This window comes from Vitis vinifera, chromosome 9 (genome assembly GCF_030704535.1).
Source record: "Vitis vinifera cultivar Pinot Noir 40024 chromosome 9, ASM3070453v1".
In the NCBI taxonomy this organism is placed as follows: domain Eukaryota; kingdom Viridiplantae; phylum Streptophyta; class Magnoliopsida; order Vitales; family Vitaceae; genus Vitis; species Vitis vinifera.
Window position 1 is genome coordinate 1227010 of NC_081813.1, and position 142277 is coordinate 1369286.

General features: G+C 34.3%; 13 protein-coding genes and 1 long non-coding RNA gene across 36 annotated transcripts in view; 6 read left to right on the forward strand and 8 right to left on the reverse strand.

Annotated features, from left to right (window-relative positions):
• Positions 1-7900, reverse strand: part of LOC100248501 (transcription initiation factor TFIID subunit 12b) — a 9592-nt gene extending 1692 nt beyond the window's left edge. Inside the window, exons 1-6 of one of the 2 annotated variants that reach the window (XM_019222326.2) lie at positions 7160-7900; positions 5876-6094; positions 3603-4181; positions 2276-2350; positions 1742-1820; positions 193-257 (exon numbers count right to left, since the gene is read on the reverse strand). In XM_019222326.2, coding sequence (XP_019077871.1) covers positions 193-257; positions 1742-1820; positions 2276-2350; positions 3603-4181; positions 5876-6094; positions 7160-7681 — 1539 coding nt within the window. In that variant the 5' untranslated portion in view covers positions 7682-7900. The remainder of the gene's footprint in view (positions 1-192; positions 258-1741; positions 1821-2275; positions 2351-3602; positions 4182-5875; positions 6095-7159) is intronic. The other variant, XM_002264815.5, reaches the window with a different exon arrangement.
• A 1639-nt stretch (positions 7901-9539) lies between these two features.
• LOC100267761 (uncharacterized) lies at positions 9540-24959 on the reverse strand. The gene is made up of 17 exons (XM_010656142.3): positions 24405-24959; positions 22505-22901; positions 22348-22419; positions 22191-22253; positions 21798-22010; positions 20318-20926; positions 19069-19824; positions 17966-18244; positions 16991-17146; positions 16080-16513; positions 15200-15674; positions 14678-15001; positions 12383-13175; positions 12239-12297; positions 11162-11635; positions 10297-10335; positions 9540-9989 (listed from the first exon to the last, which is right to left on the reverse strand). The coding sequence occupies exons 1-17, from the start codon at positions 24779-24781 to the stop codon at positions 9804-9806; spliced, it is 5706 nt and encodes a 1901-aa protein (XP_010654444.1). The 5' UTR covers positions 24782-24959; the 3' UTR covers positions 9540-9803.
• Positions 24960-27668: 2709 nt separating this feature from the next.
• On the forward strand, positions 27669-29616 carry LOC100266924 (protein ELF4-LIKE 4). The gene is made up of 2 exons (XM_002275402.4): positions 27669-27951; positions 29019-29616. Exon 2 carries the CDS (start codon positions 29052-29054, stop codon positions 29394-29396), a length of 345 nt encoding a protein of 114 aa, XP_002275438.1. The 5' UTR covers positions 27669-27951; positions 29019-29051; the 3' UTR covers positions 29397-29616.
• A 5288-nt stretch (positions 29617-34904) lies between these two features.
• LOC100246327 (uncharacterized) lies at positions 34905-38229 on the reverse strand. Of its 2 annotated transcripts, XM_002274108.5 has the most exons (9): positions 37992-38228; positions 36748-36834; positions 36600-36658; positions 36324-36419; positions 36109-36186; positions 35793-35855; positions 35563-35736; positions 35233-35328; positions 34905-35136 (listed from the first exon to the last, which is right to left on the reverse strand). In XM_002274108.5, the coding sequence occupies exons 1-9, from the start codon at positions 38164-38166 to the stop codon at positions 35053-35055; spliced, it is 912 nt and encodes a 303-aa protein (XP_002274144.1). In that variant the 5' UTR covers positions 38167-38228; the 3' UTR covers positions 34905-35052. The 2 variants fall into 2 exon arrangements, with proteins under 2 accessions (XP_002274144.1, XP_010654449.1); XM_010656147.3 differs by lacking the exon at positions 34905-35136 and having other exon boundaries at positions 35255-35343; positions 37992-38229.
• A 603-nt stretch (positions 38230-38832) lies between these two features.
• LOC100261737 (small ribosomal subunit protein uS3x) lies at positions 38833-42996 on the forward strand. The gene is made up of 6 exons (XM_002275505.4): positions 38833-39138; positions 39673-39820; positions 40536-40707; positions 42033-42087; positions 42198-42329; positions 42544-42996. Exons 1-6 carry the CDS (start codon positions 39109-39111, stop codon positions 42709-42711), a joined length of 705 nt encoding a protein of 234 aa, XP_002275541.1. The 5' UTR covers positions 38833-39108; the 3' UTR covers positions 42712-42996.
• A 351-nt stretch (positions 42997-43347) lies between these two features.
• Positions 43348-52436, reverse strand: LOC100241207 (uncharacterized). Of its 6 annotated transcripts, XM_019222205.2 has the most exons (10): positions 52240-52255; positions 52043-52097; positions 48155-48339; positions 47588-47763; positions 46033-46100; positions 45792-45893; positions 45488-45643; positions 44670-44789; positions 43631-43763; positions 43348-43543 (listed from the first exon to the last, which is right to left on the reverse strand). In XM_019222205.2, exons 3-10 carry the CDS (start codon positions 48262-48264, stop codon positions 43437-43439), a joined length of 972 nt encoding a protein of 323 aa, XP_019077750.1. In that variant the 5' UTR covers positions 48265-48339; positions 52043-52097; positions 52240-52255; the 3' UTR covers positions 43348-43436. The 6 variants fall into 6 exon arrangements, with proteins under 6 accessions (XP_019077750.1, XP_010654454.1, XP_010654452.1 ...); XM_010656152.3 differs by lacking the exons at positions 52043-52097; positions 52240-52255 and adding an exon at positions 52313-52436; XM_010656150.3 differs by lacking the exon at positions 52043-52097 and having other exon boundaries at positions 52240-52322.
• A 1921-nt stretch (positions 52437-54357) lies between these two features.
• On the forward strand, positions 54358-68040 carry LOC100263481 (uncharacterized). Of its 6 annotated transcripts, none has more exons than XM_010656159.3 (11): positions 54358-54469; positions 54605-54722; positions 54933-55095; positions 59119-59293; positions 61478-61536; positions 62711-62770; positions 63049-64038; positions 64939-65076; positions 66369-66659; positions 66823-66879; positions 67468-68040. In XM_010656159.3, exons 3-11 carry the CDS (start codon positions 54967-54969, stop codon positions 67630-67632), a joined length of 2064 nt encoding a protein of 687 aa, XP_010654461.1. In that variant the 5' UTR covers positions 54358-54469; positions 54605-54722; positions 54933-54966; the 3' UTR covers positions 67633-68040. The 6 variants fall into 6 exon arrangements, with proteins under 6 accessions (XP_010654461.1, XP_059595407.1, XP_059595405.1 ...); XM_059739424.1 differs by having other exon boundaries at positions 63217-64038; XM_059739422.1 differs by having other exon boundaries at positions 62714-62770.
• Positions 68041-75334: 7294 nt separating this feature from the next.
• On the forward strand, positions 75335-85745 carry LOC100241236 (developmentally-regulated G-protein 2). 4 transcript variants are annotated; one of them, XM_002275804.5, is made up of 12 exons: positions 75335-75498; positions 75806-75951; positions 76253-76320; positions 76552-76628; positions 77037-77217; positions 77438-77494; positions 77825-77899; positions 79995-80114; positions 83975-84145; positions 84557-84670; positions 84785-84955; positions 85251-85745. In XM_002275804.5, exons 2-12 carry the CDS (start codon positions 75882-75884, stop codon positions 85344-85346), a joined length of 1200 nt encoding a protein of 399 aa, XP_002275840.1. In that variant the 5' UTR covers positions 75335-75498; positions 75806-75881; the 3' UTR covers positions 85347-85745. The 4 variants fall into 4 exon arrangements, with proteins under 4 accessions (XP_002275840.1, XP_019077930.1, XP_010654466.1 ...); XM_019222385.2 differs by having other exon boundaries at positions 75375-75476; XM_010656164.3 differs by having other exon boundaries at positions 75377-75513.
• Positions 85746-86860: 1115 nt separating this feature from the next.
• On the forward strand, positions 86861-87283 carry LOC132254349 (RING-H2 finger protein ATL52-like). The gene has a single exon (XM_059739817.1). It carries the CDS (start codon positions 86861-86863, stop codon positions 87281-87283), a length of 423 nt encoding a protein of 140 aa, XP_059595800.1.
• Positions 87284-87356: 73 nt separating this feature from the next.
• On the reverse strand, positions 87357-90191 carry LOC104880205 (uncharacterized). Of its 2 annotated transcripts, none has more exons than XR_786534.3 (2): positions 88535-90191; positions 87357-88009 (listed from the first exon to the last, which is right to left on the reverse strand). It is a non-coding gene; the product is annotated as an uncharacterized LOC104880205 (long non-coding RNA). The 2 variants fall into 2 exon arrangements; XR_786532.3 differs by having other exon boundaries at positions 87357-88360.
• Positions 90192-99976: 9785 nt separating this feature from the next.
• Positions 99977-101640, reverse strand: LOC100246362 (protein BIG GRAIN 1-like A). The gene has a single exon (XM_002276050.5). It carries the CDS (start codon positions 101302-101304, stop codon positions 100093-100095), a length of 1212 nt encoding a protein of 403 aa, XP_002276086.2. The 5' UTR covers positions 101305-101640; the 3' UTR covers positions 99977-100092.
• Positions 101641-108456: 6816 nt separating this feature from the next.
• On the reverse strand, positions 108457-119986 carry LOC100248075 (GBF-interacting protein 1-like). 6 transcript variants are annotated; one of them, XM_010656169.3, is made up of 11 exons: positions 119576-119986; positions 114974-115017; positions 114123-114246; positions 113081-113219; positions 111833-112437; positions 111155-111476; positions 110550-110808; positions 110369-110464; positions 109487-109764; positions 109309-109378; positions 108457-108976 (listed from the first exon to the last, which is right to left on the reverse strand). In XM_010656169.3, exons 1-11 carry the CDS (start codon positions 119748-119750, stop codon positions 108629-108631), a joined length of 2460 nt encoding a protein of 819 aa, XP_010654471.1. In that variant the 5' UTR covers positions 119751-119986; the 3' UTR covers positions 108457-108628. The 6 variants fall into 6 exon arrangements, with proteins under 6 accessions (XP_010654471.1, XP_010654470.1, XP_010654468.1 ...); XM_010656168.3 differs by having other exon boundaries at positions 109309-109764; positions 113081-113213; XM_010656166.3 differs by having other exon boundaries at positions 109309-109764.
• Positions 119987-121305: 1319 nt separating this feature from the next.
• On the reverse strand, positions 121306-127707 carry LOC100251503 (protein Brevis radix-like 2). Its single transcript, XM_002276132.4, has 5 exons — positions 127129-127707; positions 126419-126795; positions 123453-123588; positions 122627-123024; positions 121306-121701 (listed from the first exon to the last, which is right to left on the reverse strand). The coding sequence occupies exons 1-5, from the start codon at positions 127252-127254 to the stop codon at positions 121623-121625; spliced, it is 1116 nt and encodes a 371-aa protein (XP_002276168.1). The 5' UTR covers positions 127255-127707; the 3' UTR covers positions 121306-121622.
• Positions 127708-138717: 11010 nt separating this feature from the next.
• The window catches only part of LOC100256634 (phospholipid:diacylglycerol acyltransferase 1), a 7047-nt gene continuing 3487 nt past the window's right edge, over positions 138718-142277 (forward strand). For both annotated transcript variants that reach the window (XR_786535.3, XM_002275759.5), the window contains exons 1-4: positions 138718-139499; positions 140609-140831; positions 140966-141249; positions 141632-141959. Coding sequence is in view for 1 of the 2 variants with exons in the window: in XM_002275759.5 (XP_002275795.1) it covers positions 139036-139499; positions 140609-140831; positions 140966-141249; positions 141632-141959 (1299 nt within the window). In the remaining variant the exon portion in view is untranslated. The remainder of the gene's footprint in view (positions 139500-140608; positions 140832-140965; positions 141250-141631; positions 141960-142277) is intronic.

Below are 142277 nucleotides of genomic sequence, written 5' to 3' on the forward strand. Positions count from 1 at the left end.
GCTTAAAACATACTTTGCACTTTGAATTTCTAATTTGCATAATCATTTGTCAAATACAAATTTGAGTAAATTCCCCTTTAATTTCATTAAATGCATGCAGTTTTATCTCTGAACAGGGCTTTGATATAGAGAAACAATAAGAGAATGCCATATCCCATGGTACAAAATCATGAAAAGAGAGTAAATTCTTACAGGTTTTGTTTGGTTCTTCTGCTCTTCACTCGAGTATCCTGGAATTTTTAAATCCCAATTTTTTTCTGCGATGATTTCCTTGCATTAGATTCATTAAGGCTCCATTCATTTTACAATGAAATAAAATCAGGAAAACAAACACATCAGTAAGTAAACTATAATATGACATTAAATGAAATGCATGTAACCAGACTTCTGTTCCAAAATTTACCCTTTTTGATAGGTAGACTTCTGTTCCAGAATACAACTTTAAGCACAAAACAAAATCATTACTTTCATTTGAAAGAATTATACAATTTGCTTCAACATATATTTGATATCAGTGCTCTAAATAGGAGAGTAGTGGCAGTTTTCTGAAAACCATTTCCCAAATTTGCCTCCTTTGAGGTAACTCCCAGCTCAAATGAAAAATCTGAGGGAGATCCCCTCCACGTTCGCTAAGAGGAACAACAAAACAAAAATCAGATTCTTTGGTATTCCGGCAGCCAGCAGGTAATATGAGACACCTACCAAAACTTTTTCCATTTTTTCAGTTTTTTTGATAGGCAGACAGACACCCAACCAAATAAGGACAACCCAGTACTATTTTTGGGTCCAAAAAACTCAATACTTCAAACCCATGCTAGATTCATGCTAGCATCTAGGAAAAGATATAGGCACATATCCCTACTATAGTCTCGCCATTGATACCTGTAATGCCTAAAACTGTCTATTCAGAAAATTTCATCAGAAACATCGCTTCAGAGGATTAGAAAAGGCAATATTGAACTGTTTATCAAGAGAAGATCCTATAAATGGGTCTGTTTTACTGAGAAGGGACCATATCCTAGTCAAGGCCCAGGATTTCCCACTTATTCAGGAAATCATCACCCCAGGTTAATGGAGCAGTATATTCCTTTACACCAGGCCTTCAACACATCTAGCATACCATGAATATTAGCTTTGCTGCCCATGTGTATGCATAGTGCCAACACGCATACCCTTGATGATGGTGTCCATGGGTTAAATGAGCCCACATGGCCTATCAAAGAAAAAAAGAGCCAGCATGAAAATCCTACAATTGCTCAGGAAACCTGCCTGACTCCAAGTTGCTCTGGGGCAGTGCACCTGATGTGCACACAGCTAGCTTACGTACAAGCTTGGAAGCATAACCATAAGTAGGCTGATTGTTCAATACAGCATCTCAAACACTTAGATGGCCCTTGTGCATATTGGATTGACATGTTAGAGGTTTGACACATGGCAGGGACCTAATGGAGACAACTGCCTTTCAGTGTATGCAGTGTCTATATGAGTGCAGATTTAATCACAAAAACAGATGATTGTATGAAGAATGCTGCTACATGTCATAACACTTGAGTCCACCAAAATTTCATCCATCTTTGGCCAATCATTATTTTGACCTTCTTTTTGCAGACATATATAATCATATCTCTTCCTAAAATTCAATCAACAAGTGAAAGTCACCCAACTCAGGTGATGCATATCATTTCCCTTATGCAAAACACAAAAAATACACTGATGAAATATGTTATAATGCAGCACAAACCTAGGTGTAGCAATAAATCCTTGGACTCTAAAGTGGAAGATTTCCGATGCTTTGCCAAGCTGCATGCAAATGTAGTTACCTGCAAACAGGTACAAACAGAGAAATTTTATTAGAAAAACCCCCCAAATCTAAAGCACAAGCATGAAACCATATACCAAAATATCTTAACAAAATATAAGGTACCCACTGGAAAGAATATAAAGTTAAGCTACAATGTTTTATAGCCTCACAACAGGCAAAAATACCACAGTGACATAAAGAATGATAAGAAGACCCTTAATTCAGACCCCAATGAACTGTGGCCTATGGGCAGTTCTTAATTTCCCTAATCTAGAATATTTTGACTAATCAAAATATGCTTTAATATCACATTTCACGGAAACATACCGATGTATGAAGAATTGTAACCACAGAAATGGAAATAGTAAGTATAAATCTCTATCACGGAGCATGGAAACAATAGGTGTGCACATGTATGGGCAGTAGGGGTAGGAGTCACATCTGTATAATGTTCATATGCAAGCACATACTTACCGAATCAATGAAGTCATCAGCAATCTCCAAAAGAAGATCTTCAACTTCAGGGTCCAGCTTTCCTTGTGAATCCACCTGAGCATGAGTCAAAGATGATCAGAATTACAAACTATTATTTTTGGGTGAAAATGAATAATAAATAATCAAAAATCAAAAATAATAAACAGAACGAGCAAAACAAACCAGAAGAAATTCAGAATCTCTTCTTAGAGGAAGTTGAAAGGTATATTAGTTTGGGGGATTTTTCAAAAGTTGATGCAAATGGCTGCATAGATTTTCAGTTTGAAATATCCAAGGCTTCTGATATAATACCAAAATTATGTCAGGGTATGGAAATCCAATGATTTTGACAAATTTTCCTTGAACAACGCACCCCCCCCGGAAGGAGTTGAATTATACCCAATACATATTTGTAGCATACGTGATTTCCCATATGATTCAATAATTCTCAAATGTTAATAAGAATATGACAAATTTCTCTCTCCTTTTTTTTTTTTTGATAGGCAAAATGTGTAACAAAGTACGCATAAAGTATGCATATGTCGCCAAAAACACGCAAATTTCTTGAATGGTTGTTGAACTAATTTTTGATTGCTTTTTTCCCCTTTTTGGTGTGGGGTAAGTGGGTGGGTGGTGGTGGTGGTGATACCACAGTAGACTAGCATCAAAACAGAGCTACACAAGATCATCCAGGGTTTTTGTATTCCCACGCTTCTTTTGGGTTTTTGGTTCCTTTGTATACATTGTGTACACTTCTTTTTATTCTAATACACTTACACTTATCAAAAAAAAAAGATCATCCAGGATCTAGACAACCTCTACCAGACTTTCCTTAAGCTGGGGTCACAGATTAGGAGGAATCTCCAACACAATTAAATCTCCCAATGTAGATTGACAAGGGATCCCCAGCCAATCAACACAAAAATTAGCCTCCCTGTAAGTATTAACCACTCAACAATCCCAAATTCTTCTCAGAATTTACTTCTGCTTATTGATGATTCCCAAAAGAGAGTTTTACATCATGGTTCTCCCGAAAAAAAGGTCCACCACCACCTGAGAATCTCCTTGGTTTTCCTTACATTTATTGACAATCCAAAAGGCAGATCACTCCTAATAATTTCAGATTGAAAAAAAAAAACCCTTAATTGGTGCAGTTTCCCAAAATTAAAACTTGTTAAGATCCTCCGGTATTTCCTGATCTGTTCCTAATACAACTCCCAAGTGCAAAATTACATGGAAAAAGAAAAGTTTAATATCAAATTTTTCATTGATTTTCAGGACATGATAAAGACAAAAGAGGAATCGCGTAGTGAAAACACAAGAATACCTGTGAAACTAGATCTTGGATCTTTCTCTTCCCTAGAAGTTGATTGCTTGCTTCTGTTCCTTGGCTTGAACTCCCCCCTGGTGTAGTTGTCCCAGATGCCGTAGCATCTGGCTGGGATCCAGTCAAACTTAAAGATTTCTGGCCTGCAGGACCTGCCATCCTTGGAGAAGCCTGTTGCTGCTGTTGCTGATGCAAAGTTGGCTGCTGCTGCTGCTGCTGCTGCTGCTGCTGTTGTTGTTGCTGTTGTTGTTGTTGTTGTTGTGATTGTATTTGCTGCTGAAGCTGCTGATGTCCCATTTGTGGCTGTTGCTGCACCAGCTGGGATAGTTGCTGTGGGTTCAAGGCCATAGGGTTCTGGTGCAACTGAGGAGATGAAGCCAATTGTTGTTGATAGAGGACCTGTTGCCTCGGTTGAAGACGGTATGAAGGAGACCCAGGAGTAGACATAGCTGGCATTTGCTTCAACCACTGCTGTTGAGATAAAGAGTTCTGTAGCATACCTGGTTGTCCATTCTGGGTCAAGCTAGACAGCTGTGGGTTCATAAATGCGAGTGACGATGTCCTTGGCCGGCTTTGAGCCTGTATTTTCCAGAAATAAATTTATTAATAAAATAATGTGTGCAAAATTAAATGTAAGAAAAAATTAGCAAAAAAGGTTAACACATAACAGAAAAGGCAACTGATCCCTGGCCTCATAACCAAGTTGCTAGTTTAAACTTCAAGTCATCTAGGTAATTTGCCATGCATTACTTGAAAACAACAGAGATTGTGGTAAATTAGTATACACTAAAAGGCAACAACTTGATTACATGAAACACAGAAATTTGAAATTCAGTAAAACAATCAAATATAATAACTAGAAATAAGAAAAATGAAAACAAATTAAAAGATCAGCCTATTAGAAGGCATATAGACGGGCACACCCTGCACTAATAGAAAGTCTAACCAGATATCTAAGTTCCCACGAAAAAGTTAAATTCAAGCTAAGCCCAAATTTACTGTGCCTGAGCTTGCCCAGATTTACATATATTACATATATTACATATGCTTTAGAAGGCATATAGACAGGCACACCCTGCACTAATAGAAAGTCTAACCAGATATCTAAGTTTCCACGAAAAAGTTAAATTCAAGCTAAGCTCAAATTTACTGTGCCTGAGCTTGCCCAGATTTACATATATTACATATGCCTTAGAAGGCATATAGACAGGCACACCCTAATAGAAAGTCTAACCAGCTATCTAAGTTCCCAAGAAAAAGTTAAATTCAAGCTAAGCTCAAATTTACTGTGCCTGAGCTTGCCCAGATTTACATATATTACATATGCTTTAAAACATAAGCAAATTCACAGATGTAGTCCCTCCTTAGAAAAACTAAATGTATTTTCTTGATGGCTATTGAATTGGGCCAGCAAAAACTATTCCCAATAAAAACTAACCACAATAGGCAGCTAATGTCCATGGTTGGGGCATGACATGCTGAAGCAGATCTTTTCTGGCTAAATGCAATTTGCACCCCTAGCCAGTGAATTTTAGAATCAAGATTAGACCAACTTAGTTGTGGAGTTGGGACTGCAAGAAAGAACAACCTTAAGGACTAAAAATAAAGAACTCATGTTGGAGCATCAAAATAAGGAACTAATGCAAGTGCTAGTTACTATAGACTTGAAAATTGAACAGTGGAAAAATCATCCAGATTCCATCTAAACTAATATTTTGAAATCATTATATTTGAACTCTACAAAAGCAATGCCTACTAACGACTTTTTGGAGAATGAATGTCACAATTTAGAAATTTTTTATAGGCAACAATAAGATTTTATAAACAAGCACCAAAAAAACACTGAACCAAGGTACATAGGACACATACAATGAGCATCAAAGGTACAGAGAAAAAAAGAGAGAACACAAAAAACAACTCTCTCCCTTAGCAAGAACCCACACAATTTGGAAATGGTAAAAAGTATATAGTAAATTTAAATTCATCCGATATGGTGATGCATTAAAATGGATAGATACTGGTATTCAGAGTAATCTGAGATTTGAAAATGGGCGCAAAATCACAGTTGTTTGGTGAACTGAAGTATAGCCAAAATATCTGTGTTATCAATGATTTCAATACCATACAGAAACTATAAACTTTTCCATTGCAAGAAGAGAAACAAAGTAACAACATGACCTAACAATTAGAACATCAGAGCTTGGAATGTTTCCGCTTTATCGGATCCAGAAACAGGAAATAGAGTAAATCAACATGAACACATGAATTTATACCTGAGAAGGGGTCAACTGAGATTGTTGTGTCAATTGCTGCCTCATCTGCCCCTGGTTTATCCGCTGCTGTGCATAAGTCAGGGTCCCATTTGGTCTTAATTGTGAACTCAAATTAAGGGGCCCCATCATCCCAATTGCTTGCATTCCTGACAAAGATTGCCCCGGAGCATTACCTGGATGAAATTGGGAACCCTGGACCAGTCCTGCTTTCTGTCTTGGCTGCACCGAGAAGATAACTTGTTTCAAATATGAATATGAATATATAAGTTTTTCATCGTTTAAGGAAAAAAGAATGAAAATTAGTGCACAGCCAACACAGTCCCTAATATGTTAGTCCATTGACCAAGTAAATCAATAAAATCCAATAATCAGTTATTATATAAAAATGTTCAAAGCTATTAGGAAGTTTACAATTTGGCTAATATAGAACATGTCTTCATATTCTATCTTTTTGGTGATCAGGTAACTTCTATATTTTTCTATTATGTAATCCAGTGATCCACAATTTAGCCAAAAGGTAGTAAGCAGATACCCCTAGACAGCTAAACCAATATAACAATATAGTTTAACTGTCACATGGTAACCATTTTCCAAAGTACTTTTCCCAAAGCAGTCGTATCAGCATAAAACTAGTATTTGACCATCATACAGTTAGCATTTCCAAAGTTCTCTCTTGCTCTTGCAACAAAAAAAAAATTGCACAAACACAACAATGGGTCACTTTTCCTACACAATTTTTTGGCCTTTTACCATAGATACAACAATTGGAATCCGAAAGATATCTTCATACCATGCTAGCCCCACTTTCTACATCCAAATTTTCACTTGTTTTGGAAGGTCCTACGTGTGCCCACATTATATAATTCCATAACAGATGCATCGAATTTATGAGCTTCCTTACATCTGACAGCAGAGTACCTCAATGAACTAAGAATTCACACTTAGAAATTTCCATCCAATAAATATTAACTTAGTCGTTTTCATCCTCACATTTTAGCTAGCATCCATAAATAACTTGATGCCACACTAACCCGACTTTCTACCTCTGAGGACTTCCAAAACTTCACTGGTTTTCTCAAAGGTTCTACCCATACTCGCATTATATAATCCCCAATACCAAGACATCAAGTTTGTGGTTTTTTTTTTCTTTTTCCCCTGTGTAAATGATAGCATAGTACATCAATGAAAGTAACAATTCACACTCAATCCAATCCAATAAACAAACTCCCAACAAAAAAAAAAAAAAAAAAAGGCGAATTCCAGCATCTACAAATCAACTCGTACCGACGTCAACAAACTGAACTGAGCAACAGCCGCCGCGGCCGCAGCCTGTCCTGACAGCATAGGTGACAAGTGCCCAGTCTGCCCCATCAACGCTGACCGCGACAAATTCCCTCCCCCACCGCCACCAGCAGCACCACCCCCCAGCTGCTGCTGATTCTGAGCCTGCTGAATCGCGGACCCACCGAAGTTCATCTGGCTATACATCCCCGTCTGCTGGCGCACCATCATCGGCTGCTGCTGCTGCTGCTGCGTCTGAGACTGCATTGAATTGATCCTTGACATGGACGGCGACCGCTGTAGTGTCTGCTGGATAGGGTAATTCAACCCAGGCAGAATTTGCTGAGGCTGAGACTGGGATTGGTGCAGAGGAGGGAGAGGCGGAGAGGAAATTTGAGGGAGATCAATGGAGGGCGAAGGAGAGGGAATTGGGGGGTTTGAGGAGGAAGATTGGTTCTGGGGAATGGGGTCAATGGGGTTGGTGGGTTGCATGGGTTTTGGGGATGATGATGCACTCTCCGCCATTGTGACTCTAGGGTTTTGGGGACTCTAGGGCTAGGGTTTTGGCGGAGATGGAAGAATTGAAAGAAACAAAGAACCCTAATTCATTGTGGAATTGGGTCTCAGAGAGAGATAGAGCTGTTGGAGAAAAAAGGGCACGGATATTTTCTTTACTCTCTTCAATCTTTCGTAGTTTGCCATTCAAGGTAAACTCTCATTCTTGTACCGCGGCTTTGGTTTAAAACCTTAAAATAAATTCAAATCTTACTTATACAAAGAACATCTAATATATTTTTATAATTTTTTCCAATTATATTTTTTTTATTTTTTTCCTTTAGAAATTCACAAAATACATTTCCAAAATTTTACCTTTTTCCCATGCCATAAGGCATTTAATTTGTATTTTTTTTTTTTTGGAACAATAGTTCCATAAACTTTTTAGTAATGTTTTTTACTCTAGATAATATCTTTGACCATATTAATAAGAAATTGTTTATAATATAAAAAGGTTTAGTAGCATATTTTTTACCATTTTTTTTTTTCTTCTCCTTTATCAAGCGTAGAAATTGACCTAAAATGGGTAAGCATGAGTTAGGCATAAAAAAAGTCGTTCAGAACAAACTGCATCAAAATTTAATACCTTTTCAAATATTTCCAAAACTAAAGTTTTAACGAGCCATTTATTTTGAGATGGGCAGATCAAAGCATATTTTTTTCTTTATTAAAAATAATCATATTATCAAATCTATTATAATCTTTTATATATTAACATCGAATGTCTTTTTTGTATCTTTATTTCATTTATTAACAACACAAATTTAAATATACATATCGCCATAAGCCTAATATACCAAATCAATATTTTAAATTTTATTTTTTAATTCATGGTCATAAAATAAAACCCATGTTTTCAAGCTTATAATAATGGAAAATAGTTGGCTTATGTAATGAATAGTTTCAAGCCTTCTCTTCTGACAGATATGCCCTCACCTTCCTTTTATTTGCCACACTTAATGATAAATATTGTTAGTTTTTCCTATTATTCATCACACTTGATAACTCGTTATTATGAATTTAAATACTAAATATTGTTTCCTTTTTTATAAAATTTTGTAGAATCTATATTCATTTCAATGTTGTTATGGTAAAATTTTCGAACTCTCAACAAGGAGTGACATTGAAATAAAGTTGAATGCGATGGTATGATGCATGATGTGTCAGAGTAATTTAATGTTTATTAATATTAATCTAGTTCTATCAAAGATGCTAGTCACCATCCCTAAGCACTCTAATTCCTCCAAGCAGAATGAGATGCGCCTTGCTTGAATCTTCTTTCCTTGGGTGAGTGTGTGTCCTGGTAAGGTAAGGGAATAGGGTTTTTTTTTTTAAGTACTTGCCCTCTAATAGCATGGTTTTCAAAGATTCTTATGCCGTATGATTTTACCGATCTAAAACAAGTGAAAGAAGATTTGGCTCAGCATATTCTATTTGATAGAGATAGGAGAAGAACCCAACTGGGTATTCTTAAAAAAATAGAGGAATCATAACCAAGTCAAGATGATCCGGATCAACCCCTTCTTGCTCCAAAGATTTTAACATTTCCAAAGGAATCGGAGTTATATCTTTTTTCCCATTTTCATCCAAGAGTTCTTATATGTTTCCACGCCCTTTTGAGACCCCAAAAAATGGACAAATTCCTTCCAAGATGGAATTTTGTAACTTGTCATCCTCGTACTTAGCAAACATTATCTCCATTGAAAAGATGATTCATTCGAATCGACATGAGAGTCCAACTATATTACATAAATTACCCAAATTATATTTTATATACATACATCTACATACATATACATACATACATACATACATATATATATATACATACATACATACATATATATATATATATACTCGAATAGCTTGATTTCGAAAATTAAATCCCAGCTGCCTTTTACACAGACCCGGACGAAAAATCCCAGAAACAATAAACACTCACTTTCTACAGTAGCATACTGCTGAATTATATTTCTAACAAAAACCTGTGTTGGAAGGTTGGGAGTTGGAGACTAAGCTCTAAAATACGAAGCTGCAGCTGCTCAGACTATGGCCCTGATGATATGATATAACAAGAAAGACATAAACCTCTCTACAGTGAGGAAGCGCTCAGGGGATTGGCAAAATAATGTTCCCGGAAAATCGACTTTGGCTTTGCGAAGCTGCTCCCAAGGAGGCCGCCCAGCAAGGCGGGGGGTGAGCAGAATGTAGTTTGATGCATCTTCCGCACAGTCAGGTGGTTATCCAGAATCAACAACTCCAGCAGTTTTCTACAGCTCTGCAAGAAATTCAAATCCGGGCATTAGAATTCATTCACATAAGAAAAACCATGAAATATATGACCACCAATCTGGAATATTAGTATAACCCTAAAATGTTCCACCACAATTGACAAGGCTGTCACCTCTAATGAAGTTGATACATAATAGCTTTGTTGAAGAGAACACAAGTTTGTTTAGAAAAAAAATTATTCATCTTCTGGAAAAGATGATAGTATTTCCCAAACAGAAATTTTTGTTAATAAATAATGAAGTTTCCCACGTACTATGTTGAGGCTAACATGAGTAGGAAACTCAATGGCATACCTGAGGATTCACTATGTCCATCTGGCGAATGATATCGTCCTGCCACAATAATGAAAATGTTTATATTAAAGCCAGAAATCAAATAAAAAACCATTGTTGCAGACCCAAAAGAAGCCACCAGAAAATCATTTCTAACTATGAGAACTGTGTGATATTCACATTTGCAAACAAATGCAATTTGTGTAGGGTACTCGCCATTAGCATAGACTTCTTTGGTTCTTAACAGTAAAGTAAAATCAGCCTGAACATAAAAACAAGCCCAGACAAATAATCCTAACAATACATCAGTCAGATGCACAGCATTCACAGGATTATTGACTGAGTAGATGACCCTGGAAAGTCATGGCAAAACCAAGAGGTATACAAACTAGAATACCAGCAGCAGGTTGTACAATCTCAAGCACGATTATGAGAAATGCATTTCTACTTGGATGGTTAAGAATAAATTCAATATGAACCAACTGTAAAACATAGCTTCGGTGCCACCAGTTTCCAGTGGCCCCACCAGTGAAGAAGTTCAAAGCCTTTCGAAAATTTGAAGTAATTTGCAAGAGTACAATCACTTTAAGCACAATGTTTTGTATAATTAGAAGTCACTATAGTTGCAACTTTGACACACTAGCAAGTTTTGTCCTTGAGGCCCGGCTCAAGTGGTAAAGGGTTGGGGAGATGTGGGAGGCTCCAGGTTAGAGAATCCCAACAAAGATAAAGACAAATACTATCTATCTATCAAAAGGCAAGTTTTAGTCAAATTTGAAGGTGTATGTTTGAAATTATATTGAGAGGCTGCAAAAGTAGGGTTTTTTCATATAGATCGGAGAGAAATACCAGAGTAAAAGAAAAACACATATGGAAAAGCATGTACCTCCAACATCCCAGGATTTTGCATCACAGTACCAAGAACACGGCGTGTGAGTCCCTTGTAAACAATCCTATTGATTGACCCATCACCATTTATCCAAGGCAACATAGGACTACATGAATGGGAATCAGCAGAGGAATATTCTAATGTTTGATCCTCATTATCCCCTCCTACAGAGACATCTTTGTCCTCCATACAGCTTCCAAGCTTGTTGCTCAGTTGAATTTCACTTGAGGATTGAGAAAGCTCTTCAGGAATATTCAGAATGGTGACTTTGTGCACATCATCCATCTCAATGCTTCTCTCTGTGTGTGCATTATCATCATCAAGTACTCGATGCTCTGGCTGGAGACCACTTGACCTTAGGGGTTTTTTTGATGGAGACAGTTGATCCTCAGAAAAACCAGCTGGTGAGGTCAAGAAATACTTGGAACGATAAAATGCATCAACAACATGGATAGATTCATAAGCATTAACCTGTATCAGAAGCATCGATACATTAAACTTACAATTCAACTGTTTGGTCACATAAATTTTAATTCAAATGATATAGTTAAAGACTTAAAATCACATGTACAGGACTCTAGGGGTCTGATATGTAACTAAACCAGCTCAAATGCAAAACCGATGGAATGTCTGGCATCAATTTTGAGACAAATTCTCTAATGTCTTAAAAGCAGACTTCCCTCCTCTTCCACCTAGAGTATTAGATTACCGATTGGTGCCACAATGCCATAAATCACTCACAAGAACTTGAACAAGAATTATTCTCCACTAAGAAGTCGAAATCCTGTGAATCACATCTTCCATGGATGTGTTACTATTTTTTATATTTAAAATATTGCTTCAGAGACTGGATGATGTACTGGTTAACTCAGCTGCTTTAAAAAGAACATAAAAGGGCAGATGGTACATTCAGGAACAAAATGCTGGATGTGGGGAAGTGATACAAGTAGGTTCACCCATCCAGGCTTGTGCCATATGTACCACTTCACTTCAGATACACTTCCCTAGCACTCCTTAAATTAAGAACTAGATAAAAGTTATTCTTAGAATTCTTAAATGATGAGTCAAACTAACCTTTACAACTCGTCCAAATGCTAGAAGAACTTCAACAATGAGTTCAGGAACCTCTTGTCCTGAAAAGGAACATCTAGAATAAATCAGTGTATTGGAACTTATGTACCGAAATGACAGAGACACAAAAGGATTACAAAAGCTTACCCTGCATGTTTTTCATGACTTCAGAAATTTCTTCCATGCTCAAACCTTGGTCACCAGCCTTCTTAATGGCAGCATAAACAGTCCTAAAGAGGTTTTGAGACAAGGGACCCGCTTGTCCCTGATCAGGAGGTATCGATATCAAATGTTGGGCATAGGCCGTCATAGCCTCCCATGGTGAGTTACTGGGAACTTCTGTAATAGTTGCAACGCTACCAAAATTGAGGATTTCCTTGATATCATCAGAATGAGAGGAACTGCTGTCAATTTTTTTGTCACTTGTAACATGCCATTGATCATTCTCCTCAAAATCATGTGCACCAGTACAAATCTTTCCATCCTTAAACAAGTCTACAACATTGGTTCTTGACATTGTTGCACGACTTACAGATACCATGATACCAGGAAAACCTTTTTCTCGGCGCGAAACAATCTCACCTTCTGTTACAAGTGAAGTTTTCAGCTTTTTAATCATATTAACATTGGAAGATTCATTGCTATCAGTTTTACGTTTTGAAGTTCTTGAGTCCTCAGCTTCTCCAACACCTTCATCTGGCAAGCGCGGTGAAAGGCACAGTTCTCCTAAAGAAACTAGAGCAAACAAATGGAAAATGTCCCCACATTGTAAATCTTGAGAAAGGTTAATCCCCTCTTCCGTAAGGTCCTTTTCCCTTTCATGGAGCCAACTAGCAAACTTAGCAGCTCTTCTTCCAGTATCAGTTGGAAATGGAGATGAAGAAACACTCTGCAAGAACTGTTGCGAAAGCACAAAAGGATCGCTTCCATTACCCCCAACCTGCCCAATGAAGAAAATGATTCAAACTTAGCAACAAACACACCCAAACATCTATATGAGAAAAGAAAAAGGCATCCAACAAACGAACAGAAAAGAGTGGTAGAATATTCAAATATAACCCGTGGATTAAAAGGAGGATAATAACCTAAGAACAGACAGAAGATGAGTTAAATATCCAGAGAACCAGAAGTTGTTTCAATCACCGAAAAATAAATAAATAAAAATAAAGAACAGAAAGCTCCAAGGTTCATATTAGCTTCTTTAACCTATGCAATCTCCCACAATAGAGTCAACAGCCTTAGCAGTGCAATCTAAGCTAAGCAAATTACCCCTTGATTGAGTTGGAAAAACCTAATGCACCATCCATTAAATATAAACTCTCATGTTGTGCCCAGAGAACATGCACTTTATAGCGGCCAGACCAAGCCTCTAGAGCAACAGTAACAAACATTCGCAGAAGACTACAAACAGAAAAAAACACACCTACTTGGAAACTAAAGTTGCAGCCTCGCTACATATGGTAGCACAAAGTATGCAGCTTCATATGAACTTACACTGAAAAAATGGTTTGTCTACCAAGAATAGAAAGTCTGCATATGCAGGAAATGTTTGTGTACTGAGTTTCAATCAGTTACATCTTGGTTGCAGAACCACAATATGCATGGCCAACCTGATGTTTTTGATGAGCTCCAAACAAGTTTTTCAGAGAACTAGCAAATGGCCCACCTATCTATATATCATAACAGACTGAATAATGAAACCCCAAAAATAACATGTGTGGGTGTCAGGTGGTTGATGAAGCATGTAAAATTACAATGCCAACACAAGATACATTGGCAACTCCTCATTTTAAGGTGCAGTGGAATCAGCAGTGCAGGCACCCACCTGCATTCAAATGACAAGAGGTGATGCTGCAAATTCCACTGAACCATCATGTGTAATGTGTATTACAAAATCACAATCCATTGCAGGCGTTCAACAAGCCAACATCCAATAGTCATAACATTCTTGCAAGCTGTGCACCATGTTGTGGGACATGAATGAGCTTGACTCCAGGAGATCAGCCAAAATCATGAGCTCAGATCCCTGAAAGATGTTCTCAAACTGCACTAACAGGAGTGGTGTATATCAACCAGACACTACTATGTTGACACGGCATGGCATAAATACTAGCTTAATAAACCTTTCAGATATGTCACCCATGGTTCACATTGGTGCACCTGTATGTAGTTGAGTAGATTAGGAAGTATAATAGCAGTTTGACAAAAGAAAAAATTAAATAATTCTAGTGGAAATTACTTTCGTCCCAAACGGTCCAGGATTGAGCCCATTTTTTTGTCACTGAATTGAAAATATTTTCTATTTTTGTTTACAGCATAGCTGTTTCCTTGATACCATAAAACTTAGGAGCTCACCCAAGTATTAGCTCAGACATTATCCACACTCATATACCAGCAATATGGCCTGCACTCTACCTAAGAGTTAAGAGGAAAATGATTTACCATGATTTTCTTCTCCCTCAGGTAGTTAAAGGCTGAAATAAGATCATGCTCTGAATAACGCCGTAGAGTTTCTGCCAGCAAATTTGGCACCTCTGGTGCTGTTGAGGTGCTCAGGAAGACTAGCTTAAATAGCTCTACAGCATTGGAAACTGCCAATGATTCATGTGCTCGCCTAGTAACACTAATCCTTTCATTCAAAATCTTGATAAACTTTCGAGGAAGGCAACGCCGACTCGATCTTCGACCAGAAGTTCCACATTGTCTTCCCCTATGGGTTTGAACATCTTCACCAGGAGTTGAAACTAATTTAGTTTTGTGGGGATCCTGCAAGCAGAAAAAACTATTTCAGCTGCATGAAAATTCAAATTATGAAATGACCAAGTATCAGCATATACATGGATTGAACTGTACTACAATACGAAATTACATCTAAATAGTGACTTGCTCAAGCACCTATAATACTTGACTCAAATCAAATTTCGAAATAAAAATTTTGACTGCAAGAGCAAAATGGGAACTTACATTTCCTTCAGCATCCATATTTAAATTTGACCACTCCTCAGACAGGGTTCGAACTTGTTTCAAGGACTCCACTTTAGACATCCACTTGCATTGGATAACCTCATCAAGTGCTATCTTGATATTTTTGTCCTCAAAATCATCCCACCTTTCTCCTTCAGAATTTGAAGCTTCAGCATGTTCAACACCAACAGAGAGATTCTTGTTAAGACCTGCTAATGAACCTCGAACCTGTCTGCAATCATCAAGGTTTAGTAGCTTGTTCGGTGTTTTCTCCAGATGATTGGCATACCGCTGGCTAAGCATGTTACAGAGCCTCATCACAGCTTTTCTAAATTTTATATTAGTGTTTAATGATGCCATCCTTTTACCGCAGGGACCTGGAGGCCCTGGAAGATCAGGAAGTGAAGACCAATCTATGCGGTGAAATTTCGCCCCAAGAGCTGCACGGTGTCTCACATATTGCATCACCAATTGCCTGAGAGGGAAACATTACCTATGTGAAATTAAAACAGCTACCAGAGATAGATGCAGGAAAAGAAAGACAAAAGTCCCATCTGGTTATATCTGTAAAAGAAATCAAATGTATCATCCAGACAATCCACCAATTGCATAGCAGTCCAGATATTGGAGGATGATATTAAAAGAAAATTTTACATCGTTAACATTTTCTTAATAACTTCCCAACAAAATAAGATTTACTGCCTGTGAGGATAATCCACATTCTCAGGCCAGCTTATTTGTTAGGAGATATCCTACATGGACCCACTGAGTAAGATCCCATAATTCCAATTCCATCTTCTATGACAACCATATTGCTATGCTTCTAGCAGATAATCCTAATAATCTAATGATGGCATTTCATGATTGCCACTTCCTTTACCTGTCTGCTTTTTCTGTCCATAAGAACCTTCTTTGACGTGTTGGTTTCATCCTTGTAAATGCAAACTGACTAACAGAAGAACAATCCTCCTGTTCTTCTTCTGGTCCCAGTTCTTCTACAGTTCCCTGATCATCATCGCCCTGATATGCTGGCAAATTAATATCATGCTCTCCTGAAGAAGTTATGACAAGATCTGACTCTTCTGTGAATTGGTTGACAGTATCAGATAACTTGGCAAGCCTCTGCTTGCCCAACTCTCCAGCCGCCATTTTAAATTTCATATGCTTTGATGACCTTGCTTCTGAAGGTCTCTTTCGTTTTCGAGAAGATGAAGATTTACTTTTCAGTGGTTCAGAATCATTCCCTTCTCCATTTAGAAGTCCTTGAAATCTATTAAGACGATGTTGCCGTTTATCATAGTAGACACGAAGCACCTGCAGGTGGCATTTCTCATGTGGCTCAGGAAAAACTTTAAAAGCCCCCAACACATGTATTTCAACAAGAGATGCACACAGACATGAACACTAACACACATATGAGTGTAGAGAGAGAGAGAGAGAGAGAGAATCTGGAAACAGCTTCAAGAGAAAGATGGGTGCCACAGGGGGAAGCGCAAACAATTAGTAACCAGACTGAGAAGACAGAACAAGGCACAGATAACAGCATAAATGTAACAATATCATAATGTTAAGGACATAACTGCCAAGAATGACTCAAAAAGAATCTAGAAACAGCATTTTGCAACCTTTATAAGTTAATTTGCTGACAAACTACAATCTACAAGCAAATCATGTGAATCAATAGAATTTCAAGCTGTACTTATGATCCACCCAGTAGTCATCATAGTCTGCCATAAGAGAAATAGAAATACATTAAGCAAAAAAAAAAAAAAAAAAAAAAGACGAGCTAACCTGCTCTAAGGTCAGACTAAGATCCTTTGCTATCTTCTCACAATCTTTGAATGAAAGTTTTTTGTCAGGATTTTCCATCACTATACGCTTGAGAAGCCCGGCACGCTGATCAGCTGTCATAACCCGAAAAGAAGACCATGATCGGCTAAGGAAAACCTGTAAAACAAATATATGGTTATCTTAACCTGCAAACCAAAGAAATAAATGACAGAAACAAAGATCTTAGCACAAATAATTGCAAGAAAAAACCCTTTTGAATCCTATTCACTCTCTAGAAATGACACAGGTGCTATTTTCAAGCTATATAACTAGCACCAAGGGGAAAAACGTCTAAAATTCAACTGGAAAACATCTATGCAATGCAAAGTATACATATGAATAAATCTGTGAGAAAACCAGTCAAAATCACGCATTAAATTATAAATTTAAAAAAAAATAAAAAACTACTTTTTCTGGTAATTATTGCATTAATATACATTATACACCAACCACTGGGAGAATGCAATTTACTTGCACAATCGGTTTAGTACATTTCTTTTCAAAAAAATTAGGATAATAATTTGCAGAAGCAGCCTTCTTCAAATGTTCTCACATTTCAAGGCCCCATCATTTGGCACTAGAATTTTTCCTTAACGAAAATAAAAACATAGAAGAAAGAAATAGTAAAAGTATTCTGCTTCTTTGAAAACAAAAGATGCATTACCATTCTATAGCAAATACATGTAGCCATAAATTGATATATAAAGGTACTCTCTAAGAATGCCTATTGGAAGGATGGATTGTAACCAGCAGGCCAAGAGTTAGAGCACAAGCAGTGCCCACCCAAATCAAAAGCCAAATAGTCCATGCTAGGCATCCTCATAACACCTCACCTTGAACATAATAGCACATCCATTTTTCACATGCCCAACTAGATGTTTGAAACCATTCATTACAGGAAGACAAACTTAAACAGAATTACAATTGAGGTCATACCTCATGAACAGCAGATCCAGGGAAAGAATGCAAAGCAGCTGCCGGATCAGCAGCCGCATAACAATACTCCAAAGTTTTCCAGTATACATCAACAGCTTCTCTGCTTGAAAGGATAAAATCATGTCTGATTTTTGGTCGGAGATCAAGAAAACTCGAACATAAAGATGGTGCCACTAATGATGGTTCCTCGATATAAGGCTTAAGCTCCAATGCATGTTTAAGGGTGGCACGCTGTACTTCAGCTCCATCTTCTAAATGTCCAGATACCAACCGAATCAACTACATCATTGAATAGGCAATTAAGCATGATATTTTGAAAGATAACAGTAGAAGCACAGAACTAATTTAGCATACTCTAAAATGAAATTGATATCTTATTCTTCAATAAGGGCACAGCCATTCACAAGCAAGAGAGGAAAACAACCCTTCTGCTAGACTTTGGCACGGTTCAGATTAGCTTCCAAGAATAGAAAAGCTAGTTTTAAAGTTGAATAAGAGCTTCTAAATTTGTTGGATGATTTTACCAAAATAGCCTCTAGCTAAAAGAAAAAAAAGAGGGAGAGGAAAGACAATGCCTTAATATGGAAGTCAAGACAATGTTGCTTCTTGTAAAAGCCATTTTTTGGCATATGCAACCCTATCAATGAATAAAGAAAAAAAGTTCATGCAACAAGCTGTTTCATGTTCAGTGAAACTTCCATCACACCAAGATTGCCTCTTTGAAATTACGGTCTTCAGCTTCAACTTCTAAACAAATCCAACAACAAAAAGCTATCCCAAACAAGGCCTTTATCTTACAAGAGTAGTGAATGCTCAGCAAGACAGTACCACCGCAAAATATGCCATACAATTCAATTCTGCTAGACCAATAATATAACCAATCTAATGGAACTCACAATGGATTTATGTATGGAAACCACTTTATCCCATTTTTCAAGTCACTCACAGATACATAAAGCAAATAATGGTGTGTAAAACTTGAATAGATATTTTTTTCTTTTTATAAGTAAAAACTTGAATAGGCATGATGCAGCAGATATTCTGAAACTATGGATTTCACTATACATAGTAAACTTATTTCAGATGTGACCAAGTAATTATACCTTCAATCGCCGTAAAATGTCAATAATCCATGACAGTCGCCCAGTTGCCTGAGTATCCATCAAACACTTGTACTCCTGCACTGGAAGATCAGAGAGATGCAAACCACTTTTACATTTCTCAATCATGTCATCGAATTTTTGAGCAGATCCCACAACTTGTAAGAACAGCTCAAGAGGCATGGCCTTAATAGCATCATCTAGTGCAAGCAATTTGCAACTGCTGTGAGGATGCTTCAGATCATATCCATTCTTCCCAACTGACAAAGCATCATCCCAACCAGGTAAGCTACAGAGGTAAGCCCACAGAAAGTTATGAAGAAGCTTGGCACGGACCATTTTTGCCAATATGAATCCATTAGCACGCATAGCTTCTGATCTAATAGCTTGGACATCCGAACCTACATTGTTTTGAGTTCTCTGAACATCATTTAGTACAGGAACTGTTCCATTGGTATTCAATCGAGACATTGCTTGGCCACGAACTTGCTTGTCAAAGGACCTCATTCTATCATGAATTTGACCCAATATTTCAGGAGGTAAACTTTGAACAGATGGGTGCAGAATCACCTCCTTAGTACAAGTACGACCACAGTTTGTGACAATAGGGACACTAACTTGAATACATTTACAGTGGCCTTCTTGCTGAAGCTTGTTTAAAGTACGAGCAACAGTCTTTCTATCCATCATTCTGTCTTTCTCCTTGCCAATACTTTCAAGCCACTTCTGTATCTCAGCTCTTAAAAGAAACTTATCCTTCTGCACAAGAAAAACACAAAATTTATGGGTGTTCCAGGGAAAAAAAATCCATGTTTGCATGGTGTTGAGTTGTGTGGAGCCTAAGTACACTATGCACTCATCCCCGCAACAGCAGATCAACTTGAGGTGAATTTTAAGGGGTATTTTAGGTATTCTCCACATATATTAGCCTACCCCAATTTTCGCATGATATAAGGGATTATTAGGATGAGCATTTTAAGTGTTAAAAACAAAGGAGAGACAATCATTGCAAGATGTGAGATCACCCTATAATTCTTTTTTTAATTATAGTGGAAAATCTACAGTGGCAAAGTGGATATAGCTCTCACATTGAAAGTGAACTACAATAAATCTTGTGCCTGCTCTGTCTTCTGTTTTCTTATTTGGTGGTGCTCTTGTGTATTGGGATTCTCTCCTAACACATGGTACATAGAAGAAATAAGAGATATTTTCTTGGCATATAGCCTTTTATAAAGTAGATGAGGATGAAAACCTGTAGCCATTCAAGTATCCTCTGCTCCTTCTGGGCACTGATTGCAGTCAAAGCAAGACGTCGACGCCTTGAACCTTGCTGGGGTCCCTGAGACTTTGACAAAGCAAGGGGTGAGGTTTCTGGCAGAGCATCATTTGCTTCAATTGCTTTACTCTCTAAATCAGGTTCCGCATCAGGGACTGGATCTTTTTTCTCATGGTTAAACTCTAGTGGATTGCTTGGACAAAGAAGCATCTGGTTACACTCACCACCCCCAGGGAAAATCTGAGAAGGCTCCGGTTCAATTTCTCTATTTTTCGTCTTTCCATGGGTTGTATTATCAGTTTTCAAAGTTGAAGGATCTAGTTCTTGAATGGTTTGAGCTGACTTCTGATGCAAATCCATGTACCCAACAACATGTGGATTAGAAACTCCATTTTCATTGAAGATGTTTTCGGATTTATCTGGAAAGGCATTAGATGATGCAGGATTGAAGTTCCCAGCTGTCCAGACTCGATATGCCATGCCTCTTTTATGGCTTTCTGCCTGCAGATGCATTCCAAACCTAGAGAACATATTCAGAAACCGATTATAGTTCGCTTTACTGTTAATTCCAAGCCTCTGGCACACCTGTTAGACAGTTATGAACATGAAAGGAAATTAATAGATGACATGCAACATTAAGGCACGTGCACAAGCATCATGCAGAACCTAGCTCCAAAGAGAACGCAGAAAAATAAAAACAAAGCACACTATTGAAGGTCCACAAGAACCCACCCAGTATTAACTCCTAAACACACTTATAATGACATTCAAATTCTTTCATTATACACCACAAACATAGACTTCACCATTTATCGGACAGCAATGCAAACGTGATGCCAGCATAGGAGAAGCTAACCAACCACACAACCTTTCTTCATAGAGTATATTGTTCAACCACTTGGACAATGCTGGTTTACATTTTCAGGTTGATCAATCACTAAGTGAATATCCAGTTGAACATTCCCATTTTCACATGCAAACTTTACTCATTTCATGCATCAATTACTGCCATATTTCATCATCCTCTAACAGGACAGTTCAAATAGTATATTTATTTTACTATAACCATTTAAGCAAACAATTGGAGCAGTAACCTAGTGAAACCCCTCCTTGAATGGGTTGATATGCAGCCCAAGTCTGATCTTTAGTTGCACATGTATAAGCTAAAGGTGCACAGAGATCATATCAAAGCATGAACGGGTTGATATGCAGCCGCAGTCTGTTCTCTAGTTGTGCATGTATAAGCTAAAGGTGCTCAAAGATCAAATCAAAGCATGGAACCATTTTTATTTTTTATTTTTCCCCCTTAAGAAATCAAACACTTGGAAAGGGGAAAAATTCTAGAAGAAATATCTAGAAACTTCAATAATAACGATAATGATTAAGAAACTGGTCAAAAAGCCTTGGGAACAGCATCTATACACACACACAAAAGCCATGAAATCAATACGCATACCTCAATAACAGTCAAACCCTTTGGTCCTTCAGCATCAATCATATCATAAATTTGATGCTCCATTGGAAGCTCTACAAGTTGATCAGTAATTTGACCTCTTTTTCCAGATTTGACCAGTTGTTCTGCATCAGGATCATCTAATCCAGATCCCTGAGTTTTTGGCTCAAAACACTTAGGAGAAAACTTCTTCAGCAACCGTAAGCAGCTAACAACCTGCTAAAAGTACAAACATATAGTCAAGTAGTAGATAAACATAGAGCTTCTTTGACCACCAACAAATTCATTGCATTGAATTAGTAATTATAAAGAAGGGCAAGAAATCCTTCCAGAAGGCAAGTAATCTAACCAAAAGGAAGAAAAGTCAATATTTGTAAAGAAAGATTTTTGGCCCACCTTCTTGTTCACTTCTGCATCAAACTCCTCCACAAGACCAGCATCCTTCAACCTGCTACATATCTGGAAGCACATTATGCAGTGAACTACCATCAAAATAATCAGAACAACCAGCAAATGAAATGCAAATTCAAATGTTAAGTAAATAAATACTTACATTTCTCCAAGATTTGTGCCCATGATAACCTTGATAACCAAGATCCTGTTTAATATCTCGGACAACCAGAACCTTCAAGAAAAAAAAACATGAAACAATATCAGCACAATGCTAAAAACAAAGCCAGACAGACCAATCCAAAAATTAAGCGATTGACCTTGCCATTGGCTTCTTCAAGTTTATCACAAATGGCTTTCATTGCTGGTAGATAATCTTTTATGAGCATCTCTTCTCCACATCCTCTTGTTCCACCATCTCCAGCTGCACCCCTTTCATCCCCATTCCCAAGGCAGTCCAAAAGTTTATCTTCTTTGGTAATTTCAAGTTTTTGTTGAGAGCCCAAATGCTTGCCATACCGATATAAGTGGATCAAATTGGTACTCACAATCGAACTATTTTTGGACTCCCCTTCACTGCAAGCTTCTTTTGTCCTCACAATAGATGATTGCCTCACAATCAACCCTCGGCATTCAAGGTTCCTTAGTACATAAAACATGTTGTTCGCTTTTATGCCGAACTCCTTACATAGTTGACTTTGGGTTATTCCATTTGTTCTGCAAAAATCAAATATGTTAGCAGATCTCATCTTCCAGTATTACTAGCTTTTGCATCTGACAATTTGCAAAACTACAACTTTTTTATAATATTTTTTTCACTAGGAAAAAAAAAAATGTGTTTTGGTCTTTATGGAAGGAGAGGAATCAAAGATTGTTTGAAAGCTAAGCAAAATCAGATCATATTTCTTTGTAATCCTTTGTTGTGTGTAAGGAGGTATATCTAAATGGGGGTTCCATATCCATGATAGATTTTATAAATTAGTTGGGAGCTATGTAAGGATGGCTTTCTTTTTTGTTGCCTCTCCTTTGTTTTTTGCTTTGCTGTATGGCATCCTTCGTATACCTCCTGTATACTTTGATGCACTTTTTTTTAAGAATTGGTAATATATTTTTGCTTGAATATTAAAAAACGAAAATAAGACAGCACTTTTTTACTGGAAATTTATTTACTTGAAATCAAAACTTGGATCCCTCATTCCAACCCCAACCTCTTGCCACTTGTTCCAGGCCTCAGGGGCATAAACCTAATTATTCTGCAGACATTGTTCTCTTATTGAATAAATCATTTACAATAAAACACACGAATCAGTTTAATGGCAAATTTTAATTGTTTATGCCCAATCTAATCGAATAATGATACTTCTCATTTCAGGGGGAAAAAACAAGATCAATATAATTTTCAAAGTCTAACCTAATTAATCAACCATGTTACATTCATACAAGCAACCCAAACTAATAAAATCATGCAATTCAACCCTCGTTAACTTTTGCAGTAGCTCCTAGCCATGGGAAAACGTAACCATCGATTTCAATTTTAGGAAAATTGGATTCATTTCTGTATCAAATTAGCCAATCCACATTGTTCACTATTTCAATATTAAACCAATGGTGTCTTGTAATATCCTTCCAATTCAGAAATTACTCACTTTTGTATTAACTTTATATTTGGAAAAACAACAATTTTTATCTACCAGATTACAATATAAGATCTCGCCTAAATGCTTTTAAATTTTTTAGACAAAATATCTTGACAAGGTCCATTGCTTTTCTAATTATTACTGAAAACATAATTGATATTTTTTCTCCGTGAAATTTCCAAAAAAATCTGTCCCTTCTCTAGTTATTTCCACACCACACACAAGTATTTGAGAAAAGGAATACATGTATGCATGCTTGCAGTGGCGTGTGGTGGTCTCGTGAACCCAATTGCATGTCATCTAAGGTTTGTAACATTACCACGTACTTGAAAGATCAAACCTTCATCAACTGATTTTGCACAAACTAAGAATGCATGTTATTGAGTCAATACAGGAAGCGATTTGGATGAATGATTTTCCTGTATAAAAATAAAGAAATCCTGCAGGTTCCAAGCACCCTATACGAATACTTGTTCCGGACAAAACTACATGCCATGTCACTCGATCCATAGGAGGACCAAACCGAACAACACGTTGAGAAAATAAAAAAACCAGGCGAGTGCCAGAGCAATCAAGGGAAGACCTGGCAATGGCGAGTCGCTCAAGCACGCGGCGCTGCACCGCCGATATGCCGGTGACGGCGGATGCCTTCGCATCATAGAGGCCAACGAACGAGTCGCGAAGATGCTCAGCCGCAACAATCTTCAAATTCAGCTTCTCGCATTGCACAACCGACTGAATTGCAGGATCATCGGCATTACGAGAGACATTCCGCGACTGGAACTCAAGGCCCGGAGTTTTCAAGAGGTTAGCCCAAATCGCTGCCTTGACGCCGGACGAGAGGTCGAGTCCGGCGGAGGAGAGAGCGGCGTGGAGATTCGGCCACAGAGACTGGAGAGCGAGGCCATTCGCGCCTTGGGAGCAGATCTCTTCAAGAGCTGCGAACACTATGGAGTCCATTCATGTGAAAAGATTAAAATTTTGATTTTCCGGCGGTGGTAGTGGTGGTGGAGGGACGAGTGACGGGTGGTCTAGGGTTCGAACCTTGGAGGTAACATGAAGCGAGGATGTGGAGGAAGGGACGTGTTTGCCAACGGAGTTGAAGTCGGACTTGGCTGGCTATAGGTCTGCTTTCCTTTTATAATTTTATTGATCCAATACGAAAATATATATATATATATAATTGTAATTTGAATTTGTATTAGGTTATATTTGATTGCTATAAATTATTAAGAAAAAAATTATACAAAAATTATTTTTTTCATATATTTGTTTTATTATAGAAAATATAAAAAATAAAATATAAATATAAATATATAATTAGTATAAAACTTCTATATTTTTATATATTGAAGTTAAATAAATTTAAAATAGTATATAAATTAATTTATTAATTTTAAATCTATTCTATATTTTACTTCATTTTTTAATTCCTTTCATGTTTCCTTTCTATTTTCATTTCATTTGCATTTTTCTTTAAATTTTCTATGAACCAACAATAGTTTTAGAAGTTATAGTTTCTAATCCCAAAACTATTTAAATATACATATATAGTATGAATTGAATAAATCAAATTCATGGACTACGAGAGTACAAAAATCATTACTATAGAATAATGTCAATTATCATTCAATAACCTAAATTTTAAATGGTCCATGTTTAAATTTTGATGACTTAGTTGTGAAATAATGGTAATTAATTAAATGAAAATATAAAAAAAAAGTAGGGTGATCATTTATGAAAAAAGCCAAAAGTTCTTCTCGAGCTTGATCCCAAACTCGAGGAAAAATATATGTAAAATAAAAGAAGATGAAGATAAAATACATGGAAAATACATATATAAAAAAACAAATTTAAGTTTCAATGAATAAAAAAAAAAAAATCATATTGTATTTTCTATATTAATTTGTTTCATTTTATCTTTTATATAAAAGGTGAATCTTTTAAAAAATGTATGCAATTGTAGACGTTTAATTTACTTGTAGAGAAAAAAAAAGTTACAAAGCAATACAAATCTTTTATTTGATTTCCAACATCAAATAAGATAAAAGCTTTGAAAATCGTTACATACTTTCAACTCTCTGTCTTAATTAATATATAAGGAAAATAGAAAAACTAGATAAAAAAATTTGTTTAATATACTTTTCTCCCTTATTTTTTAGGTTTTTTAAAATCATATATATATTCACATATAAAATAAGCTTGATAAAATTTTAATAAAAAAATATATATTTTTTAAATGTATTAGAAAACAAATTTAAACTATTTTTAATTACTTTTTTGTATGATGTTTTAAACACAATTGAAGATATAAAAATATTGATCAAGAAAGCTAATTTTCATCATGGAATTATATTATAAAAACAATTAAAACCTATTCTTAAAATATATTCTCAAAATTTATCTTCTAGAAAGAAATAAAATAATCAAAATAATTTATAAAACTTTTATTTTAATTGATTATATGAAAATGTTTATAAAAAAAATATCAATAATTTTTTCTCTCGTTTTTTCCATTATCGGTGAAAAAAAAATTATAATTTGGGGGTATGTGGTAAAACTTTATAATTATTAGTTAATAATTTAAGTTGACTTTAAATCAAGTTATATTTTATTTATTGACTTAAAACTTATTATCTAATTTTTACTTTAAATATTAAGGTTGTTTTATAAAAATAATTTCAATTTATTTCAAATAATCAAATTAACATATTTATTTCCATAAAACATAATTAAGGTAAATGAAGTTGACTAATAATGGAAATGGTGGAGCAACAAAATAAATCATGAAAATAATTATGATAAATGAGAATAAAAAAATAAAATAAAGATATGAACAAAAATAACTTAATTATTTTTATTTATTATTTAAATTTATTTTTTTATTTTAAATCATATCATTAAATTATTTTATAAAGTATTCTAAGTTAAAAAGTTGATTTACCAAACATTCATTCATTCTTTTACCCCCTTTTTTTTTTTTTTTTTTTCTCTTTCAATCTTCTTTCTTTGAGCATCCAAACATACCCTTAATGTTTATCTTATTTCCTATGCTTTATTTTAAACTATTCAACATTCTAAAATAACTTAAAATCTAATATATGAAAGTGCTTTTGCTATAAAAACGAGGTGTTATTGAAAATAATTATTGGATTAGCACTTAAAAGTGTATTTTCAATATATATATATAGATTTATGTAAAATAGTACAACAAAAAATGCTTTTGTGAAATTTTTATGAGCTTGAAAACGTTTTTGATAAAAGTGTTTTTCTTATGTGAAAAGCACCTACAAAAATCATCACCCAAGATTTGTCCCAATGAGTTAGAGAATCAAAAAATTGAAAACTTAAAATGAATAATAATAATTTTAAAAAAGGAAATCAATGTCCAATTTGATGATTATTTAAAAAAATAGTTTTTGAAAATAAATTTTAAAAACCGTTGTAAGATGTTTTATGCTATCAATATTTATTTAAAAACTTGAAATTTTTTTAACTCGCTTTTTTATATATGTTTAAATATTTTTAATCATTTTTTATATTTTATAATTAAATTTTAAAATAATTATTAAAATTAAAAATTAAGTGCAAATTATTTTTTACATTTTTAGGAATAAGAAACTATTTTCTATGTTTTTATTATGGTTTTTTGATTTTTTGTTATGAAAGAAAGAAAACTATTTTTGAAAACCGGAAGCAAACAGCCCACAAAGTTCAAATTGGTGAAAATCCGACCCTACATTTATTGTGATACAGATGGAGGATCCAGATCATCCAAACGAAAAAAGTCTTCGTCAAAGAGAACCACACACAATCAAACCTCCCCTAAACATATGTGAAGTAAACGAGGTTGAGACTTGAGAGAGAGAGAAATATCTAATCTAGAGAGAGAAACAAACTTCTTCTAATGTGACTGTCAAATCTTACATATTCTCTCTCTTCTGTTCTGTTCATGATTTCAGGGCCTCTGTTCAATCCCAACCTCCGCTCCAGCCTCCACCCACACGAAGATTCTCTCCTCCTCTCTCCCACCCAACTTTTCCCTCACTTTCTCGGGAAAATCCCATTTTTCTCAACCCAATTATATTGCCTCTGTGTCTCTCTCTCCTATAATGTGTCAGATTTTCCAGGTAAGAAAAAAATATTGGAAAAAAAAGAACACCCACAAGGGAAAATCCAAAGATTCTCTCCTTTTCTCACCTTTTCCACTGTTTCTGAGCTCTCTGAATAGATGGGTCAGTCTTATTTTTCATTTTTAATTGCTGGGTTTTTGTGATTTTCGTTTGTGAAATTGGGTTTGGTTTCGCAATTTGGGATGCTTTGGTTTTGTTTGTTTGTGTTTATTGTTGTTATTTTCCTAGAAAATCTTGATGCGCTTCTAAGAAACACTTGCTTTTGTTTTTCCACTTTGAGAAACAGATCTCCTCCCTCTCTCTCTCTCTTGATTACCAAAGTACAGTTTAAACATCTGGGTATCAATTTTGTCCTTGTCTTCTGCAAGTCACAGAATCAAAACCCATTTTTCCTCTGCAGCAGAGAAAAGCGTTGTTTGTAGGTGTTTTGACCCGTTTTAATGGTCTTTTTTTTTTTTTTCCTTCTGAGGGAACTTTTCTTCTCAGTTCTGTGGCATTGACTGGTCTTTGGGGTCTCTGAGTTTTTAGATTGTCCATTGAAAATCAGAGCTTTGCGTTGGTTTCTCTGAGAATACAAAAAAGAAAAGGTTCCTTTTAAGGAAAAGGAGTCTCCTTTTCGGCCAATGCCCTTCATGCACAACTTGCTTCATTTTTTGTTTGGTTGCTGAGAAAACCGAGAAACGGAAAAGAAACCACAGTCTTCAGTCTCAAGTCTCATGTATTCTGACGCTTTGATTTATTTATTTATTTATTTTATTGAAGAACCCACCTTGACCGAGCCAAAATCATTGTGTGTAACTCAATTGGGTGGGGGTTATTCTCTCCTCTGGGCCCAAATTTATGGAAAACCATCTCCTTTCTTTCCCCACATTTTCTCACCAACCAAACAGCAGTTCTTTTTTCCTCTTTTTTTCTTGAACTTTCCTTGTTGTATTTTGGGTAAGTTTGGAATCATGGGTACTCCTTAGAAACCAAATTCTGCAATTTTTTTTCAATGTGTGTGCCACTTTATTGCTGTTGATGATAATGATGACATTCTCATTATTGTTCCTTTCTTGTTGCAGAGCTGGGTTTGATTGTATTGAAGAATAACTGAAATGGATGGAGATATATTTTCAGGCATTGGTAATGGAACCCAAGTAGATAGCAAAGTACTCCAGACATTTCACAAGAGCTTTGTTCAAGTACAGAACCTCTTAGACCAAAATAGATTGCTAATCAATGAGATTAACCAAAACCATGAGTCGAAAATCCCCGATAATTTGAACCGAAATGTAGGCCTCATCCGGGAGCTTAACAACAACATTCGACGGGTCGTTGATCTCTACTCAGACCTCTCAAGCTCCTTTGCCAAATCCGTGGAAGCTTCATTAGAAGCCGAGTCAGCCGGAACTTTGAAATCCGACGGCAAAGCCAGCCAGAAGAGAATTCGATATGGGTAACTCATCAAATTGAATCATCCCTATAAATTCTGCACTTTTTCATAGTCAGAAAAAAAAAAGGAAAAAAAAAAGAAAAAAGAAAAAAAGAAGATGGTTGGTAGTCAGATAGAAGAATTGATAATATTGTGTAACTGCTTATCTGTGATTTGTACTTCAACTTTGCCTTAATTTTCACAAAATTTCTTTGGGAATAACAGTTTGATTGGTCTGCCATTTTATACATCTTGATGTGTCTATGGATTCTACTGATTCTTTAGGATACTTCATACTTGATGATTGTTGAATGTACTTTGTATGTGATCATTTATCGTTAATTGATAAACCGATAAACCTGAATTGCTGGTTAGCTTCATCTTGTTTGATTCTTTTGGGATTGTCATAAAGGCCTAAAAGTATGATATGGGTGTTCTTTAATTTTCCTCCATCATCCCTTTTCTGGTGAATTTCCATGGTCTGCTTTTGATGGGAAATTTCAACAACCACTCTGTTCTTTTTCCCATGTTGGTCTAAAGAGATTCCTTGTGGTGTTTGGCACCATGGTTGAGAGCAATAGTGAAGGGCTGGCATTTCTGTTTTCAAACTACTTTCCTGGAAAAATCCCAAACAAAGCCAATTCTCTCTGCTGTTCATGATTCTGTGTGTGATGAGCTTGAGAATTATTGGGGTCTTGTGAGAATGGGGAGGATTTTGGTTTTGAAATTACACCCCACAAGATCAGAATCTCTTGTAGTGGATGATTAATTAACCTTTTGACTGATGATGTTCCATCCCCACCACTGGCGCTTTCGCCCACGTCATTGATTGGATAAAAAAGATGGATGGACAGAGAAATTAAGGAGAAAGCTAGCTTAGGTACTTTAATAGAAGAACTAGTGTTCCGGGAGACAGAAAGATATTCCAACAACATGACAATGGGCCCAGTGATTCTTTTGGGATGAAACTGGCTTGAACTTGCTTATCCTTTGCTTAGGTTCTTTCTCTCCCACCTTTCATTTTTCATCCTCTTTATTTTCTTTTCAGTTTTGATGTTGTATCTGCCCTTCAACAATGGCATTTGATCATTTCAGCTCTCTCTCTCTCTCTCTCTCTCTCTCTCTCTCTCCACCTACAGCCAGTCAGCCACTCCCAGACACACACACTGGATTGATTGGACAAGTGCTTTTTTCTTGGTGGCCCCAGTAGCTTTAACCTCTTTTCTTATAACCACTGATTAGTTTTCTGCATTGGGGTGGAAGGCCCATGTGGGTGATTGCTTCAAATGGCTAGTTCCTTGTTTAGGCTTTGAAGATTACCCATTTGGGTGTCACCCCACCAAATGCTATAGCTCAAACCATAGGAGGAGGGAGGTTTCCAACTTCAGTTAAGAGCATAACCCAATGCCATGGTTGGCTCATCTTGCTTTGCAGCTGGATCTGCCTGCTTTTTTCTAATGTTTATGCTATATCCTACATTATCCTTATCATTGAGCTTGGCTGTGGATCTTTGGACCATTCACACTATGTTACATTGAATGCTTGTTTGTCATAAATGTACTTAGCTGTGATTAAATATGCTTTGTTCTCGTTAATTACGAAAGTCAAGAAGATTGAGATTAAGATTAAGGCCTTGTTTGGGATAATTTCCTAATTTTGGCTTTAGTCAAAAGCTGAAACTCAAATCAAAGTCAAAATTTTTAAAAGGGAATAGTAAAAGTTTTATTAAACAGAAAATAACTTATTATATAAACCAAACTAGAGTTTTTACAAGAAACAACATTTTCTAAAAGATTTAGAAGCTTTTATTGAACTTCTCAACGGTCAATCCAAACATGACCTAAGACTAGATCGGTTCTGCCCTTAACCAAGATAAAGGGAAGAAACGAAGGATATTTTGATGAATGGATGAGTTAAGTTCGACTTTAATAAGCCTAAATATAATTTTTATAAGAAATAATATTTTTCCGGTTTCCATATCAACATATTTTTAAAACCATAGGTTTTTTGGATAAATTTAGCGGAACAAACATAAAAGTTTTTATTAAGCTTAGAAAAATAGCTTTTGACTTCTCAAAAGTTGATCCAAACAGACCTTAAAACTAGATCGGTTTTCACTCTTATATAGTGTAAATAAAAAACGGGGTTTTGTAACATGTGTGAAAACACAAAGAATATAGTAGCCATTGCTCCTTGATGTTCTTCATCAAGTGCATAGCACATAGCTAGAAAATCACTTCTAATTATGTGATGAATGGATTAGTTTAAAGAGGATCACATGTACTTAGTTAATTTCATATTTAAATAATATGGGAAGCAGGCAGGGACAGCTAGAACAAGAAGAGTGGAGCTATGTTTGCTCTGCTTTTGGCTGCTTGCCCCCCATGTTGTGATTGAGACGGGGCATTACTTAAACCATTGTATTTCTATGATCTCATAGAAGGGTATTAGATTATCACATCATCTCATGTCATTAACCACAATGTTGGAAAGACCAATTTCCATGATTCAATAAGTTTCTTTAACTTGAAATTTATGTTCCTTTTCTCTTATGTTTGGTTCTTATATACTACTTCAAATTCATGGCTTATTTTTTTTCCCTTTCTATATAAAAATTAAATAATAAAAAATATTTAAAATCTTAATTATATTTTATTTTCTTTTGTATTTTTCACGATCAAATCAAATACGATAAAATCATTTTTTTGTATACTTCCTCCGAACCAAAAATGGTTTCATGGTCTAATTACCCAAAATTCTTTACTTCTCATTGAGTTGGTGTCTAAAGCTTATTTGACAGTGATTATAGATAAGGTATTTCTATTTGGAACACTTTTGGTAAGAGGTTTTTTATTACAATTTCTTTTCTTGATGTCATGTTTGGTTTTCAAAAAGTATTAAGAAAAGGAAAGATTTTTTTTTTTTTGGTTTCACTATTAAAAGTGTGAAAGAAAATCAAACATAATTAAAAAAATTATACATTTTAATAAAAGTATTTAAGAAAATCATTTATCAAGTGTTTTTTTTATGATTATTCAACACTATAATTAATTTTTCAAAAATTTAAAAGTATTTTTAAAATTTTATCAAACACCTTATGTTTTTTTTTTTTTTTGCTATAAACGTTTTTTAAACTTGTTGTCAAATGAATTCTTAATAAGCATAAATATTAATTCAAAATAAAAGGGTAATTATGTCAATTTAATTATTTAAAATAAATTTTACACAACAACCTTAATGATTGCACAAAGAATCTAACCCCAAATTCAAAGACCCAAATGGCAGTGGTGCAGTAAATATTGGGAATATTGAGGGCATATGAAAGGGAGTGGTAGGAGGAGAATGATATTAAGTGGAAGGGGGGATGGCATGGCAACCACAAAACAGGGTATGGGGGACACCAAGGAATGTAGATTGTGTCCGTACTCCAGTGTTTCCTTCCTTCCTTCTCTGTTTATGTTCTCCATGATTTGTTGATTTTTTCTTTATTTTAGTGGATGAGAGATGGTGACAACTTTTTCAGTGTGTATCCACCTTTAGGGTAGGTCCTCTGCCCTTAATTCCAGGGCCGGACTCTGTCCCACATCGGTTCCTTTCCATGACCATCCTCCTAAGTTCCTAACCCCTCCTATGCAGGAGGCCAACCTATGTGCACCCATGTCTTTTTCATCTGCAGTTTCAACCTTGTCTTTTCGACCCAGATCAAGTTTTGCTTGACCCATCAAATTTGGGGTGCTGATGATTCTGGGTGTTTGGTGGGATAGAAAAAATTTGTTCCAATCATCTACTTTTTCTATGTGGAAAGTTGGCAACCATGGGGTTGTCCTTGGACTACTGTTCACTTAACTTCGTCTACAGGAAAGTTAGGAACCCATGTCAATCTGGTATACGTGTAAGGATAAAAAACATGGGTATGAGTACTAGGATTTAAGAAGCATACAAAAAGCGAGTATAGAACGACTATATCATTCTTACATGCTCTAAGTTTTTTTCCACTTTTCCTTAAATATTTTTTATAAAAATATTGTTTGGAAAGTTGAAAAAATATAAAGAATATGGATGAAAAAAATTTAACAATCACACTTAGAGTAAAATAAGAATATTTGACAAAGATTTTATACCTATGTCCATATCATCTCATATCGATACATTGGACAGGGTGTCATATTTTGTTGTTAGACCTTTTATATAGAAATATTTGGTTAAAATAAATAAAATAATCCTCAAATTGTGAATTTAATTATTTTTATATTTTTTCTTAACAAATGACTCATTTTGACATAAATGCCCTTTACTATTTCAAATATTTACATATAGGTTTTAAAAAAGAGTTATTTTTACAAGAATATAATGATGATATTTTTGTCCAAATAAGGCAAAAAAGGATAAGAGGTTAAATTTCAAAATTTGGGTTTTAAAGGATTTTTTAATCAAATAACCCTTTTATATTCTAAAAACTTATTTAGAAAGTATTTTTAAAATCAAAGTTCTCTTCTTTATAATAGAGAAAAAAGGATAAGAAACATATTTGATTAAAAAAAATATTTTAAATATTTGTTCTAGAAAACGAGGTATATTTTAAAAACAAATATAAAATATTTTTAATTATTAACTTTTTACAAAATCTTATGAAGAAAAAGTTATTAAATAGACATTAAGGTTATGTTTAATTCCTAAAAAGCATTAGGTGAAGAAAAAAATATTTAAAAAAATAATTTTGTCATGTTTGATTTTACTATAAAAAATATGAAAACAAGTTAAACATAATTAAAATTTCTAAGAAATTTGTATATTTTAAAATTATTTAATTTTTATATAAGCTAGTTAAATAAGTGAAAATTTTGAAATATTATATACAAATAATTTATTGATTTTAAATCTATTTTTTTTTATTTTTTCTTTTTATTTTCTTTCTCTTGCATTTTCCTTTAGGTTATGTTTGGTTCCGAAAAATTTGAGGGAATATGTGATAGAAAGAAAAAAAAAATAAAGAGGAAAAGTGGAAGAAAAATAAAAATTAGATTTAAAATTTAAAATTATTTTTATATATTTCTTCAAAATCATTTCACTTAATTTCTTCCATTATATAAAGATTAAATAATTTTAAAAAGTATAATTTTTTAAATAATTTTAATTATATTTAATTTAATATTTTTTTTTTTATAGTGAAACCAGATATAAGAAAACCATTTTCTTTTACATTTTTTTTTTTATTTCCTTGATATTTTCCGTAACCCAACATAACCTTAACCTTTCCGGAAACCAAAGATTGCCTAAAGGATTTGTCTTACATTATCAACAAACTCTTCACCCATGTAAATTACTTCAATTTCTGGATCATCTGAAGCACAGTAGTTACAATTTAACTTGATGATTGTCTAATAATTATTATACCTCATAAGTCACATTAATTTGCTGATCACAATATCATTAATATTACTATAAATATCGTGGATCTTGCTCAGGGAAGAAGAGCTACATCCAGTGCTGGACCAATTTTTTGAGCTAGACCTCCATGAACCCCATTCTCCTCTTAGATTGAACAACCCTTTTTTTTTGGGTTGATGAATACTTTAATCAGAGGTTTGCTATTCATGATCGGATATGCAATGTCTGTAAAGTAGATTATAATGAAAGAAGAAAATAAAGCTTGTTCCCATGCCTTGTTTGGGTACTGGCCATGGTCATTGAAGCTGCTTATCTGGTTTCTCCACCAACGCCTTGAAACACTCCTTCCAATCTGAAACCTTCTCACCTCCATTGGCCACCTTGCAACACAAATAGCAGACAATGAATGAAGGGGAAGGGAGGGTGAAAAAGAAGATCATTTTCTATGAAATTTTTAGGTTTGTGTTATGGTCAACCTCGAATACCAGTCCTGTTTCTGGGACTGTATCAACTGCCTCCACACAAATGAAGGCAGCATCCTCCTTGCTGAGTCTTCCAGTTGCTGCAACACCCTGTCAAAACAGCAGCTGAAATATAGACACTAATGACATGAAAAATTCTATGAATGATTCTGAGTTAGGGGATTAATACAAGTTCCATTCATGAATCTCTTGGAAAATAGTAGGTCTATCACAGTCAAGGTGAGGAATTGGTTTTTGCTATCAGCCAATCATGGATACTTGATAATGAATCTGTCTGTGAAAACTAGAAGGCCAAAGGGTCAATTTTGCAGATAAAAAAAATACCTCTTTAAAGCTGAAACCTTCCTTCCCACCAGGGCTGTTCTGCAACAAGCCAGCTCTGATAATGGTGTAAGGAATCCCAGAACCCGTCACAATCGACTCATCTTTCTCAGCCAGTTTTCTTGCATTCCCTTGCATGAGAGCTTGTATGCCACCGGTGCCTCTATAAGCAGACAACTGCAACCTTGTTAGGATAGCTTACACTTCAAAGAGAAAGAGAGGAGAAGAGATACCTGAGACAAGAGAATTATATGTTGTACACCCATCAAGCTCCCAAAGTTAGATATGGAACCTTCCTGCAGAGTTCATGGCCGATCAATAGGAAGACACTGAAGAAGAGAAACTATCTAGTAGTAATCTTATGACAGCTGAGTCTTAAGATAAAACTTTCTTTTTTCTCATATAGATCAAGAACAGTGCAGTTTTAGCATTTCATGTAGAGCTAGGAAAGCCTAAATGTGTGTCCTTAGAGACATGTTTCGGGCAATCCATCATGATTTTATAGAATATGGGAATGAAAAAGGTAGCTAGAACCCCTGAGATGCATACGTTTGGGCAGATGATTGTACGAACACCTCTTAGAGCCTTCCTCTGGAATGATTTATCATTTGCATCTCCTGCCATTGACTGCATACAACACCAAACTACACGAGAATCAACGCTGACAGTACAAAAAATAAGAGAAAAATAAGGTAGGATACAAGAACTATGCAGATAAAAGGACCATCTGAAGTGATTTTGCTGAATTTAAATCCACCACCCACCTCAACATAGGTTCCAAAAGCTTCCATAGCAGCCCGCTTATCCTTCACCAGTGCCTTAATTCGACTTCTTTTGACAATCAGTGACAGTATTACCATCTACACAAGCTAGAGATCACACTGCTCAGTTCATCTATTGTGAAGCAACATAAAGGGCAGACACTAAAAAAGTGAAAACCAGAAACTTAGAACACCCGAGAAATGGAAATAGAGCAGATTTTACTAGGCTATAGATGCTTCAAACCAGAAGGGAGATGGGGGATTCATGGCAAAACACACCTGACCAATCTCACTATCTCCATCAGTTACCAAAACAGCATCTCTGTCTTCTTCCACTTCTGTGCATCAAAAGGAGAGGGCAAAATTCTCTTAAGACCTTAAAAGAAATATAAACATAAAGAATCTATCAAATTTCTAATCAAAATACCTGCAGATTCATCGTCTTCTTCAACAGAAGAACCATCTTTTGGGAGGAGGTCAGGTGCCCCATACCATTTCCTTAACTTGGGGCCCCCTATGCACAACAAAAGCTAAATTGAGAATCCAACCATGACGAACCGGTTTTTAATGATCCATTTTATAGTAATTAAGGAGCCAAGTTTAGTGTCTTCAATCAAATTCCGAAGCTCATTTGGTAAATGAATACCACATTAGTTCAAGTGAGCAGGGGCAACTTCTACAATGAGCAAACTGAGGGAAACAGTTTAGCTTGCTTAGGAATGCATTAATTCTTTATTTAGTCCTTTTTTTCATGTATTTCCTTTCCATCCTCATTCCAATATGCTTATTTTATGGATATGTTTTTCCTTGACCACCCAAACATTCCCTATCAAAAAACCGAGTTCACTTCAAACTTGTATTTCCTGATTTCTATTTGACCCCAAAACACCCAACACATCAAATGTGATAGCTCAAGTTAATTAGGGGAAGAAGCCCCTGACACTGTATGTATGGTAAGCTCCTCTTAGCCATGTAGACACTTTTTAAAGTTGTGGAGGTCTATTGGCTTAGAATAAACAATATCTACATGGAAGGAACAATCATTATAAAATGGTATTAATGCTGATCCCACGTCTAGTACAAGACTCTTATAGACCTCCCAAAGGGTTGTTTGTCAGTGTGGCCAGCGCTCATTGTGTTTGGGAAAGAAGTTCCTATCACTATCCTCTTAATCATACAGAAGACTTTATCATCTTATCATCTTATCATCTTAATCATGTAGACAGTTTTAAAGTTGTGAAGCCTATTTGATCAGAACAAATAATATCTACACGAGAGCAAGCGGAACTTCACACCAAAAACCGAAAAGGGGCTAAACCCGCCTATTCTCACCAAAAAAGGTTTTTTTTTTGGTAAGCTTGACTCAGTTCACATTAGGGTTTATATTATACTTTGGTTGCATGACACATGTAATGTGATTTCAAGACACATTGATCTACATTCAACATACTCCAGCATGCTTCTGTTCATCCTAAAATCCCCAAGTCCTACCTTCATTCTCCTCTAAAAGACCATTTTCCTTTTCACTACATGCTTATGGTCCATGAATTCCCTCGACCCTTTACCCTAAAGATCATTATAAACAAAACCCATCTCCCTTTACTTTTAAGAAACTAAAATCAAATATACACACACACTAAAACATATCTTCCATGATCACAGATCACTTACCCTCAATGTAATCAAGAATTTGGTCCACAAATCCAGCCTTCTTCTTGGCGGAGCAGCAAACGAGAGAGCCTGGCCTATCGATCTTGAAAAGGAAAGAGGACGTTGCAGTGATTCTGTGTGAGTTTTGAGAAGAAAGGAAGAGAGAGGTGTGATAAGGAAGAAGATAACCCGCCATTGATGCACTCTCCAAAGCCCACCTCTGCTCTGTAGTTGTTTCCCATCCAACCGTTTTTCATTCCCGCGAAAAAAACAAAGAAAAAAAAAACGGATAATGCTGAATTTGACAGCGAAATTCCAAAAATAGCCCTGTTAAATAAATATAATTTATAAATACATTAAATTTTAAAAATTGTTGAAAAGAAAAAAAATAAAAAAATAATCCTGGTTTTACTTCTGCCCTCAAAATATATATTAAAATAAAATAAAATAAATATAAATTTAATATTTATTACCCACCATTTTTATTTTTCTCAAATTTTTTTGAACCTTTTATCTCTATATTATAAGATTATTTCTAATTTTATTTATTTATTTATTTATATTTTAAAACTATTTTCAGTTCATTAATAATGTCTTTCGTATGAATATCTTTTTTATTTTTTATTTTTAAAAATAAAAACTTTTATATAAAAATTTAACTCTTATATAAAAAAAATAAAATTATTTTATACTTTTAAAAATTTTATATTTTATATAATAGTTATTAATATTTTTATTTTTTAAAAACAAAAAATAGAAAATATTTCTAAATCAAAACTAATTAATAAATACAAAAATATCCTTATTTTAAAAAATAGTAAAAAGGGGAAGAAACACCTCAACTGGCCAACCTCGAACCAGCATTTTTGGAACTCGTGCAAGATAACACAATTCCCATTCGGAGTATGTTATCGCAGAACCCAAACAAACTCCTAGGGATTTAAGAAAGGGAGCAAAACAAAACACTTCATCTCAGCCGTCCAAATCCAAACTCACATCCTCTACCGTCGGATCAAATTCGGATATATATGAAAGCACTCCAGCCCTAGCCCCTTCTGTCTACTTAGGGTTTTTCAGAGCGCACCGAAGCGAGGCTCCACGTACCTCTGTTCTCAATCTTTTCTCCGATCAACAGAAAATGGCGACTCAGATGAGCAAAAAGCGAAAGGTCAGCTTCTTTCTCAAGCCTTTTCCAAAACGCAGCGTTCTGTTTGTATTTCTTCTCAGCCTTTTTTCCTGGTTTCTAAAGCTGAATCCGACTTGATTTGATTCTTAAAATCATGAGAAGTGTTTTTAGATGTCAACCGAACGCTGTTTTAGTTTTAGTAGTTTTTTGTTTTCTTTCGAATCTGATTTGTTTTGTGATTTTGCTTCAATGTTTGTTTAATTTGCTTTGTGGATTTTTTTTATAAATTTTTATTTTCTGTTGATGAAGGCGAAAACACTTGATTAGATCCTTTGAAGTCAGAAAGGTGTTTTGAAATGCTAAACTGCTGCGAACAATTCCATTTTTAATGCTTTGAAAGCAAAAATTGGCTTAAAAGCAGGAAAAATGCTTCCAAATGATGCTTTCGTGAAGCGATATTATTCTTTTTTTCGTTTGTGATTTGACAAGGAACGGGAGTGTTTCAAATGCTAATCAGAAGGCTTTTTTTTTTGTTTATTAAATCTGAATCTTGTGGATTCTTATTGAATGCCTCAGTTTGTGGCTGATGGAGTCTTCTTCGCGGAGCTCAATGAGGTTCTCACTAGAGAGCTCGCTGAGGATGGTTACTCTGGTGTTGAAGTTAGGGTCACCCCAATGAGGACTGAGATCATCATTAGGGCTACTCGAACTCAGAACGTGCTCGGTAAGATCTATCTTTCTCTGTCTGGTTGTTGGAAGAGACTGAAGATAAGTAGTAGTGTGGAACGTCGATGTCACCTTTTATGGTATATTTTCTTTATATCAATAATGAAAAAACTAATATTAATGTAGTGTAGAACATTTGTACTAAATATTCATCTATGTGAGTTTTCTCTCTAGAGGAGTTTTCTATTAAAATGCCCTCCAAAACCATTTGAATTCTGATATCATTGAGGATCTATACACATCAGTTTGGTTCCCAGAAAACCTTAGGAATAAATTTGAATGTTTTTAATTGTTTGCTGCCTTCTTTACCTTTACTTGAAATGATAAAGGGGTAGGAAAGAAAAGGAAAATGCTGAAATTTGTCATTGTCAAATAACTAAATAGGTAGCTGTCTTTGGTATCATATAGTTATGGTATTTTAAACATCTGTCTATGGTCTCACTTTATCATATTGACATTGTTTTCCTCTGTTTTGCCATTAAATTTATTTGATGAATTGTTAAGAACCATCTAGTATCACATAGTATGGTATAACTAACAATGGGAGGTGCACCAAATTGTTACCCTAAATTGTCAAATTCTGTTGTCTCTGATGAGTTTAGTAGTACTTGTTTTGGCATTTTGTAAGAGATTGGATTGTGACTGTTTGCAGGCCCTCGATACACATAAGATTATATGCTGACTGTAATTAATGGTTTGCTGCATTGGTTCAGGTGAGAAGGGAAGAAGAATTAGGGAATTGACTTCTGTTGTTCAGAAACGCTTCAAGTTCCCAGAAAACACTGTGGAGCTTTATGCTGAGAAAGTTAACAACAGAGGTCTCTGTGCCATTGCTCAGGCTGAGTCACTACGTTACAAGCTTCTTGGAGGGCTTGCTGTTCGCAGGTGGGTATCAACGTTTCCAATTTTATTGTCATATTTTCATAATACAGTGTATCTTAAATGGTTATGGAATTTACAGTTTGTAGTATGCTGATATATTTAAGTTTATTGTCGTATCATATCAATGTTTATATTTAATGTGTTTACGAAGTTTGCCTGTCTATATGCTCAGTATTGTTTCATTTGGTGTTTTGGCTGTTTAAACTTTTATCTGGACTTTGTTAGTCAAGATTGAGAAGCACCTAAGACTTTCTTTAACCTTTGTTCTTTGCTTAGCTTGTAGGGAGATAGATGTAAACTATTTTCTTATGGTTCACCTACCAGTTTATGTCTTTATTGAATTGCTACACAGCCTACACCAGTTTTCCTAAGAAATGATTAATTGAATGGTGAATTACAGAACCTTTTTTTTTTTTTAATTGGAAAAGCCTTTATTTTGTTAAGCACCATTCCATGTGAATATTTTCTGTAGTTAGCATTGACCATACCCCTCCCTTTCCCCATAATTATGGGTAAAAGAGGGTCCCTTTCACTGCTTACATCAAATACTTGGAATTTGTTAGGCTCCTTGGACTTTTATATGGTGGTTGGAGTTTTGTTAACCTTCCTACAATTTCCTTTAGGTGTTTCTAATGCAAGCCTCTTTTATCTATCAACAAAAAAAAAAACTTCAAACAATTTGCTGCATACAAAATATAGAAGTCGGCTTTTACTTGTGGGACCTGTAATCCATCTTATTGTAGTTCTCTGACTTGTTTATTTCCTTATTAGATTGCTTCACCAATTTTGATGCGGAATGTTTCACTTTGACTGGATGGGGATTTGCAAAATTGTTTCATTGAAATTCTTTGTTTTGGTAAAGCAACATTCCACATGAACATTTCTTGTAGTTGGCATTGACTATATTCCTACCTTTGCCCATAATTCTGAAGTAAAAAGGTTCCTCATCAATGCTTAGCCTAAATAGTTGTTGGAAGCCAGAGGGGGTTTATGGATGGATAGTGCTTCTCATATGCAGTCTATTATTGTTGTTTATAAATCATTTCTCTCCATCTCTCCCATGGTACAGATGTAGATCTCGTTAACAAAGTTGGAAGACAATTCAAGAGTGATAAGAAGAGCAGGAACATTTAATATTTATATGCCATTTGTCCAAAGAAACACTTGCTTTCATGTTAATACATGTAGGCTTGACTCTCATATATATATATATATATATATATATTGTGGTTCTATACTTCCTATGTTATCAACATGAACAACTTTTATGTGGCATGCACTTCAGTTTTAAACTAGTACTGATTTACTTGTTGACCTTGCTCTGTTAGGGCTTGCTATGGTGTCTTGAGATTTGTAATGGAGAGTGGAGCAAAGGGATGTGAGGTTTGTTTAAAACTGTTTCTTGCAATTGCTACTATCGCCCAGTTCTGTTCTAGAAGTGAGAATAAAGCTTTATATTGGATTTTATTTGATTTCATTTTCCACATTTGTAGGTGATTGTCAGTGGCAAGCTCAGGGCTCAGCGTGCTAAATCAATGAAGTTTAAGGATGGATACATGATATCCTCGGGTCAGCCTGTCAAAGAATACATCGACTCGGCCGTGAGGCACGTGCTTCTTCGACAGGTCAGAAACAGTTCTATCAACATCTAGATCATTAGTATTTACATATCTTTCTTTACCATCTTGACCATACTAATTGGTGTTGGGCTTACAGTATAGTCCTCTTACTGTCACCTAAATCTCCTATTGCATGGTTCCTTACCTGCTTTGATTTCAATGTTTTAGTTGTCTATTACTTCCCACCTTTTTTACTTTTTTGTGAACTTAATTGGCACAGGGTGTTTTGGGTATCAAGGTGAAGATCATGCTTGACTGGGATCCCAAGGGCAAGCAGGGCCCTAAAACACCTCTACCTGATCTTGTCACCATCCACACCCCCAAGGAAGAAGAGGAGTATCTTAGGCCACCAATCCCGGCTGCAGATATTGAGGTTGCAGCAGCTTAAGACTGCAAAGATATGGCCCCATCTGGAACATTAGGGCTATAATGTTTGGTCTAGTTTTCATTTGGAAAAGTAAGGAACAAGAGAGGAGACATTTATAGATGGTGCGTTGGATTTGAAGTTTTTGTCCCCTACTTTTATTTTTATTTTTTATTTTGTTGAGTTTTTAAGGGCTGTTTTTACAATTTTCGCAGACTGATCTAGTATTATTTTTCTGGTATTTACAAGTGTTTCAGACCTTAGTTGATGAATACATTTAATTTTGATAATAAGAGTAATTTGGTAGTAGCTTTGTTCTAAATATAGATAGTCTAATGAAAATTATGTAAATCTTAGACATAAAATGAAAATTACTTTTATAAAATTAAAGTAAAAAAAGAAGTATGTTTTGAGTTAAGTTGTGTTTGGAAAATTTGTTTTTGTTTTTAAAAATTAAAAGTATGTTTGACCATCAATTGTTTTGGAGGCTTTAAGAGTTATTATGTATTTTGTGGATATACTGTAATTCTTTTTATTTGATCTTTGGAGGATTGTTTTAGAAAATAGGGAATGTTAGAAAATAAAACATTATAAATAGAAGTAAATTTTTAAGAAAGCATTTTAAAATATTTGGAAACAAAGAGAACATAATGAGAATACCTTAAATTGTTAATTGTTTTTATTATTCCCCAAAAGCTTTTTTTTTTTTTTGGTCTGGGGTGGGATTGGAAGGAGGATGTTCAATAATATTACAATCCGCCAACTAGAACAAGGGCATCCTTTCCAGAAATACATTGATCTTCAACAAACGGAATGGTCTTCCGCACCGTCAATTTCATCGGCACACTCCCTTTTCCTGCAATCCAATGGTGTATACTGAGTTTCAGAAATTATGCAAAAAAAAATGATATTAACATATGTTTTAAAGCTAAAAGAATTCAACCTTCAACCGTGTCATCATCCTTCTCCTTGCAAATGGCAGCATAATGAGAACCAGTTAATTCCAGGAGTGCAAACTGCCAATTGCTTGTGAGGGTCTTGGGGTCATCCGATGATTCGACGATTATTTCGGATGCCTGAAAGAAATTGTGAAGGCGGGAAGCAATTAAAATGCTGAGTTTTGGTACCAAAGCCTAGATTTATCAGGATTTCGATTCTTGTATTCTACATGATACCTCCTTGATTCACTTTCATTCTCACTCCTAATCCCCGGGTAAGAGGTAAATTGAAAATAAGAATTTCTAACCCAAAAGGTCAAATAAGGGAGCATTTAGGATCCTACTACAGCATCTATGCCAAATTACAATCTAATCAACAGCCTCTACCTAAAAATTTGGCAAACTAAGGCAATAAACATTGGGCCGATAACCCTTTCTGGGATGGAGAGCATGGGACGAAAAAGACACATCCATGTACAAAAGTTCACTTCTGAAACAGTGAATGAGATAGAGAATGCGTATTGGTCAAGCATACATTTTGAACCAATTGGTTTTGTCTACCATTGGCTACTAGAAATTGTTAAGACAGAAACATTATGTGCCCCCACGATTCAGCATCTTCCAAACATTAGAGGCTAACAGGTCTAAAAGACCTTAAGTTTTGCTTGAAGGAAATTCGAGTTTGTAAGTTCACATTTATAATAAGTGAGAACTGTTTGAGGACTAGAAGCTCATTTTGGTTTAGATACTGCCCGGATCAAGGGTTTTAAATCTTATATGAAAGGAAAAACCTCCTGACCATGCAAGATGGCGTGGTGTGAGATGGTAACCCAAGAACGAGAGGAGGGCTCATCTAAAATTAGCCATCATCTACCTGACTCATATTTTGGAACTGACAATTTCTTTGTTCTTTGGGTCTCATTGGATTTCATCCCCCAAATCGTGATAACAAAGCATGCAGATGACAGATCACATTATAGTATTGTGGGTTGTTATGGCATATTCTGTAATTCAATTCTTGTCAGAAGAGGTCATGTGGCATACCTTGGAATTGGAATTCCCAGAAAGATGCAAGTGTCCTTTAGTAGCAGCTCTAAACCGGATAGTGAAATTTTTGAAAGGTGCAGCCGAGAAGCCCCTTCCCAATGCTTTGACGTATGCCTCCTGGAAGTGAAACCATCTTTGTAAAACAAGGCTTGAGAAAGACACTAAATTCCAAACAATGAAAAGGATGCTATATTTTAATTTTGCCACTCAACCATGAAAAATTATGCATTGCTCATTGTTCTCAATTTTACGAGGCATTATGAATATACTACTATCTTGCATTGCTTCAAATCTCTCCTTCACTTGACATGCATATGAAATAAAATACTTCTAATTGTGAAGACATAAAGTTAATAAACTTCACCTGTATTCATTTTTTATAAGAATTTTTGTAAGAGCAGTCAAGAATTTAGAATCTGGGAAGGAAAAGAAGAGAGAAGAAAATGCAAAACAATCAAGGTAGAAAGAAATTTAAAATGTCTTCAAGCCTAATGAAATGTTTCTCATCAGAAAAAAAAAAAATTGCATGAGCAAGTACTCAAATTCTCAGATATATTTGTTTGGATGATCTGTATTCGATTGAAAGATGATATAGAACATTTTTACTAGTGAAAATTGGCTTCATAAAGATTTTGTTTTTGATGGATTAAGGTTAGATTGGCTTAATTTCTAATCAAATAATTGTACCTCGGTTTTCAAGTAGCGTCAAATTTTCTTCCAAGTCTAAATATATATTTGGAACATTGAGCCCAAGCTTTATGAATACATGAACTACCCACAACCAAAAGTCTTATTTATTTAAAATAAAACCTCACCTTGAGTGTCCATAATTTTAAAAATTCCAGCCGCTGAATTTCAGGGTCTGAAATAATAGATAAGGATTCCACTTCATGGGGGGAGAAGTACCGACGAGCAAACGACAATATATTGTTCTTTGTAGTCCGCTGCTTTTCCTCCACATCAATACCAATCTGTAATTAGAAAAGGGAATCCAACATTTTAGTAGGTGTTTCATCAACAGCAACAACAACTTAAAACAGTTACCAATCAGGTAACCCAATATAGTCACCACGTAAGCTGAAAATGAATATGCAACACATGGAAGGATTAGAGTTGTACCGGTGAATCCAGAGTCACTCCACAGGCTATCAAAGAAGAAGTGTGTGAGATGTTGAAATGCAATGGTGGTGGGTTCCGATCATAATGATTTTGCCAATCTACCTGTTCATATATGGGGGGGAAGTTATAACAGAGAACATATTAAGACTCGAAAATATAAGAGAAGGAAAAAAGACAGAAAGTTAATGAGGAACATATTGAAAATCCACGAGGCATCCCGGTTCAAGAAAGGAAAACTAACCTCAGGCTTCCCGTAGATGTTTTTCCTAAACTTCAAGGATGTTGGACTAACTTGAGAATTAATCTGATCTAGCAAGAGACAATGTAATAAAGTAATCACTCAACCTCAGCAAACATTTCTTTTCCACATAAATAAATCAAAATGGTATCTAGTGAAAAGAAAACATACAAGAAACCTAATAATGGAATTGTTGACAGTACTTTAGAACATTCAATGATTCAAAAGAATTTTATCATGATTTACACACATGCCATTTTTATTCAAAAGCTTTTTCTACTGTATCTGTTTCTCTATCTCTTAAGCTTGATCTTAGTGAGATTTTCGAGAAGGGTGGAGTAACCAGTCTGTTCTGCAGGGACAATTGTAGGACCCATCCTCCTGCATTTGCAACAAAGGTCTCAGTTCTTCTCAAGTTATGTTAGGAGTCACAGTGTACAATCCACCAGAACTCCACACCAAGAAAGCCAATAGTGATCCACATCAGAAAGTGACGTAGCCATGTCACTGCTTGATATGGACTATGGAGTCTATGGTAAGAGTCAAGTGAATTTTTCCAACATGGAAAATTCTACATATCAAAGAAAAATCACAAATGGAGAATGCTTCTCCTTACTCCACTTTTTATAGGATAAAGTGCAATAAGACCATTATGGTCATTTTTTGTATTTGAAATGAAAGAAAATGAAGTGGCCATAAAAGAAGTAGAAGTAGATGAATTCTATCATGAAAATCTTCTTGTATAACATTTCTCATAATAAAAACACAAAACGTAATCCAATATTTGATGTGGACAATGGTCAAATTAATTATTTAAATTTCTTAAAAGGACCAATTCTATTAATCAATTAACCGATTTTAAAATTGTATACCAGTGCCAATATCATTGAGAACAGAAGCACAAATGAGACAATCTGAGTTGACAAACAGGTTTTATACACACAATGCTTTAGAATCCTTGAAAAATATCATTTTTAAAGTGCTTGAATATTATTTTTTTAACAAATGTAGGAATCCATTGAACTAGAACTACTCATCGATAAATAGCCCATGGGCCATTTTTCAAATCCACGGAATAATCTCATTGATTCCTAACTTCCTATTAGGCTATTGCTTGCTGCAATGACAAAGTCTCAGGTTTTCAAACATAAAAGCTTCCTTTTGAGTTTTCTTTTTCTTATGGCCATTTGTGCAAAAACGTTTCAAGTCCCAAAACCCCACAAAATAGGCATGTACATTTTAATAGCCTTTGATTTCATAGACGCACAATTTTTTTTTTACATTGAACAGTCTTAACAGTGGAAAACTAATGGCGTTTGAAAACATGCATTTGCATGTCAACTTCAATGTTTTATAACATAATAAGATTTGGTATACTGAATAACCCATGCACACAGATTACAATAAAATATAAATAAGATGTTAATAACATCTAATTTGCCAATAGAGAGGCAATTTTCTTCTTAAGTGCAACCCTAATGTAAGAAATAAATAAACAGAAAAATAAAATAAAACAAAACAAAATCAAGAAATTTTAGGGGAAAAAGAAAGGACATACATCTTGCAATGGTAGTGCGAACCAATGCACGGGCTAGCAGTGCACTCTTTTTAAGATTGTCTCCATGCATTCGAAGAACATTTTCTTTCTCACACGGTGATAAAATGTCCAAATATTGATTCAAGAGGGTTGCACTCTTCACTTCATCAGGTAAAATGTACCAAAAGTGGGTTTCCCTGCAAATAAAAGTAAACTGTTGATCATTGCTTTGGATACTAAAAGTCCTGGAAGAAAGAAGTAGGAAGATTGCATTAGATAATATGACAAGAACATATCCAAAATACAAAGTAATTGCATAAAAGTCCCACTTTGTGCTCATCAAACATATACAAAACAACAAGCCATAATAAAACACAAACCACAACCCAACCCACCCCACAACACCCAATCCAAATCAAATCCCACCAACCATAAACCCAAAAAATAATAATAATAATAATAATAATAATAATAATAATGATAATAATAATAAAAGATTGCATCTCATACATAGAAAATAAGATGCATCATAAAAGAGCACTTGAAATGGGGCATAACAAATAAAGAAATGTTAAAGCTAAGCCGTACATTCGAGATGGAAGCTGTACAGGGACCAGAGCAGATGAAGAAAAAGAGAAATTCCTTTGGAAGCAATGTATCTTCATTGTAAAACTTGCCATGTGCAGAAATGAGAACATATACACTGTCTTCTAGACCATTCTTTCACAACAACGTCGTCAAAGTACTGCTACAAGGCTAAATAGAGCAGAAACCTGCAATACAAGAAGATAATCATGCCATGACACAACAAAAAATATGTAATAAAGCATCCTAAGTATTATATAGACAACTAAGACAAGCATCTAACTTTCAGACCAAAGTATAACCAGTGGAGCAGCCCCCGCAGAAGTCAAGTAGAACACACAACAAAGATGTATCAAAATGTGTATGCCATATACTTGATGTTCCTATGGAATATGACAACAACGGATTTGAGACAAAGGAATAGGAAATAGTGCATATTGCGCCTGTGCATGTAGATTTTCAAGTTTTTTGTTCCATTCTTTTCTACTCAAGAGTAAGATCTCCATCTCTTACTATTAGGTTGCCAGATTCTGAACAGATATCCAAGAAAAAACAAAAATAAATATATACAAATATGATAATTGGCCAGTAACTGGATGAAGGCTCATAAAACATTCATTGTTGGCTTAATAGAGTAATGGCTGGAATTCATTAACAGGGACAAGCAATTGTGTATTTTTCACAGAACATAACAGAAAAACCACCAATCAAATGCATATACACTAAGTATAAACTAAAAAGTTTAAGGCCATATGGCATTTAGCATATTTGACCATATGCATCAAAATCTGAATAAGTCATGAACACAAGTGACTGGTACACAGGATATTATAGCCCAAAATCAAATCAAATCCAATCCTAAGAATTGCTGTTGCACACTTGACAGCAGTTCCCTAGTTTCAAGTGGGTCTTTAAATGAATCCCTAATTAAGTTGGCAGTTCCTCAGTTCACCTCTAAATCAAAACCCTGAGTTGTAAGAAACCAATTTCTAATTAAATCCCAAAATCCAATTTCAGAAACCCTAAGAAAAATACCTAGCACTAAAAGAAAACAGCAACTGATGACCTAGTCCCAATTCAGAAACCCTAATTAAAACCCGAAGCTATAAGAATTTTTTTTTGAAGAAACTCAAACTTTTCAAGGATTGACAATAATTATTTTTTCAGAAGATAGTTTTAACAATGGCATACCTGAGAGCAGAGAGAGAGTAGATTGAGAGGAAGGTTTGAGAAGAGAGAGAGTTTATTATGGAAGTAGCTGCCAGATGCATGCAAATGAGCATGCAACACAAAATATGAAAAGAAAATAATTTATGAGTTTTATTATTTATAAAATAAATTGAAAATTAAGAAAGTTAAAATACTAATATCATGGTATTTATGTTAAACAGGCAGCATTTACTAAAAAACATTAACTTTTGCATTTTCAAGAAATATTATTCAAACTTTTTTTTTTGTTTAATAAATGAATGCCTGGCAGTTGTCAAATCAAGGAAGTGAAAAAAAAATGACGTTGGACTGGTTCAAATATTACTTAAAAATGATAATACACTTTCTCTTGAAGACTATTGGGAACTCCAGGCTATTGGGAAGCTGCATAAATTTGATAATTCACTTATTTAGGGCTCAGAACAGATTAGAGATCATTTTTGCCAATAGGTGAGCCAAAAAGGAAATTTCCAGCTATATATCTAAGTGTCAGCAGATATTTTTATTGCACAAAGAGGAATCCAAAGCCAGACACTTGCATTTTTGCACATAAATTTCCAGTTATATTTCAGAAATAAAACAAAATGCAGTTGTTTTTCTGTGAATTTCTGAAAGGGGCAGGTAAATAACTAGAATTGTGGAAAAACATAAAGGTACATGCAGATACAAAATGGAGAACGACAACTCAAATATGAGGGAGACCTTGCTCACAACATATGAGCAGCAAGCTACAACTGTTGGGATTGCAGCTAAGGTTATCAAGTGAGTAAGACAAGGGACTAGAGTTCACTCAGCTTGGGCTCAGACGGGGAGGCTAACCATCATGAAGGGTGTAAGAAGTTGGCATTAGTTCTTTCAACCAAGACTTCGAGACAGTTGAGTTCTTTCAATGAAATTGGGAAAGTAAGAGTGGTTGTAGATCGTGAGTGTACTACAGCTATTTGCATAAGCCCTATGGTGCCCTTTGTATATGCCCTTGTGTACTTCAATGTGCCCATTTGCTAGACACTGTTAAAGTGTTAATATAATTTCTGCTGCCTATCAGGAATAAAAAAATCTCGAGTGCTTTAATCAAGAATCCATGTTTAATCTCCAATTCCTTCTTCTCCTGGGCTCTTCCCTCTAGAAGTAGGGGCTCGGGTCAGCATGCCCTTGATTCTTGCCACTGATGCCCTTTGCTTTCTTAGTTTAACTAATCCACTAATCATGAATCCCTTGTTGGCTTTGCTCCAGTTCAAGTTTATTCTTCATACCTTTCTCTGTTTTTTTTCTCTATGATCATGTTCCTTCCTCTTTGCATGGATGATGGAACAGGAGAAAAATAAATTAAAAATTTTTTAAAATAATTTATACTCTATATGCCTCAATTAAGGGTGTGAAATTTTCAAAACAGGTTTAAAGCACTCATCCCACAACAAAAAGTACAAACACATCAATTAAAAAAATACAAAAAACATAAAACCTGTTTTTTCCATACTTGAAAACACATTTGGGAAAACAGTTTTTTGAGAGTTTGTTTCGAAAAAATGGTTCCATACAAATAAGGAGAATGATTGAAAATAAAGCACTACAAATAAAAATTACTTTTTACAAATATTTGAAAATATAGAAAACAGGTTGAGAACATTCCCAATTCCCAAACAGACCCCATTGTTTTCAAGCTTGGAAAGTATGTCTATAAACAAATCTTGGTAGCAAAATCACCTACTTTATCACCTGGGTGGATTGTACTCCATAATCATCTCAATACCCAAATATAGTAATCTTATCAATCCTCATAAAAGCAGTCTCTTCCAAAAACATACCAAGACACCTATCTTGGAAACACAAAATTGATTAGCTTGCTTTCATATTCACGGAAAGAAGCACGCTACAGCTATTAGTACCTCATTGTCCTCGGGCAATTATTTCCTTCACCCCCCCTGGATGGTTGACATGGAACAAAATATGGAATCCCCCTTCACCCTCTTGGAAACTCATAATGAAAAATGCTAATGGAGAAGGCATTACTCTCATCTCTTTGGACCAAACCAAACAACTTCATACTCACATTACAAACCTTGATAGATTAAGAGTCATGTATCTTCGAAAGCTATGTTTGGTTCCATAAAGTACTAAAGAAATAAAAAAAATACTAAGAAAAATTATTTTTTTAAGTTTGACTCTACCATAAAAATTACAAAAAAAAAAGTCAACTATAATTAAAACTAATAAAAAAATTTATATATTTTTAAATTATTTAATCTTAAATAACTTTAAAATAGTATATAAAAATAATTAATTAACTTTAAATTTATTTTTTTATTTTTCTTCAATTTTTCTTCCCCCTTCTTTTCCTCTCTATTTTCTTACCCTAGCATTTTCCCACAAACATTCCAAGAACCAAACATACCCGAAATGAGTAGTACCGTTTCGCACGAAACAAATTCTCCCAGAGAGACGCAAGGAATGACCACAACACACCAACCCAGCCAACCCTACCCTTGTTTTCAATAAATTTCACCTATCCCCTTTTGTTTATTTGGGAAAATGCTTCTTCCCCAAATCCATTTTACGGTTCAAAAACTAGCAGTTCAGGAAAAGGAAAACCAAAAGAATCTGGGGTTGTGGGAAGAAGAAGATTAACCAATGAAAGAGATATGCATCAAACGTAACAGCAAATTTCTCAATATACCCACTTACAGCATCGATCATTAGAACAATTTCCGCATAAATTTCATGACATTAACTTCAAAGACTGAAAAAAAAATGAAAAAGAAAAACCAAACATATATTCCAGAAGACTATTGAAAAGAGAAGGATGAAACGATCAAATCAAATCTATTCCACGTGAAAATTGAAATCAAATTCACACAAAAAAAAAAAACCCATTTTTCTACCTGTGAGCCAAACAAATATAGAACGAGGCAAAACCAAAGGCGAGAGAAACAAGGGGAGAAACCCAGAAGGTACCTTAAACGACGTCGTAATGTAGTGCCCCATGTGAAGAGAAAGCGAGGAGTTTGAAAATAAACCCTCATCTCTTTTTTTTTTTTTTTTTAATTACATTTTGAAAATACCATACAAATTGAGACCCAATTTCGAAACTATGATTTTTAAATTTATACTCAAAATGCACTTTTTAATATATTATTTTTAATTAAAATAAAAAATAAATATAAAGTGAATAAAATATTTTTATATATATTTTACTTATATTTAATATTTTGTATACAAATTTAATAATTTAAAAATATATAATTTTTTTAATTAATTTTAATTATATATATTAATTAAATGTTGATAAACTATTTTCATTTATTATTTTAAATTTATTTTACTTATTTTAAAAATACGAAAAAATTAACTAAGAAAAAAATGCAGATAATTTTTTTTATATTTTAAATAATTTAGAAATATATAAAATTTTAATTAATTTTAACTATAATTTATTTTTTTGTATTTCTTATAATAAAATTAAATAAGATAAAATCAATTTTTATATATTTTTTTCTCTTATTGCTTTGGAGAATCAAACACAATAAAAAGGTTCAAAAAAAAAAAACTAAAAATGAAAATGTTTCATCAATTTTCAATTATTATTAATTGTTATATACGACTGTCCCATCTCATGGGTAACGTGGGACAGGCCCGTTAGGCTTGTCGTGATCTCATAGGCTCCTTAAAGTTGTACCATTTGGTCAACAGTTCAGCACGTGACCCCCCTACACCATTATTGGAAGGTACTACACGTCTCTCCACAAACATTATCTCATTCATATTATATAATGTAAATCTAAATTCCAAATTTTAATAATATTTTTTTCTATAATTTTTAAAAATAAAAATGAAAATTAACAAAAATATAATTTTTTTCTATATTTACTGTGAATTATTGCCTAGACTTTGGTCAAATTGGACTACTCGGGTCGGGTCATACTTGGTTTGGGTTGCCTACCCGACCATTTTATCACCCGAATGCCCACAAACACTGGATAAAAATTATAATTTCAAAGTTTATTTTCAGTGTTATTAAAGTTTTATGTTAAATAAAGAATAATTAATAATAAAATGATCCAAATAAATCATATGACTCACATCCTAATTTTTAAAATTTAATTTGAATTTTATAAAATTTTTCATTAAATGTAAAAATCAATATAAAATAAAATTATGTATATTTACCTTGTAAACCCCTTTTAGAAATTAAAGTAAAATTTATTTGAATCTATTGAAAATAAAATATATTTCCCAACTAAATTGTATTTATTTAAATAAAATGATAAAAATAAAAATCAAATTCATTAATCATTATAAGATTTTAAGTTTTAACAAAATAAAATAATAATAATAAAAATTTTAATATGTTTTAATTTAAATTGATGGAAATACCATATGTATATGTGATCGGATAATTAAAAATATTAAAATTCTACAAAGAATAACGAATTAGTCACACGTGATATTTTTATTAATTAAAATTAATATAGTCTAATAAAAAAATATAATATTAGTATTTAAAAAACTTTGAAGACGATTTGTTCAATTTTAAATTCGATGAGGCGAAATATTAAAAACGTGAAAGATTAAGGAGGTAAAGTGGATTAAACTTAGACAAAAATATATTCGCTCTCAAAGCCACGTGGCATTGTTTCATTGGTATTTTGCAAATTCCAGTGGTTGCAACCTACCACAGATGATTTAAACCTACGGTCTCAACCTAAGGTGCACGAAACACCACGACCCGCGGGGCACTGGAAAACCACCCGGACTCCAAGCCTCCTTCTCAACTCCACTTAATAAAGAGATTCGAATCCGAAACTGTAGGATGGTAAACACAGCGTACTAGAAAAGCGAGGCAGTACTTAGAAAAAGCAAAAAAATAAAAAATAAAAAAAGAAAATAAAAAACAAATAAAAATAGAAATAGATCGATTTATTCCCAAGATTTTCATTTCTTCTCTCCGAAGTTTCTTCTCAAATCTCTCTCTTCCTGTCTATCCGAAAACTCGCTCTGCAACTCAGTCTCTGCCTCTTCGGACTCAGTCTCAAATCCCTGTCGATTCGAATCCGTTGCCATCCATCGATTTTTCGGAGTCCACGCGGCGATCATTCGCGAAGTACTCCTATGGTGAGGACCCTAGAACTCTCACAAATTTCATGTGATTTTATTTTCTCTCGAAATGCGTGTTTTCTTGGTGAATTCGGAGGGTTCTAGCTCTTAATTTTGTTTGTCTTGTTCTGTTTGGTTGCCGAGAAAATGTAGGAAAATGAAAGAAAAGGAAAGAAAATGGAAATTGAGAGTTAGGTGTGATTGCTTGGAAAGTGTGAGAACAGGAGGTGCGCTTGAGTGAGGTCTAGTGCGACTGTTTGGTTTAAATTAGGTAAAATAGCGAAGGACGTAATAATTTTTTTTAATATTTATTTTTATTATTTGTACTGCTTTTACTCTATGTTTTTTTGTCGAGAATCGAACCGGGGGTTTAGGGGTTTTGGAAGGTGGGGCATGGGAGCAGTAATGCATGTTTAAAGTTTGAATTTTGAAAAGAATTAGAAAAATTAACTTTCTTTGTGAATTTTTTTTGGATTTTCAGTTTGTGTATTTGAGTTGCATGTGGTGGATTTTACATGGAAACAGTGGTTGGAGTTGAGGGGAATGATGAAGCCAAGTTTGAGGACTGTGTGGTTGAGAAAAGTGGCCCTGAACCAACTCAGTCGAAGCAGATTGCTGACCCGGTTGTGTATAAGCTCGTTCGGGTAAGCATTTAAAACATTTAATATTAATTTTTTTCAATGGCTATTGTTTGGGAAACAAAATTGGGACCTTCTGGATATGAAATTTCTGAGATAGGGAGTGTGCTGGTATGGAAACCGTGACTGGTAAGTATTCTAGTGGTGGTTTGGCAGTTTTTGGATGAGGATGAGGTTTGGCTTCATAAGTTGCTATCTAGTTCAAATTATTCAATTTAATACCACTTTAATGAAGTGTTATTTTATGCAAAATTAAGGATATTTTTTGGGTGGGAGCTGAGTCACCATGTTTGTCACAGTTTTACCATGGTCAATGAGTTAAATTGTTGTTTATTCTCTTTAGATGAGTTGAGTTTTGGGTGTCCCAAATAGCCTCTTAAATGAATTGAAATATGGAATTGAGGAAGTCACATTCTTCCTTTTTAGTTCTAACTAGTAAGCGACTCTAGTAAGTGACTCAGTTCTGGCATTTTTTGTTTTGCTATTTCACTAAATATGACTATAGATTATGAGCATGACCATTTCTTCCTTAGTATAATTTGTTGACTGGTTGGGCTCTTATTAAGGAGGCTGTTGTTTTGTTGCCCCTCTATTCTTTTGGTGGCGCCTTTAGGCATCCATTGTACACTTCCTGTGTAGTTTAGGGCTCACCGATGACGTTTCTTTTTTATAATATTCTCATGCTTTACCCATAAAAAAAAATTCATGAGCATTCTCTGCAATTTGGTTGTGGTATTGTGGATTAATTTCTATTAGTCATTTCCAGACTAAAATGAAAATAGCTCAATAAATGAATTATCAAAGCATTATCCTACCTTGAAAAGGTTTTGCCATATGAAAAATCTATGCAACAGTTGGAGCCCTTTTGACGGGAACTCATTGCACTGCATATTGACTTTATAAATGTTGAAGAAATTTATTTGCATTATAATCCACTTTAATTTTTCTGTTGGTGAGGAGGGTTCTAGATCTTTCTAAAGATATGCGTTGTTCTTTTTGCTTGATGTTGTAGAGTGTCAAATTGGGAGAGCAAATTAACAACCCTGAAAATATTAATAAAAGGGGGAGAGGAATTTTGGTTGAATAATTATTATTTTTATAAGTAATTTTGGTTGAATAATTATTGTACTAAACAGGTAGGGGAATGATTAGTTGGACTGGTTTTAAAGTATTTGAAAGAAATAGCTGCTTAACTATTAACCAAAGCCTTCGGAGAATAACCAATCATTTAGTGTTATAGCTCGCATGAGTAACTAATTGGAAACAGGGTAATCAATTATCTTGCTTTGCATAATAAATCGATATGGACATGAACTTGCTGAAAGGGAGATCTGTAGTAGGACACTTAATTGTCCTTGATTAATATCTTTAAGGTGTATTCAGTACTGAGAATCGGAATGATCAATTGCTCTGCCCAAAAACAATTAATGTGACCTTTGGTTTAGCTGAGACTGTGGGAAGAGGAAGTGTAATAAGAACACTTAATTGTCAAGGTGGGCAAAGTTGGCCAGTTTGTGCAAAATTGCCCTGTGCCGCCCTCATACATGATTTTGCTTGCCTTGTTTTATGGTTAGAATAGGCAAGGTGAAACTTCACTTGAGCAAAGTTAAGATGCATATAATGGGCCCCAAGCAGGCTGCTGTGTAAGCTGATGGTTTTGAGTGGCTGGGAATGTCCAGCCCTTGAGGATCACATGTCACAATAAAGTGGCCACTTATTTTCACATAATCAATTTAAAAAGGGGCTTAACAATGGCAAACATGGGATGCAACTGAGTAAACTAACCAGCGATATGTACAACACATCTAGCAGCTACTTGAGCTTTTGAGTATTCATCATCAATTCATGGGGGAGGATTTTGATGATGGACCAACTTAAAAGAAGGGGATGAGAATACTGAATAGATGGTATTTGTGCAAAGGAGATGAAGAAACAGTTGATCATATTCCTTCATTGTTCGAAAGCAGTCATGCTGTGGCATATTGTTTATGCTCTTTTTGGTATAGAATGGGTGATGCACTACACTGTGAGAGAGACCCTTTTAGGTTGATATGGATCCTTCATTGGGGAGACAAGGAAAAAAAAAGCTTGGAGAGTAGCTCCCTTGTTTTTATTTTGAGCCATTTGAAAAGAAAGAAATAGGAGAGCTTTTGAAAGAAACATTAAGAAAGAGAACCAAGCAATCAAGCAAACCTTCATGTACATATTTTGGGAGTGGGTTAGAATGTATATTGGTGAGATAGCTCTTTGTTCACATTGGACTTCTTTGATTGGTCAAGCTCTAAGTGAGGTAGGGAAGTTGTTTTTTTTGTAATCCCTTAGCTTTGTTTGGCCGTTTGGCATCCTTGTATATACCTTTGCATGCCCTTTTGTTAGGTGCTATTAGTATATTCTACCTTTGCCTACCAAAAAATCAATTCATGGTTGAGAATAGATCACTTGTTCGTTTAATCTAGCTATGAGAACTTTTGTTCAGGTGGCTAAGTGAGAGAGTAATAAGAACACTTAGCAGCTTCTGATAAAGGACACATGGCAATTGCCTAAGTCAAATGGAAGCTTGCTATGCTCTGAAATTATCTGTAAGAATTCTCTGTGTCACTGATTTTCATGACTGAAGACTGCTAGGTTGGTGCACAAATAAGTTGAGAATGCTAAAAACTATATGGACACCAAAAGCAAATGAGAGTAGTGTCTGTGTAGGTAGGGTAAGTTCTATTATGAAGTTTAACTATTATTTGGAGTGGACATATATGTATATTATACCTTTGGTTGCATTAATTCTTAAGTGGTCTTAATCAAGGTAAGAATGCAAAGGGGGTTTTCTCCTTCATTCTTTAATTTCCTTTTTGTGGTGATCATGACTGATATGTGTTGATGTATGACCTTTTACCCTTTATAAATATCTTTTTTTTTTAAAATATAATAATATTGTGGTTTCTGGTTAGAGAAAAGAAATTGAGGATGTCTTTCATTCATTAGGATCCTCTAATATGCAGTGTAAAATTACACTGGGAGTGATTAAAAGTGGATCATTCAAGCAACTGGTATCTTGCATAAATTTGAAATTTAATAAAGAAAATAATACATGATTAAACTCATAACTATTCTATAGATAGGGCCACATTGGTTTGGTGTTTTCTCTATAATGCATTTGCAATGGCATAAGTGCAGAAGTGTATTTATTCTTCTTTATTTCATTTAATGGTCCCCAATGCACATTGGAGTTTTCTTGTTTAACTTCCTCTGTCGAACAGCTTACTAATTTGACCACCTGTTTAAACAGTATTTTTGAATGATGAAGCTGACTCAATAGCAACCATCTTGCTTGTCCCCAATTCTCTTAGAGAGCTTGAGCTATGTCACTGCTCAATTTTGCTCTAATGCTAAAGGATGTAGGCTCTGCCCTTTTTCTTTTTCCCATTTTGTATGATTTTGGCCTCCTTTTCAGTGGCTTAAGAAATTTTAGTGCTAGAAGTATCCAATGTGAGTCATGTGAAATCAATTGGTGTAAGTTCCATTGACAATGTTATTATTAATTAACACTCATTCCTCTCCCATTTCTCATGCTTTGCCTGGTTTGTTATGTGCTTCTTGTTGTCTTGTTCATTTACTTGAATTCTCAAAGATGGAATTCAGGCAAGATTGGTGGGTAATCATAAGTATGCTGTCTGGGGTGGATGGGAGATTGCAGCAGGTCTCTGTACTTAACCACTCAGATTAATTTCACCCATTAAACTTAGACAAAGACAAAAAAAAAAATCAAGGAATTCTAGTTATCTGAAGCCAACTCTATTTTTTTTCTCTTTTTTTGGGTAACCAGCAATGAAGCAAACATGAAGAGAACTTCTTAATGCTTATATTAAAAAAAAAAGCATGAAGGGAGTTTCTTAATTTCAAGCTGCTCTTAAGTAAATTTTATGCTGAAAGTTGTCTAGTTTATTCTCAAAGTAATTATTAATTTTTTAATCTCATTTGCTATCTTAAATGCATGTGTTTACTGGGAGTTGTGATGCTTTATCTACCATCCAGGTTGATGGTGATGGGAGATTAGTGCCTGCGACAGATGATGAAGTTATGGAGGTTGAGGACTTGCTCGAAGAGTTTAAAATTGAAATGCCTTTTGTTGCCGACACTGGGCAGACTGTAGAATGCACTTCCAAAGAAGAGTTCCCCTCTGGGAATCCTCATTTAGAATGTTCAGAAGGTCTGTAATGTGCTTTAAGTTTTATCTCACCATATCATCATTGTCATCATCTTAACTGTAAATAGGGGGCATTTTGTCTGCAATATAAAATTGATAGAAATTATGTACCTTTTTCTGACTGTGGGCAAGTATTACTGTGTGATAATGGATAGAAGCTATATCATGATCTAGTTTGGGATGCTCTGGTGAAGTTGTTTTGCTCCATTTACAGCTTCATTGTTTCTCATTCAAGCTTGAATTTCCTTTATTGTCTCAACTTGCAAATACTTTCGAATCATGAAAAGACGGATTCCACTTTCCAATCTCCATGGTATTTTGTGTTCCATTATAATCTAAGGCTAGCATGCCATTATACCAGCTGTCCCTATTCCGTATGCTGAAGGTAGTAGCGAGAAGACTTGAAAAATTGCAAAGAGACTTCTTGTGGGGAGGGGGAAGTACGGAAAAAAAAGCACACCTAGTCAGTTGGGAGAAGGTGTGTGTGAGCAAAGAGAAGGGGGGGCTTGGCTTGAGGAAAATAGTCCATTTGAACAAAGCCCTTCTTGGAAAATGGGTATGGAGATTTGCTCATGCCAAGGATGAGATGTGGAAACGTGTTCTCGTGGCAAAATACAGGCAAGAGGATTTTGGGTGGAGAACTAAAAAAGCAAATGGGGCGTTTGGTGTTGGAACAATATGACTCTTAAGGTGGGAAAAGGCACCAAAATCAGGTTTTGGAAGGACACTTGGTGCGGGGATGTTGAGCTGGCCCGGAGATTCCCTCAACTCTTCAATGTGGCTGCCCAAAAAAGTGCCACTGTGGGGGAATTATGGGACCAGAATGCTGGTCAAGGAGGCTGGAACCTAAGGTTTTTTAGAAGCTTCAATGATTGGGAGCTGGCCTTGGTTGACGAATTGCTGCAAATCCTAAGGAGTCAAAGAATTACCTTGGAGGAGGACTTGGCCTTATGGAAGGGGGGAAAAAATGGGAAGTTTGACATCAAGGATGCGTATGGGCTGTTGACCAGTCATAATACATCTTTGTTCCCCAAAAAGGGCATTTGGGTGGAGAACGTGCCTTCCAAGTTAGCGTTTTTTGCGTGGGAAGCTACTTGGGGGAGGGTTCTTACTATTGATAGGCTTCAAAAGAGAGGATGGCAGATTCCTAACCGGTGTTATTTATGTGGTAGTGATGAGGAAAATGTAAATTATCTTCTTATCCATTGTACAGTGGCTAGTGTGTTGTGGGGGATGGTTCTTAGTCTGGTTGGAGCCCAGTGGGTCTTTCCAGAAACTGTAAAGGAGGTGATTATCAGCTGGAAGGGTTCTTTTGTGGGTAAAAAGAGGAAGAGAATCTGGAGATCCATATCGTTGTTTATTTTTTGGACGGTGTGGAAGGAAAGGAATAGATTAGCATTTAGGGGGGGGGGGGGGGGAGCGAGCTATACAGAAAATTAAGTATTCTTTTGTCTGTAATATGTGGGGGTGGGCAAAATTGTATAATGGTGTGGAGTCCCGTTCCCTTATAGGTTTCCTGGAGTGGATAGCCTTCAGTTGAGGGCTGGTGGGTTTTTTGTTGTTTTTTTTGGTCCTTTGTTGTGAGGCCTTCATCGCCTCGTATACTCCCTGTATGCTTTGCGGTGTTTGCCTTTGCTAATATATGTGTGATTACTTATCAAAAAAAAAAAAAAAAAAAAAAATCTAAGCTATTATATAGCATATGAGCTTAGTTTCTATAAACTCTTGACTTTATTTGCATCCTCTTTTGTAAATTTTCTTTTTTGCATAAAATTTTTATGCGTATTAATAGAAGGCTTGTTTATGTCATAATCACTGTTTAAGCTTATGCTTTCTTGGTATGGCTTTCTCTTACCTTCTGAAAGTCCATTACCCTGCCCTGCTTGTCTCATCAACATCTAAGATACTGGATTTTTATTCCTTTTATTCCTTTCTTGTAGAGCTTCTCTTTTGAGAGAATTGTATGCTTTAATTTTATGAAAAAAAATTTATCCAAGCTTTAGCTGTTTGCAAGTGAATATTTTCTTGGTATGCCTTTATTCAACTCATTGGTGTCTCATTCACTGCCTGGATCTTTCTACATCAATTTCCTAAATCATCTAATCTTTTCTCCGACACATTCAAGTTTTAACACATTTTGTTGGTTCCTATGAATGTATATATGTCTGAATGAGCTATACTTGCCAGGTATGTTGCAATCAGTGAACACAGAAATAGATGCAGAAAAATTAAGTGCACGGCTTGAGGTACTGGTTATGCTCCCTAAGAAAGATATTCCCTTTTTGTTTCAATGTGCAAGTGATTTGTGCTGTTTTACTTCTACTACTACTATCGTTAGTACAATACTTGAGATTAATATCTTGAATTGGTGTAAGTATGGCCATCTGGCCATCTGATATCTCATCTTGTGATCCTGTCTTTTTGCTTCTTTTGCATTAGCAAATGCCCATTATTTATGTAATCTATGCAATTTCTTTTTTGTTCTTTTGTTCCTTTAATTTAAAAAATGCTTAGTCGTAATTTTTTGTGACAATGAAATCTATGTCTCACACACCTTTAATGTACATGCACATTCATGTTTGTACACACCACTACACTTTCACATGTGCACACAACACCTCAACATCAACTGATAGGACTTTATGTTCATCTGAACCACTCAAACTGATCTAATCATGTTTTGAATGGACTAACCACAAACTTCATCCAGATTGATCATTGTGAACGTGAAACATCTTCACTTGTATTTGGATGTAGAATAGAATTGTCTATACTATTTTAAAATTAAGACTCACATGTGATAATCATAAGATTCAATCTTTTTCTGTGTTACCACTCATACATGATGACCTCAACCAGGCAACTAGTTCAGATATCTAGATTGTTGCATCACTTTGAATAGAAACCCCATTTGTAACTGTGGATGCATACGCTTACAAACGTGCACTTTGCTCTTGAGTTAAGCTGTGTGCTAAAGCACTCTGATTTGCAAAATGGCTGGCTTTGTTTGTTGAGGAAATTGTGTAGTTGTGGGACTAGAAATATTGGTATAAATTTGAACTTACAGGGAATCAATCATGTAACTGTTAGATAACTTATGCTAATGAGGCCTGGCTTAGGTGGCAAGGGGTGAGGCTGGGATTGGGTAGTTCCTAGGTTTTATTCCATGTACCAAAAAAATGTCAACTGTTAGAGAAGAGTTGGACAATTTATGGAAGTTGTTAGCAGGATCAATTTTTCCTTGACATGCCTGTGTTGCAGTGTTGGCACTGACACCTTTGTCATGTTTGACTTGTTCTGAGGCCGTCATGTGGGAGTTCCATTTTGTGCTGGACATGATTGCTTGCCCATCTATAGTTACATAGATTAAAAAAACTAAACATAGTTGATTTTTCGTCTTATCATATTTCATCACTGTAGCAGAGACACCGAGCATGCTTATCTGCATCACTTTCTTCCTACTCAGAAAAAAGTACACAGGTGTGTAATACCTGCCACTGTAGACCAGATATCTCGTTATCAATTGTACATAGGAACTTCAACTGTGATGCTCAATGTTTTATTTGCAATTTATTACTCTTGTATATTTTACATTAGACATCTGTCTTAATTGTTTGATTTGACTGTCTTGCCCTTGTATTGTGCTGACTTCTGCACCTAGTTTTTGGTTTCTTTCTGTTTGTATTTCCATAAATATGCATTCGGTTTACCCAGCTATTAATTGTCTTGGATCGTTTTCGGCCTAAATTATCTTGTAGTATATCGGGGAGATGTTGCAAAAGGTTAACCAGGAAGAGAGGCTCCGCTTAGCCTATGGATCTCCTGATCATTCTTCTGCTTATATGAATGTAGACAGCCAGTATTCTGATGAGCATGATAAATTGCCTGCTATTGACAAGAAGCTCCAATCTAAAATTCCCTTGCAGGAAATTGTTCCTTCTTCAGTGCTGAGTTCAAATGACACTCACATTGATCAATCTGGCAGTGTCGGGGAATGCTCAAACCCTCCAGGTGGACCAATGGACAGTGGATCATCAGCTTCGGCTGTCTGTACTAGTCTGAAGCCTGATTTTACTAAGCTGAAAGGGGAAATATGCTTGGACAATCTATCAATTAGAGAACTACATGAAACTTTTAAAGCAACATTTGGGCGAGAAACATCTGTCAAGGACAAGCAGTGGCTTAAGAGGAGAATTGCCATGGGATTGACTAATTCTTGTGATGTCTCAACCACAACATTCATATTCAAAGACAACAAATCGATGAAGAAAGTTAAAGAAGAATGCTGTAAGAGTGTGGATGGTACTTTAATCGAAGATACAGTAGTTGGGGCAAAAAATGATAACTGCAGAGATTCACCTACTAGCCGCAATAACCGAGGGGAAGCTCATCAGATTCTTTCTGGTAAGAGATTGCGAAACTCTAGTGTAGAATATGATTGTGGAAGTGATGATCTTCACACGGAACAGATTGCTGGCAAAAGAATTCGAAAGCCTACAAAGCGATATATTGAAGAACTTTCAGAAGCTGATTCCAGAGAATATGGTGGAAGGTTAACATCATCAGTTAAAAATTCTGTACATGGTCAGTCATCTCCAAAATCTCAAGCCAGACCTGTTCGAAATGTCTGTTCTGAGGGGAAAACGGTTGTCACCAGGCTTGATTCTCTTGGAGGATCTGGGGTTCAGGTTCCTTATGTTTTTAGGGTCCGAAGAAGCCGCCCGAGGAAAAACTTTATGGCTCTTATGGTATGCGAAACCATTGTTTCTTCTTGATAGATAAGATTTATTATTGACAGAAAAAAGAGGGTATAGGGCCTATAGCGAGCTCATGCACACATGAGGTATATCCTTAAAAAGCCAAAAGCGTATAGAATTGAACAATTCCCTGAAAACTCTAAAAACCAACTTCGTAGGTACAATATTTTCATTTTCATTTATCATTGAGAACAATTCTTGTTTTATGTTTGTGTTTCTGTAAAAACCTGTTAACTTTGAGAGGCTGCTTGCTGGAACACACACATTCCACTGATGTCCCTGAATGTCTAGGGCATTTCCAACCTCTCTGGGTCAAGGGATCACATTAGCATGGCCCCCTTGGCCTAAATGAGGACTGAATTAATTATTTACAAGCTATATATTTTGCATGTTGATTTCTTAGCTTGATTCATTGGCCATGCATCCCTATATGTAATATAAGTTGCATTGTTAAGCACCTATGCCATGTCTTCCTGCTATACTTGTGAAAGTAAATTTTTAGGATTCCACCTAAATTTGTAAATTTTTGTGCATCTGATTTCTTTTTGTGACTCCAACCGAAAGTTTGATTTGTTTATGCTGTCTCTTCTGAATATGTTGTTCTTCAGATGATCATATTTAAATTCAATACAAATGCAATAGCATCTAATATAAGTATTTTGCAAAACAGTGAGCGAAATATTCCCTGTAGTCAAGGCTGAATTTTTTTTTATTGATTGACCATTTGTTGGAACTTGGAAACAAAATGTCATTAGTTTCTTAATGTATGAAATGATTTTCATATTTATCAGATTAGTTTATGGTGCCCCTGTTTTGATAAGTAAAAGAGAGGCATTGCTGGAGATTATTCATGTGATGCAAATATTGATGTGTTTGAATTGCAATTGTCAGAAATTCAACACCAATAGCATGGGCATGGCAGCTAAGCTAGTCAAGAAGGCCCTTGGTGTGCGTAGTTCTCGAACGGATAATGAAGGTGGGAACAAAGTTTTGCAATCCAGACCTGCTCCTAAGCGGCTTCAGCTGCCGGTGAGGCACCATATGTCATTTAATAACATGTTCATCTTTGGTTATTTGAGTAGATACCTCTTTTCATTTATTTATTGAATATATTGGTATTTGGATAGGACATTGTCATGTTTCATCTAGTAGAATTTTCTTGGTGGTATGGTGGGTGTACTGTTTTATTAGTCTCTAGTCATGCTGGTGCTCTACTTTTTTCTTGGGCTAATTTTTTTTTGATAGGCTAAATGAAGAGGTATATTAAAAGCTCTCTTTTCTTGGGCCAATGCTCCTAGACTTCCCAATGAATAAAAGATATATGCAAAATTTCTAATATAGACCATTATTTATTTGCTCTCACATTTACTGAAAATGATCATGATATGCCTGTTGGTAGTCTTGAAATAGGTCTCTGCCTTTGGCCTATTTTAGTGTACCATGGCTACTGATGATTTATACAACTTAATCTCCTTAAGCATAATGTTGTTAATTTTAGAAACATGTCATTGATCTGGCAGGCAAGAGAAGGATTCCTTCAAGATTTGATATAACTGAAAATAATCAAGAGAAGGGAGTCAATGATACAACTGAAATTTTGCTAATGAAAATTATTGTGCTGAATTTTTAGTACTGAAGATTTAACTTGTTAAGGGTAAAAGTCATCGTCAGGCTAATAAAACTGGTGCAAATTTGTAACAGTACTTTAAAAGATCAGAACTTAAAAGTGCCTTCAGTGTTCAACAATACATTGGCAGAGACTGACCAAAAATTTCAGCCCAATATTCCATGAGTTTAAACAGTCATAACATGGAAAATTTCAGTGTTAAGCATTGAATCATGTTATTGAACAGCCTAGAAGATGACGAGACTGAGGTATAATGTAGACTGCAGCAATCTTTGTAGGGGATAGAAGTAGAAAAGTGGCTGATATGTTTTTTTCTTGTTTCTTGAAGAGTTCTGATGACTGGGGATAACTCATCAATTGTAAAAAATAATTTGAAATTTGAAACAGTGGTAAAACAAAAATGTATGCGTGAGAATAGGTCGGAGATTTTTTTTTTTTAGAAACAGGTATGAATGAGGAATAGGTTCTTATATTGAATTGATTGTGCAGAACTGGACATCACTCAGGTCTTAGTCACTAGCTCTAAGACAGCCTATCATTGATCCAGTACATTTACATTCTCACAATAGTACTTCTTTGTAGGATGTGTGGATGTCTCATTTCTCAAGAGAAATATTATTGCTAATTTCTATCTTTTTATCTCTAAACTGATGATGATGTATGCATACTGATGGGAAGGTTTTTCTGTATCAAGCTTATTGGTGAACCAGTAAAACATGAGCAATGCTCAGTAGCAGACACAATTGAACTGGAGCAAAGGGTGGAGCTGAAACATGTGGATTCATCTGGAGATACTTCAGATGATAACATTGCAACTGTGCCCACGGCAAAAGGTGGAATGAGAAGGAAGCACCATCGAGCTTGGACTCTCAGTGAGGTTATGAAGCTAGTTGATGGTGTATCTAGGTATGGAGCTGGAAGGTGGTCTGAGATCAAGCGGCTTGCCTTTGCGTCCTATTCATACCGAACCTCAGTTGACCTCAAGGTATGTACATAGAATGGATGAACGACAAAGATCAGACTCTGAAACCTACACATGTTCACATGAATTTTGATATGATGTATTGAAATTGGGAAATGATAATTACGGGGATTAGCTTTTAGCCTTTACAAAGGGGGTTATGCTGACAACTTGTTTTGAATTGTAGGACAAATGGAGGAACCTACTGAGAGCTAGCTTCGCTTTATCGCCTGCAGAAAAAGGGGTGAGCACCATCTTTTCTGTGTCGATGGTCTTGTAGATCTAATAAGAGAACTTCAGAAAAGCATAGTCGTGCATGATGTGCATGCATCACTGGCCAGAACAGAGAACCGAAATTTAAAATAAAAAAAAGAAAGGGGGAAAAATGCGTAGCCCTTTTCCTATTTAGATTTTCAGACTGAAACTCTGTTTTCTCAATGGAGTATTACAGTCAACACAATTCCGTACTTCTAATGGAACAGAACATCTCCTTTCTTGCCCAGTTGATTTCACTGTGTGTCTCATCCTTTTTTTGGCTTCATCATATTCACATATAATGTGTGCTTTCTCTAAGCTTCACACACATACATTATTGTGGACAAAACCGGTTATTTCCTCTGCGAATCAATTTGACCCAAAATTTGGTTTCTAGGCTGTGTTACATTATTCTCTTTGCTTTGTTTCATGCTCAAATTTACCCATTATTTGGTTTCTATTTCTAGGCTGTGTTACATTATTCTCTTTGCTTTGTTTCATGCTCAAATTTACCCATTATTTGGTTTCTATTGCTATTCCATACTCCTTGCTTATTTCCATGTTTAATTTTACACAGATGAGTTCCCGAAAGCATGGCTCAATGCCCATCCCGGCAGCGATCCTGTTAAAAGTGAGAGAGCTTGCTGAAATGCACGCCCAGGTTGCGCCCAATCTGGGCACAAGCAAGCCATCTGGTTGTGGTGGGAGGACTGTACATGAAACAAGAGCAGGGTTCTTGTAATACTGTAAATAAAAAAAAAAGGAAAAAAAAAAAAAAGTTAGCTGTCTAAATTAGAAATAAAGAGGCTGATCTAAAAACCCTAGAACTGGTTCCTTATTTTCATTTTTCTTTTTTGTTCCTCCTGTTAATGCTTCTTGGCATGGATGGTAGATTGTAGGACATTAGCCATCTAGTCCATCAAACATCTACTCTGCTGACATTTCTTTTGTTCGTTTTCTGTCTTTGTGTCTAAACCCGGACCGAACTCAAACTCGAACGCCTTTCAGTATGTTTTCCAGGTAGGAGCTGCAGCTGAATGATGATGGGTTTTTCCTATGGTTTATGGTGTAAAGTTGCCATAATTCAGCTTAGTTATCATGTATCTGTTTTTGGGTTCGAATGCAGGAATGAAATGGATCCATTGTAGAATTGTAGTTGCTAAAAAGAGGGTGAAATGATTCTAATGTATAAAAATTTCAAGGGCTCTAAAATGATTCTAATGTAAATTAGGAAGCACATTTTTGCCTAAAGGTGTTTCGACCAAAAATGGAAAGAAAAAAAATCATTAGAATTTAGAAAATGGGAGTTTTGAACATCTTGCATGCCCATGATTTTGATTATTTAAATTTATAGTTAGAAATGCCGATCAAAGTATAGAGATGTGGGAATCATATACAAATAAATTAAACTAAATATAAAATAATAAAAGTATGACATAAAATGAAAGTATTTTTAGTCGCATTACTATTTATAACTGGGATCAATGCACCAAAAATTACTTTTCAGTAGTAGGAAAGGAGCATAAAAACATATTTTATATAGGAATTTAACTTAGTTTTAGGTCTAAATTTACGAAATGCTTTCACAAGAAATAACATTTTTTTTTTAACTTTTATGTTATTTTACCTTTTCAGTTGCTCCTTTTGAAAAAATGATATTAAATATATATATATTTTTAAAATTAAGATTCAGACTCGTTGGAAACTGTTTTTTAGAATAATTTTTTGTTCTTTAAAACAAAAAACACATCTAACAACCAAAGATTATTTTCTATTTCTTACTCTAAGAATATAAAATAAAATATTTAAAAAAAACTTTTTTTAGTTGTTTTATATTGTTTCTACTTGTTTTTTAAGGGTTGTTTTAAAAAATAATTGTACAAGTAAAATGATTAAAAATAAAATACTAAATATAAAAATTATTTTTAAAACATATTTAAAAATATTGAAATAGATTAAAAACATTTTAAATTTCTAAACAAGCTTTTTTATAAATTAGAATTGTTTTAGAAAACAATTATCATATAAATAAGAGAACAAATTTCAAATAAAATATACAAATTATGATAATTAATTCTTGAAGAATATATGCAAGAATCCTTTTACAATAAATGAAATAATCAATTTCTAATTAATAAATAATAATACAAAAAGAATTAATTGGTTAAAATGGATGAAATAATTCTCGAATTTAACTATTATTTTTGTTTGAAGAATAATTAATTTTTTACATAAATATCCTTATTATTTCAAGTATTTACACATATATTTTAAAAGAAAAAAATTATTTTTACAAGAAAAAATGAGGGTATTTTTATCAAAATGAAGTAAAAAAAGAATTGATGTTGTAAATGAAGAGTGGTGAATGATCACATTGATGGTCATTATGAACTCCATTTACTCATCTTTAAGATGAGTAATGGGAGTTCATATTATGAAGCCTATAAAAGGCTTCATACACCCCATGTAAGAGCATCTCGAGAAAAAGAAATATATTCTTTTCTCTCATTCTCTCTCTCTCTTTCTTTCATTCTCTCAACATTTATCTTCTTTGATTTCTTTCTCTCCTATATATATATATATTATTAAAGTAATACATAGTCATCCCTACTTTTATTTGAGTCACATTTATTCTCATTTTATAACACGTTATCAGTACGAATTGCTCTTAAGGTAATTCTCGTATCTTAAACTTGAAGTTATTTATATAGAATAAAATTTTACATATTTATATTATTGTTGATTTGTTTTGTTACATATTGTTAAAAGTTATAAACAAATTATTTGATTTTGTTTATAATCAAAGTTATACCAATGCTATCAAGTTATTATAACTGATTCTAACAATATTGTTTTGTCATATATATGAAGTTATTTGACAATGTCGAATATCACAAAACTCGAATTTGTGGCACTTGACATTTCGGGAAAGAACTATCTATCTTGGATCCTTGATACTGAATTACATCTTGATGCAATGAACCTTGGAGCTACGATCAAATAAGGAAATCAAGCATCCCTGCAAGATCGCACAAAAGCATTGATTTTCCTTCTCCATCACCTCCATGAAGGTTTAAAAAATGAGTATCTTACAATAAAAGACCCTTCTACTCTGTGGAGTAATTTGAAGGAAAGACATGACCACCAAAAAACTGTGATTCTCCCAAAAGCTCGATATGATTGGATGCACCTAAGGTTGCAAGATTTTAAAACTGTTAGTGAATACAACTCCTCACTTTTCAAAATCAACTCTCAATTAAAGTTGTGTGGAGAAAAAATCACAAAAAAAGACATGTTAGAAAAAACTTTTACTACGTTTCATGCCTCGAATGTGCTCCTGCAGCAACAATATCTAGAGCGTAGATTTACAAAATATTTTGAATTAATATCGTGTCTTCTTGTTGTTGAACAAAATAATGAGCTTTTGATGAGAAATTACCGGTCTCGTCCAACTGGATCTGAACCATTCCCTGAAGTGAATGCAATATCGTCCCAAACTTGTGGACGTGGACGAGGACGAGGACATGGTCGTGGTCATGGAAGAAATCCCCGATACCATGGTTCTTATAGTAATAATTCTCAGAAAATAAAAGCCCCATTGCACCACCAGAAGTAGAACAATACTGAGACAAAACAAGAAAATGGGAAGCGTTTACAAGATAAACCTCCTAAGAACCATAGGAATAATTGTTATAGATGTGGTATGAAAGGGCATTGGTCGCGTACCTTTCGTACGCCCAAACATTTGGTCGACCTTTACCAAGCATCAATAAAAGCAAAAGGAAAAGAGATAGAGATGAACTTTACCGATGGTGATGAATTAGACCTAACCTACTATGACATTGATTTCTTTGGAGACCCCAATGAAAAAACAGATCATTTGATAAATGATGAGAAAATTAACATTGATTGATGTTACTTTATATATGAAATAATATATTATTATGTCTTATATTTACATTTGATTTTCTTTGTTATTTACATTATGCCTTGTTTTTTTGTTATATCTGAAGTCCATGTGTTATTTGGTCTCAAGATGAATGGGGATGATGTATGTCTCGCAGACTATGCGACCACGCACACAATTCTTCGAGATAAAAGATATTTCCTCGAATTGACATTAATAAAAGCTAATGTAAGTACCATATCTGGTATTACAAACTTAGTTGAAGGCTCTGGAAGAGCAAACATAACGTTGCCAAATGGAACTAGATTCCATATAAATGACGCTTTATATTCTAGCAAATCCAGAAAAAAAAAATTCTCATTTTTAAAGATATCCGTAGAAATGGATATCATATTGAAACTATGAATGAAGATAATGTAGAATATCTTTACATTACTTCCATTATATCTGGTCAAAAGCTTATAATGGAAAAACTCTCGGCTTTCTCCTCTGGGTTGTATCATACAACTATAAAGCCTATTGAATCATATGTTGTCGTGAACCAGAAATTCAACGACCCAAAAGTTTTTATCCTTTGACATGACAGGCTAAGTGACCCAGGGTCTTCAATGATGCATTGAATAATCAAACACTCACATGGGCATTCACTAAAGAACCAGAAGATTTTTCACCTAATAAATACTCATGTGCTGCCTGCTCACAAGGTAAATTGATAATCAGACCATCTTTTACTAAAGTCATATATGTGTCACTAGTTTTTTTAGAAAGAATACATGGGGACATATGTGGGCCTATCCATCTAGCATGTGGACCATTCCGTTATTTTATGATCTTAATAGATGCTTCTACTGGGTGGTCACATGTTTGTCTCATTTCTACACGTAACGTTGCCTTTGCTAGACTCCTTGCATAAATAATTAGATTACGAACACAATTTCCAGATTATCCAATTAAGACAATACGTCTTGATAAATATTGAGCATCCTGTTGCTCATACTCATACCCAAAATGGTTTAGCAGAATCCTTCATCAAACGTCTCCAATTAATAGCTCAATCATTACTAATGAAAACCAAATTATCTACTTCCGCCTAGGGACATGCTATTATGCATGCTGTAACTTTAGTCCGTATTCGACCTACAACTTACCATGAATACTCACATTCACAACTTGTGCTTGGAAAACAACCAAATATCTTTCACTTACAAATCTTTGGTTGTGCAGTATATGTATCAATTGCACCTACACAACGCATTAAAATGGGTCCCCAACGAAGACTTGGGATTTATGTAGGTTTTGATTCTTCATCTATCATAAGATATCTTAAACCTTTGACAGACAATGTTTTTACAGCCCGCTTTGCGGATTGTCATTTTAATGAGAGTGTTTTCCCGTCATTAGGGAGAGAAAAGTCGATTCCTGAAGAACGACGAGAAGTTAGTTGGAAAACATCTACCATGACCCATCTTGATCCTCGTACAAAACAACGTGAACTAAAAGTTCAAAGGATCATTCATTTGCAAAATCTTGCAAATCAATTACCAGATGCATTCATTGATACAAAGAAAATGACAAAATCACATATCCCGGCTACAAATACTCCAACACGGATTGATGTCCCTATAGGACAGTTAACAAATGAATCTAAGATACTCCTGAAGTGTGGTAGACCTATTGGCTCAAAGGATGTAACTCCCCGGAAGAGGAGAACCCAAAAAAAACTTGGCACTTTAGAAGAGGCACAAATAATGCAGAAAGCCCCTGAAGAAGCACATATTGACCAAAAAGCCCATGAAAAGCCACATATTGAACGAGAAGCCCTTGAAGAGGCACAGGTACCTAAAAATTGTGAGATCTCAGTAAGTTATGTACACACGGGAGAAAAATGGGATCGAAATAATATTGTTATTAACAATATTTTTGCTTTCCAAGTGGCCTCTAATATCATAAGAAATGATGAAGATCCCGAACCATGAATTGTGGAAGAATGTCGACATAGAAATGATTGGCCAAAATGGAAAGAAGCTATACAGGCAGAGTTAAACTCATTAACAAAACGAGAAGTTTTTGGACCTGTAGTCCAAACACCTGGAAATGTAAAGCCTGTTGGGTACAAATTGGTATTTGTACGAAATCGCAATGAGAAAAATGAGATCATAAGATATAAAGTGCGATTAGTAGCACAAGGTTTCTCGCAAAGACCTAGAATTGACTACGAGGAAACATATTCTCCCGTCATGGACACAATCACATTTCATTTCTTAATTAGTTTGACAGTCTTAGAAGGACTAGATATGCGTCTCATGGATGTTATTACAACATATTTATACGGATCTATAGATAATGATATATACATGAAAATCCCTAAAGGATTTAAATTGCCTGGAGCAAATAGTACAAAGCCTCGTAGCATGCACTCAATCAAGTTACAACGATCCTTGTATGGATTAAAGTAATCTGGACGCATGTGGTACAATCGCCTTAGCGAATACTTGCTAAAAGAATGGTATGTGAATAACCCTATATGCCCATGCATCTTCATTAAGAAATCAGAAACCGGATTTGCAATTATTGCAATGTATGTTGATGACTTAAATCTTGTTAGAACTCCTGAAGAGCTTACAAGAATAACAAATTACTTGAAAAAGGAATTTGAGATGAAAGATCTTGAAAAAACAAAATTTTGTCTCAGCCTGCAGATCGAGCATTTTCCAAATGGAGTTTTAGTACATCAATCAACATACATTAAGAAAGTTTTGAAGCGTTTTTATATGGATAAAGTGCATCATTTAAGTTCTCCAATGATTGTTTGATCCCTTGATGTGAAATAGGACTCATTTCGTCATTGCGAAAAAGATAAAGAGTTACTTGGTCCTGAAGTACCATATCTTGGTGCTATTGGTGCACTTATGTATCTTGCCAATTGTACACGTCCAAACATTGCTTTTTCTTTCAATTTATTAGCAAGATACAGTTTCGCTCCAACTCGAAGACATTGAAATGGTATCAAATATATATTGCATTATCTTCGCGATACTACTGATATGAGTTTATTTTACTCAAGGGAATCAAAGCAACAATTGCTTGGATATGCAGATGTAGGATATCTTTCAGATCCACATAAAGGTAGGTCACAAACATGGTATGTGTTTAATTGCAATGGTACTGTTATTTCATGGAGATCTGTCAAACAAACAATGGTAGCCACATCATCAAATCATTCAGAAATACTGGCGATTCATGAAGCAAGTTGTGAATATATATGGTTAAGATCTATGATCCAGCATATTCGGGAATCATGTGGACTCTCCTCTATCAAAGGTGACCCGACAATATTATTTGAAGATAATGCTGCATGCATTGCACAAATAACATGAGGTTATATTAAAGGAAATAGAACTAAACACATTTCACCAAAATTCTTTTATACACATGAACTTCAAAAGAGTGGTGAAATTGATGTGCAACAAATACGCTCAAGTGATAATCTAGCAGATTTATTCACAAAATCATCGCCGACCTCAACATTCAAGAAGTTAATATACAAGATTGGAATGCGTCAACTCAAAGATATCGACATGAGGGGGAGTAAGATTGTAAAAGGGTGTTAGTGTATTGTACTTTTTTTTTTCTTTCATCTAGGTTTTGTCATACTGGGTTTTACTGACAAGGTTTTTAACGAGACAATCCTGATATACCAAGAAAAGAATATTGTACTCTTTTTCCTTCACTAGGTTTTTCCTATAGGCTATGTTTGGTTCTCGGAAAGTACAAAGGAAAGAAAAAAAATGCTAAGGAAAATGGTTTTCTCATGTTTGGTTGTCCTATGAAAAATATCAAATAAAATCAAATATAATTAAAATTAATTAAAAACTTATGTATTTTTAAATTATTTAATCTTTATATTGATGAGTTAAAATAAATAAAATGAGTTTAAAGTAACAAAAAAAATAATTTATCAACTTTTAATCTATTTTTTTATTTTCCTTCACTTTTTCTTTCCTTCTACTTTTCCTTTGTATTTTTTTTCCCTCGCATTTTCCCTCAAATTTTCCGGGAACCAAACATAGCCAGGGTTTTTTACTAGGAAAGTTTTAATAATACATATTCTTTTAATATGGTGGTCATCTAAGGGGGAGTGTTGTAAATGAAAAGTGGTGAATGACCACATTGATGGTCAATATGAACTCCATTTACTCATCTTTAAGATGAGTAATGAGAGTTCATATTATGAAGCCTATAAAAGGCTTCTTACATCCCATGTAAGAGCATTCCGAGAAAAAGAAATATATTATTTTCTCTCTTCTCTCTCTCTTTCTTTCATTCTCTCAACATTTCTCTTCCTTGATTTCTTTCTCCCTCTCTCTATATATATATTATTAAAGCAATACATAGTCATCTCTACTTTTATTTGAGTCACATTTATTCTCATTTTACAACAATTGCTATTAAATTTTTAAAATTGAATTTTTAATGTCTCTTTTAATTAAGATAAAAATGTTAATAATTTATTAAAAAGAGTATTAGTATATATTAAATGACTGAAATATCCCCTAGAAGAAGTGAATATCCCAAATAAAAGCCAGAACCATTCCCACTTCATCGCAAAGAACCACTGGTCTGAGACTTCCAACTCCGATATCCAAAAACCCTAATTCGTCCGGACACCAGTAATTCACGTCCGTGCAAAAGTAGCTTCGAGTACTCTCTTCCTCTGTATACACTCTGCTGATTTCATAACATTTACGCTTAATTTACAGTAATATAAGGGTTTTCTTTTCTTTTGTTTTTTTTCCTGTTTCTGTTTTGATGAATTTCGTGAATTCAGTTGCTTAATTTTAATTAATTAGTGCCAGAAACGCCTTCTGGGTCATAATCAAAATAGATAAAATTTGGGCAGAAGGCGATTGTTGCTTTGGGTTTGGTTCCTTTGTGGATTATTGTAACATTGGAGATTATCTCAATTCCAGAAACTCATTTTTGACCTTTTTGTTTCCTGTGGTAGCAGATAAGGAACTTGAGGTAGTTGGGATTTGAATCTTTTTGTTAAGTGAGGTGAGTGGCAGCTGCAATTCGGGGGGAAAATGGGGATCGTAGAGAAGATTAAAGAAATCGAAGCCGAGATGGCGCGTACCCAGAAGAATAAAGCCACTGGTTCGTTACACCATTCATCATCAGTTATATTGTATAATTTGAACTTATTGACAATTGGAGTGAAAATTTGTAGTGGTTTTTGGTTAGTTGGATATGGGATCAAGCGAAAGTAGGTTATTGTTTAGTTGTTGAATTTTTGAGTAGGAGATGAGAAGCATTTCCGGGTAAATCGCAATCAAAGTGTTAGTTCAAGTTTCTTGGATTTCCATACTCACTCTTGCCACCATATTCTTGCACTTTTGCACAGTTATTTTCAACTCCTAATAGGAGAAAATTCATAAACTTTTGTACATCAATGCAGAGTATCATCTGGGTCAGCTCAAGGCAAAGATAGCAAAGCTAAGGACACAATTATTGGAGCCCCCAAAGGTATGTGAGTTTCAAGTGTTGCCCTTCATGGTTAAGATGCTCTAGCGTGTAATTTTTATTTATTTATTTATTTTGAACTGGTCAGTATTTTGGTTAAATATCACGTATTAATTTTCTTTCCAGTGTGATTGTCTCTTGTTGATATTTTTCTTTTTCTTATATCTTTCCCTATTCGTAAATATGCTTGAGGGTTTGCTTTTTATTTATTGTTTTTCTTTAACTATGAGTAAGGGTTCGAGCGGAGCTGGGGAAGGCTTTGAAGTGACAAAATATGGACATGGACGAGTCGCATTAATAGGGTTTCCAAGGTTTGCCTCCTTTGTGAACCTATGTGTTCTTATGCTTTCTGGAACTGTGTTATACTTCAGCTTCAATGAAAATGATAAAGGGCTAATCAAAGATTACACTATGTGATTTATTGCAAAAAGAGGGAAAACATTTGCAGGCACAGAGTTTGGTCTCTTGTTTATGAGTTGATTGATAGTATAGTGGAAGTATCAAGCTGCAAGTTAAAAGGACAAAACTTTTCTTGCAATTTTTGTACTTACTAATATGTGAATTCTTAAATGCATTTGTGTCATATTACTTTATCATTTGCAGGTTATTACCAATAATACCTTGGTTCTCTCTGTTTGTAGATATTTGCATGTGCGCATTATGATGCATTGGTTTTACTGCACAAAATTCCCTTCTTAGAATTTCTTTTTCTTTGACAGTGTGGGGAAGTCAACCCTTCTGACACTCTTAACCGGCACACATTCAGAGGCAGCATCATATGAATTCACAACACTTACTTGCATCCCTGGTATTATACACTACAATGATACCAAAATTCAGCTGCTTGACCTTCCTGGAATTATTGAAGGTGCTTCCGAAGGGAAGGGACGTGGTAGGCAGGTAACTTAATTGCTTGTTTTCTACTGTCATATTAAGTCTGTATATAGTAACTACTAACATTGCTTCATTATCGTATAACGTATGGTCTATTTTTTATGATTGTTTTCCAAAATGAAATGGATATGGCTTTGTTGGTTGACATATGTTCCTTTTGTTGTCTGTTATTTGGGCTGGATATGTAGAAATTTCTTACCTTTGATAAAACTGTTTTTCTGTTCAGGTTATTGCTGTTTCCAAGTCATCAGACATTGTGTTAATGGTTCTTGATGCCTCAAAAGTAAGTATCTGCTTGTTTAATATTTTCTAGTTGATGAATCAATATTGTGGTTACTGTAATTTGAAATAGACTGGAAATTTTTTCTACTGTTACCAAGCTCATTTTCACCCTCGAAGGATCAATACCAGTAAACCATGGTTGATGTTCCATTACTATTATTATTATAATTATTATTTATAACAAGATGCAAAATATCCTTTTCCAACCTTGTTGTTCCTAAGTATGGCAGTTGATGATTCTATTGTTGCTTTTATTTTCCCAATGGGTTTGCTCTTAAAGGGAGTCTGACATGTGTTCTGGTTGCTGTAAACTATTTGCAAAATGTTTCAGAGTGAGGGTCATCGACAAATATTGACCAAAGAGCTGGAAGCTGTGGGTTTGCGTTTAAACAAAAAACCACCCCAAGTAAGATTATTTCTTCAAGAATCTGTATGGATGCATGAAAGCTCCAAAGTTCTCTTATATATCTCTCATCTTGTAGTTATTTGCTTTTTTAATTTTAATAGGCAATCAAACATCTAATTATTTTAATGTGGTGCTGGTTCTTTGTTTTTCTGGTTGGTTCCATTTCTCTTTTTTTAATTTCCTGTTGATTTGTTGTAATGCTATGCTTTCAGTGGGTTGTTTGTAACTGAATCTAGTTGTGTGTTAAGAAAACTCATGTGATCCAGTATATTTGTCATTTAGTCCCTACCATGTGAATAAACTCAAATCTTATTTCTTTGGATTGGAAAAGGTGAATCTTGCCTGAAATTCTGTATTGTAGTTTTGACATGCTTAAGAAAAGGCATCCAAATTTGGCAATATTCAATAGTATTGTCCAACTCTGTCTTAGGTTATGATATTTGACTTTACAAATAATTATGGGTTATTTACAGAATCCTCTCAAATTATTGTGAGTAATTCCACGTTGAAAAAATAAACATTTGTTTTACCAAGCAAGCACTCACATTTCCCCACTCTGATTTATTTGAGTTTTAACTCTTTATTTACTATGTTTTCGGTATTAACAAAATTTGAATCATCCTTGAATAATCCCAAAAATTTATCTAGTCCATATGTGAAGGTGAATCTCAATGATGGATTACATCTAGAGGGGTGATGAATGGGTGTTTTTGAACAATTTAAAAGACCCCCCAACACATATTATCTTTCCTTAGAATTTCTCAATGTCTATAAACTTCTCTTCCAACAACTTTTCAACAAAGAATAAAATTCACAAGCAAGTATGAAGGCAACAGCACTCTCCCAACAATTTATTAAAGCAAGTCATATGCAAATGCTTCAACACTCCCCAAAATTAATCCATAAGAACAATTATCTCCTTAACTCATTTCCAATTACTACTTGATATCATTAACCAAAATGAACAGAAAATTTATTCAAGGTATCCAATGGATAATCACACCTATTTTAGCTTATTTTTCTTCCATTCAACATATATGCCCAAGTAACCAATAATATAAAAAACTGAAAATAAATCAAAGAGTAGGATGAGAGAAAGAGACAATGACACTAGATTTTAACGTGGAAAATCTTTGAAGAGATAAAAAACCATGGATTTACAACCGATAAAAAACGTCCATTATGAAGAATAAAAATTGAATACAAGGTTTTATTTAGCTCAAGTTCCCATACCACTTGATTAGCACCTTTCCACTTTTAGCTTCACACTTTCTTCTTCCGAAGCACACTTGGAGTCTGCCCCAAGCTCGATCTCAACCTCTTCTTGAATCCACGTAATAAGAAAATGGGTTTTCACCCAAACCCAAATAGATCAGAAATTGAGAGATGAATAAATGAAGGAATCAAACTATTTTTCCTCTAGTAAATCAGTTGAAAACAGCTTGAAAATCAGGAAGAAAATGGGATTTTCTTGGCAACCGAACACCTTAAATTTGGTAAGAAAAATAGAGCATAAGGGGAGAATATCTACTAGTGTCTCTTTGATGTTCTCTCCTTTCAATAGGAAGCAAGTTTTAGGTTTTTAATATCAAAGAAGCCCTTGATTCGATGACTTAGAAAACATCAATAAAAAAACTACTTGGATCGATTTGACCCAAAGTTGGGTCGATCCTAGAATAGGGCATTTAAACACTTAGTAAAAAAAAAAAAAATGTTTGCCAAGCCTCCTTAGCTCCTTAAAAGAAATATTTCAAGAAATAAAAAACAATTTGAAAAACATGGTTGATTCAATTTCATCCATGTCTAACCTCAACTACATACCTTGGCCTCTAAGCAATTTCTGCACTTGATCTTCATTAGGCAAGGAGTTTGAGAAAGGATTCGGAAAACTGAGTTAGGAGATACTTAGGAATTCTGTCTAGAATTGCCAACTTACCTAAACACTCACAATATGTTTGACTATAAGTAAGGATGAATTCTTTAGAGCTACTCTCTCTCTCTCTCTCTCTCTCTCTCTCTTTGCCTCAACCACTGTAAGGATATTGGGATCCTAGGTTTTTCTACCTATAACTTTGTGCTTTGATTTCATTTGCAGATATACTTCAAGAAGAAAAAATCTGGGGGCATTTCTTTCAACAGCACTGTACCTTTGACTCATGTGGATGAGAAGCTTTGTTATCAAATTCTACATGAATACAAAATTCACAATGCTGAGGTATTCTGTTTTGGCTTTGTATAGACTGCATCCATCCGTATACAGTATACTGAAGAACCTAATTGTCATGAAAATATGGACTTGCATTAGAACTGTGGGAATAATAACTGTACTTTATTGCTTGATCAGGTAATACAATTGCTTGATTCTGAAAAACCTTTTATTTCACTTTTATGGCTTAAATGATAAATAAATGGAGACATGCACACTTGTGAATTTCATGACATTAGTGCATCTCCAATCACATTTTGGTTTCACTATGATCCATTTACTCTCAGGTTTACTAGGAAAAAAAATGTTTGAGACCAGTTTTCTATGCTTAGCTCCCTCTGAGTTCATATTTGTTTCTTAAATGTGTTACTGTTGGCATGCTCCTGAACAGCTTTTTGTTGTTTCAACTGATCTATTTTAGTTGGAAAAATTCAGAATCATTAAAAACTTGCTTTAGAATTATGCAATAAGTTTCCTGTTTCACAACTTCATTTGTTAAGGAAGCAAACTACATGTGCAATGTTTGTTTATCCCATCATGCTATTATTTGGATCACAGATACTCAGTGTTATGTTGAAAGTGTGAAACAATTGATAGAAAATCAGACATCAATCTTTCCTTGATTTTCGTTTTCTCATATCGGTCATTCTTACCTTGATATTCCAAGGTGAGAAATAATTTGAAAAAGGTGAATTTCAGTAAGGGAAAAAAATCATATAAACAAGTTAGCAGATGAGATTTTTATATGCAAATGAATTATCATGGCCTTTCTAGTTAGTTCAAGGCCTTTTTTTTATGGTGGTCATGGCATTTTAAACTTTGAATATGAATAAAACTAATTATGTGAAGCCCATTGGAGACAGCATTCAAGGGAGACTTGGCTAAGGGAGGGGGATAGAAATACGGGGTTCTTTCACAGAATGGCGAGTGCGCATCGAAGAAACAACGCTATGGGCAGAATTAAGGTTAATGGGGAGTGGCTGGTAGAAGAGCAGGAGGTGAAAGAAGGCATTGTGAATTCGTTTCAGCAGTTGCTTTCTGAAGATATGGTTTGGCAGGCAGATATTGACAATATTCAAGTGAGTTGTATCAGCCAGCAAGATGCAGAGTGTATAGAAGTCCCATTTGCAGAAACTGAGATTCACTCGGCTTTGATGGAGATGAATGGGGACAAAGCCCCTGGTCCGGATGGGTTTTCTGTTGCATTCTGGCAAAACGCATGGGCCTTTGCCAAAGAGGAGATCATGGAGATGTTTAAAGAATTTCACGAGCATAATACCTTTGTTAGGAGCCTCAATAATACTTTTCTGGTGTTGATACCTAAGAAAAGCGGGGCGGAGGATTTGGGAGACTTTAGATCTATCAGCCTGTTGGGGGGCCTATATAAACTTTTGGCTAAAGTCTTAGCTAACAGGCTCAAAAGAGTGATTGGTAAGGTGGTCTCTAGTGCTCAAAATGCCTTTGTAATGGGGAGACAAATTCTGGACGCGTCTTTAATTGCTAATGAGGTGATAGACTCGTGGCAGAAGAGAAAAGAAAAGGGCCTTATCTGCAAATTAGATATAGAAAAAACCTATGATAGCATTAATTGGAATTTCTTAATGAAGGTCCTCCAAAAGATGGGCTTTGGGAACAAGTGGGTGGGATGGATGTGGAGCTGTGTATCTTCTGCAAAATTCTCCATTCTTGTTAATGGAGTGTCAGCTGGGTTTTTCCCTAGCACTAGAGGGCTTCGTCAAGGGGATCCCCTATCCCCTTACCTCTTTGTTATGGGAATGGAGATTCTGGACGTCCTCATCAGGAGAGCAGTGGAGGGGGGATATCTTTCAGGATGCAACATTCGGGGTGGTAGTAGAACCTCATTGCATATTTCCCACTTATTTTTTGCTGATGACACGATTGTATTTTGTGAGGCAAGCAAAGATCAAGTCTCCCATCTAAGCTGGATTCTCTTTTGGTTTGAAGCAGCTTCGGGTCTTCGTATGAATCTAGCCAAAAGCGAAATCATTCCAGTTGGAGAAGTGGAGGAGATTCTGGAGTTGGCTGCTGAGTTAGGGTGCAGGGTGGGGTCTCTGCCCTCCCATTATTTGGGTCTCCCTTTAGGGGTCCCAAATAGGGCTTCTTCTATGTGGGATGGAGTGGAAGAGAGGGTCAGGAGGAGACTTGCGCTTTGGAAAAAACAGTATATTTCCAAAGGGGGGCGGATCACTCTTATAAAAAATGCCTTGGCCAGTATGCCAATTTACCAAATGTCTATCTTCCGTATGCCTAAGTCCGTTGCTAAAAGAGTGGAGAAAATCCAAAGAGATTTCCTTTGGGGGGGTGGAAATCTGGGAGGAAAAATTCATCTAGTAAAATGGGATGTGGTCTGTACAGAAAAACGCAATGGAGGGCTAGGATTAAGGAGAATAGCCACTCTGAATAGAGCCTTATTGGGCAAGTGGACTTGGAGGTTTGCATGTGAAAGGGATAACCTTTGGAAACAAGTGATCTCTATGAAATATGGGCAAGAGGATTATGGGTGGAGGGCTAAGAAGGTTAGTGGGGCGGCCGGAGTTGGGGTCTGGAAGGAGATTATGAAAGAATCTGAATGGTGCTGGGAAAATTTGGCTTTTCTGGTTGGGAAGGGCTCCAAAATCAAATTCTAGAAAGACAGTTGGTGCACTGATACTCCGTTGTCCCAATGTTTCAACCATCTTTTTGTCCTTGCCGTGCATAGAGATGCTTCGATTGAGGAGATGTGGGATCATCATTCGGGCCAAGGAGATTGGAATCTGGTTTTTGTGAGGGACTTCAATGATTGGGAGCTGGACATGGTTGGTGATTTGCTCTGTACTTTGAGGGGTCATAGGCCTTCCTTGGAGGATGACTCAGTCAAATGGAGGCAAGGAAGAAATGGTCTCTTCAGGGTTAAAGAAGCTTACAGGATGTTGGATAAACCTAATGCCACATTGTTTCCCGCAAGGGGAATATGGGTGGATAGGGTACCAACTAAAGTTAGCTTTTTTGCTTGGGAGGCTACTTGGGGGAAGGTGCTTACTCTGGATAAGCTTCAGATAAGAGGGGTGCAACTACCAAATTGTTGCTTTTTGTGTAGTTGTGAAGAAGAGAATGTAAATCATATTCTTTTACACTGTATAGTGACTAGAGCCCTTTGGGACATTATTTTTGGGTTGTTAGATATTAAGTGGGTCCTCCCAGAAACGGTTAAGGAGGTTTTAACCTCCTGGAGGGGTTCTTTTGTTGGGAAGAAAAGGAAACAGATATGGAAATCCATTCCGTTGTGTATTTTTTGGACGGTTTGGAAGGAGAGAAATAGGTTAGCCTTTAAGGGGGGTGTGGTGAATGTTTAGAGATTAAAGAATTCTTTTGTTTGTAACTTATGGAATTGGGCCAAAGTGTACTTAGGTGAGGAGGCTTTCTCCCTTATAGGTTTCTTGGAGTGGATAGCTTCCACTTGAGGGGAGGTAGTTCTTTCTGGTCCTTTTCTTTTTTGAGGCTGTATCCATCTTGTATACTCCCTGTATGCTTTGTGGCGCTTAGCCTTTTTTAATGCAATCTTGTTTACTTATCAAAAAAAAAAAAAAAAAACTAATTATGTGAAGGGAAAAGTTCATGCAGAAAAAAGGATAAGATTAAACAAATTAGCTAGCAGATGGGGTTTCTATAGTAAAGAGCGAATTCCTGTGGTGCTCTAGGGATAATTATGGCACAATATCTTGATTAAATCTTATATGCATATACATTTTTCCTTGCCTGTGCTTTTTTATACATATCCTCTTTATGTGGTTGATAATTTTGACATTCCAAATAACTTACTAGCTGCTCTAAGGAAAAGGGTACTCATTTACTGATGGATTTTGTTGTAGTTGTTATTCCGTGAGGATGCCACAGTGGATGATCTTATTGATGTCATTGAGGGAAACCGTAAATACATGAAATGTATATATGTCTACAACAAGATAGATGTTGTTGGTATTGATGATGTTGACAAGTTAGCCCGGCAGCCAAATTCTGTTGTCATCAGCTGCAATCTGAAGGTATGACATGGACACACACAGTTGTGTTAATGTTTAGCACCTTGTTTGTCTGAAATTGTTTAATTATGAAACAACTCAAATTCATTTTGGCTACTCTTTGTTTCTTATTTGTGAAAGATACACGAACTTTTCTTGTTGATTATGATAATAGAGGACAGAACGTTTGATTTATGTTTTCCATATGCTTGGCCAGTGAATAATAATGATTGCTATTCTAAGTTGTTCTTCTTTGTTTCTGTTACATCCCATTTTCTGCTTCATGCAGAAAGCACATCAAAACGTGTTTAAGTGCATCAAAATATCAGTTGAAAGGCTAAGATGGTTTAAGCAAAATAATGCCTACCATTTTCCCTTTGAAAGTGAATGTTCTGGAAATATTAACTTCTATGGCTATTATGTTTGCTTAAACAGCTGAACCTAGACAGACTGCTTGCCAAGATGTGGGACGAGATGGGGCTTGTAAGAGTTTATACAAAACCGCAAGGACAGCAGGCTGATTTTGATGATCCTGCAGTTCTCTCTACTGTATGTTACATGCACTTCTTTTTATTATTGTGATTTGGTACTGCTACTTCGGCAGAGGAAGTTTCTGTTTCCTTTTTCCTTTTCTTTAAACCTTCTTGTTGTTTGTAATTTTAGGATAGAGGTGGATGTACCGTTGAGGACTTTTGCAACCATCTTCACCGGAATCTGGTGAAGGAAGTGAAATATGTGTTGGTGTGGGGTACAAGTGCGAGACACTATCCACAACATTGTGGCCTTTCTCATATTCTTCATGATGAAGATGTGGTTCAGGTTGTTAAGAAAAAGGTGCGGCAAACATTTATTTCCTTTAGTCATCTGAGTAGAAGTTAATCTACTGAACTTGAACATGATTGCTTTAATTCAGAACTTGTTTGATAAAGAATTTATGCTAGCCCTCCAGGATTTTTTTATCTTTTTATGTTTTATTTTATTTTTACTATAGAGGGAACAAATAAGATAATGGAATGGAAACTTATGACCATTCCAACCTCGATTGTTAGCAAGAATTTCAAATTCTTTTTCCTTTTCTCATTTTCCCAACAGAATGAAAGGTAAAACATCTGTAATTTGTATTTTCCAGGAAAAGGAAGATGGAGGAAGAGGTCGGTTCAAATCACATTCAACAGCCCCTGCTCGAATATCTGACAGAGAGAAGAAGGCTCCCTTGAAGACATAATTTCATAGATTGGACACCCCAATTCACATCCATGGTTCTTGTGTGAAATGACACAAAATAATGAAGTAGGGATTGAAAGTTTGAAAGTATAGGGCATCATAGAGGATGAAGAGACCATCATATTTATCACCAAAAGGGCAAACAATCATTTGAAGCTAAGATTTGGTGCAAGAGCTTTGCTTCACATTCTTCTTGTGGAGCTTGGCTATTATTAGATTATCTTTTCAGCTCATCTGTTGTATTCAGGTAAAGCTGCTTTCTTGGGAAGTCCTTCAAACCAGTATTTTGGATTTACTCACACCCAAAAGGGGAAATTTTTGTTTTGAGTTTTGTTTGTGGGGGCTGGGAGCCGGGTTTGTCGACTTTCTATGAGAATATATATGCCTGCCTTCTCTTTTATTATCCTGTGTCAAGTTAATCAAACACTGAATTAGCACCTGAAAACACCTTGGTTTGTAATCCTTGCACTTTTGCAGTTAAGAGTCACTTGGAACAAAATATTGGATCTGTCTTTGGTTTTATGCCCTTGACTTTCCTTTTTTTTTTAAAAAAAAAAGTTGCTTTCAATATTATGAAATGGTTGGGTTCAAGGCATGAATATGAAGCTGGGTTTGTTATTTTTTAGTAACTAATTGCAGTGGAAATGTCCTATGCATATATATTTTTTCTTTTGGGTGATGGAAGTACCTTTTAAGGCAAAAGACTTCAAAGCAGTTGGCTAGAAGCTAAAAGCTTGTTTGAAGTACGAAGGTTTTTTTTTAAAATTTAATGAAAGGAAAATTCTACTGTAATGAAGATTAATATACAACAGAGTCCATCATAATGAAAAGGAAGCACCATTTGAACAATTTTGGATAGTTAGGAAAATGCTATTCACCGATTTTGTACGGGTATAAGCATGTAATATGAAGGTATATAACACATGGTTCAAATGGTAAAATTTAGATTATTGAATTAGGGTGTAAATATATAATATGAAGGCATAACATATAGTTCAAATGGTAAAATTTAGATTATCAAAAATGGGTTTTTTTATTTATTAAAATAGATATTGAAAATATAAAATTTTAAAAAATAATCTACACCTTTTAAAACCTCTTTTAGACAAAAATATAAAATATCTTTTAAATAATTTTTTAATTAGTATTTCTCATCAAACATAAGTTCAAGATGAAAATATCAAAATAAAGTTATATGTGCAAAATACCAAACACAATCTAATGAGACTTTAATTATACCAACAGTAAGCATTTTAAACCACCTTGGAAAAGCTGAACTTTGACAACAACTGCTCTGTCCTGTTTTTCTAGTTCTTGTTGACGAAAGCTACAAGATTCATTTTTCTGTTAGGCCCAAAGCAGAAGAATCCAAAGTTGGGAGTAATTTCCATCATCGAAACCCTTGAAAATCCCATCCACTCTCCACACACAAATTCCAAATTTCTAACCCCCTTTCAGGCACCTTCCAACATGTCATCATGCCCTGAACTTACCATCACTTTGAGATAGTAACAAATGATGTTGCTCAACTACCATGACCTTCTGGTGGCCGCAATTGTCGGCTCTGGCCTTGCAGTCTACATTCTCTTCATGATCGGCTGGTGTGTTTACCAGCAGCTATCTCATCAGGAGATATCTCAACAGCGGTTAAACACTTCTCTTGGGGAGAAGAGCTTTGCTTCCAGAAGCCTAAACCGGTACCTGGTTTCCTCATTTAAGTACAAGAAAGGGATCAACACCCCCGAAGATGAAGCTTCTGATGCAGACTGTGTAATATGCTTGTTAGGGTTTGAAGATGGTGAAGATCTGCAGCAACTCCCACGTTGTAACCATTCCTTCCATGCACCGTGTATTAATATGTGGCTTTATTCTCATTCTGACTGTCCACTTTGCCGTGAATCTCTAGAAGAAGTGGCTTCAGAAGGGAATTACCCATAAGTCACAGTGATCAACAAAGCTCGATTGAAGTTTCTTCAGTCAAATGTAAAAAGCACTGAAAGTTTCAGCAAAATTGTAGATGCAAAAGAATGTTCATATAAATAGCTCTTTGTTCAAATGTACCAGGATGCATCAAGGGTTATGGACTCTTAGAATGCAATCTTTGCTTGAAACAGGAAACAAAAAACATCAACAAAAACAACTATCCACCATTCCAGACATTAGGTTGTATAGCATTGAGTGACAGACTCACGAATGTTGCATAGCTGGTCTTTTTCTTGTTTTCTGAAGTGAAGCTCCTTTTCTTGTATTCAAATTTTATGAGGGAGAAAAGACTACCACCATTCTCATCTTGTCATTCTGCCTCTCAAACTTTTGCTTATCATCTGCAGTGATTGGCAATTGGCAAGTTCATCTGGGCCATAACCCTGTTGACACCTTTCATGGCCTCCCACCATTTGCCTGTGTCTACTTCAATGCCAGAAAGGTTCAGATAATAGTCAATTTCAGAAATATCATGGCTGTAAATGTTCTATTAAGATTGATAGGCTGACTATAAGAGCAAGACAACAAACAGTAGCTCCAATGTCAAAACAGTGTATATCTGGAACCATCCAATGAGACAGACACAGATTGTGTTTCTTCCAGCATATGGTAACAATGCTAGGCCTGCTGAGGCTGTCTGGTGTTATGAAGAAGTAGATCCCTCATTCGTGAGGTGCCACTCTGCAAGAAATATATAGAAACCTCATTCATCTCAAGTTAACTGTTTTACAGGGAAACAACAGATTAAATTAAAAGGCCCTAACAGAGGGGGAGGCAACTGAATTGATTTCAGATTCTTGTGCAGATGTATCAATAACATAGCTCAGCCCCTTATCAATCAAATGATAGACAGGATCCATCAAATTGACATATCCCTTTTCATGACTTTGTTTTGTGAAAAAAAAAACTTGTATAACAAATGGAGCCACTACATGTAAAGAAGGAAACTACAGTTCCCAAATTTTTCCACCATGGTGAAAGATGTCATGCAGCAACGTGCCAGGTGCCTCTGGTATATATCTGTGCAAGTGTCTGTTGAGATAACATGGTCATAAAAAATTACTTGCCATCACCAATAGGGCAAAAAAAGTTCAAAGATAATGATTTACAGTTGGAAATCTACACAACAAAAACATGGACTTGCACGGTAACTTCTAGTTATGTGTAACATGGATAAAGAATCAAGATAGGAAAAGTGGGATATACCTGAATTTGCAGAGCCACTCCCTTGAGCTATGGTTTTAACCAATACAATTTTTCAACCTGATGCCATGTTCTAATAAAGTCATTAGCCATTACTCTCACTGATCCTTGAAACAAAAACACATCAACATCAGAACATCTTTAGGTCAGACAAATGTGGAGCTTATCCCATATATTTAGTCCCATGAAGATTCCCTTTTTCGGAACAAAGCATTGTAGCTTGCGAATGACAATACCTTTTAAATAACAAAGAGCTCTGATAAATTGGTTTGGGAAAAGAAGAAAGTGAATATAGGTAAGAATTTTACTTACTAGTCTCATTGCTATTCTTCTAACCAAACCCTCAACATTTATTTCCTCTCATTAGTTATTCCATTTCTTCTTTCAACAAATTGTCCCTCATAGTATGCAAGTCCTCACATGCTACCCTATTTAAGTTCAGATTTATCATGTTGAACAAACCTTGATTCCTAATGGGCATAACATCAGGAAACATAAATTTTACCTCTTCCATAACACTTTATGTTACAAGGTTTTCACAGGCCAAAGATTATCACGAGCAGCTGCCATCAGCCCATGCCTACTCAAATTTAGTGTCCACATGCTATATAAAAACAGTGTATCAGTATAACTAGTAGAACTTTGTTTTAACACTTATTCTCTGCCACTATGCACAAGTGGGAAGTTTCAATATTCTGAATTATACATCTCCTAATTTGACACAATTCAATGTTATTTTAGCATTTAACATTAAGGGCCTGTTTGTTTTTTGTTTGTTTGTTTGTTTGTTTTCTTTGTCTGAAATCTTAATATATTTCAGATGTTTTAGCACAGATCATTTTTCAATTTAAGTCTTATTTTCAAATATTTTCTCCAAATGTAAAAGAAAATAATGATAAATAAATAATCAATTTTTATGTTAAATCTGAAGTCTCAATTAAACTTCTGCATAGCTTCCTATTCAGATTTTGAACTCCAAATTAAAGAAAACTCCACCTAAATAACCTAAATGAAGCTTTCAACTTTGCGGAAACAATTTGCTTTTGCTTCAACTCTGTCAATTTTTGGCCTTTCCTTTTGCAACCAAGTCAAAATTCCTCCTTGAAAATAGCGGATATATAACATGGCCAAATCGGAACCTCTATTCTCAAATGCTTGAGATCACGCATAATTAGCAGATAGCTTAATATATTATTCACAATTCTTAAGAAAATTATTCAGCAAGTAAAAATGTTAATTCTTCACCAGTAATCTGCAAATGTTTTTCCTCACAAACACTTCAATTCTTTCAACAAAATTATCAGAATCGCATAGCTCTTGAAAATGTAATTCTTTGTTTAAAACCACGTTAAAAAAAAAAAAAAAAAAAGCCCTAGATCTCTATGTCAGAACTCAAATCTCTCCATGCATTCGATTGAAATTTCATTACTAAAAGGAATAAAAGAAAAACTACAGAGAAAGAACCTCCGGCAGTCTTTTTCTTGCCGGAAACGAAGCTCATGCCGGCCGGCCTGCTAAAATGCGCCGATGGCATAGAGTATCCGATTCTCTTCTCTCTTCTCTCTCCTCTCTCTTCTTCCACTTCAACCTCTGCTCGTCTAAATGCGATGTCACTTCATCATTTGCAATGTGGGGGCCATGGGCCTGACAAGGACTAGCTACAACCCAGATCTCATGATTGGGCTAGGCTTGGTATGAGCCCAACAGTAGGCCTGTCTACAAACCTGGCCCATTTATACCCTCATTGGATAATCTTGGCCCGAAATAACGGATCAGCCTACAGTACCAAAGAGTTAAGGTTACCTCCATTTTTGGCCGTTGGATCAAATCAAAATCAAATCTTAACAGTTGAATCCCGATCAAATGTGACTAATTACTTTACAAATATGACTAGATTATCTCTCAATATAACCCAAGTTATATCTCCCATGCCACTAGTTTAGAAAAAACGACACTTACCCAATATCAAAAGGTCAAGAAAGTTGGTGACCAAATCAATGACCAAAATCATTGATGAATGTTGGTCATATCTATAATGATCATAAGATAATGAAATTCTTTATTAGGTAAGTAGTTGAAAATAAATCGAATAATTGGACCGGGCAGAGGATTTGTATGGGAGTGAAATTTTGGGCTTCTCATATAAGTACGTGGATCCCGTAAACTAGTTTAATTAGCCCATCAATCTATTTCTAGAGAAAAGTAGCACAATGTTCTTGTGTACACATGAACAAGATTGTTTGGATTCTATATACATCAATAATACAACTCAATAGATTTTGAAATTTAATGCAAGAAAACTTTATTCCAAGGTCAGTCCAAAAAAAAAATTCAGCGTTCAAATATTGTGACTAAAATCACCGACTAGAAATGTGAAGAAATTCAAAAATAATAATGCAATCTTTCTGATTGAGACTAGTACCTAAATATAGAAATGACAATTAAGAAGGTACATAGTACATAGTCGTAAAATTGTTACCAATGATGGTCGGAGTAGACTTTTTTATATAAATTATTGAGGCATAATCTCAAAATTGTCGCTATCGATCAATGTAAGGTTAGGAAAAAGTATTAATAGAGTGTAATAAAGAGTGGTCTAAGTCTCAATAGAGCCATATACTAAAGAACAAAAATGTGAAAAATGACTTAGAACAAACAAGTCGGTTCTAGACTCTTGGATAAATGATAATGTAGGTGTGATTTTTTTTTTAGGGCAATGTATGGAGGTGGCCTAAAGCTATAGCCCTAGCTTTAATTTGAAAGCTACCAAAAGGCACATGGTGGGGTTGGGTCGTTGCCCTATTTTCATGAGCCACCGTGCACGTTTTTGCTTTGTTGGAATGTGGCTTTCCCACTTGGGGAGTTGGGAACTTGGGACTTATCTCGTGTCAACCATCGTCCAATTTGTGATTCGATAAGATTCGAATAGACGGCCTAGGTCGCCATAGATGGACCTCACCACGCGAGCATCTAGTCGACCTTCAATTGGAAATTGAAAGTATCATCGAAAAATAATATTAATTTAATAAAAAAAAATATATGATGTTGATCTAGTATCAAATCCAACTTTCAACCCAAATCGTTTAAGTACATAAAGCCATCTTAAATGGATTCTAACTCACGACCACTTGAGTGAGCTTTTGACCGATTAGCATTATCGGAAAAATATACGATATTAATTCAGTATAGTTTTGATTAATGATATATTTTCGATGTATCCTGATTAAACCCTACTTTGACTTATATCGTTAATTATGAGAATGCATTGTCGATATCATATGGTCAAAAACCTAGTTTGGCATATATTGTTGGTTTATTATCTAACCATTTAAATTTGTTGAATTAATGATTCTAATTGTTAGTACATTTCTAGCATAATATAGCCAAATCCTAGTTTGACATATGTGGTTGACTTTTGATCTTCGTACGTCTTTTATGCTTAATTAAAAAATAAATGAAGGATGGATAACTATTACTTAATTAACTTTTTTTGTTCAAAAACATATCTTAAAAATATTTTTATTAAAAATAAGGGTAATTATAATTTTTAAAATTTTTTAATTAAACTAAAAATATGATTCATGTTGGGAAATATGAAACCATAATTGTGGGTCGTGTTTTATTTTTTTTATTTTTTATTTTTTATTTTTTAATATATCCATAACTTTTTTGGAATGTAGGAGTATGGCAACATCCAAAAGGTTGGATGAGTGGGATTGTGATGATATAATTACTCTTTCTAAGTGATGATTTTGTTACATATCTAATCATTCTAGACCTTCTCTAATTGAATTTGCCCTGATGCACGTGTGTTGGATTTTTGTTGTTTTTCTCTTTTTTTTTTAATTAAAAAAAAGTAACCCAAAAGAATAGTTTATAGTAAATAAATAATTAATTTGTAAATTAATATAAATTATTGATTTTTTTTTTACATTAGAATTAGATACTTTTATTTAGAATTTTAAATAGCATTTGGACTACGAAAAATACTAAAAAAATATTTTTAAAGCTTTATTAATTTTATAAATAAAAAATAAAAAATAACTTTAAAAAATTTATAAACCCAACTTTAAATTTAAAAATTTTGACAATACCATCTACCCATATAATTCAATATATAAGAACCCATTTCATCATATAATTTAAAAACAGTTTTTTGTTTTTAAAAACAGAAATAATTTTTAAAAATAAGTAAGAATTATTTTTATTAGTTTTAAACTTAAAGAATAAATAATAGTTTTTAAAAATAAATTTTAAAAAACATGATCAAATGGTCCTTAATTTTTCATGACTAATTTTTATTTATAAAATAAAATAATTTAATTATTTTGAAAGGAAGAAGATGAGAAATTAATAAAAAAATTTAATGGGTCTTAAATATTTTGAGTATTTTTTGCAAATATTTCATGTGAACACAAAAAGTAAAGGGCTTTAACTCATCATAATCCAAAGAGGGTTGAGAGAACATGAGATCATCTCATAGCATCACAAATACTTTCTCACTTTCCAAACAGAAAAAAAAAAGAAGAGAAAATTAAATGAGAAAAAGAAAAAAAAGTGAAAAAAGCTGCCACTGTTGAAGTTGGATGTTAATCTTCTTGGGATCACCAAAAATTCTCACCTTTCTCTTTTTGCTCCCCCCAACTCCCCCTTTTTTTTCTCTTTTACTAAAGCTGCCTTGTCTCACCCTGTATTTTATTTTCCCTTTTCCAATTCTGCCCGTACCAAAGCGAAATTCTGATGCGACTTCCAAGGGTAGTTTAGTGATTTCGCGGCTACGGATGACGTAGGCACACGTGGATGAAATGAGTACAGGTGTCAAAAGGTGAGTGGTGGTGGGGAGTTAGGGAGGCAGGGTGGGAGGTAATGAAAGAGGGCGTGAGGGTCCACAGTGACATTCAGTTCCGGAGAACAGCGTATCTTACGGGGATCGGCGAGGAGCACACGTGTGCATGCGCGACAGGTCTGGGACATGCTGGGCCGTTCATCACGTGTGATGAAGCTGCAGTGGCTTCCAATCGGGTGTGTTCCCGCCATGCTTGCTGCCAGTGCATTTGTGGGCCCCACATTTGCATTTTCCTTTTAAACGGAAAATTTTAGAATAAAAATCTATAAAATAATTAAAATTTTATATGTGCATGTATAGAAACTATTTTCAAAACAAGTTTTTATTCCCAAAACCAAAAAACATCAAAACATAAAATAAAAAAAAATAAAAAACAAAAATTAAGATATTCTCATAAAATATTTTAAAATTATTTTTAAATTATTTTCACTGGTTTTTTTATAAAAATTTTAAAAATAATCATATAAAAATATAAAATAATTAAAAATAGAGTGCTAGAAATAAAAATTATTTTTAAAATATATTTAAAAATTTTAATATAAGTTAAAAACATTTTAAGTTTCTAAAAAAATATTTATTCTGCGAAATATTATAGAACAATTTTTAAAAACCGTTTTTAAAAATTATTTTTTTAAACATTTATCAAACAGAACTATAATCTCTAAATTCAAAATAAAACTAATTCAAATCATAGATAATATTTATATAAATAAAATAAATATAGTCAAATAAAAGAAATTAATCAAAGTTATAAGCTAGGTTTCGAATGTTAAAATTCATATGATATTATTTCAAAGTCGTAAAAATTTAGATATGTCTTGTATTGTAAATTTTATATTTTATTATAATTTTTTGTTAAACTAATAAAATATAGTTAATTTTCATCTTTTATATTTTTAATTTTCTCTTTTTTATGCTAAAAATATATTTAAAGTGGGTTATTGGTATAATATGTATGATAAATATTTGCAAAAATAAAAATATAGCTCTCTCATTTATTTATTTTAATAATTGATTTGAATGTTCAAATAATCACACACATAAAGACAAACCTGAAAAATTAAAAATCCTATAAATTGAATCATATTGTAAGGAGAGAACAAAACAAAAAGATTTAGGAGACCTTTAGAGATAGACATAAACACATTTGAGGCTATGATCACTCCTCACCATAGACAATGGCTCAACAAAATTGATAATTGTGTTGAACATGACCCAACATGTATGCCTTTCTAGTTACAAAATTAAGAAGGTGGTCTAAGCCAACCATGAACCCACTTGTGGTTTAGACTTGAACCCTAATCCAAAACTTGGTCCTACAACCCTAGCCACAATAAAACCTCTTGTGTTATTGCTACTATGCATGGTTGGTAAGCAACATCCCAAGCCCATAGAATTGCCCACAAAACACATTCAATAAAGTTTATGATGACAACAACTCATTTTTGTTAATAATATCAATTACCTCAATCAATAGGGATGAGTAGGTAGGCCATCAATAAGGCTCGATCATGCGTAAACGACAAATGAAATTAGTTAATAGTATTAAAGAATAAGTGAGGGAAAAAGGTCGTAAAATTTTTTCATAATTACATAATTTATAATAGTTTTAAGTACCGAACATGATATTTTAACCCGTGATTTTGTATTGTCTTACAGAGACAATGTGACAATCAACACATATTAGTATTATTTCAAGTACTTAAGAGATTGTCGCCAACACCTTACTAAAATAAAAGATTTTTATCATCATTAAGCCTTTTTAAAGTGATGATTTCATGGATTTTTTCCCTCATAAATCATGTCTTATTACTTTACTTTTGATATTATTTTTTTTTGGTAATACCTATAGTTGAACACTTCACAAGGGGAATTTTTAATGAAAATCTTTAATATAATTATTATTATTATTATTATTATTGAATTTAAGCTTAAGGAGAAGACTATAGTGATGATTAGAATTTAGATGTATGTTGAAGAAAGAAAGAGTTTGACTCTTGGAATGGGTTGGTGTTCTTACACCTATGGTCACACTACTCTCATCATTGTTGTCAACCTCCCACTTCACCAACTAAAATAAATTAGTATTAATTTATTTAATTTTTTTTTTAAATGGGATTTGTAAATTGTATGGTTGATTATTCTTGATTTATAATCTGAGTTTGAAATAGTTTGTGGCATTGGGTGTTGTCAATAACAATGAGAGAAAGAAAAAAGGAAATTAAGAATAAAAGCTAAAATTAAAAATAAAAATAAAATAAAATAAAATAAAAAAACATCTTAAGTCAAATGGTTTATTTCTTTTATCATTCTTCAATTTTATTTTGCTATACATGCAAATAAATAACCAAAAACAAGTTGTATTTGCTATAAATTTTATATTTTTATTATAATATATGATTATTTAATAGGAGGATTCACGGCAAATACTAACTTGACTCGTTATTATTAAAATAATAATTTATTTTATTAATTGTGCAATATTATGATATGAGATCTTAAAAAAAGGACACATGGGCCAAAAATACCCAAAAATTACAAAATAAATAAATAAATAAATTTAATTAAATTATGGGTGTCACTTAGAATATAATCCAACTAAAATTGACCAAAGGGGTCCTAATATCAATCCTCCTATGAGTCTAGGGTCCTTTTTAATCAAGCCTATCATACTTTTGACTTATAGGATAGCCTTTTCTTTTCCTCTAGTTCAAGCTTCTTGGCTTAAAACAATTTCCTCTAGAATATTTGAGTTAAGTATATATTATGATTACTTAATTACCATATCACACTGTTATGATTTAGTGGTCCTAACCCTAATTAACTATATTAATTAAGTTCATAAACTATGTTTGATTCTTAGGCACTCTTTAAGAGATTTAGATACCCCACTATTTTTGCGATAAGATCGGTTGAGTAAGACCTCAAAGATTACGGCTCTTCGTACTTTAATTTAATCGAAAAGTTCAAGTTGAGTACTTTTTATTAATATAATTTAAAGCTAAAAATATAAAATATAAGAGGATGTTTGTATCTTGAAAAATAAAAGAATTATCGAACATTTGTCATTTACAAAGTAACAAGGGATGATGATAATAAAAGATGTGGTAAACATCGGAATGAAAGTTGAGTATATTTAAATTTTCTCATTTTTTAGGGAAAATAGAAAAAACATATATTTTGATTAATTTAATTAAAAAATCTTGTATCTTTTATTGGAATTTCTATTAAAAATGGACTTTTGAAATCAAATTAAAAACAAAGGGCTCGTTTGCTCATGTTTTCTAAAACTTGTTTTTCAAAATTGTTTTTTATTCTTTAACTTAAAAACAGTTTTTAAAAACATCATCAAACATACTCATATTTTTCTTTTATTTTTTAAAAATTAGTGAAAATAACTTGTTCTTTAAAAATTGTTTTATTTTTTACTTTATTTTTAAAAATTATTTCTAGACAACAACAATTAAACAATATTAAAAAAAAAAAAAGGCAAATAAAAACTTGTTTTTAAATCACACAACGAAATAGACTATAAAATTCAATTCAATAATATCAATGGGTGTTTTTAAATCCTTTTCTCTTTTTTTTTTTTCCTTTTACCTTAGTCATCTTATTTATGTCCTAAATATATTTTGGACATATGTTTTTGTATTTTTTTATTGTATTTAAATGTATTTTTATATTAGATATTTTGAAGTGGAATTGAAAAACCTATGGTGGGTCTTCCTTCACATCATTAAATTTAAAATAAAAATGAAAAATAAAAAATAAAAGTTGATGAAAAATAAAATGTGGGGGTTGGAGAAGAGAACACTTTTGACTTTGGGCAATGGAGAATGGAAATAAAAATGAACTCTTTTGCTGACCTTAAGGCCTATGATTGCGGCTTCACCAAAAGAGTGGTTTTGAAGAGACTTGGCTCCATCCAATCAATATCCAAGCTGCCAGTACAAAACATTCATTATTAAGCCCACCCTACTCACAACCCTAAAACTAAATTATAATCATAATTTGTTGGAGGAATAAAAAAATAAAAAACCTCATTTTAGTAATTTAATTTCTTAATTTAGATAAAAATACCCTTATTTTTTTCTTATAAAAATTAGCATTTCTTTTAAAATCTATATATAAATATTTGAAATAATAAAAGATATTTATATCAAAAATGAGTTATTTTTTAGATAAGAATATATATGAAGAATTAAATTTATAAATCTGAGGATAATTTTATCCCTTTTAAAAAATTAATTAAAAGAAAAAATCTCTAAAAGCCTAGGATTCTGTTCGGTAAATAGTTACTATTGTCCAACACAAACAAAGAAATATAGTATTTTGAGAGAATATTTTTTAATTACTTTTACTTAGTTTTGTTTGTTCTTTTACTATTAAAGTTAATTATATAAATATGGTGAATGATTAAAAACAAAATACTATAAATTAAAGTTATTTTTAAAACATATTTAAAAATATATATATAAAAAATTAAGAATATTTCAGGTTTCTAAACATGTTTTTGTTTTATAAAACATCAAAAAATATTCTCAAAAGGTTTTTTAGAACAATTTTCAAAAACACTTTTCAAACATAAGTTTGATCTACTTTATAATCTTGGATTAGGGTGGATTCTAAGTTAATGGTAGTTAAGCTTTAAAATAAATATTACTCCATTTTTAATGAACTTATTGAATAAGTTATGCAATAAAAAAATATAATAAATATTTATTTTATAAAAATGGTGAAAGGAATTATATTTTTATCTCTATTTCTATCACCAATACTCACATAAATTAAATTATTTAGTATTTAGATATAATTTTTTTTTAAATGATTCCAAAACTCTTTTGATAATGCATAAATTTTTTTTTTTTTAAAGTACCTTACAAGTATTAATCAAGTAATTCTTTAGATTTTTAAAAGAAATTTTTGAAATTTTCTCATGTCAAATGTTTATAATTAAAATTCTAATCCTCTTAAAATCACCTTCCAAATAGATTTTAAACATCACATTTTAAGAAAATATTACTTAGATATTCCTTCAATAAAATACCCAAAAATCAAATTATATATTGTTATTATTAGCCATTAAAATTATACACCTTAATGGATCAAAATTCAACAATACCGAAGAATTGTAGTATCGAATTTTTACATATCATAATCATATTATTTGTATCTTAATCATTTTCTTTTATATTCCATATTTTTCATTCACAATTTATTTTTTTCTACCTTTGACTATATTCGTGATAAATACATTTATTCATATTTTTATTTTTATTTTATATGGGTCCAATGAGATTAAATGAAGACATTCATCATAGTACTTTGCAATGCTTGGGTAATATATCTTTGAATAAATTACAAAAAATCACTTTATATTTTCACTCACATTTTAATTTAATTATTAAACTTTATGTTACGATTTGGTTCTATAAATCATTAAGGAAATAAAAAAAATATTAAAAAAATAATTTTCTTATATTCAATTATAACATGAAAAATATAAAAAAAATAGTTAAAAAATTATACATTTTTAAATTATTTAGTCTTTTTATGAAACAGTTAAAATAAGTAAAACAAGTTTAAAGTAATATATAAAAATAATTTATTTAATTTAATTTTTTTACTTTAAATTTTATTTTATTTTCTTTAAATTTTCCGAGAATCAAACACAGTATTTTGAAAATCTATTTTAGGAGAATTGTTGTGATACCCTTGTCCTCTTCTCCATTCCATTGACATGAAAACCAAAAAGTATATCTACATCTTGGCAACTCCAAGAAATAAGACAAACAAATTCTCACTCATTTGAATTAGAAGGAATAGAAAAATAAGAAGAAGCCCACCCATTTTGACATCTTAACAACACTAGTAAAGTTTTTTACCATTTTTTTCACTCAACTCCCAACATCATATCTTATGAGTTAGATCCTCTTGTCTTCTTCTTTTGAGACCATTCTTTCTCCTCCTCCTCTCCCCCTCCATTTTCAACCCCATCCACCTAATTTTAAAATATTATTCAACATTTTACATCATTTACTACTTAAATTTCTCGAACAAATTCATGTGAGAAATATAAATACAATATTTTATATTCATATTCATTTGTATTTATTTTAAATTTGTCAAAGATAAAGTCTCGAACGTGCTCGCACATCTAAATATCAACTTGTATTTATCTAACTTTGTGAAAAATCGACGTCTTACAAAATTTACGATGAAAGTCATTTGAAAACACGAGTTACAAAATATTGGAGTCATGTATTTTGTTTTATATGAAGGAATTACATGAAAGAAATATATATATATTTTTTTTTCTAATGAGAGGACCCATGGGGAGGGAGATAGAAAGCAAAAGTTCTCACTTTTATGGTTTTTTTTTTTTTTTTTTTTTTTTTTTTTAAATTTTCATTTATTTTTTTCATTTGGCGTGTGGAGGCGAATCTTAGAATTCCTTGCTCTTTACTTTCTCTCGGTTTGAAGATCTGTCTCTGTGCAATCATTCTTTTCACCAAAAACTAAAACCCAAAAAAAAAAAGAAAAAAAGAAAAAAAAAATCAAACATCTGAACTGAACAAAAAAACCTGAAGAAAAAAACAAAAAAGGAAAGAGAGAAATTTTATTCTCTTGATGTAAACCCCCAAAAACCATAAAATTCAAGAAAAAGGAAAAGGACAGTTTTTTTTTTTTGTTTTGGATTTTTTGGATTTGGAAATTAGAGAATCAAGCCGCTGGCAATGGCTCGATTCGTATCCATGCGAGTAGTTTCATACACTGGAAGCTCTTCGCGGTACCTATCGATTCCGATGGCTGAGAGGTTATCGAGCTCGAAGAGATCTGAGCTGGCGCAGCTCGCTGCATCGTCGTCGGAATCTTCATGGTTGGCGGCTTCTCTCAGGTACGATTCGTTTTTCTTTTGGTAATTTTTCAGCAGATCTCTTGCGGCTTCTTCCACTCGGCGGTTGTGGTCGATGTTGAGCTTGATGTCTTCGTTGATGAAGTTTGTTACAGTTCGTATCGGTTTGCCGTCTTCGTACAAGCATTTGTGGCCGCAGGGACGGCAGTCTTCGTCGACTATGACGCTGACGGGGTAGAATCTCACTGATCGCTTCGTGCCGTTGCTGAGTTTGCTTCTGGATGACGGCGTTTTGCTCAGGCAGGAGCGGGAGAAGGAGGAGGCTGATGAGCATGTGGACGTGTGGCCGGACTTTGATTTGCGTTCTGGTGTAGAGTCTTCCGACGAGGATATCTTCGCTTTCTTGGCGGTTCCGGTTGTGAAGAGAGAGTTGAGGAAGCTCGCGAGGCGGCCGCCGGGAGAGATTGGTTGCTTCACCTTCTTGAGATCGCCGTAGATCTTCAGCGCTCGAGACTTCGTCTTCACGAAACCGCCTTCGTGCTTTGGCTTCTGCGACGCAATGTAATTTCTGTCGTGATAATTCTCAAACATAAGGTGGTGGTGATTCTCCGGTGGAACCGACGTGCTGGTTCGTATCGGCTTCGGTCTCTGAAAACCAGACGACCTTACAGATTCCGCCTCCGACGACGAGAATCCTCCTCCCGAGCTGGAGTCGGAGGAGCTCGAAGTCGAATTCAGGAAAAAAGAATCGCGATCGTTCCGCGACCTTCTCTCGAAATCCGCCATGGACTTTCGCCGAACCACCACCTTCTCGCTCACCTTCTTCTCCATCCATTTTTCGATCATGATGGCTCTCCTAAGACTCGCCATCTCTTCGTCCTCCTCCTTATTCACAGTGCAATTACTGTGCTTCTTCCTCATAGTTTCTCTGTACAGAACCAGCTCTTCCTCCCCTTCACCACCCTCGTCGATCGACCTGTAAATCGCGTCGAGCAGAGTCGACGAGAAGGACGGATTTTCTCTACCGTTCCGGTACCGATCCTCACGGAGCGATTTATCCCACCTCTGCATCTCTTTATAGAAGAACCCCAAGGCCCAAGCTAGAAAACGAGAGAAAACGCGAGAGAGTTGAAACGCAGCGTTTCGAATGATGCTACTCCCTCTTTACTGTCTGGCTTGATAGAGTCAAAAGCTGAGAGAAGAAGCAAAGAACAAGTGAGGAAATTGAGAAGACATGGACATCTCTTCGACAACAAAGATTTCCCTCAATCTCCCCTTTTGCTTTCACTGTGTGAATGCAAACGAGAAAGGAAACAAAGCAGACACAGCCATTGATGGGTGCTTGATGGCTCTGAGAAGGGAAATGAAAGCCAAAAGCCACGCCTGTGGAGAGAGAAGAGAGAAGAGAGCTCTGTGTCTCTCTCCTGCACTCGCTCTTATATCCCCTTCAAGCGCGTGCACCACAAATCCTACCTCAACCCCTGCCAGGTTGGCTCCCATGACGTGGCACACACATATCAATATCTTATTCCTTTTATTTACGATTTATTTTTATATTAATATTAATTAACTTCCCCTTCACATGAAGTGACGTAAGATCCTTTGCTTTTTTTCTTGGAAAGGAGGGTAAATTATTGAAGTGTATGGGTCACACCAATATTGAAAAATTTCCCAACACTTCCTTATTGATATTTACTTAGGGTTAATTCAAAAAAAATTTACAATAAAGTAAAAGATATAAGACTTTTAATCATGATTTTGTGTCTTTTGAATATTCCAAAGGTAGGTTGTAACTTCGAAGTTAGACAATGGGGGATGTCTAAGGGGAATTCGAGAGTGGGAGCCAATTCATTTGATTAGAAGGATGAATTCATTCTACACTATTATCATTATTATTATTTGAAAAAAAAAAAAAAAAAATCTTTATAAAAAATAATTTATTGAAATAATTCAATGATTTTTTCCTTCTTATTCTTGGATTTAGTTTATTTCGGGATTCGAAAAAAATATTTATATTTTTTTTAATCGATTTTTAACCTATTTTGGTGGCTTTCCATGATAGCTTGGTAGTGTTGGTTAGATATTTATAGGGCTTGGTATAGTTAAAGAATTTAAGAAAAGCAGGTATATACATAAGATTTGTTGTACCTAATATTTGAAAAATATTTAATATTTTTTTTTATATAAAGAATTAATATGGGGCAGTAAAAATAATGTTCACACATTAATAATATTTATGGTAATTTTTTTTCTTCATATTTTAATTATATATATATATATATATAAGGCATTGAATTTGGTATTCAAATGAGAATTGATTTCAGTGGTCTAGGTATTTACCATACTGTCCTATTTTTTAGTATGGCAAACTTCATCTTTATTTTTCTCTGTTGAGGCAGTGGTGTCAAGGAAATCCGCCCAGCCACTGAGAGATCTTCCTTGACGGGGAAAGATCTTACTGGCATTGATTTCTACTGGTAGAATTTGTGAGCATTTATTGGGTTTGATAATGGACATCGGAGTCCACTCTTATAAATTGAAATGCTTTGTCACCTGCTTTTTTTTATTTTTTTTAATAAAAATTATATATATATATATATACACATATATTAAAAAATGTTAAGGTTGTGTTTGGAAATTGTTTGAGAATTATTTAAAAAATATGTTGTTTTTTAAAAACATTTTAATTGGTTTTTGAGGATTGTGTTTGAAAATAAAATATTATATATTAAGAGTTATTAAAAAAAAATATAGGAATTGTTTTAAATGGTAATTATAAAAATATGAAAATATGATGGAAATAGAACACGACATATAATAGAAACATTAAAAATGGATTGAAAATTTTTGAAGATTTAAATTTATTCTAAAATATGTTATTACTTAAAATTTGTTTTTCAAGAACTATTTTTAAAAACATTCCTAAACAAAGCTGCATCCTCTCTATCATATTTTTTTGGATTAACATATTTTTCATATTTATACACCCATAAAAAGATTCAAAATAGTTACATGTCGTATTTCCAAAAACACATGAACTAAAAATCAATAGGAAAAATTCTATCATATTTCAGATATTATATGGGTTTATCTATATTTGGGTAATTGTATGGGTAAAATATATTTAGAGTGCGTTTGGTAATGATTTTGGAAAGTATTTTTAGTGTTTTTAATACTTGAAAATTTTTATTTTACAAATATTAAAAATGTTAAAAATATTTTTTAAAATCACCGACAAACGCACTCTTATATTTCTTTGTAATTGTTTTATTTTATTTTGATTTTGGACATGGAAAAAAATTATCGATACTATATATATATACTCATTTTAGTTAAATAGACACATTTTAAAGTGATAAAGTCTTTTATGAGGTATCTATCTATTTGATCCTATAGTGAGATATAATGAAAACATTGTATTTGTATAAGAATAATATGAATTTCTTTTAATAAAATAGATGATTTTTAAAGTCGTGAGACTCCTTTTGAGTTTGGAACTGATAATATCTATAGAATTAGAGGGGATGATTGCTTTCTTTTTGTATTTATTTCAACCGTCCAAATTACATCAAAATATAAAATTCAAAGTTGGTTAGGATAGCATAAAATATTTTAATATCATATTATATTTATATATATATATATATACCCATGCTCTTGGTTGGAAGAAAATGTATAGTCAATTGATGAATGTGTGGGGTGTGGCCTAGGCCTAGAGATAGAAGAAAAACTGTAGGTAGTGGGCAAAGCTCAAATCCACAATCATTGCACTCGTGGGTCTCTTCAACTTTTGTATACATAAAGAGAGAGAGAACGAGTATCTATCTATCCATCCATGACACCACAACAAAAAACAAAGAAGATTTGATTTGATCGATTTAGTTAAAGAAAAGAGGATTAGGAAATTAAAAATTAAAAAAATATTAAAAAAGTGGGAATTAATTAAAGAAGATAAGAATAATGATAAACTATAGAAAAAGAGTGAATAAAGCAACGTCCCCGTGTGCATTGCCCTCTCATTTTCACATGCATTCTTCACTCATTTCATTTGCCCGGCCCTCTCTTCTTCTTCGCTTCAATCTTACGACAAATCTACACACTCGGGCTTCATATTCTATGCTTTTGTGTGTAAATTATTATGGTGTAGACACCCACTTGATGCGTGCTTTCTTTAAATCATTCGTACCAAGTCATTTTACGAACTTGTACCTATCACCATCATTCACATCCTTTCTCTGAATTATTTTTCTTCTTAGATGGGTTGAGATTGAGGCATCCAAGGACGGGTTTTACTCGAAGTAGTGTTTTGTTTATGTTAATTTGATGTATATTATTCTATCATTACTTCATGGTTTTAGATTTTAAGTTACAGTACTTATCTTATGCATTTTTAGGGTTTGTTTGGAAGTTGAATCTTGTAAAAGCGGGTTTATAGGGTTTTTACTATTAGTATAAACGTTTAATTTATATAAAAAAAATACTTTCAAATATTAGAAAATACTTCTGATAATCTCAAATTATGTCGATAGAAGTTATAGAGACTAGTTTAAGGTAATTTCAACTACATAGATTAATTACTATTACGAATCGACAAACAAAGAATATTTCTTAATATATCTAAGCAAACAAACTTATTGAAAGAAAACGACACTACTTAAGAAGTTAATCAAGTCCATGAGATGATGTGAGATTCCTTTGAATTGATGGAGGCAAGAAATGAGAGAAGAGATTCCATTTACATCATGGATGGCCAATTTGGGGACCAAAACTCTACTAAAAGTCTAGAAATGAATAATTGACAAAGTCCAAAACCAAGGAAAAAAAAAAAGTGTTTGCCCATATTCATTCCTCATGATCCCAACTAAGAATGTACGCTTGGTGGGTGGATGTATACTTCATACATCTCCTTCACCACCACCACCACCACCACTAGCTACCACCACCATCACCACCACCACCCACTATACTAGACAATACTAGACAGCATATAGCATCACATGTAAGGTATAATATTAAAAGCTCATCAAGATTTAAAAGACAAATGCCTAGAAATATATTCTCTCATCATTCAATCTTTGCTTACTCCCAATATTGTCTCTCTTGTCCCCTTGTTATTTATTTCTTCAACATTTTCTTCTTCACTAAGTTCTCATTTAATTTACTTAATTCACATGATTATGTTTGATTTATTTTCTATTATATAACACTTACATTAAAAAAAAATACTATGAAAAACATTTTCTTGATCGAAAAACATTTTCTCGATCGGTTTGTATCTAAACATTAATCGATTTTCTATTAAAAGTTTGATGAAAAATATGTTATTAATAAAAGCTATGCTTTTAGCAACCATGCATTATTAGAATAAATCCACCAAAAAATTCTAAAACTACGCCTAATAATTTCAATATATGTGGTATATATATAAAGAGGTTCACTTAAATCCACCCATATATGCACAGTAGCATACAAAAGCTTCAAAGGGTTTTACCAGAATATACTCAAAAAGAGGTGGCTTTAGGGTTTCTTACAAGCTCTGATTCTTTTTGTTTGCTTTCACATGATCAAAGTTGTCCACACCCACACAAGTATGCCTCAGCCTAACCCAAATGAAAAACACCAAAACCCATCAAGAAATGGCCACTGAGGAGTCAGAACTAAGTGGGAAGTGGGAAGTGGGAACACACAGAAGGGAGTGATATATTCACAAAAGTGATGATGATGATGATGATCACTTTTTCTGTAGTAGCAGTAGGAGTAGTAGTTGTTAGTTTTGATTGAGAGAGGTCATGCATGTGCCCTTTTGCCTTTGTGTTTGAGGTACACATCATGTTGTATAGGAGAACAGCTACTAGGGTAGGTCAAGGGTGGTGGTGGTGGTGGTGGTGGTGATGGAGGAGGAGGAGGAGGGATGGGTCATGGGTGGTGGGTTTGATGGTTTCCTTACTAGAATCAAGTTTCATTGTCAACTCTAAAAAGACCTAAACCTAAAAGATGCCTTCATTGAAGGGACTATGCTCTTTTGTATTATTATCCTTGTCTATCCCCGTTTCCATGTGTGGGTCACCCAAGCTTAGCCCTAGCTAGTTGATGAAACCCTAATTTGCTGTCATGGGTCTTGTGTTCTTTTTTTTGGTCTCTGTCATGATAAAGGAAGAGTTTGCATAACTTGTTCAATTTTCATTGGCTCTTTGAAGATTAACCTATTTGTGGTTCTAGAAAAGACAAAAGTGAATAAAAAATAAATTTAAAATTAATAAATTATTTTTATATATTTTTTTTAAAACTTGAGAAAAGGAAAAAAAAAATATTAACAAAAATTATTTTTTATATTTTAAAAAACCTTATATACCATCTTTTATTTTTTTTAAATATCAAAATTAATTCTTAGAAAAGTGCTTTTAAATTTAGACCAAAATTTGTATAATGTTTAATAAAAAAAACCTTCTAATATGTTTTATCATAAAGTTTTTATTTCAACTTTAATTTATTTTTTCAAATTTTTACTATTCATTTGTGTTTGGTTTGTAACATGTAACATTAGATAATATAAGAGATTAAATAATATATCTTATTTCATATTTGATTAATGACATAATAAAATAAGTTATTTTATCATTCATTTAAAATTTATTTTTGTAACTATTTCATATAAAATATAGCATCTGTTTGATAATTAGTATTTTTGAAAGTAATTCTTAAAAATAGCTTCTATCAATTATTTAAAAAATTATTTAGGAATTTAATTATAAAATATTATTTTTTGGCTTATTTATCATGAATATTATGTATATTATATATAATATAAAAATTTTAAAGCATTCTTTATGTTTGAAAAAATAAAAATAAAAAAAACTTTAAATTTGTTATTTAAATGTTTTTTTAAGTTAGAAAATTATTTTTTATTTTAAAAAATAGAAATTTATTTTCAAAAAAAGTTTAATAAAAAATGATGGGTTTGTTTAACAAATACAAAAATTTGAAACAAACATTTTTTAATTATAATTTATTTTTAAACAAATTAATGAAATTGTTAAACATGTTTCCTTAATTAAAATAATAATAATAATTTTTATTTTTAAAAAAATAAAAATAAAAAGTATTTAGAAAAGTAAGGAAAACTGTCAGTGAGTTCTGAGTTGTACGGAGTGTGTTTCCCCAAAAATTTAAAATAAATAAAACAAAAAATGAAAGGTGGGGACCAATGAGAGGTGCACGAGTGCCAATAATGAAGTGTGGTTCAGGTGTTCCCTCCAATAGAGGACTCCAACCCCCACCATCGCCACGTGATCCTCTGCCACTTGTCAGTTCTGGCACGTGCTCCTCTTCAGTTTTGGCCCCACCTCTTTCGCAGTTACCCACCTATATTTTTCAAAACCTCAAAAGCCTCGTCTCTCATTCAGCATGGAATATGACTTGTACAGTTGTACTTGTACCACCATATTTATTATTTACTCCTATTTTTCATTTTCTTTTTATTTAAATTTTATTTTCTATATTTTCAATTACTATTCAAAACACTAAATTACAACTGAAATCATCTCAAAATTATTCAAGAAAAAATGTTTTCAAAAATAGTTTCCAAACAATAACATCCTCTTGCTTTGAGGAGTTTAAAACCCCAAAAAACAACTTTCAAAAATATTTAAATAAAACCTGTAAATTGATATGGGCTTTTGAGAGAAAGAGACACACCTGCTTTTCTCAATGCAATGGAGTGTGGGTAGGAGATTTGAGTTCAAATGAGAATTCTGAAAAGGTGAATGGAAATGAGATATGAAATGGGCAAAGCCGTTGGGTAGAGCCAATGAGAGACAGAAACTTTAGAGAGAGAGAGAGAGAGAGAGAGAGGAAGAGAAAGGAGGAGAGACTCACACATTGTGGGGCTGTATAGAATTAAAGGTGGGTGTGAAGTGAGAACAGAAGAGAGCATGAAATCATGAAAAGGGGTGTGGTGGTGATCCCTAGGGCTTAAAAAAAAAAATTAACATCTGCAGATACCTATAGACAACCCCCCCAACCCCAGAATGAGACACAGATCAAACCCTTTCTTTCTTTCTTTTGCTTTTTTCTCCTGTGGCAAAAGGGGTTAAGGCCAGCATCCATATCATCCACAACCCACCTCTTATCTTTACCATTTCTCACTGGAACAGGACTCAGAGACCCAGATACCCATGTGGGTTAATATCAAAAGTGATGAAAGAGGGAAGGGAAGCAGATAACTTAATGGGAAATTGAAACACATGATGCATTTAAATAGAAAAAGATGATTATGGGTTTTTCTCATTTCACAAAGGAAAAAAAAAAAAAAAAAACTAGCAACTTCTATAGCTAACACTTCTTCAGTCCCTTGGCAAGGGATTTGGAGACTGGGTGAGGCATTACTTTCTTGGTATCAGAAGTTTGTGGTCCAGTTGAGATGACCCAGCTGAGGCTGCTGATAGGCACCCACCTGAGGGCCGGGCGCTGCTGCTGCCACCCCAACTCCAACGTTACCACCCATGGGAGGGCCTAGATGGTGGGGGCTTGCCATTGCAGCAGGCTGTGGAGGAGGGTGGTACAGCCCGGGGAACTGCATGTGAGAAGATTGGGCTGCTGCTGCAGCTGCATTGAAGGATGCATGGCCTGTGTGGGAAGGCATATAAGCAGCATGAGGGGTTTGGGCAGGCATGTTGTAGTATGGAGCAGATTGAAGACCCGGAAGCTCCCTCGGGTTCTGGATCCAAATTTCCGATGTCTCAGCCTGTTAGGTCAAAGAACAAGAAATGGAGAACTAAGATTTATCCTATCATAGATCAAATTATGATATACAAAGAGAAATATGACAACTTCTAATTGGCTTATTAGTTCAAACTTAATTGAAAAGCCCATTATGCTCACATGCATATGCTGATAGAGGCTCAAAAATACGTTCAAAAAAGCATGCTATTTTACTGTTTTTTCTATAAGAACCCAACTCAAATGTGATATATGGAACCATTTGAGTAGGGTGAAGTTCAACACACCATCTATGACCTAAGTGATGCAAAAGAAATACTAAATCGATGGCTATAGACACACAAGATGTGATTTTACCTGTGGATTTGGAACGTAAATGTTGCCATCTTTGTACTTGAGCCGGGATGAATCTTCAAGTCCAGTTGCACTGCCAACAACACCAGGAGCATTAATAGCATACCCAGTTGGATTAGTAAAATTTCCAAACCCTGTGGGACTGCCAGCAGGAACAGGCTTTAACTGCTGGATTCCATACTTGAGTCCGTTTGCACCAAGATGGGAGCTCCCTCCAGGCATCAGCAGGTAACTGTTGGCATTTGAAGGATGACTGTAAGCAGGGTTACTAGAATAGCCAGGCATGGCCATTGGTGGGACGTAAACTGGGGAGAGGAACTGGCGATATGGCATTAGATTAGCAAAATGAGGAACATGAACTTGCTGATACATCTGGGGCACTGGTGGTTGCTGTTGCTGTTGTTGTACCATGGCTATTGATGATGCCGGGATGCTGTTAGCTGTATGTGAGGCTAAGGCCTGCAAGTGAAAATACACCATTAAAAGGATAATTATTGACAACTTAATCTGCCAACTGTGACACACAAAGTAATGCATAGGGTGTCTCCCTTTAGTAGAACATTTTCCAAGCCAAAACAGCTAATACACAATTTTGAGAAGCAAAAGACATAATCCAGAGAATTAAAAACCAAACTTCTAGTCCAATGACGGTTTAAAAGGTTGAATGACACCAGTGCAAAGCATGAGGCAACTTGCCTTCGCCTGTTCAAAGCAATAGAAATTGCAAAGGAAACACAATGCACAAGTGTCTGTACATGAAATAGGAAACAGACTATTTTTGAAATCTTCAAAATATTTCAAAATAACATTGGGTTGCTGCATGGAAGTTTTGTGGGTTAGGCACAAGGTAGGCCTGGAAGATGACTCTTTTATGTTTGCTTTCTGACCATCTAGCAAAAAAGAAAATATTTTTAAAGTTTGGTGCAAAGGTTTGGTAATGGACGATCATTCCTTAAATCTTCATTTTTGCTATATCTCATTGATAGTTTAGATTAGTATAGAAATATAATTTTCCTTTCAAAAACAAATTCGAAAGTAAAAGTAACATCATATTCTAATTTACCTCCTGGGGAGATGGTAAACCCTGCCCTCGTACTGTTTCATCCATTGTGGGTCTGAAGTACGGAATATCATAACCAGCCTGGGGATCATATGCATGCTACCAAACAGATGGCAAGTCAGAATGTCTCATCATAAGAACCAGGATAGAATAAAAGAATCATTAATCATTGGACTAAACTCACAGGAAAACTCGGTAAGACATGACGTTCTTGCTGCTGTTGTGACTCTGGAGTATAAGATGGGCTACTTTCTCGAACCAATCCAATATCTGCATAGTTTTCCAAATTTTGAGGACTTGAAGACTCCTTTTTATCAGGCAATTGATGCTCAGAAGCTTCGCCAGATTCAGGTGAAGCAGTCCCAGAATTTATATATTGGTCATCCAGATCTACCTGCTTGCTGCCATCATCACTGGAAGATTCTGGTGGTGATACTGATAAACTGCCATTCACATTACCATATTATTCTGAGCTCAAGTAAATTGTTTGCAAAAAATATCATAATCTCTTACGAAATTTTGATTAATTTTTCTATATAGCTAAAGTATGTGTTTATAAGCATTGTGGGAAAATTCACAGAACTAATATCATGATTTATGCAGTGTTAAGCCTATAGGATTATATTCAACACAGTATCCACACATACCTATCTTATTGTAACATCTAAGTCAGTCACTTATGATTCCTAAATTCACAGAATATTAAGGATAATTCTTAATTCCCGAAAACTTGAGATTTATACAGTACCCAAAAATCATGCTTATGCAAATCATGGTAATAACACCAACCTTGCAGAAGGTTCTGCACTTGGTTCATCTGCATTTCCAACTGCTTGAAACCCAGATGCAAAATCTGCTCCAAAGCTACCAAAGGTAAGCCGGCAGCGATCGGTCTCAGGGACTCGAATATGCTGTGCAATGATTACATTCTGATTCTCACTGATGCTTGCTTGTGAAAGCTTATCTTGTAATTTAGCTGTCTCTGATTCCAAGTCCTTCGAATTATCAGCACGAGGTGAAACAGATTTTGCAGGAGTTCCAATTACCCCAGGGATGATGTGACTTGACTTTTGACTCGATTTTGGTTTCCACTCCTTATTAGGCTGGGGAGCTGCATCAAAAGCTCATGTCATTTCTGCCTCAAAAGATTTAGAAACAAGCATAAATGAAAGGCAACAGTGATGAAGATAGATTTTAAACAGCTGGCAACCACTCTGGTTTCAGATACACACAATTAGAACTACAAGATTTCCAATCGGTATAAATTAGTGCACAAAAACAAGTTTAATCCAAGATCTATGCAAGCTCAACCTTACGAAAGAAATAGAAACAAAAATCCAATCTCTAATCTTATAAACAACTGAAAGATGAGAGACTTAAAAACTGTATTCCCAAAACCATCAGAAGTTGGCATATTATCATATTCAATGACCACCTCAGTAACATAAAAATTCATGGTTAACATACCTTTCTGATGACCCACAGGTTGTTGATGAGGCCGGCTACCATACTGATTACCCAAGAAAGATCTGTTTACTGGCATGCTGGGAATAACATGATCAGGAACAGTTGTTTGCCTTGGTTGGTCACTCTTAGGAATTGCATTAAAAGGACGAAATGGTTCAGTAGATGGGGAATTCTCTCTTCCCAAAAGTGAACTGGGCAACGAACTGCTTGGTGCGGATGAATGTTTAACAGAGTTTTCAGTAGATTGTCGGCGAACACCCACCACCCCAACTTCACGCTTAATAGCCCCAACAATAGCAGATGATCGAGAGTCTGGAGATGGCACATGAACTGGATCCGATGAAGAAGAATAAACCCCTACAACAGAACTGTTTGAGGCAAGTGATGCTGAATATGGTTGAGAATCATTTGGCTTCACTGCCTGCACTCGCGAAACTGCATTTGGAATGGTTGCTTGTCTCTCCTCTAATAACTCTTTCCTATTAGAGCCACTTGAATTAGCATCTTGTGGAATCCCAGGACGTGCATCAGTTGGCCCATTTAAAGATTGCGATGACTGCCGTCCACTTGAGGGCTTCTGATTGTTTGAAGTCCCTGTTGAGTTGCTGGAAGAGTTAAACAAGGAGCATGATGAGTCAATTTACAATGCATAGTATGCGCAAAAGTAGCCACCGAAAAGAATCCAGTTTCACAGAAAAAGTAAAACTGGTCAGTGTTTTCAACATAAAGGTAAATAGTAACATGATAATTGAAAACATTGCCACTGATACATAAATAGAACTACGAAGGAAGAGCCAGACTATATGACAGGCATTGAAGTAGAGGGCCTTTTTAAACTCCAGGAAATTTCAAAATACCCTGTAGGAAGGCATTCATTTTATTTTCAGGGCTGCGGCCAAATATCAGGACACAAGCATGAGCACTATTTTTAAGTGGAAACATTTTCACAAGAAAATAACAAAGTGAAAACAACTTGTGCCCTATTTTATTTTATTTTCTAAGTCTGTAGAAAAAAACATTGGCAAGGTTTTAGCTGGGATAGTGCAACACTAATAACCAATACTCAATATCTCCTCTAAAATAAAGGGTACTTTTAACTTCAATGCTGAAAAAACAAACTCGAACAGAATGTCATAGTTTCTGCAATATGAAGTTGATTTTCTGAATGCAAAACAACTTTATTTTTATATAGGACCTAAACCTAAAACCAGGACCTTGAACATAGATAAAACAAAGAAAAAAACATACCCCTTTTCAGAAATATTTGAGATAACTTGCTCATTGACAGATGTAGCCAATTGTGGAGAAACAGGTTTCATATCTCTATTTGTATTTTGATTAACTCTGTTGTCTCTCACAACACGAAACTCCCGGCCAATTCCTGCATCTAGCAAGATTCTAACCATCAGCTAGGGCACCAATTAAAAATGATTCCAGATGTATAGTCAGCTAACCATATACCATTATAAGGAGCTGACACAATCAATTTACAAAAATAAAAAATTTGGAACAAAATGTGCACAGGAAATAGAAAACATATAGCATGGAGTGAATCTGAAGTTGTGAAAATACAGTATAAGAAACATATAGCATGAAGTGAATCCTAAGTTGCAAAATCACGGTATAAAAAGGCTACCCCTAAAAAGACAAGAAACGGAAACAAAAATTGTGCTTAATCAAGCAAAATAGAAACAAATACTAATAAAAAGGAAGAGGAATTGAATTCTAAAATAATGCAGGAATAGAACAGAGAAAAAGGATCTCTAAAACTATGGCAAGAAATAAGCATCAGGACGCATCAAGCAGGTCAAGCATTTTATCAAGGAAAAAGAAATAAATGGAACCAAAACACTTTTAATAAAGCCGGGTTGAAAATAAAAAAATTTCTGAAATACATACTAGAAGAAATGCAGTATTGATTTCTATATAAGATATTGGAATACAATCTAGACAGATTTTATGATCCAGATGAAGGAAATTCCAAGAAGCAAGATTTCAGATAGCTGAAAATCATTTTTCTTTTATTGCTCTTATACCAAAAAGGTCAGGAGTTCTGGATATAAGCGTATGATGCAATCCACCCATCTATTATCCCTTAACTATGCATATTTGCATTGAGCAACAGATGGCTGGTTTCCTTATGGAGATTGGCCAGTATTGCCGAATTGCAGCAAAAAGAAATGGCGTGAACATTGATTGATACTTAATACCTCGCTTAGAAGGAAACATACAGTCAAGTAAAGCAATTCCAAGACAAACGAATGATAAAATTGATATGTTTTTGCATTACCAGGTACAGTACTTCGAGAGTAACCTCCCCTTCGAACATTACGATCAGGGAAACTACGAAATTTTCCTTGACCTACATTCTCAATATATATTCTTGGCTCTGTGGGACGCTTGTACCCTGTACTCTGAGGTCATAAGCATATGGTTATTTGTTACTCAAATGTCAAATTGAGATAAATTTCCTTAAATAATTAACATCCCTTATTATGTTTCAAATATAACTTATATCTAAAAGAAAGCAGCAGCAGTAAAATTAGTTTGCAGAAAAAAAAGAAGGTTATACAACCATTAAGGATATTACACGTCTTGCATAGAGATAGAAAAAAATTCCCTTGAAACAGGGAAAATGGTTGTCTAAAACTAATTCTTAAGTCTCTGTCAAGTTTTACTTTACAGAATAATCTGCTAGTTTACTTCAGCATTCAGAAGAAAATAATTATCATGATAACTGATCAGTCAAATAAAGTGGTTCAAAGTTCCTAGAATGCAACAGATTACCAATTTCTTGCATAAAAACAGAATCTTACTAAACTCGAAACAGTTGACTCGATTCCACTAATACAATTGATTTTGAAAAATATTTCAAAGCATTTTAGAGCTTGATCAAAGGATAACAGTTGAACAAAATTTTCATTCAAGTTGAAATATTATGTATTTCATATGAGAAAAAAGGAAATGTTGATCAACACATCCCATCTACAGAAATAACTAGTTAGTATGAAATAGTAAAACAAAGTTACTAAAGAGAAAAGGTAAAACCGAAGGAAAAACACATCCAATATCAAATGGTGCAGTACTTCTTCACATAAAGAAAAAGGCCAAGAAGATAAAAAAATTCACACAAAATAATACCTCTTTCTTCTTGTCCCTTTTTCTCTTCACCTCGTGAAATGGATCTAAGCAAGAGAAAAGAAGAGTGCCCACATTAAGATATTGCATGTATATAATCTGGTAAAAAGTTAACAAGAGAAACTTGAAAGTATCAACCAGAAGTAAAACAAATTAAAATTAAAAACAATAACAACAATAATAATAAAAGATATAAAACTATTAACAATATGCAACGCAGGCTTACAAAAAAGAACACAGCACTTATTTAAATAAATGAAACTTTATTAAAGAAAGATAAGATCACAAGATAGGAAATGGAAGAATGACCAAATGTGAAAGGAAAGAGAAACTAAAGAATATGAGAGGCAACGCCTCAATTAAGTTTTAACCCCATTGTCTTAGAACTCGACATTAGCAGTAGCTGATAAACGAATGCATTAAAAGGCATCCTAACAACATAATCAATATCACCATCCCATTAAGGTGCACACATGCACCTTTTTCTGCATAGCCCTGCTCTGTTCTCCAAATTCCATCCTTCCTACTACTCAAGAAAAGCATCAAATACTCATGAGCAAAACAATCAAGCAATAAGTTGCATTAGACAAAGTTGTCTTCGGAGTGTTTTTTTCTTTTCCCTAAGTCCTAAACAATAGCACATCCAATGTACAAATTTCCACTTTTTTCTTTTCCTACATTTTTACAGCATCCAGAGACAACATTAAGCTAAAACTCAAGCACATAATTACCTTTTAATCACAAATATCAAATTGAACAAACTCCGCACATGCAATGAAAACCAACCACGCACTCCCACCACACATTAAGCAATCATATTACACACAAACTAAAACCCATTACCAAACTGTGAAATTGGACAAACTCAGTGCACCGCTGACTATCAGTTCCACACTTCCTCAGTCACTATCCCACATTCCAAGCAAACCGCATTTACCAAATAACATCGATGCACCAATTCCAGTCAAAATCAATTCAATTAAACAAAAACCGATTTATTATACACACCAAGTAATACTAAACAAACAAAAAATAGTATCTGTTCAAAGCACAAAAACCAGTAACCTTGATTAAGCAGTTTCTGGGCAACCTCATTAGGATCCATGTTCATCTCTCTTAGCATCACATGGATATCAAGATCTGAATGATCACCCACTAACTATTTTATCATTTGGATGGTTTTGCAGATGCAAACCGAGAAAATTTGTATCCCACCTTCAATTCTCAAACCAGACACCATTCACCTATTCTAGCAACACAACAAACCCAAATGCACACCAAAAAAAGGGGAAAAGAAAAACTGAGAACACCACAATCAAAACCCTAATCAAACCAAACACTAATGGAAGAACAAAGGAGAGAAGGAAGAAGAAGGGCTAGAGAGAGAAGAGTCAGAAAGCTAGGGTTTTGAAAACTTCTACTTCTGAGAGACTTATAAAGATGCTTTGGAATTTCCGAACCATGGGTCTTGGGTTTCTTCCCCTGGTTTTCTCTTAAATTGTGAAAATACCCTTTGGTATACTCCTACGTGGCGAGTTTTGACTCTGTTGATGCAAGTTTTGGAAATTTGACTAGCATATATAATTTGGGAAGGATTTTCATTAAACACAGATCACATGTTGTCTTTTTCAATAAGAGATAGACTGCATCCACAATTTTTAGACTTTACTAGTAATGTCATATAGTTTTTTTTTTCGCATGGCTGAAACATCATTATAAAATATGTTTTAATTGAAAATGTAACACGCACAGACATTATTATTAATAATATGAATTAGACATCACAGAACAAGAAAAATATGCCATTGACTATTAATGTTATCAGATACGATATAATTTTGGGTTTCTGAGTGAAGAAAGCAATCCAATAATAGATAGACCGAATCCACAATTTTTAGACTTTAATGGTAATGTCATATAATGCTAATTTTTTTTTTTCACATGGCTGAAACAACATTATAAAATATATTTTAATCAAAAACAGTAACACACACAGATGTTATTATTAATAACATGAATGAGAAACCACAGAAAAAGAATATTATGATATTAACAATTAATGTAATCAGATATGATATAATTTTTGGGTTTCTGCGTAAAGCAATTAAATTATTGGTAAAGAAAATAAATATGAATATGAAATATAAGATACTATAAAAGAAGACACAACCGGTAATATGGAATCCCATAACTTTGTCTGCAATAAATATACCAATTTTAGTGAAAATTTTACAGTGAGGTGTGATTTATACAAAAGTCCATCCTTTTTAAAGAAAATAAAAGAATATAAGATAGGAAACTAAAGAATAACCAAAGGTAGAAGGAAAGACTATGGCCTAAAGAATATCAAAAGCAAATCTCAGCATTAGCATTAGATGACAAATAAATCCATTAAAAAGCAGCCTAGGAACATAATTGATATCTCTAATCTCTCATAAATGTGCATATGCAGCCCTTCTCCACATATTGCTGCTCTATTTTCCACACTCCAACCTTACTACTACTCAAGAAAGCACCAAAAAGCTCATGAGCATAACAATCAGGCAATAAGTTGCATGAGGCTAAGTTTCCTGGAGTACTTTTTTTATATTTTCTTATTTTCAGTCCTAAACAATAGCATTTCCAATGTACAAAATTTCCAATTCTTTTTTTTTCCAACATTTTCCCAGCAGCCAAACACAACATTTTAAGATTAAAAAAAAAAAAAAGCTCAACCACAAAATCATCTTTCAACCAAGAACTTCAAATTGAAGAAACTCAGCAACTGCAACAAAAGCAACCACTCTCTGCCACATCACATTAAGCAAAACGCAGATATCAATTCCACATACACATAAACGAAAACCCATTCACCAAACCCCCAAATTGGACAAACTCCAGTACATCCCTGACCATCAATTTCACACTTCCTCACACACTATCCCCACAATCCAATCAAACCCCATTCACCAAACAACACCTATTAACCAATTGCACAGCCAAAATCAGTTCAAATAAACCCATTTATCACACACTAAATAACACCAAAGCAGAACAAAAAACACCTGCCCAAAGCAGGAAAAGGAGAAACCTTGATTAAGCAATTTCTGGACAGTCTCATTGGGATCCATGTTCATCTCTCTTAGTGCAACATAGATGTCAGCATCAGAATGATTACCCACTATTTCTTTGATCAATTGAATGGTTTTGTGGACCTGAGGTGGAAGAATTTGCATCCCTCCTTCCATTCTTGAATCAAACGCCATTGCTGACTTTCAAACCCTAATCAAACTCACCACCAATGGAAGAAGAAGAGAGAGAAGGAAGAGCCGCGAGAGAGGGGTTTTCAAAATGTTTTACTTCTGAGAGACTTATAGAGGCGCTTTAAGATTTCCTAATTATGGATTCTGGGTTTCCGCCCCTGGTTTTCTTGTAAATTGAAAAAATACCCTTTTGTCTATTCCTATGTGGCAAATTTTGATTGGTGGTTGACGCAATTTTTTGAAATCTGACTATAGTTTTTTAGAATTTGGGAAGGATTGCGAAATAACCTGAATCATATGTTATAGACTAAGAGTCCATCTATGATTTTAAAATTTTTATAGTAATGTCATATAATGCTAGTTTTTGAAACACTATTATAATATATGTTTTACTTCAAAATAGAAACACACATTATTATTAATGATAATGATAAGAAGTCAAAAAAATATTAAAAATAGTATATTGACTATTAATGTCACCAGATTTGAAATATGAGATATTGTAATAGCAGGCACAACATTTTGAAAATTTTACAGAGGCATAATTTCTACAAAATTTCATGTTATATAAAAAAAATGCCAGAATACGAGATAGGAAACAGAGGAATGACAACATAGAAGGAAAGACTAAGGCCTGAAGAATATCAAAGACAAAACCTCGATTAAGTTGCAACCCTCTTGGCTAAGAAATCAACATTAGTACTAGCTGATAAATAAATTCATTAAAAGGCAACCTCCCGGTGTAATAAGTTTTCCACAGAAGCCTGCTCTATCTTCCAAACTCTAACCTTTCTACTAGTCAAGAAAGCACCCAAAGCAATCAGGCAATAAGTTGCATGAGGCAAAGTTGTGTAGACTTTTTTCTTCTTCTTTTTAATTTTTTCCTGGTCCTAAACAAAAGGATATCCAATTTGCAAAATCTCCAATTCTTCCTTCCTCGTGTTTCCCACCAGCCAAACACAACATTAAGCTAAAACTCGCCCCATAATGACCATTTTAATCACAAACTTCAAATTGAAGTAAATCATAAGATGAACTAAACCAACCACTCGCTCTCACGACACATTAAGCAAAACCCATATATCAATTCCATGGTCAATATCAATTCACATAAACCAAAACCCATTTAACAAACTCCCAAATTCGACCAACCCGGTACACCCCGAACCATCAATTCCACACTTCGCCACTCACTATGCCCACATTCCAAGCAAACCCCATTTACCAAAAAACACCTATTCACCAACTCCACAGCCAAAATCAGTTCAAATAAACCACAACCCATTTATCGCGCACACGAAATAAAACCCAAACACAAACCAACAAACAAAAATCACAGTCCGAGACTCGAAAAAAGAGTAACCTTGATAAAGAAGTTTCTGAGTAGTCTCATTAGGATCCATGTTCGTCTCTCTTAGCGTCACATAGATATCAGCATCCGAATGATTACCCACTATTTCTTTGATCGATTGAATGGTTTTGCGGACACGAGCCGGCAGAATTTGCGTCCCACCTTCCATTCTCGACCCGGACACCATCGGCGACTTTGCAACGATAACAGACTCAAAATACACTAAAAAAAAAAAACAAAAAAAAAACTCAAAAATACTAGAGTTCAAACCCTAATCGAACTCAACAGCAATGGAACACGACGAAGCAAAATAAGGGGAGAGAACGGCTAGAGAAAGAGGGAGAGGGGTATGGGAGCGAGGGTTTTGAAAACGTTTTACTTCAGAGAGACTTATAGAGGCGCTTTGAAATTTCCTAATTATGGTTTTCGGGTTTCCGCCCCTGCTTCTGTCTTAAATTTCGAAAATACCCTCCCTTCGATTCCTGCGTGGCAGGGTTTGATTGGTTGTTGATGCAATTGTGGGAAATTTGACTAGGGTTTTATAATTTTAGAAATTTGTGATTAAACCCTAATCATATTGTTATCTTTTGAATTTGGGAGGATTGTGATTAAACCCTAATCATGTTGTTACCTTTTTTCACAAGAGACTGACTAAGAATCTATGATTTTTAGACTTAAAGTGGTGTCACATAATCCTAATTTGTTTCACATGATACATATTTTTAATTAAAAATATAATATGTATTTTACCTAATTTTTCTTTAGTGACTTTGCCAATATTAATGAAACCCTTATTGAAATATCATTTTTATTGAAACAAAACTAAGCATTTGTTAAATTGATGATATTGATTTTAATTGGTTTTGATTGGGTTTATTATTGTCTTTAGAAATAGAACAATAAAAATATGATTTCATAAATCAAATGTACAAAAGGACAACAAATTTAGTATGAATTTATCTTGATAAGGTTGGCCCAACTCACCTTGGCTTTTAGATAGGTTTAAGCAATTAATTTTAGTAGTCTAGTTGGACTCAAGCTTGATTTAGGTTTACCAATTTATAATTTATAATCGTATTATGTGTTTGTTGTTTTATTTTGGGAAAAGATGAACATATTTATTTATTTAAAGAATACGATTATGAATCAAACTCAAAGTTTAAAAATTAAATTTTATGGGAAAGACTTCGAGTTAGAGATCAGATTAGATCGAACTTCGGGTTGATCAGCTTAGTTATTGGTGAAGGAACAATGGACTAAATTGGAATGTGGTTGTTGAATGTATTACTACAAGATCCAATTACAGTATAAGTCGACTTAAAATTTTGATTTGACAAAGGAAGAAGATACCATTAAGCTAAAGAAAAGGTTTCTTAAAGGCAAAAGCTTCATGAATCTTTTACACATGCCTCATTCTAACCCAAAAGTAGAAGACATTATCCTCAATTAAATTCCAAAAAGAATGTACTTTTTATGGAAAAACCCCTCATACCCACAAAAAGCAAGGCAAAAGGAAATGAACAAATCAATAAAATATAATAAATATTAAATAAAAAGTAAAAACTTGTACAAATTTAGCTTTAGAAGTATGAAGGTGGCATTCCAATACATTTTCTAATTTAAAAATAAAAAATAAAAATCATTACACAAAATATAAGAAGTCTCGTATCAAAAGAAAAAATTTAACCTTTTTTCCTTCTCTGTTCGATGTGGAATATCATGAAAAGAGATAAAAACTAGAATTTACTGTAAATTATATTTTATTACTATGATTAACATTTTACCATCATATTCAACTTCTGCAACCAATCACCAAACCCTAAAGCACCCAGCAGTAATGAACAAAGTCCACCTAAGAACAATAAAGGAACAAAGCCCAGAATTCACATGTTGAGTCCCAATGACACTGTGGGTATATGACAACTTCTATCAATGCTGCTGTTTGTACCCTGGCACATAGAAATACATAACAACACAGTATGATAAGAGGAGAGGGAGGAGGAGGAGATACAATTTCCAGGTGCCATCATCTTCTTCTTCCTGTAGTAGCTCTGCTAAATCACAAGTATTGTTCTTGTATCCTGGCTCGGTTCTCTTCCCACCACAGCCTCGCGTGCATTTCCCCAAACCTTTCTCGGCTGCATCAAAAAGAGATCGAATTAAGGACATTTATATTCAAGTCAATCTGACCCAGATTCTGATTAGTACATGAAGCTTGAACTAAATAACTAAGCATGGTTTAAAAATTTTGATTGCAGGCAGTGAGAGGTCTGGGTCATACTGAAGAACACAAACAAAGGCCTCATTTCAAGGGGGAATGTCAGGGGGGACCAGCTTCAGGCTTCAGCTTCACAGGTCAAACGCAGACCTGCAAAGGCGTTGGGTTTTTGGGGAATTCACGAGAACTAAGTCTGAAACCATGGAAACTGTTTTTTGGATTAGTGTGGCTCCCATCAATCCTCATTTCTAGCCAGTCAGTTGTTTTTTGTTGTTAGTGTGGCATCAACCAAGGAAAAATATCTACCCAAAAGGAAAATGCAGTACAACTCGAGGAACATTGACATCCTCCATGTAAAGTTAGGTTCCAGCTGAGTGTAAGTCTGGTAGGGTCAGGAAGGCATGAAGTTATACTTTCCTTGCATTGGAAGGCAGCTCAAAATTGAGCTTTCTCAAGGAAATTGGTCAGCTCTTGAGATTTTGAAACCAAAAAATAAACCTAGATGAAATGAAAGCTAGGGCAGAATTGTTTCAAAACTATTTTTATCCAAAGATAATATGGTATCATCTCATTCCTACTCCAATGGCAAAAGCAAATTTCCTTCCAATGCATCCTATAAATTATTAGTATGGTCCTTTCCACAGTCCATAATGAGGGTTAGCAAGTCTATAGAGCTTGTAACAAAACTGTGTCATGGCCAATAGCCTAGTTGAGGTGTTGTTCGAGTTTTATTACTCCATTAGAGGATTATGAATTGCCAATAAAGTCTACCAGTAAGGTATTGCAAGATTACTTCACGGCCAAATAAGTTCCATTGATTGTCCACATCTCAGAAACTGACTTACCTGAATCGGACACGTCTGAGCTCCCGAGTGCCATCTGGCAATGCTCTGATGGTGATGTAGACTCCTGGCTCGTCCTGCTCAACCCATTCAGTCTCCATATCACTGGCGTTGCTTATGGAGAGCTCTCCTGAGCGGTCTGCCTCTCTCGATGAACTAGTCCTTACCGAAGCATCTATTGATGATGTCTCGGTCTTTGCCCCGCTGATGCTGGAGAGTTTTGGTGTTGAAGCAAGGCCAGCCGAGTCATAGTAATGTCGGGATTGTAAAGGGTGGTGGTCAAGTGAATCGGATGAAGAGTAACCCATTCCTGTTGGGCGGTGGTGGAAGTTGCGGGGTAAGCGTTCTTTGCTCAGTGGCGGTGTCACAGGGCTGTTCTGTATAGATTCCATCCTCGAGCTCTGAAGGAGGAAGGAAAGTTTGTTTAGTCATTGAAGCATAATCACCCACTAAATGATTAAGTTTTGCATAAAATTTGAAAGCACAAATCAATCCGTGAAATAGACTTGACATAAACTGATAGTAAATTGAAAACAAATATTCATTAACTCCTTGGCTGATCCTTTAGATGCAGTACGAATAAAACTCATTTTGATGCCAAATGGCTTGTTTTGATTTCTATGTGAAACAGGAAGGAGGGAATTCAATTACAAGAGCAATCCAAGCCACAAGTCTATCCCATGCGCCAAATTGAGTCAAATGACAATTTTATTGGTCTCCTCAACACAATGGAAGAAACACATCACTGGGGCTGTTAAATATCTGATTACTACCCGTGTTATGCCGTCAATAGTACACTTTTTTCACTGTGGATAGGGAAGAAGCTCACCTCATCTTCAGATCTTGGCGGTGTTGGAAGGGGGACAGCTTGGCGGTTGAACCTCTGAACATTGTATAATTCCATGACTTTGTCATAGTTCTCTGCCCACCACCTTTGGGCTTGCCATTTGTTAAAGATCTCACGACTGACCAAACAAATTAAAAGGTGATCAGGACTCATAACCATCTATTAAACAGTCACTACAAGAATGCATGACAGATAAGTAAGTCACCAAATTCCTCCAAAACTCCATTTTGATCACTGTAAAGTGATGGAAAGGCAAGAAACTAAAATTTTTAATACATATATTCTCTTGATTTCCAACAAATTATAATAAAATTATAGTCTGCATCACTTGTGATAAAAGAATTTAAGTAAACCTAGTTTGGTTTTATGTATGCCCAGACAATGCAAAGTATAAAGCTCACAATTTTATTTTCCTAACTTCCTTAGCAACCAAATAGACTATAAGAGAGCTGTCTGGCCCCTAGAAGAACCTTATAGTTACAGTATAAACAGGTCAACTTCTACAATTAATCACGTGGCTAGTGCTCAAGATACTAGTATATGCAAATATGTGAAGTAAATACCCCTTCATCAACGGGTGGAGTGCACAGATTGGAGGCCCTCAACCTTGCAATCTCAGGACAAACAACTAAGCTTCTAGATTACTTATATGGCTATCGCCCAAGATACTAATCAATAAAAACAAGTTATAAATGCTATCCAATATGTAGTCAATAATCGCAATTCATTAATAGCCAACAAACTAAGGCCAACATGTTTCTTACCTAAATATAAACTAACAATTAATAGACTAAATATCAAATATAGACTTAATAATCACATGCAGTATCCAGGTATTCATGACTCACGAGTTAGTAACTGAAAATTACTTTTTCAGGAATATTTAATTGTAAACTTCAGAATATCAAGCTTGATGATCTATTTGAGGACAGATGTTCCCACATAATGCCCAAATATAGCTTTTCATATAACCATCATCACGATAATATTCACACATGTTTGGCTGCATAAAACACATAAGTGACTAGGGCCAAACCATGCAAGGAGTTCATTACTTTTTGCGTTGAGGACACCAAGATTGCCATATAACTCACACAAAATTGAGCAAAATGATTTCCAATCCTAGCTCAAAGAATGCGGTTAATGTTACTAAAATAATGGGTGCTGCTAATGAATGAGGTACCATGCAGGGAATCAAGGAGCAAAGAAAGTCATTTTCAGCTCTACTTTTTCAAGATTGGAATTCTTATATGATAATTTTCTCCTGCACTGTATCACCAGCTGCATTTTACTAACTGTAAGCCAAGAACTGCAGTAGATTTTTCCCTCCAGGGGATCAAGGAACAGGGGAAGTCATTATCAGCTCTACTTTTTCAAGATTGGAATTCTCATATGATAATTTTCTCCGGCACTGTATCACCAGCTGCATTCTATAAGCCAGGAACTACAGTATATTTTTTTTCCCTCCAGGGAACCAAGGGGCAGGGGAAGTCATTATCAGCTCTACTTTTTCAAAATTGAAATTCTTATATGATAATTTTCTCCTGCACTGTATGTCTATCACCAGCTGCATTTTACTAACTATAAGCCAAGAACTACAGTAAATTTTCCCCTCCTTGTTCATTTCCAATTTAGGCACCTCTTTTTGTTGTCACTTTTCCGGGGACCAAGCCTAGTACGACTCTATTTTCCTCAGCAATTACAGACAAAAATGGCAGACTATTATAGCAAACTGACAAAGTCACATAACTTGGGCACAGAAAAAGACAAAACATAATAATGATGATAGTATATATTTGCCCATTCAGATCAGTCTGGGATTTTGAAAGCTGGTACCAACCAAAATTATCCCTTCCATTGGTTAAATAGATGGGCAACTCCACAGAGTTTCCTCATGGACAAATGAGAAAATAGTAAAATGACTGATGTTACTTGTTAGTAATGCTTACGTAAAAATACAGATAATCCATCCTATGGTAACTTGAAATCCGCTGAAATAAAATACCCAGAATCATGAAATCTGGTCATATGAAAATCTTCATTCAAGAAAAATCAAATGAAGCAAAACCCAACAGACAATAAAGCCAGACCCATTGATCCATATAAGAACAAGAAAAAGGACTTGGTCCCCAAAATTATATAAGCAACCAGACCATGCAGCACAGGTATACAATTGGTTCAAATAAAAAAAAGCCGGTCCATAGGCAAAACCTGACTGGTGGTAAAGTGAGGGAAATTCTCCATTGACCAGATGTTCCATGATCACTTCTATCAGATGATGGGATCTTTGCCAAGGGATTCCAGACAGGACCCACTTAATGACAAGCACACTTGACCAACAAGACCACCAAATGTCTTTACTGCTTTGATGTGCTTAATATACTGACAGTGTCCACAACCACTGCCTTCAGAAAATTGAAATGGAGTTCAACGCTGAATACTGTCTCATCTCTCAAAAAGGGGCTCAAAATCTGATGGGGCACTAATATCATCCCCATATCACAACACCTACCAAAATTCAATGAAATTCTACGGGGCGAGTACCCGCTAAGAATGTTCAAATTTACCAATCGAGATGGGTTCGGGTACATTTTCTCCAACCACATAGGCTTAAAGTTTCGGGTCACAATCCCTTTTCTTGATGGGAACTTGACGATGTTGAACTTGAACCCCAAGTACACTGTACACCAAGCCATTAATGAAGGCCCATGTAAGAGGCTAATAGCCATTTCCAACAGCAGCTATAAATGCAATGGTAAGAACTCACATGCAAATTCAGGGCAACAGTATATCACCGTAACAGCGAAATCTAATTGCAAAACGACAATTCAGGATGACCCAACTCAAATTCACCCAAAAAACCCACTCGAATGTAAGCATTTTGATCACTCTCAAACAAATCAGAACTTTCAGAATCGCTTGAAAACAAAGAAAGTGGAAAGTACCACCTGAATCGAATCCGCTTGAGATCGTTTCCACCCTGAGGCATGGAAACAAAAGTGATGAGGACACCAGGCTCCACTTGGGCAATCCACTCCTTAGGCTCATCTTCCTCCATAAACACAACCGACTCCGCCCGGCCGCTGACCGAGGCCGGCGTGCCTTCTCCGCTAGAAAGCCGTTTCGATCTCGCCTCCATTTCCTTCCCCAACAGCCTGGGCGTGGAGCTCGAGCTGCCGGTTCTACGGTACGAGCAATGGAACCTCGCCGAGTCCGACGCGGACTCGGAATCGGCATAGTTCCGGTCCTGGTTTTGCCCCGATGACCCAGAACAAGGCTTGCAGTTTCTGTACGCCCCGGAAGCCTTCAACGCCATGTCCTTGATCTGATACATAGAAATGGGTTACTGTTCCGAATCGGAAAATTCTAGAACCTTCTGAGAAATGACGACTGGGAAAGGGACGGAAACCTCAACCTCCGTTTGGTTGCTGAGAAAATGAAAAATTCAGAAAAAAAAAAAAAAAACAAACAAACAAACAAAGAAAGAAAAAAAAAAAATGTCCAAAAACAGAAAAAACTAAACTGAATTAATCCAAAAAAAAAACCCGGAATTTGGCTGAGTGCAGTAAATTCTTTTACCAAAAAAATAACATCCAAAAACTCATTCCTTTTATTTTCCTTCGTTTTTCTCAGCAACCAAACAGAGCTACTCCATTACCTGAGCAGTAAGGGCCTTGATGGCGTGCTTGGTGCTTGGAGTTGCAACAGCCTCTCCCTCTCCCTCCTCCTGTTCATGGAGAGATCTACCACTCACCTGCTTGGAACAAGCTATGCACGTCAACATCTCCAGCCCTCCACTTCTCCACCTCAAAACTGAATAATCACAAGAACCCACAAAAAGAAATCACTTCACATGGAATTTCTAACAGTAAAATTCTTGACCCATTTGCACTCAAGGGGTAGACGAAGTCCAGATGCGGCTAGTGGTGGTATTGGGATCAAGTCAAGTGGGATGCCAAGTGATGAATATTTATTATATATGTTTGTGTGGGAAGTGAGTGAGTGCCAGGCAGAATGAGTGTGGAACACTCACTCTCTCCCCCCCGCACTTTGCTTACTCTCTCCTTGATCCTTGATTTGATTCTCCCCCCTTACAGAGACTACTACTACTACTTCATGGCTGGCTGTTTAGAGTATAAAATGGGGGTGGTGGGGGGTGGTGAGGGGCTGTGGTAGGGGGGATGTAGGGGATGGGGTGTAGCGGTATCTGCGCGGGGCTTGTCTTGTGGGGTGTGGGGAGGGGCTTTGGCGTTGGGGTTGGGGTTTTGAGATGGTTGCGCCACCCTATTTGTCCCCAATGGAAAAGCTGTCATTTGGGTGTAGTTTGTGGGGCTAAAAGGGTTGGTGTGGAGTTGTTGTGGGCCTAAAGGGTCCTTGGTGTTTTTTGGTTTTCGTAGCAATGTTTTTGAAAATAGTTTAGTTGCAAAGGCTGGTTTTTACCACACTCTTTGATGAAAATTTTGAAAAATAATTTTTAAAAACTATTTTACATGCTTTATAAAACAAATATTTATTTAAAAAATATAAAATATATTTTTAAATTTTTAAATATATTTTTTACATATAATAATTTATCTTTAATCATTTTTCATATTTATATAATTATTTTTAAATATAATTCTCTACCTATCATTTTTTATTTAAAATTTTTTTAACTCAAAAATTAAAATAAGCATAAATAATATGGGCATGGTTGTGGTTCTTGAAATGTGAGAGAAACAAAATAAATTAAAAAAATAAAAACTATATTTAAAAGTTAAAAAATTATTTTCGTATATTTATTTAAACCCATTTAACTTATTTAAGCATTGAATAATTTTAAAAATATTAATATTATTCTTATTTTTTAAAATAAAAATATTTTAAAATATAATTCTCAAACCTAGTATTAGTAAAGCATAATAATCACTTTTTTCCTTTTTACCCTTATTCATATTTTGACGTGGAAAGTTAAGATTTTGAAGAATTATTAAAGATCATAGAAATGTGATGTTATGTCGTATCACTTAAATTTACAAATTAAGGTGTGGATGGAATATAAAAGAAGATTTGGAATTGACATGTACGACATTTTCTTTTCTTCAATCATAAAATATTTTGGAAGTCAAAATGACTTTATCAAGATTATATAATTACAAGTAGAAAAAGTGATTCTATGCTTAAAAACTTTTTTGATTAAGAAAAAATAGTTCCCCAATTAAAAAAAAAAAAAAAAAGTGAATTTTGAAATGACAATAAAATTGCCCACTTCTATTAAAATTTTGAAAAATAATTATGACATTGATGTGACATTACAGCGAACCTTTGATTGGAATCATTGAAAGTCGTTGATTAGTAAAATTTAGGTCGATAAAAAAAAAATATAAAGATATGATATGGGTTTTTTCTTAATTACAATATCGCCTGAATTAATGAATAATTAATCCAAACAATATATATATATCATTTAGTTTTATATCTAGTTTATTTAAATCATCAAATCAGCTAATAAGCAATAATAAAAAAATAATCGTCATAATTTGATATAAAAAACTTTTACAAATGTAAAAAGAACTATAGCTTAAACTACCACAAATCAATCTACCAAATATAAAAGGAAAATATATGGATTTAAATAATTCGAATATACACTCTTAAGAGTATTACACCAGTCAATATCTACATTCCTTTTTCACATCCTTAACATGACGCCTTATATCCCTAGGTGATCGTCTCAACACCATATTGGTGGTAGCAAATTGATGCACCATGCCTTTTCACTAAAATAATTTATAAGAAAGTTCTTAAAAGATCGAAAAGCTAGAGTATTAAGGTTGAATAACGATGATCATTTCACACGCATGAAATTAGGTTTTTATATCAAAACCTTGGATGAATATTCGATGAAAAGAATAACCAACTCTCAAATGTCTCTCAATAGAACGTTTGAATGTCCACATATAATTTCCCCGTACCATAGTCATTTCTTACATAGTAACATATTCAACACATATGTACTTTTAATTAATTTAACTATTAAGTGCCTTAAAGTCCATTATAATTGGTAAAACCCTCGAATCACATTATAGGTTGAATTCAATGTGATAATAGAACTAAAATAGTAATCTAATTCAACATACCAACATATGGGATTAGCGTCAAATAAATGAAACAAGTGAACACGACAATGAGATTATGTACAAGGCATAAAGTAAGGAAATTATTTACACACATGTACAAGGTATATTTTTTCAGTATAGTATCGAAAATGTACCTTCAATTATCATAACTCGAACCCTACATTTTTCATAAAGATGTAAGTAAAAATTTTAGAGTATGTTTGGGAATTGTTTTCTAAACTCAACACATTTTGCAATTTTTTGTCTCTTAACAAAAAATAAAATTTTAAGAACTTGTGTTTGAAAACAAGTTATTTTTTTATAACATATTTTAATTACTTCCATTTTTTTTTTCCTAAAAACTATTTAAAAAAATAATTATATAGATATGGAGAATGATAAAAAATAAAACATTATAATTACAAATTATTTATAAAAAATACTTTAAACCACCAAAAATCTATTGAAAATTTTTTAAGTTACTAAATAGAACTTTGTTATTGAAAACATCAAATAGCTATTAAGACCATTCTCAAGAGTTGTTTTGACAAAACGTTTTCAAATAGTTCCATATCTTTGAGGGTTGAATTCATAGGTGTGTATTCTTTCGCACATGCCAGTCACGTGACTTGGAATTAATGACATTAGGGGGTGCATATGATTGCTCCCACACTTGGTTGCATGAGGGTCTAGGCAAGATATCCAAGATCATCTCCTGGATTGAGCCACATGGAGGGCCTGGAAATGCTGGTGCGCCATAATCTAGTAGGACCCACCTCACAGTGACTGGTCCACCCCCCCCCCCAGTGGGCCATGACCCAACCGAGAGTTAAGTTTATTAAAATATTGGGATAGGCCCATCTCCGGTTATTTTCTCCTCAAACCCTGGAAACATTTAATTTACCATTTTACCCTTATAATTACTAATTAAATTTATTTATTTATTTACTTTTAATCCTTACCTTCTAGTTAATCCTTGAGTAATTCAATGATAAAAGAAGTAGAAGTGAATAATTATTAGAATGAAATTTTATTTTTGAGAATTATGTATTAAAAATAAGTATAATTGAGTTAATTTAAAATTCTAATTAAATAAAAAATTTACTTTTTGTGATTTGTCAAAAGTTTAAAATATTATATATATATATATATGATAATCAAGGAATTTTTCATGCTCAAGTTCTTAAGATTTTTTATGGAAACTAAAATTTCGAGATGCGTCCCAAAACAATCAACATGAGGTAAATTCAGGGTATCATTGATGATAGGATTTGATCTCAATATCATATACCATCTATTAGAACCACAAACTATCATAGTAAACAAACTACAAGTATTACAACACTTCAAATTTTTTTTACTGCAAATTATTTATTTTTGATAACAAATTATATAAGAACTATTTAAAAGGAAAAAATTATTTAGGATTGTTTTAAAATTAAAAATATTATTTTTATTTTTAAAAATAAAAATAACAAATAAATTGATTTTTTAATCATTTTTAATAATTTATTTGTGATTATGATTATGATTTAATGATAGACGTAAAAGTTAAAATTAAAAGATATTAAGAATATGTTTGATAATCGTTTTATGAAATAGTTTTTGCTTTCCAAAAAATGGAAAATATAATATGTTAAAAAAAACATAGTATGGGGACGCGAGTATAAATGCGAGTATGAAAATGGCATGAGTTTCACAAGTGGACCCCGCAAAGTGGCGCGGCGTTGGTAACCGAGAACTCCCGAAAAAGGAGGGCCGTTGTCTTCTTTTGTAATTTCACCTTTTTTTTTTATAGCTTTTAGTTTATTTCGTTTTAGTTTTTTGTTAGGTTTTTGGGTGTTTGGCAACAGGGTTTCACTAATCTGTCCCAACTTCCAACATTTCGACCCCTTTCCATATTTGGCCAAACACGGCAATCACTCGTCTTGTCCCCCCCCCCCCCCCCCCCAACTTTCTATATATGGATTTTGGATGATATTTTAATTTTTAAGTCAAGGTTACTTAATTAATTAACCAATAAAGGGAAAATTACATTTTCATCATCAAAAATTATATAAACATACCCTTAATTTTCCGATATTACATTAACATCCCAAATGATGAGGATGAATATGAGAAGTAATTAGCAAAAAAAAATTATTTTTTATTTAATATTATTTGATAATTTATTATTATTATTATTATCATCATTTATACTACTTGATGATTTTAGTTAGCATCATACGAGATTAATTAATATTAGTATATTAAATAATAAATTTAATAGAACGACATTAGTTAATTGTATATTAAATTTTAATACGATACGTTTGATATTTTTATTCAGTTAAAAGTAATATGTTGATATCATCTAACATAATTAAATAACTTGTTATCAATAAGTTTAGTTTTATCATATTTATTAATATTAACGTGTTAATATTTGACTTTTTATATTAAGTCAAAAAACAAATACCACCTAAAACTATATGTAATTGGTTGGATATAATGAAATAAGATATATATATATATATATAATATTATTGAATTTATGATCATATGATATCATATGTCCCTACATGGTTACTAAATACCATCATCTATCTTTATACAATTATTAAATGGATATAAGAGAAATGATCGATAAGTTATTCTATTGCATATCTTATTCTATTATTAATCAAATATTACGGATTGATAGCATATAATATCTTGTTGTCGACCAAATGCAGAATGTGATATTTTGTCCTAATTGAGAAGGTGAAAGTCAATCAAATGTATAATGTGATATTTTGGCTCATCGATTTTTAAAAGAGATAAAAGTTTTTTTTTTTTTTTAACCTCAATACAAGTTCCTATGTATGTTTATATAATTTTATTCAAATAGCTTATAACTTAAAAAAAAAAAATTATATGGAGAAAAAAAAATTTGTTGCTTATCATAGAAGATCATTTTTTACTTATACAAAAAGTTATTTAATGTTTAATAAAATTTATAATATCAATATTGCCAAACTTCAACTTTAATTTTTAATTAAAAAAAGATGTTGAAGTTATCCAAAAGAATTATACCAGGTACTTTATCTCACCTCGCATGTTAACCACCAAATTTGCCTAAACTTCTACAAATAAAAAGTCACGCATCTACCCAAATCAATACCTATTAGTGGGCCCTCCTAAAGTTTACCCGCATGACTCGAATCACTATGGAAGATGTAACACTTCTATCGAATAAATTCTTTGAAATGCTTTTTCAACAAACCACAAACCCTAAAAGTCACTCGGATCAATCTTTTCCCTTTTCTTTACTTTCAAGTTCGACTTATGAACAAAGACAACCTATATAGCTAAGCAACAAATGTGAGGAAGAATATGATCATACATTAGAGAATGGAAAAAGCTCCATAATGGGAATGCTTTTCTTTTTGGTGACAACCCTCCAATGTGCCAAAGTGATCCTTTTATAATAAGGTATGTATGAGTATGATAATATAGGCATATAGGCATACTTGCCTTGGTTTCTAGGGGTATAAAATATGCTTTGTTTTCCTCTTTTTGTCTCCTTGTAAACTAAGAATGGGGTAGTGGGATGCATGTCATGTGGGTTGTTTGTGCTTAGAAGTAACATTTTTTTTTTTCCTTTTTTAAAGTTTTAAAATTTTTCTTTTTCCTTTTTCTTTTTGGCATATTTTTAAATGAGGGCTTTATGGGGTATAATATATGCTTTGCATGGGAAGTCATTGCAAATGGAAAGGTACTAGGGCAATAGGTCCTATTGTACTTTTATGAGGGTGCCTTTTGCTTTTGGGTAAACCAATAGTTGTTTGATGCTTTGATCTAATAAGTCGCATGTTGTTTGGGGTTTACAAGTGGGCTCTTTTATATTTTTTAATTTAGTTGGTATTTTTTTAAGGGTTTGTTTACTAATCTCAATGTGGAGGGGAGAATGAAAGGAAAAGAAAATGATGAGAAAAGGTAAAACAAAAAATAAAATAAAATAATTATTTTTATATATTTAAAAAAATTTATTTCACTTATTTTAATAATTTGATAAGAAGGCAAAATAATTAGAAAATGCATAATTTTTTTAACTAATTTTGATTATATTTAATTTTGTTTGGTATTTTTCTAGAACACTCAAATATAATAAATTTATTTTTTTCAATATTATATTTATTTTTAGTAGTATTTTTTGAAAACCAAACATAACTTAAATGATTGTGCTTTCATATAAATTATGGGGTACTATTCAATTGAGAGATGATTTCTTTTATTTTTTATTTTTTTGTAAAGTATTGTGAGAAATAGGTGAAAATATAAAAAATAATTGAAGAATTTTTATTTTATATGTAAGTGTGATAAGCTAATAAAACTATTTTCATATTTGATTTTTGGAACATAATTTTGTTATTGAAAATAATTGATAAGTGTTTCTAAATACTAATTATTATTATTTTTAAAAAAATGTTATCAAATTAGCCCTAATTTTCATTACACTTGTTCTTCCCCTTTAAGATTGTCATCAAGGTGACATGTCATGGGCAAAAAGACGTGAGACGTCCATCACTTGGATCTCACTGAATATAAGCTTTTCACTGGTCAAATCAAAATATAAAATAATAATAATAAATAAATAAAATATAATATAATGGCAAATAATTTTATCATTATGACTAAAAAAAAATATGGGTTCGATTAGTGGTCCGGCCCCAAAGGGCTAAACTCTTTAGGCAACCATTGTCCTTTAATGGGCCTATTATCAGACCCAGTATTTGGTGGGCCTGCAACTCAGTTAGCATTATGTTACAAGCTCTCTAAGATTTCCTGTGAATGCATTTCTATTTTTATTAAATTTTGAAAGCAAAAATTGTAAATATTTTGAATTGTGTTGTATATATTAATAATTTTAATTTTTAATTTTTTCTAAAAATAAGAGAAATTTTAAAAAGACTTTAAAATGCATTCCTCTATTTGAGATAGGACATTACAATCACCCTCATATAGACATACCTAACAAGGTCAAAGGGTCGGGAATTGACTTTGATATTATTTGTAATGACTTACATCCAGTCATATAGATATTGTTTACTTTAAATCCAAAAGAGTCATCATGACTTTAAAACACATTATTGGGTTATGATAAGTTTATACTTATACGGTGTTAAAAACTTCATTTTATATCCGATGTGGAATATTACAATGCAAGTCCCTAATGTTAATTTAAATAATAATAATAATAATAAAACTATATCACTTAATATGAATTTTAGAAATTATTCTTAAATTCAAAGTTAAAAAAACAAAAACAAAAACAAAATTTGGAAACTTGAAAACTGTTTTCTATATTTAAATTATCAAATAAAATATTGTTCTAAAATATAATTAAGAATTGTTTTTAAAATCTACTTTAAAAATTTATTTTTAAAAAACTATTATTAAAATAGGTGTGGAATAAGCCAAAAATACCATAAAATATTCATTTACATGTACCATAAGTTTTTGATGTCTTGAAGACATGGGCACAAATAAATGTTGTGTAGGGCAAAATTATGATATTCGCATTTATAACTCATTAAATAATATACATTCAAATCATGAAATGGTGCAATAAATTCTTCATCGTGGCATTAGTAGGAGGGAGACGGAGACATTAATTCGTGTTGTTCCTACTCACCTAACATGAAAATCATATATATGTGTCGTATAAGAAACAAGATTTGAAATTGCACGGAAAGTGTTTATATTAATCACACATTCGATCTTTTTTCAATGCCGCGAATGATAACTTCGAAGGATAATCAACAAATTTTAGTGCAAAGTGATAAAAATCATCTTAACTTAGATGGGTTAGTCTAACCCAATCCGATGTTTATGCGTGTTTTGACAAATATTTTTAATATTTAAGTTGAGTTTGAATTTAGTTTTTTTTTTTTAAGTTGAAGTCAATTTGGATTTGATTTGACTTGAGATTCAATGTTCAAACAATCTAAACTTAACTGGTTTCACTTTTCTAAAAAAATACAAGTTTTACTATTTAAATATTGGTATAAATAAATGAAAAAGGGTTTTTCAAAACCTACTATGCATTGATTTTGAATAATACAGCCTAATAAACTCAACCAACCCAAATCTAATCATATTAACTCAAGTTTAATTCGATAAACTCGAACATAAAAAAATAAGGTTGAGCTAGAGATCGAGGTGGGTTGAGTTTTGATTGATTGTTTTTTAGAATGCGTTTGATAGTGATTTTAAAAAGTGTTTATAATATTTCTAACACCAGAATGATGAAAAAATTTAAGTATTAAAAATATTAAAAGCATCTCCTAAAATCACTACCAAACTTTCCACATGTAAAGAAGAGGAGTTGAAGTTTCGCTTGACTTAGGAAAGATAACACTTTGTGTCCCGTATATGCTTTACATGTTCCAGTCTTACAAAATACTGCAAGCACAGAAAGAGAGAGTGCCATCAACACGTATATGCTTTACACTTGCAAGGCCCGGAAATACCACAAGCATAGGAACAAAGAAGGTGTACGATTGACTGCTTTTCTCTTTCTTCCCAAGCCTTTGATGCCCGATGAACTTTCTAAGTACAAACTTTTAATTCGGGTTGAATTTGGATTAGCCATCAACCTGTCTATATTACACCCCTATAAGAAATTCATATAACAAATACTTAAATAAATTGAACACTTTTCAAATATATTACATAATACATTCATATATACGTATAATTGTGATACGAGTTTTTTTATTAAATTTTTACGAAAAAATTTAATTGAAGGAACTATTTAACATAGTTTAAGGATAACATTATTTAAGAAAAAAAGTTAATGAATTAAATTGAAAAATATTAATTTTATTAATTAATAAAAAACACAAACATGATGAAAAGTGAAAGTATTTCATATAATGACTAAGTTTTTTTTAATTATTTATTTATTTATTACATAATGCGCTGAATACGGTAGATCAATGCTGAAATGAAATATAATTTTAAAAAAAAATTCCAACGTGGCGAAAGCCGATTCGTCCGTAGATAAGCGAAGTCAAACTTATAATCTCCTGCATCGCCATAATTCACTGCATTTTCCGACCGACCAGTCAGATTACATACGTTATCCGACATTCAACCCAATTAGATGATGTCACGTACTCAAATAATCTATACTCTCACCTAGTGTCCCACGGCCATTTCGTACCACCCATTCTCAATAAAGACCACCTAACCCCACTCTTTATCCACCCCATATCAACGGCCTCTCCACACTCTCACTCGCCGTAAAGCCTTCACCGGAGAAGGCCGGCGTCAAAAAAACTACCGGAACCAAACACTAGAGCCATGCTTTTGTCCCTGGAAAATGAAAGGGAGAGTTACCCTTAAGGGTAGGCTGGGGAAAAAAATTATTGAAAAGGGTGGGTAAATTTGATAATTATTCTGAAGGCCTTATATTTTTATTATACTAATTTACCCTCAATTTGACCATTGAACCAGCCATTGTCACCAGACAATTGTTCCATTTGGATCTGCCTCTGGAAGTCCGCGGGGGACACCACTGGATCTCCAACAACATGGCGATCCTCCAATCCTAGATTCGATCTCACTGAATAATCCTTGGGAAACACATCTGGAACCGTGGGTGGAGGCGTTGGATCCTGTAATTTCACAGGAGAGGCGGAGCGAGCCCTTTATCCAACCCAAACAGAAAATCCGAATTGGTCTCGGAGGCCGCCGCTTGAGGTGAAGAACCTTCCAGAGGTTGGATCTGCACAAAAGCCCCACTAGTCCAAGGTAAAGTCCTCACAAAGCCTTCCAAATCTATCCCAATCCCCCAAAATATTTCATTTCAAAGCCCCCATATTTATATTTATGGCGTTTGCACCTTGAGATCAGAAGCAGTACAAATCTTTATTTATTACATTCTGCTTATTTCAAATTGCACGGAAAGTGTTTATATTAATTACACATTCGATCTTTTTTCAATGCCACAAACGATAACTTTTAATGATAATCAACAAATTTTAGTGCAAAGTGATAAAAATCATCTTAATTTAGATGGGTTGGTATGACCTACCAAGATGTTTATGTGTGTTTTGAAAAATATTTTTAATATTCAAATTGAGTTTGAATTTAGTTTTTTTTTTCAAGTTGAAGTCAATTTGGATTGGATTTGACTTAAATTCAATGTTAACCGTTTTCACTTTCTAAAAAAGACAAGTTTTTTTTTTTGCTCATTTACTATTTAAATACTGGCATAAATAAATGAAAAAGGGTTTTGAAAAAACTACTATGCATTGATTTTTGAATAATACACTCTAATAAACTTAACCAACTCAAATCTAATCATATCAACTCAAGTTTAATCCGATCAACTCAAACATAAAAAAATAAGGTTGAGTTAGAGATCGAGTTGAGTTGAGTTTTGATTGATTGTTTTTCAGAGCGTTTGAGAGTAATTTTAGAAAACATTTATAACATTTCTAACACCTGAATGATGAAAAATTTTAAGTATTAAAAATATTAAAAACACTTCTTAAAATCACTATCAAAACAAACTTTTAATTCGATTTGAATTCGGATTAGCCATCAACCCATCCAAATTACAATCCTATAAGAAATTTATATAACAATTACATAAATAAACTGAACACTTTTCAAATATATTACATAATATATACTTATGATTGTGATACGAGTTTTTTTATTAAATTTTTACAAAAAAATTTAATTGAAGGAACTATTTAACATAGTTGAAGGATAACATTATTTAAGAAAAAAGTTAATGAATTAAATTGAAAAATATTAATTTTATTAATTAATTAAAAACACAAACATGATGAAAAGTGAAAGTATTTCATATAATGACTAAGTTTTTTTTTCTAATTAATTAATTATTTATTACATAATGCGCTGAATACGGTAGATCAATGCTGAAAGGAAATATAATTTAAAAAACAAAAATCCAACGTGGCGAAATCCGATTCTTGCGTAGCGAAGCGAAGTCAAACTTACAATCTCCTGCATCGCCATAATTCACTGCATTTTCCGACCGACCAGTCAGATAACATACGTTATCCGACATTCAACCCAATTAGATGATGCCACGTACTCAAATAATCTATACTCTCACCTAGTGTCCCACGGCCATTTCGTACCACCCATTCTCAATAAAGACCACCTAACCCCACTCTTTATCCACCCCAAATCAACGGCCACTCCACACTCTCACTCGCCGTAAAGCCTTCACCGGAGAAGGCCGGCGTCCAAAAAACTACCGGAACCAAACACTAGAGCTATGCTTTTGTCCCTGGAAAATGAAAAATATTCCTTCTTTAAGGCTCTAGAACAGTATCTGCTTTAGAAATTGGACTTCGGCTTAAGAATCTTTTCGTTTTCTCGGGAAAATAAACGTATAGAGCCACTGACAGTTTCGAATCACGCAAGGCCTAACTCGCCATTAATGTTCTGGTGAAGCCGATATGGCGCTTCTTCGAAGAAGAAAAGCGTCGGAGGCTGAGAAAGCTCAGCATTCGGGCTCGAAATCGGACAAAGAAATCGAGAGAACAGACGAGGAAAATGATAAGAATATTAATAACAGGAAGAAGGCAAAGAAGGCAAAATTTGAGGGAAAGAAAAAGTGGTCCTGTCTTGATAGCTGTTGCTGGTTCATAGGGTGCATATGTACGGTTTGGTGGATTCTGCTCTTTCTGTACAACGCAATGCCGGCGTCGATCCCTCAGTACGTCACCGAAGCGATCACCGGGCCGTTGCCGGATCCTCCAGGCGTGAAATTGAGGAAGGAGGGATTGACGGCGAAACATCCGGTGGTGTTCGTGCCGGGGATTGTGACCGGAGGGCTTGAGCTGTGGGAGGGGCATCAGTGCGCAGAGGGATTGTTTCGGAAGCGGCTGTGGGGTGGCTCATTCGGTGAGGTGTATAAGAGGTATTGAACCACTGATCGAATTTTCTGTTGTGGCTTTGGTTTTTTTTTTAGTGTCTGTTTGTTTGCTGAGAAAATAAATCAATGTGGAGGAAAATTGACCTTTTAGGCATATACCGAATCAGCCTTGCAGACTTAACTGGGTCAAATAAGTTGGATCGATTTGGTGTTAGGTACCACAAGGTGAGGGTGGTCAAATGAGAAACTGCTTAAATTTTGTTGTTTTGTGATCCACAGATTTCCAGTGAGGCAAACTGCGATTTAGAATGATAGTGAGGTTATTGTTTGGTTTTGTGGTTCAAATAATGATTTTGTGACTGTTATTGTGTTAATTGCGAGGGCAAGGATGATTTGATGCATTGGAAATTTAGTAATTGCGATGGAAGTGTGATCAATTTTTTAGTGTAGGACTGGTTCAATTTGTTATGTGTGCAATGGCTTCAGTATAGGTGGGCTTGTATTTTCTTCTTTTAGTTTGAATTTTTACTAGTGTATTAGTCAATGTGTTTGTTCTTTTCTTCCGGTGGCACTAAACTGCAGACACTAGTCAGAAATTGTAATGAGGTATAAGTCCACAATTTTGGCAAGCCTATGGAGAAGTTCATTACCTTGAAAACAGCTTCTACCCTTTTGAGTATGTACTACAAGATGCACCAAACCACAACAAAAACACAAAACTAGATCCTGTAAGTTAATTGTCAAGAGAAAGAGGTGTCCTGCTTACCACAAATCTTTAGTCAAGTAAATGCACATTGATGTTCGAGGATACACTACATCGATATATTTTAACTATTGAAAACAAACTCTCATGATTTTTCCACATTGATACGAACATAGTCCTTAATCTATGTGCTGTCACCAATGAACAAGCATTGCTTTTAGTCCTTGTACTTATCGCTTGAAATGAAAGTCTGGGTCCAACTTCCAACAAGTACTATATAGTGGGTTCTCATTGTACTGAACCCTTTCCTATTCCCAGTTTCTCTCATCTGTAGATTTTACTTATGGATGTTAGAAATGGAATAAGTTGGTTATATCATTGGAACATCTCCTTCCTGCAATTATTTATGCTACTAGGTGCATAAGTTCCTCTCTGGTTCAATCTTTTGCAGACCTCTATGTTGGGTGGAGCATATGTCACTGAATAATGAAACTGGACTGGATCCTTCTGGCATAAGGGTCAGGCCTGTAAGTGGACTTGTGGCTGCAGATTATTTTGCTGCAGGCTATTTTGTCTGGGCTGTTTTAATTGCAAATCTGGCTCGGATTGGGTATGAGGAGAAAACCATGTACATGGCTGCATATGATTGGAGACTTGCATTTCAGAACACCGAGGTAGCACTGAGACTTCAATTTCTTATTTTATGACATACTATGACTTGAATTTCTTTGAAAATGTTAATCTTCTTATAACTCTAGTAAACGATTGCTTGCATTGGCTTTAATGTTTCTTCTAAATTACTGATCAGGCGCGAGACCAAACATTAAGCCGGATAAAAAGTAATATAGAACTGATGGTTGCTACAAATGGTGGCAAAAAGGCTGTCATTATCCCACATTCAATGGGTGTTTTATACTTTTTACATTTTATGAAGTGGGTTGAGGCACCAGCTCCAATGGGTGGTGGGGGTGGATCAGATTGGTGTGCAAAGCATATAAAGGCTGTGATGAACATTGGTGGACCACTTTTAGGTGCTCCAAAAGCTGTCCCTGGGCTTTTGTCTGCGGAAGCGAAGGATATTGCAGCTGCCAGGTTTTCTTTTTCCAGCTTACCTCTACTATAATTGACTTCTAACTAGGCAGTTACACAGTGTCTTTTGATGCGTTCTTTTGGAGGTGTATTTAGATTTTTCAGAGCAATAACTCTTTTCAATGTGGAATCTCCTTTCATAAATGGTGTGAGTTACTTCTGAATTATGAGCTGCCATCCATTCAATAACTTGTATTTATTAAAGGCCAATCACAATGAAGTGAAACATCAAGAACTCCAGTTGGCAATTTATCACCAGTCCATGCAGTAAAAGCAGGAATGTAGACTATCGCTAAAAGTTGTGTTTTATAAAAATAATTATTTCAATGAATCATGCATTTTCTTGCATCTGTTAACTTTTTGAGAAAATTCATTTGAAATGCAGGGCAATGGCACCAGGTTTTTTGGATAATGATTTATTTCGAGTCCAAACATTGCAACATGTGATGAGGATGACTCGCACATGGGATTCAACAATGTCAATGATACCAAAAGGTGGGGACACTATTTGGGGTGATCTTGACTGGTCACCTGAAGAAAGCTATGTTCCCAGAAAGAGAAAGCAAAGGGACAATGATTCTCAGACTGCAGAACAAACTGACACAGAAACCCTGGATTCTCAAAAAAAGGGTATTAATTATGGAAGGATAATATCATTTGGGAAGGATGTGGCAGAGGCACCTTCATCTGAGATTGAGAGGATTGACTTTAAGGTAAGGTTTGTTGCTCCATTAGAAACATCACGTCTGAAAAATGTATTTTTGTAAACCCTTTTCTTTGTTACTTATCTAATTTCTCATATTAAGTGATTTGAAAAATACCTGGAGTTCAAAATGTAATGAGGAAAAATTCTACACGAACAGCTGCTAATGAAATTAGCAAATAAGAAGAAGAAGACTTATATCAGCTGGACTGGATTAGGAAAGCAATGCATTGAGGTGGTGAACTGTTGATATTGTGTGGTATAGATCAAAATTCAAATAAACTTAAAAAAAAATAGTGTGTATGAGAAGCTGGTAGAAAAAAGAAAT

Coding starts and splice junctions, on each gene's coding strand:
- LOC100267761 (XM_010656142.3), bottom strand. CDS start 24,781: ATGGACTCCATAGTGTTCGCAGCTCTTGAAGAGATCTGCTCCCAAGGC. Junction 22,902..24,404: donor GAGCGACTCGCCATTGCCAG/GTCTTCCCTTGA, acceptor TGATTTTTGCAG/AACAAATGGAATAACCCAAA. Junction 12,298..12,382: donor AGTCATGAAAAACATGCAGG/GTAAGCTTTTGT, acceptor GTTCCTTTTCAG/GACAAGAGGTTCCTGAACTC.
- LOC100266924 (XM_002275402.4), top strand. CDS start 29,052: ATGGATGGAGATATATTTTCAGGCATTGGTAATGGAACCCAAGTAGAT.
- LOC100246327 (XM_002274108.5), bottom strand. CDS start 38,166: ATGGCGGGTTATCTTCTTCCTTATCACACCTCTCTCTTCCTTTCTTCT. Junction 35,329..35,562: donor AAGGTTTCAGCTTTAAAGAG/GTATTTTTTTTA, acceptor CTGTTTTGACAG/GGTGTTGCAGCAACTGGAAG. Junction 35,137..35,232: donor AAACAGGACTGGTATTCGAG/GTTGACCATAAC, acceptor TTGTGTTGCAAG/GTGGCCAATGGAGGTGAGAA.
- LOC100261737 (XM_002275505.4), top strand. CDS start 39,109: ATGGCGACTCAGATGAGCAAAAAGCGAAAG. Junction 39,139..39,672: donor AGATGAGCAAAAAGCGAAAG/GTCAGCTTCTTT, acceptor TGAATGCCTCAG/TTTGTGGCTGATGGAGTCTT. Junction 40,708..42,032: donor GGAGGGCTTGCTGTTCGCAG/GTGGGTATCAAC, acceptor TTGCTCTGTTAG/GGCTTGCTATGGTGTCTTGA.
- LOC100241207 (XM_010656152.3), bottom strand. CDS start 48,264: ATGTTCTCATTTCTGCACATGGCAAGTTTTACAATGAAGATACATTGC. Junction 47,764..48,154: donor GTACAGCTTCCATCTCGAAT/GTACGGCTTAGC, acceptor TTTTATTTGCAG/GGAAACCCACTTTTGGTACA. Junction 45,894..46,032: donor ACATCTACGGGAAGCCTGAG/GTTAGTTTTCCT, acceptor ATATATGAACAG/GTAGATTGGCAAAATCATTA.
- LOC100263481 (XM_010656159.3), top strand. CDS start 54,967: ATGGAAACAGTGGTTGGAGTTGAGGGGAATGATGAAGCCAAGTTTGAG. Junction 55,096..59,118: donor TTGTGTATAAGCTCGTTCGG/GTAAGCATTTAA, acceptor TCTACCATCCAG/GTTGATGGTGATGGGAGATT. Junction 64,039..64,938: donor AAAACTTTATGGCTCTTATG/GTATGCGAAACC, acceptor TGCAATTGTCAG/AAATTCAACACCAATAGCAT.
- LOC100241236 (XM_002275804.5), top strand. CDS start 75,882: ATGGGGATCGTAGAGAAGATTAAAGAAATCGAAGCCGAGATGGCGCGT. Junction 77,218..77,437: donor GGAAGGGACGTGGTAGGCAG/GTAACTTAATTG, acceptor TTTTCTGTTCAG/GTTATTGCTGTTTCCAAGTC. Junction 84,956..85,250: donor TTCAGGTTGTTAAGAAAAAG/GTGCGGCAAACA, acceptor TGTATTTTCCAG/GAAAAGGAAGATGGAGGAAG.
- LOC132254349 (XM_059739817.1), top strand. CDS start 86,861: ATGATGTTGCTCAACTACCATGACCTTCTGGTGGCCGCAATTGTCGGC.
- LOC100246362 (XM_002276050.5), bottom strand. CDS start 101,304: ATGCAGAGGTGGGATAAATCGCTCCGTGAGGATCGGTACCGGAACGGT.
- LOC100248075 (XM_010656166.3), bottom strand. CDS start 119,750: ATGGTGTCCGGGTCGAGAATGGAAGGTGGGACGCAAATTCTGCCGGCT. Junction 114,247..114,973: donor AAAGGGACAAGAAGAAAGAG/GTATTATTTTGT, acceptor TTATGACCTCAG/AGTACAGGGTACAAGCGTCC. Junction 110,809..111,154: donor AGTGCAGAACCTTCTGCAAG/GTTGGTGTTATT, acceptor TGTGAATGGCAG/TTTATCAGTATCACCACCAG.
- LOC100251503 (XM_002276132.4), bottom strand. CDS start 127,254: ATGTTGACGTGCATAGCTTGTTCCAAGCAGGTGAGTGGTAGATCTCTC. Junction 123,589..126,418: donor CTCAAGCGGATTCGATTCAG/GTGGTACTTTCC, acceptor TTGTTTGGTCAG/TCGTGAGATCTTTAACAAAT. Junction 121,702..122,626: donor CTCAGACGTGTCCGATTCAG/GTAAGTCAGTTT, acceptor TTTTTGATGCAG/CCGAGAAAGGTTTGGGGAAA.